The sequence below is a fragment of the Podarcis erhardii genome (assembly GCF_964252035.2).
Source record: "Podarcis erhardii genome assembly, chromosome: 5".
NCBI classification, from domain to species: Eukaryota; Metazoa; Chordata; class Lepidosauria; order Squamata; family Lacertidae; genus Podarcis; species Podarcis erhardii.
In genome coordinates this window covers 36,721,803-36,865,981 of record NC_138509.1, presented here as the reverse complement: position 1 = coordinate 36,865,981, position 144,179 = coordinate 36,721,803, and the positions used below count along the sequence as shown (strand labels likewise).

The 144,179-nt window shown below is 44.1% G+C and overlaps 3 protein-coding genes across 3 annotated transcripts; 2 read left to right on the top strand and 1 right to left on the bottom strand.

The window, feature by feature from the left end:
- Positions 1-28,939: 28,939 nt before the first annotated feature.
- On the top strand, positions 28,940-40,186 carry ANKRD1 (ankyrin repeat domain 1). Its single transcript, XM_081861972.1, has 9 exons — positions 28,940-29,100; positions 32,445-32,624; positions 34,718-34,855; positions 34,947-35,054; positions 35,901-35,999; positions 36,536-36,634; positions 36,807-36,905; positions 38,577-38,675; positions 39,170-40,186. Exons 1-9 carry the CDS (start codon positions 29,074-29,076, stop codon positions 39,278-39,280), a joined length of 960 nt encoding a protein of 319 aa, XP_081718098.1. The 5' UTR covers positions 28,940-29,073; the 3' UTR covers positions 39,281-40,186.
- Positions 40,187-41,706: 1,520 nt separating this feature from the next.
- Positions 41,707-61,809, bottom strand: RPP30 (ribonuclease P/MRP subunit p30). The gene is made up of 11 exons (XM_081861981.1): positions 61,680-61,809; positions 60,400-60,455; positions 58,474-58,530; positions 57,263-57,337; positions 55,577-55,648; positions 51,152-51,241; positions 50,302-50,418; positions 47,642-47,671; positions 46,222-46,259; positions 44,583-44,662; positions 41,707-43,138 (listed from the first exon to the last, which is right to left on the bottom strand). The coding sequence occupies exons 1-11, from the start codon at positions 61,759-61,761 to the stop codon at positions 43,032-43,034; spliced, it is 804 nt and encodes a 267-aa protein (XP_081718107.1). The 5' UTR covers positions 61,762-61,809; the 3' UTR covers positions 41,707-43,031.
- A 23,134-nt stretch (positions 61,810-84,943) lies between these two features.
- Positions 84,944-132,306, top strand: HTR7 (5-hydroxytryptamine receptor 7). The gene is made up of 3 exons (XM_081861875.1): positions 84,944-86,255; positions 121,069-121,818; positions 129,838-132,306. The coding sequence occupies exons 1-3, from the start codon at positions 85,636-85,638 to the stop codon at positions 129,878-129,880; spliced, it is 1,413 nt and encodes a 470-aa protein (XP_081718001.1). The 5' UTR covers positions 84,944-85,635; the 3' UTR covers positions 129,881-132,306.
- Positions 132,307-144,179: the final 11,873 nt, after the last annotated feature.

Genomic DNA, 144,179 nt, shown 5'->3' with positions numbered 1-144,179 from the left:
AAGAAAAGGTGACTATTTGTGTGGTATATAACTCTGGAATTCCTGGCATTCATGACTTCCTCAGCACACTGTCATGCCTTTGCTTCCTCCTTTGCGTCTGGACCTGCCAATATTAGACCCCAGTTTCCAATTTGGGAAGAGACATTTTCTGGATGGAATCTGATAGGCACATGCCATGCAATCTGCTATTAATTTTTTTAAACAGAGCAGTAGGAAATCTGTCTCTCACCCACAGGAAAAGCTATGAGTTGCACAGATGTATTTATTTATTTTGAAGAAGAAAATATGCCTTGCATATTGCGCTCGGAATGCGCACTGCGGCCCTCTGCAGGATTTCCAAGGAGCTGCTAACTTCATCCCACAGGGACAACGCGAGCCTTTCGTGTTCTGGGGCCCATGAGCATCTCCACATGGGTCTGCTTGCCACATTGCAGCTGTGTTTGCTGAAAACGGGGAGCTTGCTATGCACAGCACTCCTCAATCCACAGAAAAGGGCATATTCAACGCGGACATTTTCGTCCATGGGCGATACCCTAAAAATTATATCTCGCTTTAATAGCAGCCAGCAGGCAACATCCAGTCAAATTGTTTTGCCATTGAAGGAGCTGAATCTGTCACATACAATTTTGCGTATGCCAAGCCATTTTGGGCAAACCACTTTTCCCATGCCTGACACATCATATACAACATCAGGTGCTGGAAACTTCACTAAAGCGAAGCAGAATCGGGACTACCCTCTAAACACTCCTAAGTCTTCTTTTGAATAAAAAAATATATTAGTGCATTTGATGAGACAAAGGGTCTTCCTTTAGCAGGTGTGGCTCACATATACATAATTATATTACAGAAACCCGATGTGAGGATGTGAGGGCGATCTGGCTGCGACATCTGTCACCCCATTGATCGCCAGGGTTGATTCAGCTGATCTGGCTGGCTAGGCGGGTGTCCCCTTCCTCCCTCACCGCTCCATGTGCATCCCTCCCGAAGCTGCGCGCTCGGTGGAAGAGGACAACCATCCCAGATAGAAGGAGTGTACCGTTCTTCGGTCAAGGGTATACGATAGCTGCGCTCCCCTGCTAGAACCTCCAAACAAGCACAAGCAAGATTTTCTTGGTGCAAAAAAATATTCATCTGCTTTAACATACCCTTCAACATTACTCCAATGAAAACAGGGGTGTCCTAATTAATAATAATTGTAGTAATATTATTTATACCCTGCTCATCTGACTGGGTTGCCCCAGAGACTTAAGGTGTCTTCCAACGTATATAAAAACATAATAAAACATTAAACATTAAAAAAAACCTTCCCTATACAGGGCTGCCTTCAGCTGTCTTCTAACAGTTGTATCTCTTTAGCTTATCTCTTTAGCTCGGGGGTCACATAACTCCATACCCTCCCTTGAAATGGGGACGTCCTAAGGAAAAGCTGGACATTCTGGGATCAAATCAGAAACTGGGATGGCTTCTGTAAATCCAGGACTGTCTCTTGAAAATAGGGACACTTGGAACTCTTAAGGAACTATTAATCACAGACCAAGCATTTTTACCATTCTTTCTCATCATCTTTTCAATCTATCCACACCCTGAAATGCCCCTTGCCTTTTGCCCACATTTACTGTCAACTGCCCCCAATCTATGCTGCAAATAGCAAGCTTGTCATCCTGATAAAAAAGATTAGCTAGGCCCCGATCAAAATTAGCAGCCTGTGCCCTTTCCCCAGACACTTCTGTCTGCCTAAATTTAATTTTGGATGTTCAACAAAAGTGAGGCTCCTGATTAGTTAGCGTAAGGATGAAATTTGATATTGCAGATATGCTGGCTGGGGAATTTAGAATATGGCGGAAGTCCAGCTATGCCAGCATAAACCCAGACATGGCTCTCACGAAATGAGATATTGTGAATATGGCAGTGTGACTCCAAGCTGGTTTGTCTAAAGCACTGGTCCATCTGCACTGCCAGTGGAAGGCCCAGAGGTAGGAGGGGCCAGAGACATGAGCATAATGTTGACATGATAAGGGAGAAGCAGACATAGACAGGCAGTGTAATGTAGTGCATAGAGTGTTGGACTACTAGGTATAAATGGGTATAAGTGCAATAAGTAGATAATATGCCAAATCCTATACACCTTTACGCCACAGTCCCATTGCCAGCAGCATTACACTAGTGAGGAAAACCATGCATCAAACTCAATGGAAGTCAAAAAAATAAATAAATAATGATCCCCCTGCCCCCAAACTCCTCCACCAAAACTGAGCAAAGGACTCAGTGCCCATTTACAACGCACCAAAAGCAGTATATAAGCGCCAGATGGGAAGACCATAACTCACATGTAAGGGTAAAAAGGTAAAGGGACCCCTGACCATTAGGTCCAGTCATGACCGACTCTGGGGTTGTGGTGCTCATCTCGCTTTATTGGCTGAGGGAGCCGGTGTACAGCTTCCAGGTCATATGGCCAGCATGACTAAGCCGCTTCTGGCAAACCAGAGCAGCACACAGAAACACCGTTTACCTTCCCGCCGGAGCGGTACCTATTTATCTACTTGCACTGGCGTGCTTTCGAACTGCTAGGTTGGCAGGAGCAGGGACCGAGCGACGGGAGCTCACCCCGTTGCGGGGAATCGAACTGCCAACCTTCTGATCTGCAAGTCCTAGGCTCTGTGGTTTAACCCATAGCGCCACCTGTGGCCTTGTGTTATGCACACAAGAGAGAACATTGATACGGGAACTATGGAGAAAGGGCATTTGATGTCAACAGGAAGGGTGCATTGCTGTTGCTTGTCTGCTCAGAACTCCTATAGTTTTTTCTGTCATGGGATTCCTCCTGACACAAACACCAAACAAGACACATGTACACAGGCTCTGCTACCATTCTTCCCCATCAACGTTGTGAATTTTGGGGCAAGTGACTCAGGCAGCAGTTCAAAGTGCCGGGCTTGGGCTGCAGTGATGTGCTCCTCTGCTAGAACAGATAGTACACACAGTTTGTCTTAACTTGCAAAGCTGGCAACGGGGACCTGCATTACCTGTATGTTCTCTGCTTCCTCTCTTATAAGACAGGGATAAATTTGCAGAAGAGGAGAGCCAGTTTCCACACCACAGATAATGTGGGGCCTGTGTATGCCTGTCTCCATCTATGTGTGGCAGCTGAGACACTGAGATCACTAACCAGCATTTGCACGTGCATGCTGTGTGATCAAAAACACATTCATTGTACATGCATTTTTGGTCCACTCCTGTGATGCAGATTCTCTTCCTGTGGGTCTTCATCTTTAGCCCACCAAGTAGAGGACACCCTCAAACAATAGAGGACTGTCCTTTATAAAGTAGAACCCAAGGCTAACTGACAGGGGCGTCTTAAGCATATCTGGCACCGTGGTGCAAATATCCCTCCCCCCGCCTCTCCGTTTCCCAGAGTTGTTCACCTTTTCCCAAGCCTATGCAAGGATCGCTCTCCTCCCGCGGAGGCTTGGGAGGCAAGCTGCACGCCTGCCAGCCATATGGTTGGCAAGGCGCAGCTGCTGGCATGCAAGGAAAGGGGAGGCTGCCAGCAAGCCGCACAGCTCCCCTACTCACTGGGGCGCCCCTGAGAGGCTAGCGCCCTGGCGCAACGCACCAGTAAGCCCAATAGGAAAGACGGCTCTGCGAACTGACCCACAGCCACTTTGCAGCAACTTCACTGTTGTGCGATTCCCATCCCACTGAGGAATGAGTCTGTGATTCATGCCATGACCATGTGAACATAGCTAGTCACATGTGACCAGGGTCATTCACAGCTCTGCTCTTAGATGTTTTCAATCCATATCTTCCCAGCGTTTCTTTCAGAAACAGCAATTTTCTGAGGTATAACCGGGACTTACTGAGCGCATGTAGACACACCACACATTAAACATAATTTCTCATTGCTTTCAGCTTTGCTAATGTCCATAAAGGCCAGAGTCACCTTGCCCTTCTGTTTCCCCTCCTTTCCCCAAGCCCACAACCGGGCTCGTAAAGACTATATCATAATAACTTGAGGAGGCCAATTCCAATCTGGCAGGAAAACTGCCAACTCCCAGTTTCTAATGCGATTAAGGCGCAACAAGATTGTTCTGGCAATGTCTTAAACAGAACACTTTTCATTAGTCAGTAGCCAGCATCCCAGCTGAGCTGGGTCAAGCTGTTTCTCATGTAAAGGCACCAGAATGTTAATTAATGCCTTACATGTTAATATTAATTAGCACAGAAGAAGGCTAATTTGTAGCCAGTGTAGGCACTCCCACGAAAAATCCAGTTTCCCCTTGGTAAACACAGCATCTGGGACAAAATGTTCACCTTCAAAAATAAAACAAAATACTGGTTTCTCTTGGAACTGAGAAAATGAACACATTGCTTTGGTTGTAAGAAGCAAGTTATTCAACCAGTTTGGTCGTACTGTGTGTGTGTGTGCTTGTTTTTCCTTTCAGCCTATGGCACGTCCAAGCATAACAGTGCTTTAGATCTTGGCAGATGTTTCTAAGACATATCTAGGAAACATGCATATGTGATAAACAAGTTTTAAACTAAGTAGCAAGCATGTACAAATGGTGGTGAGCTGGCCTAGATCTCAGGGTCTTGCCACATGTACAGGTGGAAAGGCAAAATTAAAGCCCACATAATCTTCTGTGCGGACTCTTCCCTTTTTGCAGAAGAACCCAACTGATGCAACAACAACAACAACAACAACAGAGCAATAAAATAAAAAACATAAAAACTTCCCTAAACATGGCTGTCTTCAGGTGTCTTCTAAAAGGCAGATAGTTGTTTATTTCCTTGACACCTGATGGGAGGGCATTCCACAGGCCACTACTGAGAAGGCCCTCTGCCTGGTTCCCTGTAACTTCACTTCTTGCAGTGAGGGAACCACCAGGAGGCCCTCGGAGCTGGACCTCAGTGTCTGGGCTTAATGATGAGAGTGGAGACGCTCCTCCAGGTATACTGGGCCAAGGTTGGACTAGTTGGATGCAAACGAATGGTAGGAGGAACCAGCTGGGGAACCCCCAAGGGAAGAAGGCTCAGAGCCTAGGGAGTGGTGGTGGGACAACAGAGAGTGGCCACAGGAAGAAGACTGGGAAGATGTGTTGTCAGAAGCCAAGCAGGTAACAGAGCTTAGTGAGCTGGGAGAGTTTGTGGCAGAGAGGAGTCCAGAATCAGAGGCAGAGGATGAAGCAGCAGAGGAGGAGGATGGAGGCCAAGAGGCAGAGACGAGTCAGGTGAAGAGTCACGGGTGTCTCCTCCTGCTGTGATAAGCTCCCCTCCCTCCTTGTCTCCCAGAGACAGAAAAGGCATGAAAAGGGCAGAGGAGAGAATGACAATACGCAGACGTAGTCTTTGATTGCTTGGGAAAAAACGAGGAGAGGACTTAGGTAGCTGTGGGAAGAAAGGAGGGGCCTTCAGTCTCAGCAACTGCTTAATGGGGGTGAGAATTTTCATGCGGGAAAATAATAGCAAACTGATGTCAAAATGTGGAGAACTGAAGACTGGAAAAGTGTGAAATGGAGAGAAACAAAAGCTGACTGATCTGTCCATCCGCAGGTGGTTAATGTGCATATTACTTCACTTTGAAACCTGATAAGCCCACCTTGCTGCTTGTGGGGACCTCCATGTTCATTCTGCTGAGGGGCCCCTAGATATCTGCCCTGCAGTGCACACTGCATATTTCTTTCTCTTCTTTCTGCCTTTGCCTCCCAGGTGTTCCAAAGTTTCTCCGTAATCAGAAACTTCAGAAGCCATGTTTTTTCTTCTTTAAAGCAGGTTGATTAGCCTTGATTGTGTGAATAACTTTCTGCTGCTATCAGTCCCTTGCTTGGATCCTTCCACTCCTGCATTTTTCCAGCAGAACAGATCCTTCAGTCTGTCAGTGCCTTTTTTGTCTTGCTCAGGATTGCCAAATGGAGCCGATTTTATTACTCTCTTAAAAAGTAGGTGGAAAATCACATGACTCTTTACTGCACCAGTAAAAGGGTTTTTATGATAAGCGGCCACTCACTTTTCATTTGTCTTTCTTCAGTGCATCCATTGGCAATGCCACCTGACATATTACCGATTCAGCAATAATTCATTCATTTCAGCACCTCTCATTTTATGGATTTGACACATTTCCAAAAATGGGGTCATAGAGGATTTAGGTGTGTGTGTGTGTGTGTGTGTGTGTGTGTGTGTGTGTGAAAGAGAGAGAGAGAGAGAGAGAGAGAGAGAGAGAGAGAGAGAGAGAGAGAGACAAGAGAGTGGGAAGGAATAGATACAAAGGCTTCTTCTCAAGACTGGATTTTCATTGGCATTAGTTTCTGTAAAAATTTAACAGGTTAGAGGAAGAAAAATGCACCAGGCAAACAGAAGTTATTATTTCCTTAGGAGTGTGAATAGAAGGCTGAAGATAGGAACTTTTAAACTCAAAACACAGTCATTATACACTTACAAAATACGGCTCTGTCTGAGCATCCTTTGAAAAACTGGGGCAATCCCATTTAATGCACATTTAAAGCACGATACTCACCCAAAAGTATCCCGGGAACTCTAGTTTGTCAAGGATGCTGAAAATTGTAGGGAATACACCTCAGCTCCCAGGATTCTTTGGGACAATGCATGTACTTGCCAAGGAGTGTGGTGGAGTCTCCTTCTTTGGAGGTCTTTAAGCAGAGGCTTGACAACCATATGTCAGGAGTGCTCTGATGGTGTTTCCTGCTTGGCAGGGGGTTGGACTCGATGGCCCTTGTGGTCTCTTCCAACTCTATGATTCTATGATTCTATGATTCTACTTTTAAATGTTCTTCAAAGAGATGGTGTGGATGTTACCTGTTGTTACATTTTGACATGATAAGTTCCTAGGTTGCCATTTGTCCGTGTTTATTTACTGACATGGTGCCATCATTGTGCATGTCATTATATAAAGTTCAGGGGAGAGGTCCCTGCCCCAAGTAGTTTACAATCTATAAGTCAACACAGGGAAAGAAGCAGAGGAAGAGGAAAGAAGTATTGCCAAGGTTAAATGGGGAGGCAACATGTGGTTGTTTCAGCTGCATGTTCTCATCATGCCTATCCAACCACATTGGCAGGGAGTAAATAATAAAATCACCAACATTATCATCATTAGCATATGTAAGGGATGTGAAATATCTGGTGCTACTTATGCAACAGGGCACAGATCTACATTTCTGGGCAAAGAAGATGAACAGAAGGAACCCATGCAACGAGATATAGGAATTTATTTCTATATTCTTCCAAAGTGATGCCATTTTGTTGTTGTTGTTTAGTCATTTAGTCATGTCCGACTCTTCGTGACCCCATGGACCAGAGCACACCAGGCACTCCTGTCTTCCACTGCCTCCCACAGTTTGGTCAAACTCATGCTGGTAGCTTCGAGAACACTATCCAACCATCTCGTCCTACATTTCAGTAAAAAACATGAAGGGGAAAAATAGGTTCAAAGGGACTCTTACATTTAAGATTGGGCTTGGAAACCAAAGCAATACCTTTTCTTTTTCTTTTTTGGAAAAGAACATGTATTCTAGCTATGTTTAACTCTAGCAATCCTACACATTATTACTTGAAACTAAGCCTCATTGCACTCAATGGGACTCAAAGATCTGCGCCATTGGTGCGCGTACCCAATACACAAGCCGATTTCATTGTTTACATCCATGGTCACTCATGTCTGGTTCACAAATGCATATACATTACTTGTGCAGTATTATTTATTTATTTAAGACATTTATATACCACTTAATTATTCACATTTCTAAGCAGGGTACATAAAAAATAACCCACAGAAAATGGGACAATAAAACAATGAACAGTTATTGTAACATTTTGCATGCACACATACTCAAGATCAATGGGTCTTACTCCAGGAAATTGCATGATGATGATGATGATGATGATGATGATGATAAAACTCTTTCAAGTGTGTGAAGTGTTTCAAATTCATTATTTACCTGTAATCCTTACAGCAACCCTGTAAGTTAGTATTAAGAAAGCAGCTTTGATTTCTCTGCAGTTGATAACTGGTAGCTAAATATGTGAACAGACATAACATCCAATCTGATGAGATAGGAATATTCTCAGTGTTGACCCACTTACAGATGCAAGTCACGTGAAACTGACTTGTAGGACGATACATGGCATAGTGGGTAGAATTTCAAAACAGATCTGGTTACAGATAGGTAGCCGTGTTGGTCTGCCATAGTCAAAACAAAACAAATTCCTTCCAGTAGCACCTTAAAGACCAACTAAGTCAGTTCTTGGTATGAGCTTTCGTGTGCATGCAGATCTGGGGAGAGATCAGTCTCCCCGCTCAGCCATAGAATTGAGTGGGTGACCTCTGGCCACTTGCCTGCCCTACCTTACAGGGCTCTTATGAAGATCAAAAGATAGGGGAGAGCCTTTACAACAGATGCTACTGAAGGGAGGGATAAATATATGCCAAAACTTGTACATTGGCTCAAGAGTCTTGGGGCAGCAAGTACAGTTTAAACATTATTTTTATTTATGCTTTCTTTATAGCTGCACTGATATTCCCCCAAGGAGCCTGTGAACTTCACCCCTCTCCTTTTTCTTCTCACAGCGATGCTGCAAGGTAGGCCGAGGGACAGTGACTAGCCCAAGGTCACCCTCTGGAGATTTCAACCTTGGTCTTGGAAGTCCTAATCTGACACTCTAACCACTACACCACCCCACCCAGGCTCATTAATTTGTTGTGAATGCATGTGGTCTAGAACTGGACCTGGGACAGGGTTGAAACCACCCACATTCCTAAATAGCACCCATGCCTCAATAGTATCTATTGTTCCTCTCCCATCCCGTTGTCTCTTTCAGCCATTAGGGATGGCATGTGATGCCAGCAGAGTTCACATCAGTCTCTGCCGATCATGCTTTTGAAAGGATTCCTTGCTCTGCTGCAAATATGGTGCCGTCATTTTCTTTCTGGCTGCTCCAACTCATTTCCTCCCGCCCACCTCCTTTTCCTTACTTCAGTAGAATTTTGTTGCTAATATTAGCAGCCCTGAGCTACTGTATAACCAACCCCCCACAAAAAAACCACTTTTTTTAAAAAAGTAGCTGAACATGCAATTGTTTGAATGCTCCTGACAGATATCTTTTACTCTATCTCTAGCCTTTTATGTTGTTTCGCTCTGCTCTAGAAGTGTGTTAAGATCTATGCACTATTCTTTCTTTGCTGTTGCTGTTACACTTCAGAAACCTGTTTAAGGGAGGCTTGTTAATATTAATTAAAACCAAATGAAAGGGCTGTGCCCCCCCCCAAAGCAGGGTATAAATGGGAGAAATTTAGTAATTCAGCAAAGGGGCTTTACAGCAGCTTGTTTTTATTTCAGTTTTAAATAAGTGCAATATTATATGCCGTGACTCCTTCCACAATTCTGCAAACCCTCCTGTTTGAGAGTGGAGCCTGTATCCTGATGGGCTTCTTGTGCTGCGAAAGAGCTCTGTACACAGACGCAGAGGCAACATTCATAATGTTTCACAGATCCCTGCTGTTGCTATGGAAATCAGTCCTTTTTAAATCTATGTGCAAATGCAAGCCTCTCTCTCGGAGCAAAAGGTGTGCATGAGTCAAATTATTTGTTGTGCATTATTCCCTCATGACCTTAGTGCCATCAGGGGAAGAAAAGTATTATTATTAACATCTCTGAAGGGAGTGCCTGTCATCAGGAGGAAATTTGCAAGTCAAAGCGACTCGAGGCGAGATCGTCTGCCAAGCACATTTTCTGTGTCATGTGCAGTTGATTGGTTATTAGAAATAGTTAAGAGGCATCTACTCGGAGTAAGCAAATTGAGAATGGAAGCCTTTGTGCAAGAGGGAGGGAGGGAGGGAGGGAGAAGAGCCAGGAGTGAAGCAACAAATAGATATCGGAACCAAGGCTGGCCCTACCATTAGGCAGATGGAGGTGGCTGCCTCAGGTGGCAGATGCTGAGGGACATGGAGCAGACAGATCCTATTATGTGTGCCACTCACCTTGCCCTGCACCCCTAATATAGCAAAATATATTGAGTAAGCTTTGATTAGTGTACTGCTGTGGGGACTTCATTGCAGTTCCTCCACTATTTTTACTGGACTGAATTTTTGCTATTTTCTGCATTCCTTGTGCTACTCGGGCGATCGTAGGGTTGTTTCACACATTATGATAGGGAGAGGCAAGCAATGCTCTTTCTATCAGTCATCCATGTCTCTCTATTTTTTGTAATATTTGAAGAGGGAGACATGCATACAAGTGTAAGAAGCCCATGCCATGGACGATAGAGTTGGAGACAGATGATAAGAGATGAAAGTGTTGTGATAGAGGCACTGTTGCCATTGCTGTGTACACACACACACACACACACACACACACACACACCCTTCTCCCCAGCTGTCATCATTAGTCAAACATGATATGCAGACTTTAGAAACAATAATCACCCACCCACCTACACCGCTAAACTTGTTCACCAGAGGTGACAGAGTCAAGAAAGTCACACAGACAATTCCAGAGAGAAAACAAATCCTGATAACACTTTATTGATGAAATGGAAGAAAAATAGTGTTTAATTTGTGGAGAAAGAAAAAGAGATGTTTTGTGTTTCTTACCTCAGGCCTTTTACATAGCAAGGAGACATTCAACCAAACATACAAAGGAGAAACTCCCTTGAAACTACACAACCAACCAGGACATGTGCCATCTCAATGAAAATCATGCCGCTGTTACTGGTTGCTAAGCAATACCTCCTCCACCACAACCCTCTGGGTCAACTTGATAGTAACAGAATTAGCCCTTAGTTTATAAACTGAATGAACCCTGCTAATGCACTTCAAACTGCACACATGTGAGACAGTGATGCCCCTCCTATATTTCTGTCCACCTGCAGGAAAGGCAAGCATTCATGTTGCAACTTATTTCATGCGCATGAAGGGAGGTTTTGATAAGAAGGACCATTCACACATGCTATCCCTCACCGACTGTCGGGTACTTTATGTGGAGAATGGCACCCATGTGGTTTTTCAGCCGGGATTTCTGCACATCCGCATTCTTTTGACAGGATACTCTGAGGAAAAATTAACTTCATTGTTCCCATTCTGGGATGTGGGATTTTGTTGCTGTTGAAGTAAGAGCTCTGTCTGTGCAGAACAATAATTCAGCTGATTTTGCATTCCATGTGTGTGTGGGGAAAGTAAGTTGGAATTAATCAGCAGAGATTTTTTTTTTTACAGTTCAGTATTTAAATTCCTATTCATGTTTCTCTTCATATATCACACATTTTGATGGTTTCCTACACTTAGCAATGATACTGATAAAGTAACTAGGTCACACATTGAATATGCTGTTTATTTGCAAATGTGTCTCACACTAACAGAGCAGTAGCATTTTTTTCTTCTTCCAAATTTGAAATGTTGAGTTTTGTGCAAACTAAAAGCAGATGAAAAAGGCTGCATGCACACCATACATTTAAAACCGATGGATTCCTCCAAGAAATCTAGGAGCTTCAATTTTCTGTATTGCAAAATTTGGATAAGTGTGAATTTCTAAGGTGAGCTGTGCTTTAGTTCACATATTGTTTTGTGCTGCCCATAACCCACTCATAACTCTGCCCTGCTTCACCTATTCCACTGGTGTATTTTTACCAGAGGAATGGCTCTGCTGCCAGTATGTTCTACTGGCATATCAGAATTATGCTACCAGCATATTGGGGGTTGGACTAAATGACCCTTGTGGATCTCTTCCAATTCTATGACTCCATATCTGCCATGGCAGACACGTGACTGGCATCCTGCCAGTGTAGCAGAGTTTCCATTTAGCTCTTTGGATTCCTGTGAATATTTTTAACAATATTATAAAGCAAATTATGTGCTATGCACAAAAAGAAATATTGTGCCCATGGCTCCATTTGATAGCTGATATGCAATGGTACTTAGTATTCAAGTATATTTGACAGCTGGCACACAATGGGACACCATTTAGCATATGGCAGTAATTGATAGATGGCAAGCAATGGCATTTAGTACTTAAAAGCTGGCAGCTTGTGAGATTTTCTATTTGATGCCTGCCATAACCAAAACAAAATCAAAAAGTCTAAAGCACTCAAATGTGGATAGGGGAAATAAAATTCTCTGCTCACAATCCAAATTTGTACTTCAGATATGAAATGTCACATTAAACCTTTGAAGAATTGGCATGCACCCATACCAGCATTCCTCAAATACCTTTAATGACAACCTTAAGAGACTTCAGTCCGAACAGCTCAGAATAAGGAAGCTAGCATCCCATACTGTGGCACGGACAGTTCAGCGCACCGCAGCCAATCTGAAGAATGCGCCATCGTCCCCATGTGACATGAAAACCGACCCTGTAAACAGCGCACCATTTTTAGCAATTAGATATCTATTATGAATACCCAGCAGCTGCAGCTGGGAATAGTTTCAGGCATGAAGTGTTTGCATTCTCTATGTATAGGCAGGTTTTGTGTGTATGTGTGTGTGAGAGACAGAGAGAAAGAGAAAGAGGGAGAGAGACAGCTGCTGCAATTTGGTTTATTATTTGTTTGTTCAGCCAAGCCCCTTCTGTTTTTGTGACATCACATAACTGGCCTTGACTTTGTGGTGTTTATGAATGTACACATACAAAAAGCGCACCCCCAGTTTGGATGTGTACATGTGGTTTTTTCAGTAAATGTTTTTATGTAGACTGAATGAACATGCCTATCGAAACACACCTATGAGTGCAATGGGAAACCTTTCCACTTTCCTTTCCAATAGAAATCTTGTGACTTAGAAATTTCTCCTGCCATAGCCATCTGAGTTCAGATCTTCCTTTGCTGACTAACTTGCTGAATTGTATCTGCACTGCGGTCCCAGAGACGGACCCTCTGCTAATACAGCTACTGAAGAGCTGAACTACACATCATTCAGGCATTTCACAAGGCACAACTGTTCCTGGACTATGCCAATTCAGACTACAGAGGTGGTGACTCCATAACTGAATGATCACCTTTATAATATCCCATGGAACTTGGCATGCCACAGAGAAAGATTGTAGCTTAGCCTCCTCTGACATACAAGCTCCCCATGGGCAGTAGGGCTCTCCACCTCCTCCTTCTGGCAAACCAGAGATGCAGTCCTGTGAAACCTCAGCTCCAAATAGTCCTAAGCACAATGATTGGCTTTAAGAATCTCTGGTGGCAAATCACCATCAGATTTAAAATATGTGAGAATCCTTAGTATGAGATAGTAGATGAATTACATCAGATGTGGCTTCTGGTGTTGGTCTGCCGTAATGGAGGCAGCTCCCATGACAGTGGAAGATTGTTGGCGAAGGAAAAACAAGGATGATTGAGGATAATTCTCCTTGCAAGTTCCCCCCAGATACAGTGGGGAACGGGCTTCACTTGCAGTTTGTCTCGGTACCTGGTTCTCGCTCCGGCATGGAATGCAGGAGGCAGGGAGGCGCTGAGTTCAAAAGCACTTCACCTGCCAATAAAGCCGCCATTAAGAAGCAGAGTTTCTCCTGTTATTAGAGTTTAATTTTGACTACTATACAGGCACATGCTAGAAGAGATGAGATCATAGACTGAGAATTGAACCAGCTGCAAGGTCGTTAAGGTTTGAACTTGAAAGAAGACTTTATTCAGTGCAAAAAAATGGTGTGGGAGAGAGGAGCCTGTGGCTTCTTGATATAATTCCCCCCCTCCCAGTTATGATTTGGCAACCTTCCCTGAAATGCTTGTTTAAATTATGTATGGAGACATGGATTGCAGTTATGGAATATAACACTAAATGGAACTATGTGTGTAAAAAAGAAGGGGGTGGGAAGGGAAAAGGGAGGAAAGCTCTATTTTGCAAAACGGAAACTTAGAGCTGACTTTTCTTTATTCTCTATTGTTTGTGGATTGAACTGAATGGTGCTGGAAGGACTTGGAATTTGGTTTGATGGGTGAGAAGTATATCTGCTTAATTTCGGGTGAACAGGGGGGTGAATGGAAACTGCGTGCTTGCCAAGGAAGGCTCATTACTGAGCTATCTGAATCGTGTTTAGATCACTCTCCTTCCCAGGCTCGGGGGGGGGGGGGAATGTCGAAAACAGAACTTATACTGGAACAGTGTGATTTTTGCAGCTGCTGTTGAAGTTGTAAAACAATGTGAACACAGATCTTCGGGAGCTTTTTGTTAAAAGTTGTAAAACAATGAACCAGACGACGGAGCAATGGAGAACTTTTGAAACAACAATGGGATATTAGCTCTGCCCAAGGCATGATGGAAGCATCGCCTGGGAAAAGATAGACATAACATTTTACAAGGACAGGAAGGAACACCATGGACAGAATAATTGTCACACACAGGAGGAATAAGGATATAGGTTCAGCTATAAGTTTATAAATGATTTAATGTGTCAAGAAGAATGGATGTAGTTAATATTGCAGTTGTTAAATAAAGGATGGTAATTTTGAATGGAATGTAATTGAGAGGAATAAGATCTTGGAACACAGAAACAAACTAAATTATCAAACCATCAATTCTAGCACGTGGGAGACCACCTAAATTATATAACCTGGCATCTGAATGATTCGGATTAGCAATTGCATTGTAATTTGGCATTGTTATAATGAGGCTACCATTGGATTATTGTAATTGAAAATCAATAAAAATTATTGTTCAGAAAAAGAAAAAGAAAGAATTACATCAGTTGCACACCATGCTCTCATTTATACCACATTTATAGGCCCCTTTCAGAACTGCCCCTCTCAAGGCAGCTGCTAGCTATGCCATGTCCACGTTACTATATCTCCTCAGAAAACACACATAAAGCCTCCATTAACACACACAAAGTCTCTGCTTTTGTTTGTTTCTGAATACGCTTGTTAAAATAAAAAGGGAAGCTAAAACTAAAGTGCCCTCTACTTGGTGTGAATTGAATAGAAAACTTTATAAGTATCAGTCGTTGCATTGGTTTGGTTTTGTTCTTGCTTATTTATAAAGAAACAAAGGAATCTGACCAGGGGTGGAGAACCTACAGCCCTTCAAATATCACTGGACTACAGCTCCCATCATCCCTGATCGTTGACCATGCTGGCTGGGGCTGATGGGAGTGGAGTTCAACAGCAAGAACGTCTGGAGCATAACAATATCTGGTCCCTTACTTCTGAATTAAGACAAAAATCATGATGGATAGGCATAGGAGCAACTCCTAAGGGCTGTGGGGGCTTTGGCTGCCATAATAAAATATTTTAAGGGGCTGGGTCTCCACAAAGTTGATGGGCATTCCCATTCAAATGGTGTGAGTGCACAGCATCCTGTGATAAGTTATGTGGGGTGGGGCATACCTGGGCCGCCACAATATTTTATCCAAGTTGGCACCCCTGTGGATAGGTCTGTTAATAGATAGCTAAACAAAACCTCCATGCTCAGAAGCAGTGACTGAATACCAAATACTGTGGGGCAGGAGGGAGAGGGAAGGACATTCCTGTTCCCCTTGTGGATTTCTCAGAAGTATCTGGTTGGCTACTGGTGAGACCAGAACAGTGGACCTGGCAGATTTGAGGCCTGCTACTGCAGAGATACCATATTCAATTCATTTCAGTACTGATGGGAGACACAAACCTATTTCAAGAGAGTAGAGAGGAAATTCTACAGAAGGGATTTCTCTGTGCACAGAACCACTTCTGTAAAATGCGTCTGCAATTTGAACAGAAGGGATGAAAGATATTTGTAGCAACTGCTCTCTCCATGAACCTCCATAAACAGAAATCTGGTGAATTACCCTGCCCATTGCTACAATTATAGAAAAATGTGCAGCACTTAAGCCATTCATATTTGGAACTTTAAATACTGTTTTTGGTTGACAGGTGGTTGATCTGTAAATGTCAACTAGCACAAGGGAGATATTGAGGATTGCTAAGGTATTGACTTGGATGCAGCCAGCAAGTAAACCTACCAACATTTTCTTAAAAGGCCAAGTCAAAATTACCCACCCTTTCGTCAACATGTTTGGCATCAACTAAAACGGATGCTGAAGCTATTTTTCAGTGAAGGCACTGAAAGCATGCATCTATTAAGGAAAGATTATCCTCATTCCAAATTGACTTTGCCCTCAGCAATTTATTTACAAAACCAAATATTTGTGGTTGTTTATGGCGTGAAAGCTGCTACAAACAGATTCACCCGACACACTTCTGACCAGGCGTTTAGCAGAGTTGAAATACAGTCCGCAGGGAAGTGTGAGGAAATCGGTCCTGAGTCTTGATTGATAAGCAACACACAATTGTTCTAGGCAGATTACTTTATTGCCTGTCATTAAGCTTAACGGTTACTATTTACAGAGACTGCTGTGGATCCCCACAGTGGCAGATCCGCTTGCATCCTCTCAGCACAGTCCAAAACCAAAACTCTCTTTTAGTTACTCTCACAATAATGCACTGTGCATGTCCATGACTTCACTGTCTTATCTTTGCACCTGTGTAAACAATCCAGCTTCATAGACAGAGTTTAATCTTACATGCAGAAATTCATGAAGACAGTTTCTGAAAACGAATGACCAATACCCCCAACACTCCCTCTCAGTCTTTTCAGAACAACTATTTACAGAGCATAAACAGAGTGCTTACTTAGTATGGTTATCCAAACCCAAACGTTCAGCCATCATTTAACGTTCCAGGAATGTCAGAGGTTTTGTCATTGCATCAGCAATATTCTGGTTACTTTCACTGTAAACACCGGCATAATTACATTCTGTGCCTCATTACATTTTATATTCTGGTACAGTGGAACCTTGGTTCTTGAACAGCTTAGTTGACAAACAAATCAGCTTCTGCACGCCGAAAACCCGGAAGTAAGTGTTCTGGTTTCCGAATGTTTTTCGGAAGCCAAATGTCTGATGCAGCTGTCGGCTATTGTTTCTGGGATGCCTGCGCCAATCGGAAGCCATGCCTTGGTTTTCGGACGTTTTGGAAGTCGGACGGACTTCCAGAATGGATTACGTTCAAGAACCAGGGTACCACTTTATTTTATTTCAATATGTTTTGATTCTCCTTTAAAATGATCAGATTTAGCAAGAGACATACATGCCTGATTATCTATAGAGAATCTCTATTGGAGATTCACATTTAACTCCCATGTCAATCAATAACTGTTTAAAATAGACCAGTTCACAGCACAATTCACTCAGAGTACTCAGCTTCAGTGAAGAATACACTTGCAAGACCCTGTTTTCGAGATTTCCATTCGATCAGGGAACCTCCAAACTGTATTACTAGTCCATTTATTGACTTTCTAGCAGGCAAATTAGCCCAGTCACTGTCTGCAAAACATTCCAGCATTTTCTCACCTGAAGAAGATAGTTCCAAGCATGTGTTTAAGATATCTAAGAACACCCCAGAATTCGACACTGTTTGCATTTCCAAGCACTTGTTGGAAATGATCCAATGTGTCCACACAAAAACTTTTACAGGCACAAACAGTCCTGAAAGCAGGATTATGTATCGCTGCCCCATCATGAGTCCAAATCACCAGGAATGCACAGTTAAAAGGACACCCTAGAGCAGGAGTAACCAACCTGGTGACGTCCAGTTGGTGTTGGACATGTAAAGCCATAGAGTAACCTTTGAGAGCATTAGAATGAGCTCCCAGGGGAGATAACAGAAATCTCTGGGTTAAAGCTGACCAAAAGTCCAGATGTAGCATTATCATCAATTTACGATGGGCTGGAAGGTTCGCAGGCTATGAAGGACTTGCTCACAAATTTATTGACAGCTGCACAAATTGCTATTATAGCTAGGAAGTGGAAAGGGAAAGCAGAATATAAAATGGAAGAATGGTATAAAGAAGTGTGGGATATAGCTAATAATGATAAAATATGTGCCATTAAGCTAAGACAGGGAATATGCAGGAGAAATGATTTTGAGGAGATATGGAGGGTGTTTGTAGAATTTGTACTGTTAAAACGGAAAGGGGTCAAACCATCGCAAGCGGTGTTGACATTTGAGGAGGTTGGATAGTTACAATAGAATGGTCTCGGTGGTGGGGTGCACATTTTTATTCTTATTTATTTGTGATTATTACTTTGTCAAAAGAAAATTTTAAAAAATTAAATTTTAAAAAGGTTTAAAAAGTAATGTGTACAAAAATGCAAATAAAGTGTGAACATGAATGCAAAAAAGAAAAAAAAGAAAAAAGGGAGAGCTCCCAGGAGTGGCAGACTTGGGGCTTTAAAATATCAGTGCAATGCCAAAATTCAGTACCTCACCGCCTCTTACCTTCCGTTGTTCTTCATTGTTGCAGCATCCCCTGCAGCCCCCTCTAGGCCTAGCACCCGGGGCAGACAAACTGGTTGTCCAGTTCACCAACTTGTAGAGCTTAACTTGGGCACCTTTTAAATTTGGAGCCAAATCCCAATGGCAGCCAATCCCTGCACTCGACACTGACATGAAATCAAGTGGGGCCGTGATGGAAAAGGCCCTGCCACAGGCTCAAGCTGTGGCTGAGGCTGTGAGCTATGAGCCAGGACATCAGTAGTGTCGTTAGATTGTACCTCAGCCACAACTGAAATATTTGTGTTTGGAAAGATTCTCTCAACCTCAAGCCTCCATCTGCAAGATGGTGGTGCTGACACGGTCCTACCTTGCTGGACTCTTAACAAAGATTACTGAGGGAATGGATATAGAAGAGCTTTGAGCACTTCAAAGCCTTTGTTGGAAATCTGAGCTCTGGCGTGAAGGGCAAACTAGAGTGGGGAGTGTGGAAAAACAGGTGGTGGCTCTTGGTGAGGATTAGTGGGGTGTGGAGGTATTTTAAGTGTTTGAGATTGATGGAATATGGCAAGTGGTGGCTGCTGGTGTGTTAACCATCATGAGAGTCTTTCATGGGGTACTGCTTTATAAATTAGTCACATTTTAGTATTGCTAAGAAGATTTATTCTCAGGGATGAAAATTCCAAATGGCAAACCATTCTTGATAAAACAGCAAATACTTTAAAAATACGCTTTTTCATCTTTTTTCATCGGAGCAAAGCCTGCTTTGGATCCCTGTGACAATTGTTCTCTCTACTAAACCATAGCAAATGTTTTTGTGGGGCCCATGGGACTCATACTAATGGCCCTCTCCTTAGAGATGGGCAAAACTGTCAATTCCAGTCGCTCTCAGCTTTTCCCAGGTTTAAAGTTCAGTTCTCTACATTACCATATCAGTCTGTGATTTTTTTTTAAGTCCTCATGAAAATCCATCAACATTTAAGTGTGAATTTCTCCAAACAAACATATTTTTGTATGCACATTTTTTGCAAACCAATTTTCCCTGACACAATTTCCCACAACTTTTACATTGCTTATATTTGAACAAGAAAACAGTAAAATCCAAGGATCTCGTAACATTTTTCCTGGTTGCTGCGAGGCAGACTATTGCACAAAGATGAAAAACACTCCATAGTTTGAACATTTTAGGGATAAAAAAAATTGCTCATAATTGGTATTTTGCACGTGCCATGGAAGAACTTTTATTATATATGCTACCTGTTTGAACATTCTTGAACAGCTGCACACAGTATCCTTGGAAATTTGGAATAAAATATAAAATATTCCTGATTGTGTACCTATAATTGTACACACTCTGTACATGTGTATACATGTGAGACACATACTGTACATATCTTTGGTTGATTTCTTCTCTTGTTCTTTTTTGTTTCTCTCTCCTTTGGATTTTCTTGAATTTGTTTTCCTGGTTTATGCATTCATTTAAAAAATGCTGGGGTTTTTAGTGTGCCACTTAAGAAGATTTGTTTGGGACAAATGAAAAGCAACAGCACAATCCTGTCTTCTTCCAGGGAATAACCAGGCACAAGCACTGCTTCCAAACTTGCCTCAAATTGTTATTGCAACCTTTGTATTCCTTTCATGTCTGCAACACAACTCAAATACATGAAGTGATTTGCTGCAAGCAACATTCAATAAGGCTTAATCTGAAAATTAAATACCAAGTGATAATCATAAACATTTTTATTTTTACTCATCCAGGCTACTTGGCTGGAGCCTGGAGATCAGTTACCTAAGTATATGTGTTCCCAAGTGAGCAATACTTTAATACTCCGAGAGTCGCGATTACATTAGCAAGCATTCCTCTCGCATGAGAATATATTTGTTCTCTTCTAGTTGTAAACAATTTATAGCTGATAGAGAATAGCCTGCCCTTCCTTCTGAAAGTCAGCCACCAACAACTCTTTAGTGAAACCTGAACTTTAAAGGGAAAATGAGTGAGGAACAATACCAGGGGCGATGCAGATAGCATCAGAGAAGACCCAGATGCCTCTGCAGAGAACCATTCATGTTGTTGATCCAAATCCCTCACATCAGTAGCTTGTGAGACCGGAATATCCACATTTCCCTCACTCTCGTGCCAAGAGTGATGGTTTCTGTCCCAACCATCTGGGAATCTCTGCCACCCTTTCTTACTTCAGTATGAGCACTCTTGCTGCCATTTCCTCTACTTGCTACTGTTAAAGGCCAGTGACACTGGATGAAGATGATGCCGTAGAGATCAAGGAAAAGAAGCAGAAGTTCCTGGAAAGCAGCAAGAAAAACAGTTGACCATGGATTTGCAGGTTACAGAGGGATCTGTCAATGTCAGCTTCTCTCAGTTTCTAATTTTCCCAGTCTTAAATTGAGCGCCCCACATTTCCATATCAGTTTTTTCTAATAGTCATCATGAAAATTCACCAGTGTTTTAGTACAAATCTCTCCTAATTTACACATTTTAGCAACAGAATTTTCCTTAATATACACATTTTGACAAAGCGATTTCCCCTAAAAAAAATGCATTTTTTGAGCCCTACTCTCACCCATATGTGTATTTTTATGTACACTTTACCTTAGCATATGCATTTTTGCGCTTGGTTGGAGAACTGCATTGAAAAATTCAGAGAAATGCAAATTTCAAAGGATGGTTGTGTTCCAGTCTGCTTATTGTTTCTGAAAGTTCGAATCAGGTAGGTTTGCCTTTAAATGCAAATGGCATCAAATCTCTCCCCCGTCCTTGCAAATTCCACCTAACTCCCATAACCTTTCTGCTGCAGATCATGCACCTTAACTATAACCCTTTTCTGCCATGCTGAAAATAAGGGAGGTTTAAAAAACAGAACGCTTGAATCTTTTAACACATAATCTTGTATTGTACATATGGAATTGGCTACAGGAAGATGGCAGGTATTCTGCATTGTTTCTTCATACCTATGTCACTTACATCGACACAGACAGTCTTTCCAGTCTGCTGGCGCAAAAATAAATAAATAAAAACGGTAAGGAGATTCTTCACATTTCCCCAGTGCAATTCTTCCGTATGTGAACATTTTGAGCAGGTCACATGCTGTGGGAGATTAACAGTCTTTGAAAAGAACTGACAATTCTAGCATAATTTGAACAGCAGGATTCTTTTAGAAACTATTATTTTAACGGTATTGCTGGAGGCAAGTGGAAAGGAAAACCCAGTATGGAAGCTGCAAGCCACAGGTTTTATTGTTGTCTAGTGACAGCTCTGATCCAGCATGAAAAGCTCAGAGTTCAACCAATTATTGGTGTAGTCTTCGCAGTGAGAAGTTTCCTTTGCACATAGTGTGAAAGTCAATATTCTACAGTGAGGGTGGCGAATGTGGGCCCCTCCAGATACTGCAAAGAGTTATTGGACGCAGCCAGCATGAGAATTACATCACATGACTTTTGGAGGGTACCACACTGGCTACCCCTGATCTACAGCTAAAACTAAAAGAGCAATTCTTACTTTAAAGGAGGGTTTCCCATACTTGGGTCTCCAAGTATACAAAACACGCCCACCCAAAAGTCCTTTTGATCCTGCAGAACAGCTGTTGCAACTCTCCGTCTTTTCATTACTAAGATCATGCAACATGCCCTTGGAGGTTCAATGTAATTTCCCAGTTGCCACTTTTTTAAAAATTTATTCTTAAGGTTTTATCCTACTCCTTCCTCCAGTGTGCTCATGGTTCTCCTCCCCACCTCCCCACCTTATTGCTTCAACAACCCTACAAGGTAGATCAGGACGAGCAGGGGTGGTGCTTCCTGTTTCACCGCTTCAGACAAGAAATGCCACCTTACACCTGCTGCCACTGTTTCTGCTTCTCTGCTTGCCCTGCCACCTCCACTGCTGGCAGTGAAGCAGTGGCAGCATCAGTGCCAATTTGGGGCAAGATCTCGCGCATTTCACTGCCTCTGCGACACCGCTGGGGCAGCCATGAAGCTTCTGCCTTGGGGACTTCTGCCACCTTCAGATTATCTAATGACTGAGCTGGCTCTGAGGGTGAGGAATAGTGATTGGCATAAGAACATAAGAAGAGCTGTGCTGGATTGGGCCAAAGACCCACCATAGGTAGCATCCTGTCCTCACAGTGTGTACTAGATACCTATCAGAAGCCCACAAATAAACTCTGAGGTCAGCCAATTAGTGGAAATTTGAAATAGGTCCCTCAGTTCTAGTTGAGCTCTGAAATCAGGACATTACACCAGTTCAATACACATTGGAAGTTGCCCAGAATGGCTGGGGCAACCCATTCAGATGGGTGGGGTATAAACAGTAAAATTATTATTATAGTACAGTAGTACTAGTATGGAATAGGATGCCCCTATTTTCATTGGAGAAATGTTGGAGGGCATGGGTTCACTTAGGGTCTGTTCCCACCATTTTCTTTCTTTCCATCCCTCTAATGACACCGCTTCCTGTACTTTTAACAGTGCTGAAGACGTGGGGATTTAATAAGCAAAGCCCTTCCTGGCATGAAGGTAAGAGGCCAGCGAAGCTTCACCTCCTTGAATTTCTGTGTGAGGCAGCTGCTTCTGCTGCTTCCATTAAAGGCGAGTGCCACAATAACATTCACACACCCCAACAGCACCCAAACATTCGTCACTGCGACATTCAGAGATAAAATTGAATGCTCCTCGCAGTTATGGTAAAAAGAACGCCGTCATCACTGAAGACCTGTTTTTAAAAGCCCTGTAGTAAATGATGCAACCAGCATGATTCAGTTCTATTTTAAGGACCTGACACAAGAAGGCTCTGCTGTTCCGAGCAGGCATGTGCCAGATTCTGAGATTTTTCACTCTTTCTTTTATTATCAGCTCTTTTGTCTCAACAGCCTGGCTGTGCATCATCACCGCTAATTTGCTGAGCCACGCTGGTAGATTTAAAAGAAATTTATTCATTTAGACAGGGATTGGTTTTTTTGTTTCACACTCAGACGGGAGCCGTGCACAAACAACAGGCAGAATAAGTAGTGGGTGGACCACCCATGTCTCACACCAAATTGACTTGGAAATAAGCACCGCCGTTTCCCACAAAATCTAGAAATAGCTCAACAGATAGTTAAACTGGTCCAAGTTCAGCCTAGCTGAATTTGAAGCCCCCACCCTCCTCAAGTCCTCCTTTCCTTCTTACCAATCCTTCACTCCTGGTAGCCCCAAGGAAATTACCTTGCAGTGACTCTTGAGAAAACCACATTTTCCAAGGGGCACTGGGGGATTGGATTTGAAAACCTCTTCCTTCTCCTCACCCCGTGGCTTCTTGCCATCCACAGCCATGAAGGGAAGGGATGACAGGGGTCGATGCATTGTGGCATAATGGTTAGAGTGTTGGACTAGGACCTGGGAGATCAGGGTTTGATTCCCCGCTCAGCCACTCACTGGGTGACCTTGGGCCAGTCACCATCTTGTAGCCTAACCTACCTCACAGGGTTGTTGTGAGGATGAAATGGGGAGGATGCAAACCATGTGCCCTACCTTGAGATTCTTGGCAGATAAAAGTTTGCATTTGATATCCCGCTTTATCACTACCCGAAGGAATCTCAAAGCGGCTAACATTCTCCTTTCCCTTCCTCCCCCACAACAAACACTCTGTGAGGTGTAAGGCTAAGAGACTTCAGAGAAATGTGACTAGCCCAAGGTCACCCAGCAGCTGCATGTGGAGGAGCGGAGACGCGAACCCAGTTCCCCAGATTACAAGTCTACCGCTCTTAACCACAACACCACACTGGCTCTTAACCACAACACCACACTGGTATGTAAATGTAATAAATAAATGAAAGTACACAAATATAATTTCATCCGTCATATAAGCAAATTCAGACCCACGAGATGTATTTTTTATTTGTATCTCAGAACTTGTGACCCAACACTAACCAGCTCTAGCAACACTAAAAAATTAAATAAAAATGGAAAGGCATCTTAATGTTCCAAGAGCAAGACCAGTGAATGTGATAGGCATCAGGGAAGTGATCCTCCTGCCTCTAAAGCAAGGGAAATTATTCACTCAGTAACATGAAACAAAATACTTACAGTAAAGGGAAAGCGCCTCTGTGCCCCCACCTGCCCTGTCCTTTTGGACCTTGTCATGCTTGTGATGTTTGTGGGCACGACTACAGATCCAAGATTGGAAGGTGGTTTAATACACCAATAGCACTGAGTTGAATCATCGTTTTCAAGACTCCGCCATCTACATCTTTGAGGTTCCTTACTGTGCTGATGGAATGACTATCAACATCTAGCCAGGATGCTTCCAAGAAGCGGAATAGTAGATCATATCAGGCAGAGCTACACCTATTTGTAGCAGCTGGAAATCTAGGCCCTGTCCCACCAAGAGGCAAGTCCGCAAGTGTTCCTGCCATTATATACTCACACAATGGCGGTGGTTTTTTTAATCAAAAGTGAAAAGTCAAATTGATGGCCTTTTGGCTCTGGGCTAGAAAGAGCTCGCATTTTAAGAGAAAATGGTAGAAATAAGAAATGGGAGGCAGCAAGACAATAGCCCTTTCTGCAGTGAACCAAACAATCAATCCAGTTCAATGTTATTTGATTAAATGCAATTTATTACTGAGATCATGCCAGCGTTGGGGCTGTGCATCTGTCGACGGAGGTGAAATTTGATGTAGTTTGTAGTTAAAGGAAAACTTAGCAAATTCACACTTTCCCAGAAGCATCAAGCAACATTATTCTTAGAAATTTGCATTTTTGTGAATTCTGCAGTGCAGTTCTCCAGCCAGCTGCAAAAATGCATATATTAAGGGAACGTTAGCGAAAATAACATGCATGTATGAGTGAAAACGGCTTGCAAAAATGTGTATATTTGTTAAAACATGCATACGGAAATGTGTTGATTAGGAAAAGTTTGCAACAGAACACTGATTAATTTCAAATAAATAAATTGCAAACTGCTGCAGCAACGTGGCAAACTGAATTTTAGACTGGGGGAAAAAGAGAAATTGGGAGAACGAAAATTGACAGCTCGGTCCATCCCTATTGGCTGGGAATTCCCCACATTTTGTTTTTCAGACATGCAGGATGTTCTTGCCTCACCACCGTGGGAACAGCTGCCTTTGCAGGAGCTAAACTAAAACTTTACAGCCAGGCTTTGAAATCTCTTTGTTAACAAACAGGAGAACAGGGGTTGGAAGCAGGTTGACTTAACCGATTAAGCAATTAAACACAAATGCTATGCAATGAGTAGCATTGAAACTGCCTGGGGATTTCTATCACTCTGTATAGCTTTCATTTCTGAGGCTTACCTGCCACTGCCACTGTCTCCAATAGAATCAGGAATATATATATATATATATATATATATATATATATATATATATATATAAAAATCGGGCTTTGTTTGGGTTGCATAGGTTGAGCGAGGAAGGGGAAGCATGCCTGGGAAGTGTCACGTTACAACCAGTGAGTTCAATGAAGGGCAAAGGCCTTGGGAAGCTACTGCTATACGCAGAGGGAGTGCCGAAGTTCTATAACTTGTTTTGACTTGACTACTCAAGACCATTCCATTCCAATCAGGCATTCCGAGTGTCAGTTTGTTTCCTGGAAGTCACACCATATTCAACAAGGTGACCCAACAGGCTGAAACAGAGATCACTGTTTTTTTCCCCCTTTCCCTTTTGCCCTTCATCTAAAGAGTCCAAGGTGCCATGGTTCCATTCACTCATTTTAGTCTTACAACAACTTTGTGAGTTAGGAGGGGTAGAGAGAGGGGGGGGGGAGGGAGGGGAAGATCGGCATACTGTCCAAAACTGCAGCACGAGTCTTCCAAGATGCACTCCTGGGTGAATCACAGGACCTGTGCATGCGGCACCAAAAGAGAGTGTTGTTTTTTTCAGGGCCAGAGCACACAAGAACATGACACTGAAAATGGCTGCCATGATCTCGTGCGAAAAAACAGGGTGTCTCATTTTTTCCAGGGCACTTGGGAGGTCTGCAGGTAGAGAACTGATGCTAGGTGAACACTCTAACCTAACCTTGCCCAACCTGGTAGCCTTCCTGATATTCTGGATTATAACTCCCATCATCCACGACTATTGATCATGCTGGCAGGCACTGTAGTCCCAAACATCTGGAGTGCCCCAGTTGCTGTAGTGATTACATCACACTGGCTTTGTCATGTTGATTAGAAAGTCTAGCTATTAAGGCTCGCTTTATTTTGAACCACAAAAATAGATGGGGCTGCGAGACCCTCATCCTCAAAGATACAACCATACTACATTGGCTCCCAATACTTTTCTGAGCACAGTTCAAAGTGTTGGTCCTGACCTTTAGAGCCCTAAACGGCCTCGGCCCAGTATACCTGAAGGAGCGTCTCCACCCCCATCGTTCAGCCCAGACACTGAGGTCCAGCTCTGGAAGTTCCTTCACTGCAAGAAGTGAGGTTACAGGGAACCAAGCAGAGGGCCTTCTCGGTAGTGGCACCCACCCTCCCATCAGATGTCAAGGAAATAAACAACTATCTGACTTTCAGAAGACATCTGAAGGCAGCCCTGCTTAGGGAAGTTTGTAATGTTTGATGTTTTATCTTTTTCTTTCCTTCTTTCTTTCTTTCTTTCTTTCTTTCTTTCTTTCTTTCTTTCTTTTTTCTATACCAATACAGTATTTATTTACTTGCCCCCTCTGAGCTGGACAGATTTGGTTAACAGATGGGCTTCCCCTATCTGCCACAGAACAATCAGGCTGTCATACACACTGGACTAAACACAGGGGGGAAAGAGAGGAGAGCATATGACAGGCAGCACATCCGACTCCTTCACATTGCAAAGAGAATGAGGAATGCCACCATCAAGCAGAACAGCCCCATGGCCTCAGAGAGTGCAAAACCCAGGATGGCATAGGAGAAGAGCTGCTGTTTCAGGGAAGGGTTTCTGGCATAGCCAATGATAAGACTGCCAAATATGGTCCTGATGCTAGCACCAGAGCCAGCTACACCTACGGTGGCAGCACCAGCACCAATAAACTTGGCGGCAGTATCAATGTCCCTGGAAACAGTGCTGGTTTGGAACTCCCGGTGTAACACTGGCAAGAGCTCATTGTGAGCACCTGAGAGATAACAAGGCTCCTTCGTCCTGACCTCAGGCCTGTTCGGCACAGAGGCAGAGATGGGCCTACAGAGCAGCCAGGAACTGTTCTTTATAAGGGCGGGAGCAGAGACAAACTTTGCACAGGTATACATATTCAAGAAGGTTGGGGGTGGCCACACTCAACAACTGCTGCTCAGGGGAGGACCAAGAGAGAAGGGCCCCCTTTCACGCAGGACATTTTATCGTGTTTTTAATATTCTGTTGGGAGCCGCCCAGAGTGGCTGGGGAAACCCAGCCAGATGGGCGTGGTATAAATAATAATAATAATAATAATAATAATAATAATAATAATAATAATTATCGTTATTATTATCTGCACCGGTCAACCTGAATTTACTTTCCATCAGCAAGGGAAAACCTATTTATTTGCAAAAGCTTTTGCCATTGGGTAAGGGGAAATCCTGTTAGAACCGAAGCACACATCACAAAGCAACCTGGTGTGTTATTAAGCACGTAGTATTTTGTTGTTTAGGTTTGTACATTGTCTCAAGTACTTTGGGGCAGAGTGTGATGTATAAAAGCAATAAATGAATGAATATACCTGAAGGGGTACGGACTAACTTCAAAGTTCATATATTCATATATTCCTTGGGGCTCATGGGACAGTTAGCTATTGCTGATTTTCACCAGTTGGTACATCTTGTACAATTTCCTTATAGTTAAAAGCCAACAACTGTACATCCCCAAAACACCACCTTGGGGCAACTTTGTGAGGATGTTGTGGTCCTCCTATCTTTCCAGTTTCCAATGGAAGTCATCACCACTCAAGGTTTAATTTTATTTCCCCCGTCTCCTTTTCGAACCACAGATTGTCACTCATTATTCTGTTTATAAGGAGTGACAGATTTCAGGGGGAGAAAAAATGCAAAGCTGGCGGGTTCTGAGCTCTTGCGCTGATGGCAACTTATCGTGTCATTGAGCCTTTTTAGCACCAGAGACATCATTCTGGCTTCATAATCCCTTCGGAGAATTCCTTCTTCCAACAAATATAGACAAGTGCTGTCATGGTGAGCGGAGGGAGAGGAAAAGAAAAGCCCCTTTCCTCCGAAACTATTTGCCATCCAGGAACAGAAAATGATGAAAAGAATGGCTTCCCATAACCGAAAGGATCAGGTGTTTGCTTATGAGAAAATGATGCTGCGAACTCAGTGTCTGGGTCAATCGTCCCGTCCCCCCAGTGTCTCTTGCTCATGTGAAAGTCACTTGCGAGATACAGTGTGGTATCTGCAGACAGCTGTCCTACTGGGCACTGGACAGACAGAATGGCTAGCATTGCTGAGCTATGTAGTCATTTGCGAATGGAATGAAGCTCTTGCGTTTCACAGTGATTCACATATGCAGCACGGTTACACTGCAAGACTCATCCCCTTTCCCCCTCCCTCCCTCCCTCCCGCCCCTTGACACTAGATCTGGCTAGTTAACATGCCTGGAATGAGAAAGCACCTATCTCGGAGCTGGCGGGGCTGAGGGCGTACTCGGATTCCCAGGTTGGAAGATTATCTCACTCCAAAGAAGTTCTTCCAGCAATATATAAGCTAAACTAGATTGGCGTTATCTCAGTAAAGCTGCCTTGGGTGGAGGAGGCATCCATCCTTAAAGGAGTACCACACACACACACACACACACACACACACACACACACACACACCAAGAGACCACTATCGTTCTTTGATAAGCGGCAGCAACTATGATGATGCTGAGAGTGGAAGAGCTGGTAGGTACAAAACTCACCTTTCATCATAGTAACTGCTGTGTTAAGGTTTGAACTGCGTCCAGTTTAATTGTGCGCTGGGTATTACATTCTTCTGCAAATTGTCTCTTATTAATGTGATGATTTATACCACTGTGAGAAGCTTGGCTGTTCTTTTGGTGGTAGTTTTAACCTGTGCCATGCATGATGACTTGAGCAGATTGTGCTGGGATGTAATTCTGAAGGGAGGCTTTTAAAATTTGATGTAGTACAGTATTTTAATATTTTTTGGGAAGCCACCCAGGGTGGCTGGGGAAGCCCAGCCAGATGGGCGGGGTATAAATAATAAATAATAAATTATTATTATTATTATTATTATTATTATTATTATTTTGTCCAGCTGAGTTTGTGTGGTGGTTAAGAGCAGGAGCTAAGAGCTGAAAATCCACCCAATTCAAATCTCAGCACAGCTGTGGGCTTGCCTGGTGGCTTCAAGCAGGCTGGTATCGCATAGTCCCAAGCCTTTATTGCATTATATCACGAGGTAAATAATGTTGGCCTATCTTACAAAGTTGTTGTAACGATGACTGAAATGACGTGTGAGATGCCTTAACAACACAGGGGAAGCATTAATGAAATACTAAGCATCTTTGCTGAAGAAAATGGTCTAACTTTAGGGTAGTCCCAGAGTGTATAAATCAGATGATGTTCTGTAAATCATTATGCATGCAAGAAAAACGGAGCTGGTTCTACCTTTGGAGATACAATGGACTCTTAAAGAAAAAAACAAAGGAAGGAAGGAATATCTGCTTATTTTTTTGCCATCTTTTGATCCAATGGGACCTTCAAGGTGGTTCAAAACAAACTATAACTATTATCTGTGCTGGGAACAGGGATGGATTGCAGCTCCTAATCTCATAAATTACATGTGATTCAACTCTTGCCAGCTGCGTCCAAATTAACATCTAGGCAAAGAAACTCGTGAGCATGTTTCCAGCTATGTTTGAGCTGTGCCAAGCACGCAAGCTGGATTCAGAAGTAATTGGGAACAATTCCGGGCAGGATAATAAAGAGCCAAAAGGAGTTGAGTGGCTTAATCGGCCTCTTCTCACCTCTGATGTTCATAACTACTATTGATGACAGGAATTAGTAATGAAAGAAGGAAGCACAAGGCAGGATTCTTTTGGACTCGCAGCTTTCTTGAAAAGGTCCAATGAGTGCATTTCCTATCGTTATTGTATCTGCTTCACCCAGGAGTTGCCCAGTCTGTCAAGTAAAAGAGACATTTACTGAGTTCACTACTTTGCTAGAGGGGATGTTTCTCAAGTCGTTCTTGAGGACGCGATAATTCTTGTTGTACTCTCTAGTGAGAGTACCATGAAAATTGATCAAGGCTGCTATCCCAGACACAAATATCTCACAGCAAGTCAGATGAGCGGCTTACTTCTGAGTAGACATGCCTAGGATTGAACTGTTAAGACTTTGATCCCTGGAAGGGCTGGATCAGATTCTCAAATAAAAGCAGATTTGTAACAAATAAATACATCTAAGCAAGAAGTTTGGAAACGCTACATGAAGAATTTCAGAATCAGATGGCATAGAGGTCTGCCAATTAATTGAGGTGGGGGGGAAATGATAAAAAACGGGTTTCAGTAAGCTCTTGGGCTTACTCCTACTGGCTCTCAGAATCCCAGTTACCATCCCCAATCCAGCTAAAGTTAGTCAGGAATAACATACATTAGTCATATGCATCTAACTTGCTTCCTTGATTTCACTGAGATGTAGTCGCAACTATCTTTAGCTTGCTCAAATGCATGCATCGTACTGCCTGATTACTGTACACACAGCACACTTCCAACAGGGAAAGAAAAATACTTGATTTTAAATGTGATGTACAGAATGCCTGAGGCCACAGATTTACTTAGTTGTTTCTAACAAGACAGGAGAAATTTTGTACCTGGATCCATATGCATACTGCTGCATCCATGTATGTCGTTTGTATAGCGTTTGTCCACCATGGAGAACTCCATTTTAAACTTACTCACTTCTCAGCCTATTTGTTTCCAAGGGCCCAGTTACCAGATGGTTACAAGATGTCGGCAGCCCAATAAGTGTCTGGTTAGTTCTGATCAATATGTGAAATTCAGCCCGCCATCATTCACTGCTTCTGGGCCTTCGGCGTCCTTTTAGAGTTGCCGGGTCAACAGTGCTTCAGTGACAGGAGATGGCACAGCTAAGACAATTGTCCTGACTGGGCTTAAGCCTTAGGATCAAGGAAAGCCCTCCAGAGGTTGTGTATGGCAATTTCCATCAGCCCCAACCAGTACAACAAGGGATAACTGTACAATGATAATTCTCCATGAGGTGACTGCATAGTAGGTGATAATGTCCAGAACATCGGAAGGGTACCAGGTTGGCTAGCCCTACTTTAGACTTAGCAACCCAATGCACCCCTGGCCCACAGCACCCAAATCTCCTTTTGCCTGCCCATTTCCTTCATCTGTGGAGTTCACAGACCCTCCTACCCCTAAGCCCAAATATGTGGCTTTACCCCAGTTTTACTTTCCCCTGGATTTCTCCATTCTCCCACCTGCAAGCCTGCAATGCCCATCCCATCCTCAAGTCTTTATTTTTCAGACCACTGTCTTGTTGGGCCACTTGCTTCAGTAACCTTGTCTCTTGACGTCCTCCCTCTCATTCCTGTATTCCTGTCCCAAATGGCAGAGAGCTCATTGTAAGTGCTATAAGCTAAAGATAACCCAAGCTGCCTGCTTCAGCTCCCTTAATTCATTCTTCTCTAGCCTGGTTGCTGGACTCCAGCTGTCACCATCCTTGACCTTTGGCCATGCTGGCTGAGGACGATTAGAGTTGGAGTCCAGCAAGGTCTGGTGGGCACCAGGTTGGGGGTGGCTGACTTTTTTTCTCAGGCCCTTTCCCCAAGCCTCACCTTTTTTTCTTTCTGGTCCACTCCCTACTTTGCACCCTTTCTTCAACCTCCTCCTTGCCTCTGACCTTCATGCTTCTTATCTCCCCTGAATACATCTTTCCCTCCATCAACAAACCTTACAAAGCCGTCTCTGGGTCATGCGAAGGGTGTTAAATTGACAGCTTTCCTTTCCAGATGCTGGGCTATGCACATTTCTACCTGTTCCCTGAGCATTTGGAATCAGATGAACAATGTTCAGTGCCATGATTTCAAATCGTCCATTGCTTTCCGAAAAGGCACCCTGTCTTTGAGCCATCATTTTCACCTCCGTTTCCTCAGTATTTCTTGAGGGCTGCTTGCCCTGTCCTCACGTGTTAGCTCTGCTTCTCAATATGTCAGAAAGCAAGGCGTTGACACTCTTGAACCATTGTTCCTTTGACAGGTGACAGGCAAAAAGGCAGACGGTAGAGAGACAGGAGATTTCCTCCCAGAGGACTTCAAAAATGGAGAGTATGAAGCTGCCGTAAGGTTAGAGAAACAAGAGGACCTGAAGACCCTCACGGACCACTCAGTGGCACGACACAATCTGACCTACAAAGAAGAGAAAGCGCTAGAAGCTGAGGTAAAATTGTGTTTCTTGTGTATCTTTTTGCACTTCTGGAACTCTGAAGTTTCGAATTCCTGTGGTCTGCCCTCTAACTAAGAAGGGAGTTTAGAAAAATATGTCCTGATAGATGTACACTGGAAACCAGTAGAAAGATTCCCAACCCCCAGGGTCTTGTTACATTGCCAATATGTTATTAACTGGGACTCAACATATCCTAATTATAACTAGAAAACCAGGAATGAGAGGAAATTAGAAGGGATAGGCCACAACTCCCTAGAGAATACACCTGTTTTACATTTAAAAAACCCACGCTCTACATATTCAGTGTATTCAGCTAAGAGTGTCACAAACTACAGGATTGGGGAAATGGTGTCTCTGAAAATCTGGAAAATGGCTACCAGTTATGGCTGAAAGCCATGGATTAGAGACAAACCAAGACATTTTGGTATTTGAAGCAAAAACTAATCCCAAGTCTCCAGGCAGATATCTCTCCTCTTCACTGGAGATGCTGGGGTTAGGGATGGACAAATCTGTTAATTTCATTTTCTCATTTCCCTACCTGCATCAATTTGTGATTTATATTTTTTAAAAAAATCTTCTCATAAAAAATTATCACTTTAATGTAACTGTCTACTATACATATACTTCCATGCAGTTTTGCCTGCTATACATATCCTCCCCCCAACAGAATGCATTTTATATGTTATTTTCAGGAAAATATGCAAATTTTGTCTTAATATATGAATTACAAAAGAACTGCAGCGAAAATTCAGAGAAGTACAATTTTGTGAAGATAGCTTGTGTTTTGGTTTGCACAGTTTGCATTAAAATGTGAGTCAAATTTCTCACCCATCTCTGCTGAGACAATTCACACTGAGGCTTTCTGCATGCAAATAATGTGTTATCCCACCCCTCACATGCCAAGGATATATTGGGACATCTGGGTGTTCCTCCTTAAAAACATTTTTGCCTTCCGTTTATAAGATAAGGTCATCTGCAATTATTTGGTTCAGTGCCAACATAATTATGCCCATCATTTCAAGAATGGAAACATTATTAAAAATCTTCCTCAACGAGAACAAAATTTTAAGGTGGCCAATAAAAATAAGATTCCACCAGCCCTCCCTCAAAGATATATGAAAATAGGAAAGACATTACTGGAATTTAAATCCACAGACTTTTCCTTTGAAGTAACAGATTATTGTGAGCTGGTGATTTAGCATCTTACAGCTTCCCTGGCGATGGATTATTCAAATGAAGAATTACAGAACAGTGTTAAGTTTAAGGGGATCCAAATTCTACATGGGTTTTAAAGGGTTTTGAATCAACCACCCCTTCCTCAGCCCAACACACTTTTTGCAATGAAGGTTCAACTGGAAACTTGATCAACAATCACTCCAAAAAGGAGATACAGTGAATCTGCCAGAGCAACAATCATTCTACATTTGGGGGATAAATTATGTCACTCATTAGCACCTTGTTCTGTGAAAAGCAAGTTGGATTGTTACTTTGCATTAAAGATGTAGCCTGCGCTTTAAATATAGGCTGACACATATTTATAACTAGAATAAATTCTAAGGAACATGTGACCCTGTGTTGTGTCTGGATGGTTCCTTAATCACTTATCTGTCTTACATTTAAATAACTAGTAGCATTTTTTCAGCAGAATTTCAAGTGTTATCTTTAAATTTGAATTGGTGTATTGACATTAGTGTAGTATTAGTAGCTGAAGTAATGCATTTTCTGATTATTTTAACTGTTGAAGGGGATTCCAAGGGACCCTGGAGATTGTATGTTGAAGCTAATGTTATTGTTCCTCATATTGCTCTAATTTCTCAGCAGTCACTCACAGTGGCTACTTCCAGTGCCTTTTTTTCCTAGAGACGTGCCAGAACTCACCATGAACAGTTCCCTTGTTCTCTTAGAATGGCAATAGCGCCCACCTGAGAGGGGCTGGAACTGAGTTCCATTGAGTTCTGGCTGGAAAAAAAGCCCTGGCATCTGGTAGGCCAATGTGATAACAGGATGCTGGAGTAGATAAAACAGTGGTCTGGTCCAGGAGGGATCTTCTTATGTTCTTATTTGCTTTTGTTGTTGTTGTTGTTCAGATCAAGAAAAAGAAATTAGAGGCGAGACCAAAACTCGAGAGCTTGGAAGATCTTGAAAAAATCATTCAGCTGAAGAAAAGGAAAAAATTCAAGAAGGTTAAAGTGCCCGTTGTAAAGGAGCCTGAGCAAGAAGTTATAGTAAGTTCAGGGGCAAAATAGTCTTCTCTGCTGTCTTTATGGGGTTCCCCCAGACGGAACTGAACTAACTCTTATTTCTGCTCTCCATCAGACTGAACCCGTGGATGTTCCAACATTTTTAAAGGCTGCCTTGGAGAACAAGATGCCAATAATTGAAAAATACCTGGCAGACAAAGGAGATCCAAACGTTTGTGATGAGGTATGATTTGTTCATCAATTTCTGTCCCAAATCTCCTATAAGGCGCACATCTTTGATCTTAGTTTCAACAGTCATGGCTTTCCCAAAGAATCCTGGGAGTTGTAGTTTGATGAGGGTAGAGAAGGTTCTCTCTTTAAAGAGCCTGATCTCTCCCCAACCACTGCTGTTTCCAGATCTCCATAGGTAGAATGAATGCCTCTCAAACCAGTTTTTAAGAGGTTTTTATGTCCTCCTTAAAAATTATATCTTAAGGTTAAATTTAAAAACCACCACCACTCTGTCAGTGTTACCTTTTGAAGCAGATACACTTTTCACGGTTAAAGTAATCTGAACTCCCAAGACAGGAGAGCATTGTTTCTTTAAATGGGCATTCAAGCAATATCAAAAATCTGTTTCCTTGTGCTTGTCGTGTTTTGTCTTCATGAATTTATGCTGTTTAAATTGCACAGCTAAGAAACCCTACTGTTACTGAAGGGTGGCTTATAAACTGACAAAACTAAACAAGTTAAGTACATAAATGCCATACGGGACTGTTGTTAACAAAAGACTGAAATTATGATTTATCTGGCATTGTATACATATCTGTACATGACACCATACATGGTAATGAAAGAGAAGGCCTTGCCTTCAGGAGCTTAATTGAAACGAGGGGGAGGGAAGTTTAGCGAGGCACGAGAAGGAAATGTAAAACCTTACATGTGCATGTCTTGTTTTGGTAAGGGTGAGACGGGCGGGGTTAATTTATGTGTAAAGTGTTTTGAATATTCAACATGCTAAGGGTTGTATGATTTATTTCAAAGCCTTGCAGGTTAAAATTGACCACACTATGACTATTCCTTTTGACAGTACAAGCGCACAGCCTTGCACAGAGCATGTTCAGAAGGGCACCTGGCAGTTGTGGAGAAGTTAGTAGAAGCAGGAGCCCACCTTGAATTCCAGGATATGGTAAGTGCTCATTGGACACATGCAGAGTTCCTTGGGGTGGTTCACACAGACACACGTTCGCTACTCATCCACTGTAACCATCAATAAGCCATGCCTAGCCTGTTGCAGATGGAACCAGTACAGTGGTACCTCGGGTTAGACGCTTCAGGTTACAGACTCCACTAACCCAGAAATAGTACCTTGGGTTAAGAACTTTGCTTCAGGATGAGAACAGAAATCACACAGCGGCAGCGGGAGGCCCCATTAGCTAAAGTGGTACCTCAGGTTAAGAACAGTTTCAGGTTAAGAACGGACCTCCAGAATGAATTAAGTTCTTAACCCGAGGTACCACTGTATTACCTCCTCCTATCTCAAACACAAGGCTTTTCTTTTCAATAAAGTTTTTTATTTTCCAAAGTAATAAAACTTTTATCAACAATAACCGGGCACAAGTCTAGTGGCCAAGACTCATCAGGACATGAGTAATTAGGTGCTGAAAACTCACATCATATGTGAGCCAGTCGACAAATATTTATTATTATTTTCCTCTGGCGTAGCTTGAATCCACTGCTATTCATTGGACCTGCCGTGGGGGCAATGTGGAAATCCTGAAGTACTTGCTGAACAAAGGAATAAACAGGAATGCTAGAGATAAGGTAAGCTATTATTATTTCCGTTTGAAAAACTGAGGTGGGAAAAGTTAAAAGTGGATTTGCGAGCTGTTTGTACAAGAGGCCCTTTTAGATCCGAGCTTGTTGTTTCTCACTTTAGAATGCCTTGCTCTGCTTCTGTTGATTATGCCTCTCCCTGCCCTTCCTTTTCTACCAGTTGCTCAGCAGTCCTCTACACGTGGCCGTAAGGACAGGTCAGTACGAATGTGGGGAGCACCTCATCGCCTGTGAAGCAGATCTCAATGCCAAAGACAGGGTAAGTCAGGGTCAGCAAACATTTTCAGCAGGGGGCCGGTGCACTGTCCCTCAGACCTTGTGTGGGGCTGGACTATATTTTTTTTTTGGGGGGGGGGTGAACGAATTCCTATGCCCCACAAATAACCCAGAGATACATTTTAAATAAAAGCACACATTCTACTCATGTAAAAACACATTGATTCCCGGAACATCCGCGGGCCGGATTCAGAAGGCGATTGGGCCGGATCTGGCCCCTGGGCCTTAGTTTGCCTACCCATGAGGTAAGTGCATTGTGAGCCAGGCTGTAAATTCCACCATCCCTGACTATTAAGTTATGCAAGCTGGGGCTAAAGGGATCTGGCAGCCCCAGCAACACCTGGGTGGTGGTGTTCCAAGGTTATCCTTTCAGCTGAAGGTCCATTTCCATGGGGCTTGCTTTTTCCGTATGACATTTTTATTAGGGCAAGCCTTATCAAACAACATCCCCATGCAGTCGAAGGGAAAGTGGATGTACAAGCCTTTCCCCCCACAAGGCTACATGCACAGGATATATAAGCAGCAAGAGTCACAATGCTGCTCAGAGGGATGTCAATGAGTATGACGTGTCCACCTCCGAGGCCCTTCTGGCAGTTCCCTCACTGTGAGAAGTGAACTTACAGGGAACCAGGCAGAGGGCCTTCTCAGTAGTGGCGCCCGCTCTGTGGAACGCCCTCCAATCAATCAGATGCCAAACAGATAAACAACTACCTGACCTTTAAAAGACATCTGAAGGCAGCCCTATTTAGGGAAGTTTTCGACGCTTAATGTTATTTTATGTTTCTAGATATGTTGGAAGCTACCCAGAGTGGCTGGGGCAACACAATCAGATGGGTGGGGTACAAATAATACAATTATTATAGGTAAAGGGACCCCTGACCATTAGGTCCAGCCGTGACCGACTCTGTGGTTGCAGTGCTCATCTCGCTTTATTGGCCGAGGGAGCTGGAGTAAAGCTTCCGGGTCATGTGGCCGGCATGACTAAGCCACTTCTGGCAAACCAGAGCAGTGCATGGAAACGCCATTTACCTTCCTGCCAGAGCGGTACCCATTTATCTACTTGCACTTTGACGTGCTTTCAAACTGCTAGGTTGGCAGGAGCAGGGACCAAGCAACGGGAGATCACCCTGTTGCAGGGATTCGAACCGCCGACCTTCTGATCAGCAAGTCCTAGGCTCTGTGGTTTAACCCACAGCGCCACCCGCGTCCCATACAATTATTATAATATAGCACAAATCACTTCTATAGCATGCTGGTCTGTTTTCAAGGAACGTGCATTGCAGGAATTCGGTGCCTGTAGCCCTATAGTCTCCCAAATCCACCAACCCCAGCGAGCATAAGCAAGAGCGAGGGATGATGGAGGTGCAATGACACCTGCAGTTTACGGGCTCCCCATTGCTCAGTTAGTGTCTTTAGTGTGGTAAAATAGCAGGTGATTGTGATCTCTTGGAGGAAACTTCAGGGAGAGAATAGCAATAGTACTTAACATTCCTTTGAACCACCCATTTCAACTCAGCTTCACAACAGCACACTTAAACAATAATCATTATCACTATTGGGTGCAAGATGATGGTGTAATTTATTGAGTACTTTCACTATTACGCCAGTAGAGCCCCAAAGCTCATTATATTCATTTTTGTCTCCTCTGTTCTAGGAAGGAGATAGTCCTATGCACGATGCAGTGAGACTGAATCGTTATAAAATGATTCGACTCCTGATCATGTATGGTGCCAACCTAAACATGAAGAATGCGGTAAGTATTCTCTAACTCTTTGCTGTTTTCCTAAGTAAGCCTTGTTGAGTTTATAAAGAAAATCAGGGCACTAGCTACTAAAATAAAAACACCAAGACGACCGCAGTAGGATTGGATTGCATCTAACTTTTGCTGGTTTCCACGTTCATAGATTTTGCTGTCCACATTCACTTTCTAGTCTTGAACATTTGTGCTAGCAAATTGACTGGTTGTGAGGAATAGGTGCTATTGGGCAAGTAAGATGCACTTGTTGAATGGAATTAGTGTCTGTGGGGGATGCACATTCATTGCCCATGCAACACCCTCAAAGTTGACATGCACCCAGAAAGACATTTTTGATGCATTTGTCACTTCAAAGAGGCATAAGCAGTCATTATTAAGAGAGCTTCTCACTACTACATCTGCAGAAAGTTAAGTCACAGAAACAGAGGAGAGCAATGATGACATTTCAAGGGGGTAAAAATTAATGCCGTTTCCCTAACTTTCCTCCATAGGAGGGGAAAACTCCAATGGATCTTGTTCTGCAGTGGCAAAATGGCACCAAAGAAATATTCAACAGCCTGAAGGAGAACTCTTACAAGAGCTCCCCTATAGACACATTCTGAAGACTCAAAGCGTCAATGGACTGGACAGTTTCCTTGCAAAAAGCAAGATATCACCAATGTGAAGAGCAGAAGCATTATAAATGCCGCCACCTTCACAGAATACAAGCATTTTGTCCTGCTGCCTTTGCTAAAGCCACACGGAACCAAAAGAGGGTCCTGAAATACTTCAAAGGCAGTTTCGAGTGTTGAGATGCCACTGATTTCAAGCTGGTTTATTTATTTCTATTCCATCATTTCTCCCATAGTGTTTCTTTTCCGATATTTTCAATAAGTTATGTTGGTACTACTGTTCTATAGAAAAAGACCATCTTACTAATGTGGTAATCTGAACCAGTCAGGAGCATTAAGCCCCTTTAAAAACCACACACAAGCCAACAGGCTTTCAGAGCCTATTAGCAGTGTTTCCCATTAAAGCCTCTTTCAATAGGCAGTATTTGTTATTGTCACCCGTTTTCTGCTGAATTGCTATTGTCAGAGCAAGCTGTTAAAAAAGCAAAGATCAGAGGGTTGGAGAATAGTAGTGAGAAAGGGGAAAGCAAAGTGGAATAAAAAAACTTCTGCAGAAGTTTTTAATTCAGGCTATCTGAACTACACAAGAGGCAGCCAACATGGCACTGTCCTGGTGTTGTGGGATTAAACCTCCCTACCAACCCCATCGACTGGCCATGCTGGCTGGGGCTGGTGGGAATTGGGAGTCTAGGAACCTCTAGAGGCCGCCATATTGGCTACCTCTAAATTGCAGTGTTCAAGACAGGAAGTTGGGCAGACGAAGAGGAGGAATCCAAAGATGAAGAGGAAAAGTTGCTGTTACTGTCGAAGCTCGATATTGTAACAAATGGTAGTGTATATTTGTATGGCTCTTTATGTACATTTTGTATTAAACCCTATTTAAATGTTTTAAAAGAAGCAACAGAACCGCTCACTTTAATCTACCGGAATGTATTATTTCTTTATCTGAAAATGTTATGAGGGATAGAAGATGCTGGAGGTAAGAGTCATGGGGGAAAGGAAGTACACCTTCTTTGAATTCTGTGGTTTTACATATCAGGGCATAACAACAACAATCTGTTCCTTAGCAGCTCTTAAAATTAGGTAAATACAATCTCAGATGAACAACAACACATGACATATTACACCATGATTTATTCAACAAAAATAAAGTCAAAATGTCCTCATGTAAAACTACAGAATTCAAAGAGGGTGTACTTTCCTTCTCCCATGTGTTTGTGTGTACACACAACACACGTTTCAACCAAGATGAAAAACTGGATACCATCTTCTTTGCTAGTAGGAGCCCTGAAAGTCATTAACTCTGAGGCCGGGGAAGAATTTTCAAAGGTCACATTTTTCAATGATTTGAAGGGAACTAAGACAGCCCTGTCCCAAACCATTCCCACTGTCTAGCTCAGGTCCGGATTCTATAGAAACTTACCACCAGACCACTTTATAACTGATAAAGCTCAAGTAGCATCTTAGTTGAATTAAAGGAGGAAAAGTCAATGGCAAGAGGACACACACACACACACACTTTGCAAAGTAAACATTTCTGAATGATTTTTAGTTTACTCAGAGATCAAAGCCAAGCTCAATCAGTTCTGCCAAGGCAAGAGTTTCAGGCGGCGATGCACGTCAGTTGCAAAATAAATATGAAATACTTTTGAAGCTGTAACAGCAACACCTGAAGCTACTTGGTAATAAGCAATCCTGACGGTATTTGCAGGCATTCCTGTTGAGTTTCAGGGCCACAGCCCACAAACAGCCATTCCTTTATCTTGTGAACCTCTCTGAGATCTTCCAATGAAGGGCAGCATATGTATTAATTAATTAATTAATTAATTAATTAATTAATTAATTGTGGCACTAGTGAGCAGGCCTTTAGGACACAATGTAGTTGCAATGCAAACCCTTTCAAACTCTTTGCTATTGGGGATCTAATTAGATGCAAGGGAAGCCCAACCCATGTGCTAGAATATACAAATTTTGGAGAGAGCATACATTGGTGCTGAGAGGAGAATTAGGGGCAATTTAAAGTGGAGAAGCAGAAGGAACAGGGCTGAGCACTCCCTTCCAAAACCACTCCCTTCCAAAACCACCATCTGGAGGCTTCCTCAACCCTCCAGATGTTTTTGGCCTACAACTCCCATGATCCCTAGCTAGCAGGACCAGTGGTCAAGGATGATGGAAATTGTAGTCTCAAAACATCTGGAGGACCAAGGCTGAGGAAGCCTGACCTACCCTCACACTTGATTTCCTCCTGGGAAGGCTTGCTTCTGGCCTTGGATCCTAGTCGGAAGAAAAGCGGAACTTTTCTGCTAACCATCCCTTCTCTGCATGAAATCGCCTCTGCCCACCCTCCCCCACTCTGTCTCCTTTGGACGGCAACCTGTGTTCCAGAGCATAGTTCTGCTAGTGTCATAATGAGCAGATCCTTTTAATTCAAACCCTTAATTTAACGCAATAAAAAGAAAAAGCTCTTAGAACTTCTCTCCCTCCTCACACACCTTTGGGGAGAAAGCCAATTACAGACTTGCCTTAGGAAACTGAAGATAAAAGGGCATGACGTGGAAGAATAGACATTCCAAGATAATGAGACAGAAAGCACCAGCCAAGTCTTAATTCTCTTGTTCCCGTCAAGGTGAAGATGGCTGTTGCAGTTTCAGCTGGGCAGAAAGTAAGCTGTGTCTTATATGCGTAGGCAACAATCTTGTTAGTCAATGGCAGACGGCCTTCTCAGTGGTGGCACCTGCCCTGTGGAACGCCCTCCAATCAGATGTTAAGGAAATAAACAACTATCTGACTTTTAGAAGACACCTGAAACCAGCCCTGTTTAGGGAGGTTTTTAATGTTTGATCTTTTATAGTGTTTTTAATATTCTGTTGGGAGCCGCTCAGAGTGGCTGGGGTATAAATAAATCATCATCATCATCATCATCATGCCCCTTGCTCAGGATGTGAAACAACCATTGTGCGTGTTCAAACAGTTCTGAGGGGGGGAACAAATACATCAGGCAATGGATACTACACTCATCCACAGGTGCAGATAGGAAAATGGCAGATCACACTAAAGAAAAACATTGAAATTTACCAGTGGTGCAGCAGGTTTATTGCCATTCCGCAAACAGCTAAAAACGTAGCAGCAACAGCAGTGGAAACCACTCTAGTTGCACGGCGCCTAATGCACATTGCCCAAAATGTTCCAGATGGTCAGCTCTCCCTACTATAGACACACATAAGGAACAGTTAGCAAACGTATAACCTCAGCTCCCACTGCAGAGTACACAACTTCTTTCCCTGGGCACAAACAATAGAATACACTCACAGCTCTGCTGTTTGGAATTCACAGTTGCAACCTGTGACTTTAATTCAGTGGTCAGGTGCCACTGCAATCATTTGTGTGTGCGTGCATGAACTGATTTGATAGTGATCAGGGTGATTACGCATCTGGGGAGATTCGAGTCCTAGAAACATACCAAACAAAAGGGTTGGTAAAAAATAAAGCAAGTCTTCAGTACAAAAGCCTTCATCATAAAAGAGAGTGTGCATAATCTCCCATTCCTATTCCACTGGGAAGCGAAGGAGGAGCGTCTCCTTCAAGATGCAACATTATCTTCTGTCCACAGTCAAGTGACTCCACTAAGGCTTACCCACAATGAATTGTCAAATCATAAAACACCCTATTCTCATCAAGCCACACAACTGAGGTATTTCAGAGGTTAGGGGGTTGATGGGCTCCCCTGAAAATTGCCTTGTTGTCACAAAGCTGTCTTGGCTTTTTTACTGACTGGAGTAGTCTCATCTTCCTCCGTGGCTCGAGTTTTTTTCTTGGTGTACACTACGCCAGAGGCAGTCTTCCGGGCTTCTGAAATCAAAACGGAAGGAGACATTTAGAAAGATCCCCGAATCACATGCTGCTGGCTTGCAGAACGGCACCCGGAACGAGGCACGGCTAAGTGCACAAGGCAAGGGCTGCACACCACTGTGCTATAGCGACTTCAACCAAGGAGGCCACACCTGTACAACTAAGGGAGCTGATCCATTGCAGTGGCAACTGCCACCATCACCACCATGGCAGCGTTTTTCTATCAAAAAAGGGCCAGATGGATGCTGAGCAGATGAAATGCGGCACATGAACAGACCCATACAGGTATGTCAGCTATAGCCAGGCAAGATAGGCCGCCTTTGCATCATTAATTGGGCAGGTGAACAGGGCAACTCAACCGGCTCTTGCAAGATGCCCCAGAAACTAGGTCAGCACAAACCATTCTGCACGCTCCCAAGCTCCGCAGACCTATAAAGTCAAAGCACTTTTTTGGAATCATTTAAATGAAGGCAGTGCTGACACATCCCCTGCTCATCCAGGACAGTAGTCTAGGCCAGGAACCTGTGGCCCTCCAGCTGTCATTGGGACTCTAAAACTTCCCAAACGTCACAGATGAGGGGAGCCATGCTCCAACAACTTCTGAGTGCATCGTGCCAAGCAATCCTCGTCTAGGGAACACGGCGTTTTAAATGCCGAACTGCAACAAAACCAGAAAAGTTGCTCTGTCACAGTTTATACCACTCAGGGTGAGGGCCTGGATGGGTGGAGGGTGTGTGTGGGGAAATATGTTAAGCTACTCAAAAGCCACAGAGTGAGAATCTGTTGGCACAGAGTGCGGTCCACTTTGTGTGATGGATAGAGAAGGAACGGTTGGGCTGCATTAAGTGGAAAAAATCGGGTGGGAACTGCTGTTCAAACCACTGGTTGTTTATTCTGTTTCAATCTGCTTGAATGTTTTATTTACTTTTACCTAGGTGTTTGGTTAAATTGGAAATAATTTTGATGCTGTAGTTTTGCTTGTGTACCTTATGGTAGATTGTTAAATTGTTTCTTGAACCTGTTTATATGATTTTGTAATTTATGTATTTTGCCCCCCCCCCCGACTTTCCTATGACTTCTGTTCCCTGCTTTGGGACTGAACACATTCATTGACGAGCGGGTAGAAATACTATAAATAAATAAATCTAGAGTTTTACATTAGCGCAGGTATACTATTTCCCCCCTGTGATTTTAATATGTTACAATAAGCCCACATTGCACTTTTTAAATAGACGTTATGAAAACATTGCTTAGATTTAGGTAGGTAGCCGTGTTGGTGTGACGCAGTAGAAATACATATACATACATTGTCCAGTAGCACCTTAGAGACCAACTAAGTTTGTTCTTGGTATGAGCTTCGGTGTGCATGCACACTTCTTCAGATTTGTTAACTTTGGACATTCTTGCAAATATGTTCATTATCCCAGTTACTGTTCCAGCTTACCTCCATGAAGCAGGACTGCTCGGCCATTCGTAGAAACTGCTGCCTTGGCATTGCTTTCAGACAGGCCAAACAGCCACCCTCTTTCCACTTTCGTTAAGGATATTCAAGCACAAAGAGGGCAAAACATTCTTGAGGCATAGCTAAGCACAGCTCCTCTACCAACCTACAAAAGCTACTGTAGCACACAGGGCAGAGTATTGAAGTTGTCAAAGTTCAGCATGTTCAAATCACTCTCAGCTCCCCAGCTATTGAGAGGACGGAAATCAGAATAACCTGTCTGACAAAACTACTTGTCAAATTAAAGGGGTGGGGAATCTGCAACCCTCCTGATGTTGTCAAGACCACAACTTCCACCACCCGTTCCTATTTGTCTCCAGCTCCCAGCCAGCACAGACAGCATCATCATTCTAGAGGGCCACAGGTCGGCCACACCAATATTTTAACTTGGGGTGGTTGTGGCACTATATTCCAAACAATGATCTGAATCACTTAGCTGCTTCTCTGGTCACAGGTGATTAAATACAGATTCATTTTCAAGGTTAGCTAGGCAAGTTGGGATCTTTCTGTTCATTTAGTATTTTTGATACAACAACCAAATATAAGAACACCATATGACTACAGTAAGCTAGTATACAACCACCGAGCATCAGAAGAATATATATTTGCAGCATTTACAGTCTATTGCACACAAAGGCATTGGAAGACTGTTCTATTTATTGGCTGCCCAACAACAAAAAGGAATCTTGAGGCACTGGAGTGGGGATGTTCTAAACTTTCTTAGAATGCCTTATCTTATCTGGCAACCCTTGCCCATTATTCTAGTAATATTATGGGTTGGGTATTCTGTTTTCCACTTTGTTATATCTGTGTGTGGATTGTACAGTAGTACCTCAGTTTACATACACTTCAGGTTACAGACGCTTCAGGTTACGGACTACGCTAACCCAGAAATAGTACCTCGGGTTAAGAACTTTGCTTCAGGATGAGAACAGAAATCGTGCTCCGGCGGCGTGGCAGCAGCAGGAGGCCCCATTAGCTAAAGTGGTGCTTCAGGTTAGAACAGTTTCAGGTTAAGAACAGACCTCTGGAACGAATTAAGTACTTAACCTGAGGTACCACTGTATTGTTTTTAAAAAGGGCTTTTAAAAGAGAAAATGTTGAATATCACTCCCAACCCCAAACTATCAATCTGTCCTTGCTGAATCCTGAAGGTCCACTGTCAGCCAGGACCCATTTGGCTCACTGTGCAAAAAAAAAACTAAGGAGATTATTTCCGCCCTTCCCTCTCTAGCCCTCCTTTTTCAGCTCCGTGCTCCCTCTACACCACCCTTCGCAGACACCCTCCTTTTCAAATCACTGCTTTGTCTTCCTCCTCCATTTCCTTCAGCTACTTTCTCACCCTCCTAGCACTGCTTCAGCCTTACACCTTGTCTCCTGCCATCACTACACAGCCCTTCCTTGTCTCTGGGCTCTCTTGTGTTATTTCCTCTCCAAACAAAGTGACCTTTCACTCCTCTCGCAAAAGCAGGATTATGAGCATTCTACTGCTGACAGTTTTACCCTTTCAAGGAGAGGCTAACAGCTGTATCTCAGGCAGCAAAGTTCTGAAGGTCCTAACAAACACACTTGAAAAGGATACAGGTTCGCCACATCGTACGGACCTCGTAGTTGTAGAGGCTGCAATGGAAGAGAAAGCCATTATGCATGTGACAAATACACAATTGTATACGCTAGAGAAGTGTATGGAATGTATGGATGTATGGAAGTGAAAGCTGGACCATAAAGAAGGCTGATCGCCGAAGAATTGATGCTTTTGAATTATGGTGCTGGAGGAGACTCTTGAGAGTCCCATGGACTACAAGAAGATCAAACCTCTCCATTCTTAAGGAAATCAGCCCTGAGCGCTCACTGGAAGGACAGATCGTGAAGCTGAGGCTCCAATACTTGGCCACCTCATGAGAAGAGAAGACTCCCTGGAAAAGACCCTGATGTTGGGAAAGATGGAGGGCACAAGGAGAAGGGGACAACAGAGGACGAGATGGTTAGACAGTGTTCTCAAAGCTACCAGCATGAGTCTGACCAAACTGCGGGAGGCAGTGGAAGACAGAAGTGCCTGGCATGCTCTGGTCCATGGGGTCACGAAGAGCCGGAGACGACTAAACGACTAAACAACAACAACATACGCTAGAAATAGACTGGAAAGAGAAGCTGCTGAATTACAACTTATCACCAAACTCAAAACCATGGAAAAACCTGGTCTGAACAAAGACCTTGGATTCTTATCTCATTATACATGACAAAGCCATTTTTCACCTTTTCACCCCTTGCTTTTTCCTGTAAGACCTATTGCAGTCGTTAAGAGTCGTCAACAGGCTCATCACAGCTATCTGCCAATCACCCATTCCCACCACCCTTCTGAGTAATACCCCTCCCCACCTCCTCACTATATAGAAGGGTCTGGAAACTTCTGTTTCAGTGTATCTGAAGAAGTGTGCATGCACACGAAAGCTCATACCAAGAACTGACTTAGTTGGTCTTTAAGGTGCTACTGGAAGGAATTTGTTTTGTTTTAACATACGCTAGGGCAGTGTTCTTCGACCTTGAGCCCCCAAATGATGCTGAACTCCCAACCCCATTGGTCTGAGTCTGCCTGGTCAACGACCAGGGATTAGCCGTGCCTAGGAGTTGCTAGAAAATGACCAAAGAAATACCGAATTTTAGGTATTCCCCAAACGAAATGGAGTGTGTGGGAAGACATGTGTGTGCGAATGCTGCTTGGTTAGCAAAAGATAAATACAAAGGGATGATCATTCAAAAGGAACCCAGGAAGCTACCAGAGTCAGATCCTTGGTACATTTAGCTCAGTATTGTTTTCAATGACTTGGAAGCAGCTCTCCAGGATTTTAGAAAGGAAGCAACCCCAGTTCTAATGGAAGATGCCATGGATCGAACCCAGGATTTTTTGTAGGCAACCCAAGTCCTCCAATGAAGAACGAATGTGAAGCACCCATTAGTCATTGCAGGATTACACACACACACACACACACACACACACTTACCTTTTCTGCTGCACTGGATAAAATTATATTCTAGGAAATAAGGCAACACAAAAAACTAATTAGTGGAGGTTTCTGAACGCATTCTCTTTCTTCTTCAAAAGGCTTTCCCCAATGCAGAACCACCATGTGGACACAAAACGGCACATTATATACACACCCTCTGAGCAGCCTTGTGCATTGCAGTGCACAATTCACTGTGCAGATCTCACTGGGAAGCAAACATGCCATATGCACCTTCCTCACAAACTAATGAAGAACACCGGGGGTGGGGGGGTGGGGATGAGTCCTGTGGGCACAGGGGAAAGGTCAAGACAAGGAAATGATTCAATATGGTGATTAATCAAACCAAGACACTGCTATAGTGCACTTGAATCAAGATTTGATTAAGGTGCTTGGACTGAGCGGTTACAAGTCAATGTGCTGCAGAGATTTGAGAGGTGAAGTAGGAGCTAATAGGCCAGGGTTCAAAGCCCTCCTTAGTCATGAAGTTCACTGGGTGACTTTGGGACTGTGACTTTTGCTTAGCCTAACCTACCTCGCAAGGTTGTCGTAAGGATAAAATCGTGTGTGTATGTACATGCCTATGTGTTGGGGTGGGTGGGGCAGAACCCATATACAGCCGTACCTGTTCCGGAAGTCCATTCGACTTCAGAAACCAAATCGCGGCTTCTGATTGGTTCCAGGAAGCTCCTGCAGCCAATCGGAAGCCCCATCGGACGTTCAGCTTCCAAAAGAATGTTTGAAAACCGGAACACTAACTTCTGGTTTTCAATCACTGGGGAGCTGGAACGCTCAACTCCCAAAGGCGTTTGGGAGCCGAGGTATGACTGTATGCTGCTTCAGCTCCAGGAGGGAACAGTGGGCTATAAATAATAAAAAACATGGCATGGACTTTGGAGAATATATTCTCAGAAAAAAACTGGAATAGGTTACATTATTTCATGCAAACCTGACTCATCCTAATTCAAAACCACAACATCCACGACCGGCAAGAACAAAATGATGAACAAGACAAGCACCCATTCTGCTTTTGCTTGTCATTGGCAGGGGGGTGGTAGTCTGGGGCCCATCAGCTGGGGATGAAATGGGCCCCCACCCACACAAGATAGAACTTCGCTGACCCCACAGGCATGCAGACAAATATTGGTCTGCCAATTAAAAGTAAGAAGCACAGGACCCATTCTCTGTGGCTTTCAGGACCTATGCAATATTTAGCATCTTAGCTGAAGCAGAAGAAAGGGGGAGGGGTTGGTCTACTTGAGAAGGGGTGGGGAACACTGGGTCCTCCAGTGTTGTAAACAAAAATTTGCCCTTTTCCCTTATGGGGTATCCAAGAGCCCATATAGAGTCCTTACATGGGTTCCCTAATGGTAGGAGAAGATAACAGAGGCCAACCAGATAATATTGAGAAGCAAAGCAGCTAGTAAGCTTGATCTTTATTGAACTGTTGCAAGAGGGTGCTCCCCTCACCCGCAGGAGCGGAGGAGGGACCCAGAAAGACTTTTGAAATTGCCACCCTGTAGATCAAGACCACCCCCAGAAACATCATACATGCATCACAGAAGGGGTGTAACCTAAGACCACCCCTCAGATACATCACAGAAAAGGCGGTCTAAACAGAAATTTGAATGTTGTTTTTCTCCTGTCGTTGTTTATCTCCTGTCTGGCAGGTTACTAGATTGGATTGCCTGGGGAGCCTGGCCAATCTTTTGTAATGATAAATACTTAGTTCCTGGGCGGGGTCACAGGCTCGCACCCTATTCAAACACAGACATACCCTTAAGACAGGATTTGTGAAGGAAAAGACAATGGGGAGGCTTTTCCACTTTGACCTTGCAGAGAAAACATTTGCTCAGTTTAGGAATCAAAATGGCTTCAGGTCAGTCTTCCTGTGCTGATCTACGTATGTGCGGTTATGAACATTACCATATATCTAAGACATCAAAATTCCTATCACACCGGCCATGTTTGCAGGGGCTGATGGGAGTTATAGCAGCATCTGAAGGGCCCAAGGTCCCCTACTTAAATCTTATAATCTCCCGAAGTTGTGGATTACTCTTAGGATGGCAGCAGGCTATGTATGCACCATGCGGTTAAAACTACAACCCCAAACACTTTCCTGTTTTAAATAGGTAGGAAAGAGAGTGATGGAGGACCTCTTTTCTTACTCTCCACAACCTCCCCCACGCCAAAAAATAGCCATGAAGTCCTGAGGTTATGTTCTGACAGAGAGGGGAGGTTTCACAGAGGCTAATAAAAAGCACCCTCTTCCAGAAGCCTTCCCCCACCCCCCGGAGCCCCAAACAGCATTTCAAGGCTCCTGTTTTAGGATGGCCCAAATTCTGCTGAGAAGACACTCTTGTTAAGGGCCAGTGACCCAGACATTTCCCCTCTCCCCTTCCTTCAACAGGCAATCTGATGTTAATAGTCTGCCCTCCTTCAGGAGTTCTGCAGCTTTCCCGAGAAAGTTTGCAGAGTCAGAAACGTATCAGTCACACCGAGCTCTCAAACAATAATCATTTGCTGCGGTGATCGAAGACCAACAGAAGGAAAAGGGGAACAGTTCAAGCTGCCTATTCTTAATTCAAAACAACATTAACTGGAAGGGGGGGGGAAGTTCTGACGAAAAAGAAGTGGGGCAAACCCATTTTGAGCCTCACCTTCCCTCGGCAGATCTGCATCAGACTGAGTGCATTTGAAACCGTGTATCTTCTCATTGTGGAGTCTTTGATGGCAGGCACATAAATAAGTTCAAAGTAGATGCCTCGATCTATTGCCTTCACATGAAAGAAAAGCAAACAGAAGCTGAAGGGAGTTTGACACAGTCAACGTCTCACAGCTATTGTATATTATTGATGTGTTTTCCCTGCTGTCTCATCTCCTCCAAAAAGCAGAGGCACCCAGTGGGACAAAGTTAATGGCTCTCTAGAAAAGCAAAAGTCCCTCCTCCTCCTCCTCTGATACACATAACATAAAAAGGACACAGTATTCCATGCTCACACACTTGGGATTTCCAAACTGTAAAGTGTTTGGCAATTCCACACCTCTGCAAATCTGGTATTGTTTCTTCTGGGTTTTTTTAAAAAAAGTTTCAACAGGAGAATTTGGATTTTGGCAGGGTGTATAAAAGTCCAAGCAGTGCCACAAAACCTCATGCCCACCTTGTTAATTAATTAATGCTATTTATATACTGCTTAATTACTGTAGAATTCTATCCATTATATTTTACCTGTCCAATCAGAATGAATTTCAGGAACCAAAAAAGTCTTACTGAAAAATACAAACTTTGAGCTGCCTGGCCCCCAAATGTGCAACCAAGCATTCCGTTTTGGCAGGTGTAACCCTGATTTAAGAATCCATTGGGTGCCTGGGCTTATATATCTGTGTTTCTAACACGATACCTGACCTGCTTCTCCACAGAGGACAAAACTGTTAATGGACAAGCAGAAAAACACAAGGAGAAAGAAGAGGAACGTCAGGACTGCGCACGACATTTGCAGGCCACCTTACCACATTCACAGAGGGTCTCTTGATGTAGAACGGCAGCTTTTCTGTTACGTTGATGCACACAATATCTACATCTAAGGTTGTGCAGGCCACCTGTATTGCAAATTTGAAAGCAGAGGGTTACTTTTTTTAAAAAAAGGCAGACACTGACATACTTGCATAGTTTCCCTACAAGTTCTAGTATTGTGCCCTGCAGCCGAATAGCTGACAGGAAAGCAATTGTTGCCCAAGTGTCAAGGAAAGAGTTAGCACTCAAGGACTCTACTCCAGACCAAGGATGGGGAAAGCTGTGGCCTTCTAGGCATGGTTGAATGGTAGCTCCGATCAGTCTTAGCCAACATTGTCAGCTCCCATCTTCATAGGATGGAAATAAGTGGTTTTACTGGATTGCTTCTATTCCGTATGTTGATTATTCTTAGTTGAAAATTTAAGGGTTTCGTTGAAGCGAGAACTGAGTAGATTGGGTGGGCGTACAGAGAGCCTGATGGTTGAATCAAGTGTATGTGGGGGCTGTTGTGTTTACGTTATAGTTTTGTGTACTGTGAATGTGTATGTGATTTTGGAGACGGTATGATTATGTGTTTCTTTTTATAAGATGTACGAGATTTCCAAGATATTATACTATAATTATGCTGCATTTTGATGTTTTCCACAGGATCTGCTTTTGTGGCTCTTAAGTTGTCTTTACAAATGTACATTGTCTAAAAACATTTATTGTTGTTTAATTACGTTACTTAAAATGTGGAACTGCTGTGAGGTACAGAATGCAGAATCCGAACTGCATTTCTTATATCAGCACTATTTTGTTGAGATATACAAGCTGCTTAGAGATTTCTGTTGACGTGTGAAGCGGTATATAGACTAAACGAAGCCCAACAGCACCTTGGAAACCACAGGTTCTTCATCCCAGCAATGGACCTAGTGTATTCTTCCAGCATTGCGTGTTGAGGTCAGGGCGGAAAGGGGTTAATCAGAGAGCATTCAAAGAGCAGAGATCTCATACGCTTAATGATGGTATGTAAAACTCTGGAGCAAACGGTCAGTACCTCTAACTGCTTAGAGGAAGAAGGAATATTTCTGAGCCAAAAGATGAGGGAGGTTCTCTTTGAACACCTCACTGAGCTGCAGCCCTTAGGAATATCCATTTACTACCCCTCATCACACATTCCTCACGAGTCCCAAAACTTTGGGGAGGTAGTCTGAGACGAAGGAATGCAAAGGAGGAATCCAACTAAAAAAGGTTATGTTCCAGAGAATTTGGAAAGCACATACACTCCCGTCATATACCATATTTTTCACTCTACACGACACACTTTTTCCCCTCCAAAAATTAAGGGGAAATGTGTGTGCGTCCTATGGAGCGAATGCAGGCTGCTTGGTTTCAGCGATAGCAACATGAAGCCTCCGAAGCGCAGAGGGAGCGCTCCCTCCGCGCTCCGGAGGCTTCGCGTTGCTTTCGCTTAAGCCTGGAGAGTGAGAGGGATCGGTGCGCACCGACCCCTCTCACTCTCCAGGCTTCAGGGATAGCAGCCTGAAGCCTTTGGAGTGTAGCAGGACCTCGTGCTGCGCTCCGAAGGCTTCGGGTTCCTTTTGCTGAAGCCGGGAGAGCAAGACTCTCCTGGCTTCAGCAGAGAGGGAGAGCTGCGCAGTGCCCCTTCAGCGAAGCGGGAGGAGAAATGGAAGGGGCTCCGTTTTTCCTGCCGCTTCGCTGAAGCAGCGCTGAGCAGAGAGGAGGAGATTTTTTTTTTCTTGTTCTCCCCCTCTAAAACAAGGTGCATCCTATGGTCGGGTGCATCCTATAGAGCAAAAAATATGGTAATATCAAAACCTAGTATATCTATGGGCTTTCCCCTCTTGAGCGTCACATACCGTGATCCTTACAATAACCCTGTAAGGCAGGGCAGCATTGCAGAAGAGAGGCTAGGATAGAGGATGTAGTTTGCCCAAGGACCCTCAGGGAGTGTCTAGGGCAGTGTTAAAGCTCGACAGCCAGCAATTTCCTTGCCACCTGAAAGAAAACTCAGCTGATTCCATTCTTGAAACCGTGGCAACATAATTATTCACACCATCAAAAGGAATCTTAAACAGGATCTGCATCAGCCAAGGACACAAAACCCACAAGAAAGGGAGTTCTTCAAACTGCAGCAGCAACAACAAATCTGGCCAACATTCGTCCTGAACGATGACGTTAGAAAAGAAAACTTAACCACTGGCTTTTTGTACAAACTCTTGATTTTTCCATGACTTGTAGGGATTTAAAATACTAGGTATGCAGAGAAAAGGAAACCTTGGAGTAGGGGAGGGCAAGGTGGAAAAAATGCTGAAATGTGGCCTATTATTCTGGAAAAATTATTTCCTTCCTTTAACAAGAGGCAACACCGCCATCTGCTGGATACAGGACTGCTCTCCATACCATATCTACCACTTGAAAATCCAACTGGTTCCTGTCCCAGTGTGCAACTGTTGTACGTTTACAGTTTAAAAAACCCATATTGTTGCTAGATAAATAGCAGTATTTTTTCTCTTGCCTTGGCATTCACCCAAGAAGCAGCGTTCAATGAAATCTCTCCACACATCACAAAAAACAGAAATCTCCTTTAGATCCCTGCTTGTCAATCACTACAAGAAGCAGTAGTAGCATGCATGTAACCCTGCGGGATGCATTCCCTTTGTGGGTATAAAGCTTCTTGCGGTGGGAAAGACAAAAGGTTGGGACAATGGACATGACTCCAACCTCTGTAGAACAGGTTACATCAGAGATTCTCATGCAGGAGAGGAAACAAGAGTCACTCTCACAGTTCAAGGCCCTTGAGGAGGCAGAGAAGTAAAGGGGGTAGCCTAGAGAGAAGGCCGATGGCCTGGGGAGAGTCTCAGCAGCTGGATACGAGGTCTGAAGGGCATATGTGGCCTGTAGGCCCAAGACTTCCCAGCCCGATATAGCACTTTGAACACTTCAAAGCCCCTCACAAATGTGTTTGGACAACAGTATCTTGGCTTACTAAGCCAATATGAAGGAAGCACATGTCCGGCTACAGTTTTTTGTTATACCCAGTCCAGGTTGTTTTCTGCTGCTCCAGAGAAGCGGACACGGAGCAATGGTTCCAAACTACAAGAAAAAAGATTCCACCTAAACATTAGGAGGAACTTCCTGACAGTGAGAGCTGTTCGACAGTGGAATTTGCTGCCAAGGAGTGTGGTGGAGTCTCCTTCTTTGGAGGTCTTTAAGCAGAGGCTTGACGACCATATGTCAGGAGTACTCTGATGGTGTTTCCTGCTTGGCAGGGGGTTGGACTCGATGGCCCTTGTGGTCTCTTCCAACTCTATGATTCTATGATTCTATGAAATACCTTGGCTTATTAAACAGAGACAAAACTGGGCACGCTCAAAGATTCTCAGTGGTCTTACAAACCACCCTGTAAAGGAGGTCCATATTACAGAGAACCAAGGTTGAGAAAACAAGAGTTACGTCTAAAGCGTTCATGACCAGTAAGAGACCTGAATACATTCCTAGCTTCCAACGCCCTACAACTTTTACCAGTGTGCAATTCATATTGACTAGCCTGTGGGGCCTAATTTGGCCTGCCTGACACCTGGAGTTGGCTTGCCAGGCAAATCACAGCCTACTTTCCCACCTTCAAGCTGTGACTGGAATGAAGGAATTCAGGAGCACACTTGAAGCACACTCCTGATTCCATCTTTGAACTGCTGGCTTGAATTCAACTCTTCAAGGAAGAGGATCTTCCTCATCAGATGCAGCTTGAGCTGTGGCCAACAAGGAAAAATGTCCCTTTGGGTCATCTGACATCACTGTGATGTCAGATGACTGACAGGCAAGCAGCTTTCAGAGGGCCCGTCTTAGCGAAATCACAGAGCGAGTCAATAATCTGCAAGTGCCTTAGGGAGAGTCACTCTTGGGCATGGGTAGGCAAACTAAGGCCTGGGGGCCGGATCTGGCCCAATCGCCTTCTAAATCTGGCCTGTGGATGGTCCGGGAATCAGTATGTTTTTACATGAGTAGAATGTGTCATTTTATTTAGAATGCATCTCTGGGTTATTTGTGGGGCCTGCCTGGTGTTTTTACACAAGTAGAATGTGTGCTTTTATTTAGAATGCATCTCTGGGTTATTTGTGGGGCATAGGAATTCGTTCATTCCCCCCCCCCCAAAAAAAAAATATAGTCTGGCCTGCCTGCAAAGTCTGAGGGACAGTGGACTGACCCCCTGCTGGAAAAGTTTGCTGACCCCTGCTCTTGGGCATCAATCACTGAGCTGCCCATTGGCAGACCTGTGATCCACAGCAGCAACTACACCACATGAAGAAATAAAGAGTGAGATCAGGCATTAGCAGTGCCATTAGTGGCTTCTGAGTTTTTGCAACTTCCTTCACAATTCAAATGCTTGGGGGGGGGGAGCAATTTCTAAAACTTACATGAAATAGTTTTCCACTTTTAGGAAACACAGCAAAGATGTCATAAAATTTTATGTTGGTAGATGTTGATCTCTAGGGCAGAAAAAAGAAAAAGTGTAACATTAAAAAAAAACATTTTTCAGACTAGCCATTTAAGCTGGTGCTTTAAGCCTGGCCATAGCCCAGCTCAGCCAATGCCCCAACAAACAGCAGAGAACTGTAACTGAAGGGACTGGAAGAAGGTGCTTGTAGCCAAAGTGTCTCCTCCAGCACTTTAAATCCAATGCACTTTCTAAAGGGTGGGGGGGGGGGAATGCCCTGTTGACAAATGGAGCGTTTTCCTCTCTCCTGAGAAAGCAATTTGCATTCAAAGCGCTGGGGGAAGAGTTTAGAATACAAACTGCTTTCTCTCCATAGGGGAAAATGCTGTTTTCAAACATGTTGGCTCCCAGAGAAGAGCTCACCACTAAGATTACAAACCTTGGCTACAGATCGTGGTTGAGGAAGAGACACTTTAACCATGATACCAGGTTCGGATGATACACTAAGCCAAACCTTGACTTGGCTCCTGTGCTGTGCTAACAGAACTGGAGGCAAGCAAAGCAGGCTTGAATGCCCCTGTGAGTGGGCACATTTGCACATTCCTGGTAAATTTGGTTTACCAAGTAAACCATGGCAAATTTGGTTTACCATGGTGTGCAAGCGAGGCCAGTTTTTCCACTGCTCATGAATCCAGATTGCCGGTTGATTCATCCAACATTGTCTAGATGCAGGCCTTTTTTCATTTGGTCTGGGAGGGAGATGTCCTGACTGACTCCAGCTACAAAAAGCTGAAGCTGCTTCTTCAGCACAAGGTTCACTTGTAGACAACCATTTTCCTGAGAGAAGTTAGTGTCTTCAAATGGGCAAACAAATAAGTTTTTACTGCGGTTTTCTCCCCAGAATGCCAGTGTAACATTTCTTCCATAAATAACGAAAAGATGTGCTGGCAGGCAAATTACTAAAATTGTATTGTGAACTAGTAACTTTGGTAGACATTTATGAAGGTGGTGGTGATGTTCCATGCCTTGCCAACCATTCTTAAGTTTCTGACAATTCTGGAGCATTTATTACTCAAGAACTATGGATTTTCTTCACTGTCTGTAAATTTGACTTGACTTTTAAAAAACTACAAATTTAGACATTGGGGGCCATTTAAATTTATCGTGGAAGAGAGTTCCAGAGGTCAGCAAAGTTGTAAGGTAAAGGTAAAGGGACCCCTGACCATTAGGTCCAGTCGTGGCCGACTCTGGGGTTGCGGTGCTCATCTCACTTTACTGGCCAAGGGAGCCGGCGTACAGCTTCCGGGTCATGTGGTCAGTATAACTAAACCGCTTCTGGCGAACCAGAGCAGTGCACGGAAATGCCATTTACCTTTCCACCGGAGCAGTACCTATTTATCTACTTGCACTTCGATGTGCTTTTGAACTGCTAGCTTGGCAGGAGCAGGGACCGAGCAACGGGAGCTCACCCCGTCGCGAGGATTTGAACCGCCAACCTTCTGATTGGCAAGTCCTAGACTCTGTGGTTTAACCCACAGCGCCACCCGCGTTCCCTATAGCAAAGTTGTAGTCTATCACTATAAAGCACAACAGATTCTAAGCCACTCTTCTTGTTCTTCTTCTTTCTGTGAAATAGAAAAGGTTGTGAACTGCATCATAAGCTTACTAGAATATTGCAGTGCGATGGATCAGAAACAACAAGTGTTAGCCTCGATAAAATCTTAATTGGCTTGGATTTCCCCTGCAAAGAAGAAGAGAAGCAGCCGTGAGGAAAAGGAGTGAAACAGAAACCTTGGCAACATGCCTCCTACTCATCATTAATACAAAAATGAAGAATGATGCTGTGTTCAGAATTGGTGCCCACACAAATCTTGTATCTTTGCCCTTTCTTTAATTCGTCAGGAGTGTTGGCAACCAAGGTCTATTTTTAGTCAGACAAAAGGGCTATAACTGTGCTGTTCATAGTCAAGTAATAAGCCCTTACACAGAGGACTCAAGGACTCTGCTCCTGGTGGAGAAGACTGTTACTTTTCACTAAAGACGCTTATAACTCCTGCAGTTAAGCAGCTCCTTGCTTACAAGCCCATTTCTAACAACTTCACTCAGAATTACCCTTAAATTGCAATCCATCAATGGAAAGTGAGACAGCTGACCATTTCTGCTAATTACCCCCCTGCTTCCTTGTTGCAATGCACTCTACGTGGGGCTACCTTTGAAGGTGACCCAGAAACTACAACTAATCCAGAATGTGGCAGCTAGACTGGTGACTGGGAACGGCCGCCGAGACCACTTAACACTGGTCTTGAAAGACCTACATTGGGTCCCAGTACATTTCCGAACACAATTCAAAGTGTTGGTGTTGACTTTAAAGCCCCAAATGGCCTTGGCCCAGTATACCTGAAGGAGCGTCTCCACCCCCATCGTTCTACCTGGACACTGAGATCCAGCACTGAGGGCCTTCTGGCGGTTCCCTCACTGCGAGAAGTCAATTACAGAGAACCAGGCAGAGGGCCTTTTTGGTAGTGGCGCCCACCCTGTGGAACTCCCTCCCATCAGATGTAGCTCTGTCTCCCAGCACCTCTCAGCACCCTTAGGAAACTGCAGTTCCCACGATTCTTTGCATAAGTCAGTACTAAAATGTACAGCTGCTACTACTACTATTTCCACATTTTAAGTAATAGCAACAATAAATCTCAAAGGAAGTACGTAAGTCAAATAAGGAACATAGGAAATGTTTTGATGCAAATGACTCTCCTTTTCCAGAAAAATTCCCCACAGAAAAAAGTTATCCAGAAAACCCACATCACTGCCTTCAATAGATACTCTAAACATGTCCTTGAGAACAAATTATAGCTAGTAAAACACATCTGGACATACCTGTACAAGAGGCAGGGCTGTAAACAATTCTTTGGCAGACAATGGCTTGACAATTTCCTGGAAACAAACAACACACAAACATGCTTAGTTGTTTTAAATGAAGCATGTAAGCAAAAGCTAGGAAGCTATTTTTTAAAAAAACACCATGATGTGAAGTAGCAACCAAACTAAGATGAATGGGATCTTTTATACACTGTGCTTGCTGGACTGGAGAAATATTGGGAGGGCCAAATTCCAGAGTTCCTGACAAACATATGTTGTACAAGGCTTTGTTGTGAAGACTTACATTTAAAGTGCATTCCTGTACATTGTCTATTCACTTCTGAGTCCATATGGGTTTAATAGCATTTGATCCCAGTAAGAGCATATGGGATTGCAGCTTCAAGTCAGCTTTTTTGCTTCTAACTAGGAAACTCTAACAGCTTATAAACATGTAAGAAAATCAGGGCTTATACAGACACATTTATGATCAGACCCACTGAAGCACTCAGACTGGCTGGGGTAGCTCAGTCAGTTGAGCCCTATGTTGGGCAAAAAAGAAATCCGGCACTAAATGACCCCCGTGGTCTCTTCCAACTCTACGATTCCTTTTTTTTACTATACACATCCCACTGGTTGGGCATAATCCTCCCAAAGTTAATGAGTGTGAAATCCATGCTCTTGTGAAAGATGACGAGAGTGAAATGCACTAATGGCTCAAATGTGCTGATCATGCTCATTTATGTTTTCTGGTGCACGTTCAACTTCAGTCAAGATGGAATTTCAGAGTTTTCTTAAAGACTCAGCACCAGCCTCCTCATATGCAAAGCACACTTTTATCTCGTGCCCAATCTGAAGCACAGCTAGAAATCATGTGATACAGGAGTGTTTATGTTTGAAAGTCACTGCCACGGACGCTTAATGACTATTGGCTTATAGCAGCCATTATGGCTACGCCACAGCCTTTTTTTGTGTGGCGCCCCAACTGAGTTCAGTGGAGCTTACCTCCAAGTAAGCATGCCCATCAACCAGAAAAATGATTCCATGAACAAAAGTGGGAGGGTGGAGAATTTATCGAAACTCCTCACACTGCTGAGCCTATTTCCCGATGTGTCAGTTGAATTACCATTAATCTGTATGTCCTACTACAACCACAATACCTTTTTTACACAGGGGGTGGTGAGACTTCCTCCATTTGGGTAGAGGTAAAAAGGTAAAGGTAAAGGACCCCTGGACGGTTAAGTCCAGTCAAAGGAGACTATGGGGTTGCAGCACTAATCTTGCTTTCAGGCCGAGGGAGCTGGTGTTTGTCCACAGACAGCTTTTCAGGTTATGTGGCATGACTAACCTTTTCAGGTTAGACAGCATGACTAAACCGCTTCTAGTGCACAGAGGACCATGACGAGTGCCAGAGCGCATGGAAACACTGTTTACCTTCCCGCCACAGTGGTACCTATTTATCTACTTGCACTGGCATGCTTTTGAACTGCTACGTTGGCAGGAGCTGGGACAGAGCAATGGGAGCTCACCCTGTCGCGGGGATTCGAACTGCCAACCTTCCGATCAGCAAGCCCAAGAGGCTCAGTGGTTTAGACCACAGCGCCACCTGTGTCCTGCATTTGGGTAGAGCTGCAAAATGAGCATGTGAAAAAGACCCCTAACACACACACACACACACACACACACACACACACACACACACCTGTGAGCATGGGCCTCTGGAGTGAGTTCAGTGCCCTTGTTCCTCTTCTGCATGTTCAGTATATATACACAAGAGGGAAGAAAGGACACCTGTATAGTATGTAATTAGCAGCATGATTGCTGCTAGAATACAACCCTCCCACTACTTCTTTTGCAGTCATCTCTCAATTCAGCAAAGTTTCTATAACGGTCTGCTTTGCTGCACCTGCACAAGCCCCAGTAGTGTTTTAAAATAAAAAGTCCTACCTTCTTCTTTTCATCATAGTCAACGACGTAATTGATTGCAACAGTTGAATAGCCAACTAAAAAGCAAAGCACAGGCAATTTTTAATAATAATAATAATTAAAACAACAACAACGGATAGAATTTAGTCATCATGTTCAGAGATGCACAACTCAGAGGAACAATAGCAATTGCTATTCAGGATTGTATGAGTTTGTTTGCTTGCTTTCCTCTCACCTCTCCATCCTTTCCTTTTTGTGTCATGTCCTTTTCAGAGTCTAAATCCAAGACCAGGGAATATGTTACGCAGTTAGTTTTATTTGTTTACAAGAAAGTCTGATACTTTTTTTTTGGCTGGAAACCAGGGTATAAATACTTCTAATGAATAAACAGAATTCCTCACGTTTGATACAACGAAAACAAGAGTAGCTTTGTTGCATGTCAGGACCTGCCAGTAACCCAGTAAAAGAAGCCCCAAAAACATTATCTCCTCTAACTACCAGCTCCATATTTCAGCTTAGGTCTGGGAGGGAGAAGGGAGCAGTTTCTTAAAACACATCCTGCAGACAAAAAGCTCCCCGGCTGTAGTGGTTTTATTTCTACCCTTCTATCCTTGTCTAGGAAACCTTCCTACCAAAAAAAACCACACACATTCTTGCACTGATTTTGAGGAGCTAACACCAGGTCTATTTCAGTGTGCCAGAAGTTCTCAGGTACTATCAAAGTAAGCCTTCCTTCGGCTTCTTAAAAAGAAAATCGGCGTTAGGGACTGTGCTCCTCCTCCTCTGAGCGGCATGTGCGGAGCCTTCCCCAATCCGACCATTTAGGGACGACCCTGAAATCCTGGGCAACCCGAGGCAAGACCTGCCCGACAACGTGTCGCCAGAGATCCTTACGAACCATCTCGTCTCGAGGAACAAAATGATCATCCCCGCGCACCCGGGGATCGGAGCCTGTGCGCGCGGGCTGAGAGGGAGCAGAGGCGCGCCTAAGTCCTTGCTCATGGGGGTGGGGAGGACGGGAATGAAGATTTCAACTCCAATTAAAAACTCTGTACGTAGCTTAAAAAAAAAAAAATAGTCCCAATTTAAGAGTGGAGCAAAGGCGCGCGCGCGCGCGCGCGCGCAACCCCAAGCGTTATCCTTTCCAAAAGCGCAGATGGAGCATCGACACAAGGGGCAAGGCAGGCGTCCCAAACCCGCGAGAGAGGCATGCAGAGCCAAGCTGGGGGTGCAGAGCCAGCCATTTCCTCCCCCCCCCCCGCCCGCCGCCCCTGCTCGCTCTTTGCCCGCTGCCCACTCACGGTGCGCTGCCGCCTCCACCAGCTTCTGCAGCGACGCCTTCTCCGCCAAGTGGGGAATATTCAGGTCCACAAACTCAGCCATGTTGAAGCCACGTGGTGGGGAAGCGTCGCTTCTAATGCCCTGGCGCCACGCTGCATGCTGGGAGTTGTAGTCTTTCCGCCCCCTTTCTTTCTCCTCCGCCCTCGTCTCACAGCGGGCGGGGTTGTGGGATGGCCCAAGTTTAAAATCATAGCAGAGTTGGAAGGGGTCCATACCCTCCAACATTTCTCTGATGAAAATAGGGACGCCCCATTACTATTTATACCCCACACATTTTACTGGGTTGCTCCAGCTTCTCTGGACATACGTAAAAAGCATCATAAAACATTAAACATTTAAAAAAAACAACACACCATTACCTATACAGTACAGGATTGCCTTCAAACGGCTTGGGGGTCGGGTAACTCCATACCCTCCAACATTTCTCCAATGAAAATAGGGACATCGTAAGGAAAAATGGGACATTCCAGGATCAAATCAGAAACCGGGATGGCTTCTCTAAATCAAAGACGTCTCTGGAAACTAGGGAAACTAGGAGGGTCTGGGGTTTGCAAGGGCCGCCCATTCTAACCCCCTACAATGCAGGAATCTTTTGCCCAACGTGGGCCTTGAACCCACAACTCTGAGATGCTCTACAACCCAAAGCTGTAGGTTGCATAGCTTGCATATAAAGACAGCTCGCTACTGGAAGCCTGAAGAGCTGGTCAAACTGGGAGATGATGCTAAGCTAGATGGACAAATAGCCTGACATGGAGGGAGGCAGCTTTTCTGGGTTCTTACCTAGCCCTGGAGTCAGTGCTTGAATTATAGAGGGAAAGGGCAGCCTTTAATGACATTCACAGACTCCATCCTTTCCTGTTAAAGCCATATCATACCGGGCCCCCGAGCACTTTTAAAAGTAGTTAAGGCAGCAGTGCAACTGGTACAGTATCCAGGGTCCCTCTGGCTCTCCTGTAATTCAAGCACACCCCTGGAATTCATTGAAGGTTTCATAATCTATATTCCTACATTCATGTTATATCCTACCTTTCCTTCAAGGAGCTCTCTCTTCCCATTTTATTCCCACAACAACTATTTGGTTGGGTTAGGCTAAGAGACAGTGGGCACCCAGTGAGCTTCATTGGCTGCAGTGCCAGATTTATGTATAGGCTAAGCAGGCTGAAGCCTAGAGCCTCTAAATCTAGGGGGCCTTGCCACCCCTCCCGCTCCCCAGCAGGCAGTCTCCCCTCTCCCAAAATTGCAAACCCAAGACTTCATGCAAAGGCAGGGCAACTCAGGCCCAGCAACTATGAGACTCAGGTGCCCAATTTGAAGCAGTGGGGCACAACTTGACCCCCCCCCCCAGTTCACAGCCAAAGTCTGCAAAATCTTATGGATATAAATAAAATCCATCTAAATTGCCCTGGTGCGGGAGGCCCCTTAGGAACAGCACACAGGGCCCAATTTGGCTCAATTGCTTCAATTGCCTTAAGGTCAGCCCTAGTGAGACTGTGCAGGGGTTGGACTGACAAGCCCTGCACCTTCTAGGTCCCTGGTGGCACTATTCAGAGTACAGAGTCATGGACATGTTTTGGAAAGAAAGGGGGGGCACTTATTCGAAATCAGTTTTGTCACCTCCCCCCCCCAAATACCCCGGGATGATGAGCCCAGCTACCTTTTATTCACAGTCGCATAAGCACTACACTACAGCATGGCCATAAACCTGTACGTTCAACTGCTGAAACATACACCCAATATGTAGCAATGGAAATTTATGTTACTGGTTTATGAATGAACACTGTGTTTTATGAATTGACTCTATGTTTTGTGAATTACCTAAGAGCAACCAATAGAGAGCTCTAGAAACTGACAGCTAACCAACTGGGTACTACCAAACAGCAACCCCTATTGCTGAAAGCAGGTAACCAGCAGGGAATGCTTCAGCTCAGCCTTTGCACTGTTGACTTAACACCCCCTGCTGTGCAGATAATGGAGAAAGCTCATAAATTGTATCCCTTCTGGCATCCTGGCCAACTCTATTACACTGGTGTAAACCCTGGTGCACCAGAAGCACAGAATAGCAGCAAATAAAATCCGCTCATACGTCAGCCACAGATAAGACTTGTCAACCAGTTCTTCCAAAGTCTTCCTAAATTATAAAGTTCCAAAATACAGGCCAAAAGAGAGCAGGTCTGGGAAGAGCGAGGCATACAATGGGCACCACCAGTGAAAAGGCCCTGCTCCGTGTAATTCTTGTCCTGTCATTTGATAGAGTGCCCACTTGCCCTCCTTCTTGACATGGAATGCTCTCTATTGGAGTCTCCAGGTCCAGTACAAAGACCATAAGAAGGGAGAGCAGGGACCTTGAAGTTCCCAAAAGCTGTTAATCAAGCAAGCAAGCACACAGGTCACCTTTGTCACAATCAGGACGCCTATGTCCTGGCCAGGCCTGCACCCAATCTTGTTTTTGTATAATCTTGTTTGTTCTCAGTAACCAAAATTATATTATCAACATATACAAGCAGAAAAGTTGTTTTCCTTCATTTGCAAGGAATCGAACAAAACAAAGTAGCACTAATAAAGAAACGTTTTTGGGTGGCAACAGAAAGCAAACTAAAAATGCTTTTGCAGTTCATCAAAGCAATATCAAGTTATAGGAAAACTGGTGCTATTAACAGTAATCCTTCTAGCTGGTTAATTGGTTCGGCAACTTCCATGCACATGACGTGTGATGCTAATTATTTCCGCCAAGAGATTCAGGTGAAGGTCAGATGCCTTGTCAATCCCAGCAGGTATATAAAAGGATGACCCGGCCTGCCCAGCACGGAAGACTTGTGTATAGTACGCAGTTCTGAAATAATAATAATAATAATAATAATTTATTATTTATACCCCGCCCATCTGGCTGAGTTTCCCCAGCCACTCTGGGCGGCTCCCAATCAGTATTAAAAACAATACAGCATTACATATTAAAAACATCCCTGAACAGGGCTGCCTTAAGATGTCTTCTGAACGTCAGGTAATTCTTTATCTCTTTGACATCTGATGGGAGGGCGTTCCACAGGGCGGGCGCCACTACCGAGAAGGCCCTCTGTCTGGTTCCCTGTAGCCTCACTTCTCGCAATGAGGGAACCGCCAGAAGGCCCTCGGCGCTGGATCTCAGTGTCCGGGCTGAACGATGGGGGTGGAGACGCACCTTCAGGTATACAGGACCGAGGCCGTTTAGGGCTTTAAAGGTCAGCACCAACACTTTGAATCGTGCTCGGAAACGTACTGGGAGCCAATGCAGATCTCTCAGAACCGGTGTTATGTGGTCCCGGCGGCCACTCCCAGTCACCAGTCTAGCTGCCGCATTCTGGATTAATTGCAGTTTCCGGGTCACCTTCAAAGGTAGCCCCACGTAGAGCGCATTGCAGTAGTCCAGGCGTGAGATAACTAGAGCATGCACCACTCTGGCGAGACAGTCCGCGGGGAGGTAGGGTCTTAGCCTGCGTACCAGGTGGAGCTGGTAGACAGCTGCCCTGGACACAGAGTTAATCTGCGCCTCCATGGACAGCTGTGAGTCCAAAATGACTCCCAGGCTGCGCACCTGGTCCTTCAGGGGCACAGTTACCCCATTCAGGACCAGGGAATCCTCCACACCTGCCCGTCTCCTGTCCCCCAAAAACAGTACTTCTGTCTTGTCAGGATTCAACCTCAATCTGTTAGCCGCCATCCAACCTCCAACCGCCTCCAGGCACTCACACAGGACCTTCACCGCCTTCACTGGTTCTGATTTAAAGGAGAGGTAGAGCTGGGTGTCATCTGCATACTGATGAACACCCAGTCCAAACCACCTGATGATCTCTCCCAGCGGCTTCATATAGATATTAAAAAGCATGGGGGAGAGGACAGAACCCTGAGGCACCCCACAAGTGAGAGCCCAGGGGTCTGAACACTCACCCCCCCCACCTTCTGGACACGGCACAGGAGGAAGGAGCGGAACCACTGTATAACAGTGCCCCCAGCTCCCAGCCCCTCTAGACGGTCCAGAAGGATGTTATGGTCGATGGTGTCAAAGGCCGCTGAGAGATCCAGCAGAACTAGGAAACAGCTCTCACCTTTGTCCCTAGCCCACCGGAGATCATCAACCAGCGCGACCAAGGCAGTTTCAGTCCCATGGTGAGGCCTGAATCCCGATTGGAAGGGATCCAAATGGTCCGTTTCCTCCAGGCGTGCTTGGAGTTGTTCAGCAACCACCCGCTCAATCACCTTGCCCAAGAATGGCAGATTTGAGACTGGGCGATAGTTGGCCAAATTGGCCGGGTCTAAAGATGTTTTTTTAAGAAGCGGTTTAATGACCGCCTCTTTCAGCGGGTCTGGGAAGGCTCCCTCAGAGAGGGAAGCATTCACCACCCCGCAGATCCCATCGCCCAGCCCTTCCCGGCTCGCTTTTATCAGCCAGGATGGGCAAGGATCAAAGAGACAGGTGGTCGGTTTCACTCGTCCAAGCAGCCTGTCCACATCCTCGGAGGTAACAGATTGGAATTGATCCCATGTAACAGGACCAGACAGAACTCTAGCACTCTCCCGCCCTGGCCCTGCTCCCACGGTGGAGTCTACCTCCTTCTGAATCTGAGCGATTTTATCTGCAAAAAACTTTGCAAAAGCATTGCAGGAGATCTTGGGGTCCCTACCAGGCCCCGGTGGTACAGGTGGTTCTGATAGATTGCGAACCACCTGAAAAAGTCTCCTGCTGCTGTTTCCTGCAGATGCAATGGAGGCGGTGAAGAAGGCCCTCTTCGCCGTCGCCATTGCCACTTGGTAGGCTCGACGTTGAGCTCTAACCCGTGTCCGGTCTGATTCAGAATGAGTTTTCCGCCACCGGCGCTCTAGCCGTCTCAACGATTGTTTCATCACCCTCAGCTCCGGGGAAAACCATGGGGCTGTCCGGGCTCCATGCAATCGGAGAGGGCGCTTCGGAGCCAGACAGTCAATAGCCCTGGTTAACTCCGCATTCCAGCGGGCCACCAGGGAATCAGCTGAAAGGCCATCAACTTGGGATAAAGCATCCCCTACCACTCTCTGGAAGCCAATTGGATCCATTAAGTGGCGGGGGCGGACCATCCGAATCGGTCCCACCTCCCTGCGGAGGGGAAGGGTTGCGGAGAAGTCCAGTTGCACCAGGAAGTGATCTGACCATGGCACTTCTTTTGTTTCGCTTTTAGTTAATGTCAGATCACCAGCATCCGTAGAGGTAAACACCAAGTCTAAGGCATGTCCGTGGCTATGAGTTGGGCCAGACTTATTCAGGGACAGCCCCATGGAGGCCATGCTTTCCACGAAGTCCCGAGCGGCCCCTTGTAAGGTCGTGTCGGCATGGATGTTAAAATCCCCCAGGACAACCAAGCTAGGTGTCTCCAGGAGCATATCCGCCACGACCTGAAGCAGCTCGGGCAGGGAATCCTTGGTGCAGCGGGGAGGTCGGTACACCAATAGGAATCCTGTACTGCCCCTATTGCCCAACTTCCAGAACATGCACTCAGAAAACTGGGTCTTCCCAATAGGACGCCTGGTGCAGACTAATGACTTCCTAAAAATCACTGCAACCCCCCCTCCCCGCCCACATGACCTGGGTTGCTGTGCATAAGAGAAACCTGGTGGGCAAGCAGCGGCAAGGACAGGCCCATCTGCTTCATCCAACCAAGTCTCTGTTACACATGCCAGATCAAATCCTCCATCCATGATCAAGTCATGGATGGCAGTGGTCTTATGAATCATTGACCTGGCATTGCACAGCAACACTTTCAGGTCATGTGGGTATCCCTTGCTGATTCTAGTATCCATCCGGTCAGGACCAGACCCGGAGGCAGGAATAGTCCTCAGACAACGACTAAACCTGCCTCCTCTGTAATGACATGGTCTGGTCTTAGCGTAACTCCTCCTCCTACCCGTGATCACTGAGATCGGTTGTCCCAGTGCATTCCCCCCTGTGGAACATGCCCCAGCCATTTTGTGGGCTGGGGCCCACTCCCCGGCAGCCCTGACCCCTCCCCCTAAGAACAAAATAACAACTTATACAAACAAACAAAACCAATAAAACAATACAAACAAAAAAATGTAAAAATTACAAGAACATCAAAATAAAAAAATAATTCCCCAAACCCAACCAAACTTCCATCCCACCCCCACCCCCCACATACAAAAAATCCAAAAGAAATTTTTTAAAAACATTTTAAAAACACTCTGTGCCCCTCCTGCAGTAACACTGTCCTAGTGAGGCCTGTCAGGCCCTGCCCCAGGCCAGATGGTAAGTGGCAAGAGCAGGGCCCTCAAGCACTCACTCAGGGGAGTCCTCCTGGGCAGCAGGCAGCAAGCAGCACGCAGTCCTTGTGAGGCTTCAGGCCCCGCCCCAGGCCAGATGGTAAGTGGCAAGAGCAGGGCCCTCAAGCACTCACTCAGGGGAGTCCTCCTGGGCAGCAGGCAGCAAGCAGCACGCAGTCCTTGTGAGGCCTGCAAAGGGTAAACCACCCAAAAGGTATGCTGAAGAGTTTGCTAAAACAGTCATAGCAGATACAGAGGAACTGCCATAGGTGGAAGGGACAAAGTGAGAACCGGAAAAGACGCCAAAAAGCAGACTAAGATTGTAAAGCAAGAGAGGCATCGAGGAGAGAAAGAGCCAAGAAGCAACACAGTGGCCTGCTTGGCCAGTACTAGAATAGACATTGACAGGAAAATATTCTTCCCAGACCTGCTGAAAGAGGCAGTCATTAAACCGCTTCTTAAAAAAACAATTCTAGACCCGGCCAATATGGCCAACTATCGCCCAGTCTCAAAGCTTCCATTCTTGGGCAAGGTGATTGAACGAGTGGTTGCTGAACAACTCCAGGCACGCCTGGAAGAAGCAGACCATTTGGATCCCTTCCAGTTGGGATTCAGGCCTCATCATGTTGAATATAGACTATAAATTTTTTACTGGGGTCTTAGGAAATAGGATGAAAATCATTTTTAAAAGAATTATAAGGAAAGACCAGTCCGGTTTCCTATCCAAAAGACAAATAAAAGATAACACTAGGATAATTATCGACCTATTGGAATATGCTGAAATGAACCCGAGTAACAAAATAGAAATGTTATTGGTAGATGCCGAAAAGGCATTTGATTGTATCTCGTGGAGTTTCCTGACGGAGACATTTGAAAGTTTGAGAATAGGAAATAGAATAATGAATGGAATTAAAGCTATCTATAAAAAGCAAAAAACAAAGTTAATGAAATTACAGAGGGATTTGATATCGAGAGAGGGGTTAGACAGGATGCCCCCTGTTGCCACTGTTATTCATTACAGCGCTGGAAATCTTTCTAGGAGCATTAAGAAAAGACAAGGAAATTAGAGGGATAATTCTGAAACCACATTCACTGGGATTCTTCTTGCCAGTTTTGCTCCCCCCCCCCCGCCCCCTCACCCGTAAGCTGCATGTTTTTCATGGCTGTGCACAATGCCCCCAGCAGTAAGGAATCCAGAGAGCTGATCTAGTATAGTTATGAAGTCAGAAATAACATATGTGTTATATGTGAGTTTATGTACAAACACTGGCAGAAGAAGAGGTATGCGGGGGGAGCCCACTGCCCCTGGCAGCATGATCACGGTGGGGTGCCATCGTGGCTGTTGCCCCTCCTGCGCTGGGCACCATGCCCCTACAGGCAGCGTGCCACGCCCCTGGGACGTGTGCCAGCCCGGCCCCCTCCTGCTCTCCTCCCCCCCGGTGCTGGAGCATGAAGCTCCGCCACTGTGTACAAAACAGTGAAATCATTTCTACGCTAAGTCTTCCTGAGATAACATCTGAAAATCACCTTTCCACTGCACATCCACAGGGATAACGTCCATACCTTGCAGACACATGGAACAATTTTATGGCAATAATCACACACAAATCTGCTGGTTTTACTGATGACAGTTTAATGCAAGTGTCACAGGTATCAGTTGATCAACATATGGCACAAGAATTAACATCGTTCTTCAGTCTCTAGTCTCCTGGCGCAGGCCATATGCCGCCAGAAAACAGCCAACTGCCTTGGTTTTTTTAAAATTGGTACTGTCTTGCTGCACCCTCTTTACTGATGTTGCCTTATGTGAGATGTCCTTTTTTGGTTCCAGTCCAGTTCAGTGGCATCTTGTTAATCCTTCTCTGTGACCTGGCCGTGTTCTCTATCTATATAGCTCAAGGGGAAAGAAGAGACAGCAACAGGTTTCCATGTCTCTGTGTTGTTTCAGCTAAAAAACCCAACAACACACAAACAAACCAGATGGTATCTTTGCCTTTGGGAAGAGCAGACAACTTGTTTCCGTGGAACACATGCTTGATTGTGATTGAGAGTGATTTTCAGGGCAGAAAACTGCCTCCCTCCAGAAATACAGCATGCTTCAAACTCTATGCACAAGCGATTATTTCTTCTCCAGCACGGCATCCTTATAGATGGCTCACAGGATAGCTTTCCATCAATGATGTCGTCTCAAGAAAGTGTTTGTGTTGTGAGTATGTCAAAGCCAGGCTGGTCCACTGTTGGCTGGGGGTATCCTGGTTCAAATCCTGGTTCAGCCATGGAATGAATCTCTTACTTGAATAACCACGGGCACGGGGCCATTTCTTCCCCCAGTCTCTGCTCTCCATGTCTGTTGTTGTTGTTGTTGTTTAGTCATTTAGTCGTGTCCGACTCTTCGTGACCCCATGGACCAGAGCACGCCAGACACTCCTGTCTTCCACTGCCTCCCGCAGTTTGGTCAAACTCATGCTGGTAGCTTTGAGAACACTGTCTAACCATCTCGTCCTCTGTCGTCCCCTTCTCCTAGTGCCCTCCATCTTTCCCAACATCAGGGTCTTTTCCAGGGAGTCTTCTCATGCGGTGGCCAAAGTATTGGAGCCTCAGTTTCAGAATCTGTCCTTCCAGTGAGCACTCAGGGCTGATTTCCTTCAGAATGGATAGGTTTGATCTTCTTGCAGTCCATGGGACTCTCAAGAGTCTCCTCCAGCACCATAATTCAAAAGCATCAATTCTTCGGCGATCAGCCTTCTTTATGGTCCAGCTCACACTTCCATACATCACTACTGGGGAAACCATAGCTTTAACTATCCCTACTAGCCATAATGACTATGCTCTGCCTCCACAGCTGGAAGCAGCACTGCTTCTGAATGCCATTCGCTGGAAACCACAGGAGGGGCGAGGGACCCTGTGCTTAAATCTTGCTTGCTGGTTCCCCACAGGCATCTGTGAGAACAGGATGTTGGAGAAGATGGGCCAACGGCTTGAACCAGCAGGCTATTATTGTGTTCTTAGTCAATAATATCAAAGCACTTATGGTGGTTTCCAATCTAGCACTAAATTAAAGCCACCTAGTGGTAATCTGTAGTGCAAAAGAATGCATACAGACCCCACTTACCTGGGAATAAGCCCTACTGAGTTTTATTGGACTTGCTTCTGACTAGAGATTCAGACATCAGTAAAGGAAAAAGCGAGGGGAACACCCCCAGTGAATACTTAAGATGGACAGTGCTTGTTCCTTGTTTGTGTCAATTCATAGCTTAATTTCATTTACCTTTCAAGGAGGAGTAATTTTGTAGCTTCGGAAACTAGGCAATCTAGAAAAGACCTTTATGAGTCCTATTTGGATCATATGGGAAGGCAAGTTTGGCTATGTTATTGTTCAGTTCCTCATCCTTCACTGTGACACTGCAGCAGCAAGAAACGGCAGTCTCTGAGGACCATACTCGGGAATGTGGAAAAAGTTTCCAGGTTTCTGCTAGAATCAATGTTTTGCAGTCAGGAGGTAGATGGATGTTTTTCAGAGCCTTTGCTGTTGATAAAGGGCAGCAAACAGCATGCCATCTACTTTCTCCCACGCTGAGGATTACTAATTTACATAACTCCAAAATTTACCTTGATTCCCTCCTACCTAACACTTGAGGTCCATACTTTTTAAGGAAAAAAAAAGAAGAAAAAAAAGATGGTGAATCATCTGAGGAAAGAAATCTGAGGAAAGATCATGCATGTCATACAAATAGCAGCGCCGATGAAATAGTCTTGCAAATATATTTATCCTGCAGAACTTGTCCTTTATTCTGTCAGAGCCAGAGCTGTGGGCAGTTGCACTGAAATCCAAATACTCTCATACATCATTTTATTTGTATGCTTTCCATAGTTCAAACCATGCTCAAGGCAGCTTACAACATCGGAGGCGGGGGGGGGGGGGGAATCACAAAACTGCAAACATAACCCAAAGCAGTAACAAACAATAAACAAAACATCAAAAAGTACACAACTAAATTTGAACAATTTCCACATAAATAATAATAAGATCTAAAATAAAGATTAATAATAATAGCAATAACCGCAACAGCTCCCCTCCGTTAATTTAGTGAAATTTTGTTTTTACACATACATTTTTACTCTTATATCTTACATTCTACCCCCAGTGGAATGTCTAGGAAGATCAAGACATCTTCTCATACAATGATAGGGGGCAAAGTAACCACACAAAATGGTTGTTTGATACAGGTGTTGTGCCCAGAACCTGTTCTATCCATTTCATGTGAGAAATGAGAGTAGAGGATGGGAAAAGCAATATTTTGTGTAGTTTCATAATAGACTAATCACCTACTTCTGTTAATATTACCACAAACGATATCTGGAGTCAGTAGTATGTCTAGGTTTACAAAACTCCTTCACACATCTAAACGCTTCTTCCACAGTTAGAAGCTTTCCTGTGATCCAGCAAAACTGGGTTGTTTTTGTCTGATTTTGCATTATAGCTATAATTTCGTTACTCCAGGTTTTGGAGTCGCTGAGACCTGAGATGCATCTGCCAATGTCTGTAAGCTAGCAACCAGCACCCTCACTTCAGCAGGTGGCGAGGCTTAATGCCAATTCTCCTTCAAGGATGCTTGGGTGACTTTTTTTTTCAGTTCATGGAAAGATCTTTTGCAAAATGTGCTGTGGATGGTTGCCCTCAGTGCTTCTGAGACACAATGTCACTGATCCTCACAAGAATCAATAAAGCCCTCAAATTTGATTATTGGCTAGTGCCAAACCAACAAAGTGAAAGACACGCTTGCCGCTGTGTGGGATCGCCAATAGTGTACTCTCCCAAAACACTTTGTACCACGTATGATCTCCACATATAGTTCCAAGTGGGACACAGGTGGCGCTGCAGTCAAAACCACTGAGCCTCTTGGGCTTGCCGATCAGAAGGTCGGCAGTTTGAATCCCTGTGACGGAATGAGTTCCCATTGCTCTGTCCCAGCTCTCGCCAACCTAGCAGTTCAAAGGAACACCAGCGCAAAAAGATAAATAGGTACCACTGTGGTGGGAAGGTAAATGGCATTTTGTGCGCTCTGGCTTCCGCCACAGTATTCCGTTGTGCCAGAAGTGGTTTAGTCATGCTGGCCACATGATGTGGAAAGCTGTCTGTAGACAAAAGCTGGTTCCCTCAGCCTGAAAGCGGGATGAGCGCCACAATCCCATAGTCGCCTTTGACTGGACTTAACCATCCAGGGCTCCTTTACCTTTACCATAGTTCCAAGTAATCAAATGATGGTCAATGGTGGTTGTTTCAAATATGGTGGATTGCCTGCTTAAAAGCCTGGGTAGTTTGGAGGCTGAAAAACCCACAATGATGTTGTTATGAATTGTGGAGGGGGTAGGCTTTATTCATGAGCCCCCTTCCAATTCCTAGATCAAGCAGGGATTAGCATCCTGGTGAGGTTATGGCTCTCTAAGCATGGGCCATTAAGGTAACAAAGGAAGTGTTGGGCCACTGCCTCCTTCAACTCGCTGGTAGTTAGAAAGACAAAGGCCAGAAGCTGGCAGGCTGGGCAGCTGGAAGACAAGGCTATGCCTGATTTCTGTTGGAATCTAAGGCTGTGGCCAGGGGCAGATGAAATTATGAAGCTTAAGCTTCAGGGGCCCTAATCCTAGCAGGGCCCCAGAAGTGAATTTGTTCCATGTTGCTTAAAATTTGGGGGTCTAGTAGACCCAGTTTGAGTCACACATCTCAAACTGATTATGTTTTTGTTGTATATATTTCAACAATCCCAAAGTTTGAGAGTCAGTAGCACAGATGTTGTAAAGGTGTGGTGATCTTCTGCAGAACAACACCAGACCTTGTTGCTGGTTGCGAAGGGGCCCCCATGACAGAGCCCCCAAAATGTAGGTCCACCAATGGCTGTGGCTATAGGAGAAGCAAGACCCTCTTGGGATGTTAATGCTGTGAACCCTTCCACTGTAGGTTCAGGTATATACCATATTTTTCGCTCTACAAGACGCACCAGACCACAAGACGCACCTAGTTTTTGGAGGAGGAAAACAAGAAAAAAAATATTCTGAATCTTAGAAGCCAGAACAGCAAGAGGGATGGCTGTGCAGTGAAAGCAGCAATCCCTCTTGCTGTTCTGGCTTCTGTGATAGCTGCGCAGCCTGCATTCGCACCATAAGATGCACACACATTTCCCCTTACTTTTTAGGAGGGAAAACGTGAGCCTTATAGAGCAAAAAATACGGTATGTGTAAATAAACCATATATCACAAAGACACCACAGTCTCTGCTCATTGCAAAGGAAACATGAACCTGGAACCCCTGGAATCTTGCACCGCTCAGAGATTGGGGTGGCCACAGAAAAGAAAAAGGTTGCTTTGAGGGTCAACACAATGACAGGAATTCACAGCAACAGTGTGCTTCATTTTGTCTGTCCCAGTCAAGCTGTTGTGACGTGGTGACTGTGCATAGTTGCATATGCCACATCTGGACTGTGCGAGATGCTAAGACTGTTGTTGTTATCAATAACCAGTCTTGATTATTGCACTGTTATACTTCTGCAATTGTTATAATTATGCTAAATGCTAAATGCATGTTACTGGCACAAGATTTATTATTATGAATTGTCTCTCCAGAGTCACCAAAACACTGACCCTCCACCTCTCAATGCAGAAGGATACCATGGTCAGTGGTACTGAAAGCTATTGAGAAGTTCAGGAAAATTAGCAGGACCACACACTTCCTCCCTCCCTCTCTCCCTCTCCTGGCATTGGCCTTCCATCAGAACATCCAAGGCCCTTTCTATGCCAAACCCCATTTGAAATGGATCCACATAATTGCCTCTTTTCAACAAAGTAAAGGTTAGTCTTTTTAAGATTTCTGTTAAGCCAGCATTTTCTCTTTCTTTTTCTTCTGACTCCAATCTATTCTGCATGCTGGGATGAAATGCCTCTTTTTATTTGGGATGAAAATGCCAACATACGTAATTGCTATGCTTTTGGCACTAAAGAGGATTTTACCATTTCTATGATTGCCCTACTATGCTCAGCAACACAGAAATACTTACAAAAGGCCGTCTTTGTGAGACATATACCGCAGGAGCAAACACAAAGTGTGCTGTGTGGCTGCCCTACCTGATAAAAGTTCTGAGAATTTATAACAGGTGGACAGGACTGACATAAACTCCTAGGAGAAGAGCAATTTGCTTCGTCCAAACATGTGCAGAGATCCTGTTTTCCTGCTTTAAACACTGCATGCAGCCTCAGATAACCCAGACTGTGATGGGCTGAGCTGCATATGGAAATCATAGCTAGCAAAAATTAATCCAGCATTTGGCTGGCATGTCCCGCATCATTGTAGGCAAATGCGACAAGGGGAAGTAGTGTGATCTAGTTATCCTGGCAATCATTCTGCAGCATTTGTATCACTCAAGAATTTCATTTGCATGTTCTGGGTGGGTTGGATGCTATGCGCTTTTATTTATTTGTTTCTTCCCCACTCCCTATCCATTTCCTTTTTGTGTTGTGTCTGTTATATTGCAAACCCATCTCATTACGGAAGTCAAAGGCTGCTCTGGGAGCCTTCTGAGTAGAAGAGTGGGATAAAAATTTAAAGAAGTAATCACTGGAGACATGGGAGCGGGACATCCTCCTGAGGGTGGTATTCAAGCAACAATGGGGAAAATGAAAAACAAATTGGGAAAATGAAACCCAAGCTGCTAAGGGTCAGGACCACGGATAGCACCCTGTGAAGCAAGGTACAGAAATAGGCTTCTGGAGACTCACAGACACCCTGCACAAGTTTGGGGCTGATTGATGGTTTATATCAGTGTTTCGTAACCTTTTTCTGACCATGGCCCCCTTCTGACCTTGTTTCCTTTCTGTGCCACCCAATGGGCGTAGCCAGGGGGGCAGGGGGCAACTGCCCTCCAATAAGTAAAAACCAGTAAGAATCAATACAAATCTGAGGTTCTGCCCCCCCAACAAAAGCCTGCCCCCTAACAAAAATCCTGGCTATGCCCATGCCCCCCCTCCTACCAGTAGAAAGGTAGCTATTTAAATTTTTTGTTTCTAAATAGAACATGTTTTATTAATTTTTTATAATTTATACAAAATACAATTACATAAAATGATAGGAACGTAATGAAATATTGTTGAAGCAGAAAAACATAGAATCATGGAGGTGGAAGGGTCATATTTCTAGTGCAACCCCCCTGGAAACTTAGCTAAAGCATCCATGACAGATGGCCATCCAACCTCTGCTTAGAAACCTTCAAGGAAGGAGAGTCCTCCCAAGGGAGATCCATCTTCCATAGGTTATAAAAAGTAAACAACACTTATTTGACCCCAGTTATTTGACACAGAGGGGGAAACCTACAGATACAACCCAAAAGGCACACAGGAAGTTCTGTATATATGGGAGAATTTTAAAAAGCAAGTGGTCCTCACTGACCTGGTACTGAAAGATCTTGTCATCTGGAGGAGGCCTGGCTGCCTAGATAAAACACTATAGCTCCACACACCCTTACCTGGGAGTAAGGCCCACTGAACTCAGTCCGGCTTTCTTCTGAGTAGACATCCTGTGATGCTGAAGCCAAAGCATTCACCACAGATGGATCTAGGGCCAATTTACACATGCAAACAACCGCCATGGCAGATGGTGTGTGCATGCATGCTTTCATACATGCCAAGGTCCAGTTCACATAATCATATTATTAAATTTGGGGAAGATAGGCTTAGCTTATGCTTATGCTGTGTGCACACATAGGGCTTTGTGTGGAATGCCAGGCTTACATGATGCCATATGTGCACAATGAGGAAAAGGACACATGGCTACTGCCATCGTCATGAATGGATAGTCCTTGGCTAGATAAGTGTGTGGACAGAACCCCTGACTTTGGAACTCTTTCCTGTGGAGCAGGGCCAGATTTAGGTTTGATGAGGCCCTAAGCTACTGAAGGTAATGGGGCCCTTTATATGTCCCGCTGTCTTTTGTCAACAACAAATTGTCATTGTTTTTTGTGTTGTATATATGCTATAAGGTAAGTTATGGACCTAATAGGTATCTAAAGCCATTTGCACATAACAAAATATGTATTTTATCAAAGTAACTGTTGAACTGAAATACAAGAAGAAGTATATTAATAGTGAAATACAATTAAGAAGAAGTATATTTTTGGAGGGCTCCCAAGGGGTGGGGCCCTAAGCTATATCTTGTTTGGCTTACAGTGATACCTCGGGTTAAGTACTTAATTCGTTCCGGAGGTCCGTACTTAACCTGAAACTGTTCTTAACCTGAAGCACCACTTTAGCTAATGGGGGCTCCTGCTGCCGCCGCGCCGCCGGAGCACGATTTCTGTTCTCATCCTGAAGCAAAGTTCTTAACCTGAAGCACTATTTCTGGGTTAGCAGAGTCTCTAACCTGAAGTGTATGTAACCTGAGGTACCACTGTATATGTAAATCTGGCACTGCTGTGGAAGCTTATCAGAAGTTGGCTTCTCTATCCAGCTTAGGCTACTAGGTGCGCTTTCACTTTCTCCTGTTCAAAGCTCGAGTCAATCATTAAGTTTATGGTTGCTGTTTTTTTTATCATGCCTATGTACACAAATGCCTTTTGCTATTGTGTGCTTTTGAGACACTAAAACGACTATTGCTAAATAGCCTTTAAAACAATTCATGGGGAAATCATATTTCCTCTTTATGCTGTCAAAACGTTGGCGCTTCGGATCAGACGGCGTTCTAATTTGGAGCATGCCAGATAGCGAAAACAATACTTGCCTCGAGTCAGATGCCTTTTACAACACCTTTCAGTGCTGGACTAGATGGTCCCATAGTCCGATCTAGCAGGGCTCTTCCTGTGTTCTTAGACACAGATTTAGGGTCCTGCATTTATTTTTCTTGCATGAATTTAAGAGCACAACGGATTGCAGTATTGATGACTGCAAAACTATTACCTGAAAGTATTCTGAAGTATGCACACTATGTGCAGATGTCTCCATCTAGGCACCTAGAGAAATTGATACATGGAAAAATGACCTCCCCTCAAATCCATAAAAAGATATTTTGATTTCCCATTCCTACACACTGAGTCAGAATTTGTTTAAATCAGCAAAACCTTTATTCTGCATTTAAATTGTCAAGACGTTGAAATGTATTTTGACAGTGCCAGAGAAGTGAGTTTTATTGCCGCCTCCTTCTGCTGCAAAGTGACGGAGATTTATTTGTGCAGAACGCAGAGATGGCAGCACAGGAGACAGCAGCTGCAACATCTCTCCTGGAAGTCAAACAAGAGCTGCATTTGATAAACAGTTCATGGTGGGAATCAATATCAAGCTAAAATATGACACAGCTTCAGAACTTACTTAAGACTTTCATTTTTAAAAAATGATAAATATTTAGACAACGTATCTCCAGCACAGAGTTTTTGCTGTTTTCAGCTCATAATGGCAAGAATTTACATAACTTTAAAAGGAATTGTAGAGATTACGTTGTTTGTTGTCAGTAAAAGGGAAAGAGGGATAGGACAAATAAAGGAGGAAAGGAAGTAAGAACGAGAAAGAGGACAAACTGGGTCACCTTCACATAGAGTGGGGGGCAGTCTGTGGAATGATAGTAAGACTCCCATCTGAGACTAGACAAAACCTTGGCATTTAAGAACATTATGCTAGCACCTATAAGGAAGTATATTGCAAAGGACACTAGTTATCTGTCCATTTCTAGCAACCAGGAAGCAGTTGCAGTGAAAGAGGGGATGAAGCGTAATAGTTTCTCAAGTTGCTACCTCCAGAGAATCTCTTCCACATTGACGTGAATTACCAAACAATCCCATAAATACCAGGTTTGGTTGGAGAGAAGCCTCTTCTACACCAGTGGAACCACTTCCAAATCCTATACAAGAGAGTTTGAGCATATTACGCTGATCCTGGTCTGACTGCACTGGCTACCAAATAGTTTCCGGGTCCAATTTAAAGTGCTGGTTTTGACCTATAAAGCCTTAAATAGCTCAGGACCACAATACCTCAAGGACCACCTCTTTCCATATGAACCTACCCAGACCCTGAGATCATCTTCTGAGGCCCTCCTTCGTGTGCCTCCTCCCTGAGAGGTCCAGAGGGTGGCAACACGAGAACGGGGCTCTTCTGCAGTGGCTCCCCGTCTATGGAGTGCTCTCCCCAGGGAAGTTCACCTGGTGCCTTCATTATACCCCTTTAGGTGCCAGGCAAAAATGTTCCCTTTTAACCAGGCCTTTGGTTGATTTGATTGACATCCTATGCCCTATGGGTCTTTGGGGGGGTGTTAATGGGTTGTGGTTTTTATTTTGGTTATACATATTGTGCATTTATATGTTGATCTTGTTCTGTGAACTGCCCTGAGACCTCTGGGTATAGGGCAGTATATAAACTCTAATAATAATAATAATAATAATAATAATAATAATAATAATATACAAGCTCAGCCCAGGTGGAAAATAAACAAGAAGAAAACCCAAACTTAGTGAAGGGGAAATGACAGACATGTCTCAAGTTTGCCTGAAAACGCCTCCCTTAGTCACCAGTCAAGGACTGTGCCAGCAACAAGGCCCACACACTGCCTGCAAGGGAAGCCAATGAGCTCACCATAATGGGGGACCCTCCTATTGCATTACAACACACATGACACCTGAGATGATGTCCCTCTGGCAGCCTCCTGCTGCTGCCAGTCCTCAGGTATCCTTGCAATCTGACTCCCCTTCTGCTCTTTCATCCTAAGCATGGCTTCTCTGCACAAAACACAAAGGGAAGGGAAGCCCACAGTACCTACAGGAAGCCTGCACAGCCTCCTGGGGGCTTAGGTTTCAAGACCCATCCTGGGAGAGAAAAGGCTCCTTTTCAACAAGCAGCCAAGGGAAAGAGGCTAGGTCTTTAGGGGCGCTTGTCCTGTTAGGGCCAATTCAGACACGCATGTTAGTGGTGGGTCACGTACTTGTCATGTGGCATGCTGTTAATCTGAATGCATCCCATGCAGGAAAAGATCTAGAAGAAGATAGTGCCTTCTGTTCATCAGAACTGAGAGATTACGAGGCTGGACAGCCTTTTTCTTCTTGAACTTAGAATTATTCGTAGAAGGGTCCTCTGGTCCAACCCCCTGCAATGTAGAAATCTACCTTTCCATATTTGTTTTAAAGAAAGACAAGCAGGGTAGGAATGGGGCAAAACATTTATTTCCGTTTCGATTCTGAGTAGCAATTGGATATTATTCTTTCTGCCTTATTGAGGTATGTCACCATGAAGCTGAAAGGAGCCAAGAATCCTAGTGGCTTCCTCCAAACACTTGATGCTATTTTAGTTATTATGGTTGACATAGCTCGATTTGATGCTGGAGAAAACTGGAGACGCCAATGCCTTCTCTATGGGGAGTGTTGCTTGGCACAGGATGGAGAACAGCTTTTGGGGGGATAACTTGGCAGTATTCCACACTGTTAAGAGTCTTCAGTCCCCTTCTCCAGCATGGTAAGATGCAGCTGGGTTTATTTGCTGTGAGCCAGGAGAAGCATTTGGTAAACTTGCTGGAACATTAACAGATTATTCTGCTTCAGAAGCTTTGTGAAACTTGAGGTCTGCAATGGTCCGATTATATTTTTGGAGGCGGAGGCAGCAGAGAGTTGCCTCCTGGGAAGGAGCAAAGTGGATTTTAAATATCTTCAGCATTCAAGGATTTTCTTTTAAACAAAATGCAGCTGTAGAGAGAAGGGCAACGTGAGGACAGCTCCCCTTCATTTTGACGGGGCTCACACAAAGCAAACGTCTCAAAGGAGTTAAGGCAGATGGATTCAGAGTAGCTTGGGGGGGTTGCAGCCGAGATCTGCAGAAAGATTCTGCACCAAATTTTAATAATGTACATGTGCTCCTGGAGAGAAGTTATTTTACCAGGGAAAACGAGGAGAGGCCAGAACAGCTACAAGGTCCTAAATGTGGATGTCAGTGCCTCATACTTCATGTGAGGCTTAAGCTATGCAGTAGGTGAGATGGTAGAGTATACCCTTATCTTTCTAGTTATAAGGAATCACACATTTTGCATCATGACCAGGTGTGACGTGTGCATCTTTGATTAGTCTTATTCTTAGGAGGAGTCCAAACCGCTGAAATAAAAAAGGGAGTATCTGGGAAGTAGGTGAGAAAGACAGTCTTTCTTCTCACTTTCCTTCCTTCAACTGGCCTGAAAGCAGAGCAAAATACACACACACAGTAACAGTCAATCTGTTTTCCTTCCTCATCCAACAGCCATAGACATATTGGTCTGTGCTGGGTCACCGAGTGCTCCTGTGTGAAAACAGCTCAACTAGGAACGTCTGTACAGGTGGCTGCTGAAAGCCTGTCTTGGGATTACGATGCAAGCAGAGAAAGATGCATTTTCAGCTTTGCCAGAGAGAGACCCTGCCTGCCTTGCAAAGAGGCTCCTCCTGCTGGCTTTTTAGGCTCTTGGGGGGACTGAAGCGATGCTGTTCTGAGGCTGGCACTGTCTCTGCCTGTGAGCATCCTTGCCACCCATAGATTCAACCTGTACATTGATAAAGAAACAGAATCAGTCTGTCCTCCCAGGAAACTAGCCATGCTGTAGGGCAATCCCAACCACATATTAGCTACTAGCTGGTTATTTATTATTGTATTTTTACTGCACTTGTAGGGTTTTGTGCTCAGGTACTAAAATAATTTGACCTGTCTTGGGTATCATGCGCCTTCACTGGGTGGGCAGGAGGGCAACATTTGCTGTTCCACTTTTGGCAGTGGAGTCTGCTGGCTGGTCATGTCATGCTGGGATTCCCTGAAACATATTCCTGTATTGTCCACGTGGGGAACATAAAATCCTAACCTGCTTGTCAAGTGGACTTAATAGTAATAATAATTTTAGTTAGTGTCAGGAGCAGGTGCCAAGAGCAGCTCAGCAATAAATCACACAATGTCGTGCAGCTAACTCTTTATTCAAGAAAAAAAGGTCGCCTCAAGAGGCCAGGCCCATTCAAACTGATAGGACTCGCTTCTGTAGGATGGAGCTGAATTTTTTAAAAAAGAATCTCAAATATAAAGGTTTCCCCACCCAAGCTCACATGGATGCAGTGCTGCTGACACAAAGAACAGTCGTTTTACCTCTCTAGGTTTGGAGTGAAATATACTGTTTTTCTTTTGGCCATGAGGGTAGAGGGAGAATGTGAGTTGTGGTCAGCATCTGCTTCCACAACCCGCCTCGTACATATCTCTTCCCGCTCACTCCACCGTCATAAGAGCCACTGCTGTCCAGGGCAAGGCAGGAGGGGAAACCTGAATTGGCAGCCCATCAAACTTCAAAGCAGTAGGTGGTAAGCTTCCTTGAACTCTCATAGCGCAGATAAAAACGAGAGCAGCTAAAAATGGGGAATTGGAGAAGCAAGCCCTGAACAGATCCATTTATATGAAGTGCTAGAAATGTTGCTGAAACACATGGCTCAATGCAAATTGCCAAATGTAGTGCAAGGCTCCTGAGGCTGTGAAATCCCACACCTCATTCTAACTGGAGTATGCCATCCGCTTTACAGCGATGAGGAATATTTCATTTAAGTGTCTTCCCTTTGTGCAACGATGTAGGAGCCACAGGCTGGCTCCCCATACACCCATGTACTTCTGTCTCTTTTTCCCTTTCAGAAACAGTTCCCATCTCTCTCTCTCTCTTGCACCCTTCAAAATCCTATCCAATTTTCAGAAAGAAGCACTCCAGAAATTAGAGTGCTTACTGCCTGTGCACAGCTTAAAAAGGAAGACAGCAAACCACCTTATACCAAGTCAGAATCATTGGTCCATCTAGTTCAGTATTGTCTACAGTGCTTGGTAGCAGCTCTGTGGGGTTTCAGGGAGGGATTCATTCCTGGCCCTATCTGGAGATGCTGGGAACTGAAGTTTGGACCTCCTGCAAGCAAGGCAGATGTTCTGCCTCTGAGCTATGGCCTTTCCTTGCGCCAGCCTGTTTTGGTGTTCCCTGCCAGACCGCAGAGAGGGAACTGCGGGTCTCTCTCTCTCTCTCCACATGCCTTGCTGCTACACAGAGCACAGAAGTAGCCCAAGGCAAAGGCGCAAAGGGATATTCAGGTGAAGATAGATGTAACATTCCATTTCTATTACAGCTTAACACGGAGCAGGAAGCTCACTTGCTGCTCCTTTAGGAAAGCCACACTTTTCAATAGAAAAAGCAACCCTTTTCTGCTAGGGCAGCAGCACCTAATTTGGGATGTCAAACAGATGGGAAACCTGTGGCCAGTTGGACTCCAACTCCCACCCCTCCCTCCCTCCCTCTTGGCCCTGCTGGCAGAGGTGCTTGGAGCAATTTTATCTTCATGCATTCGATGCAAGCAGCCCTGTGAACGTACGTAGTCATCTGGTGGCACAGATAACTAATAAAATCTGTACGATTAAATGATTTCTGAAGTGTCTGAGCCCAGATCTATCCCCACTCACTGCCTGCATAGTCGACGTCTGCTGCTGGAGGCAACCTGCCTCCCTATACCAGCTGCTGGGAATCACAAGTGGGGAGATGGGTATTTGCATTCAGGTCCTGCTTGGGGGGCTTTCCATGGGTAAGAACAGGGCAATTGGACTAGGTCAGTGTTTCCCAAACTTGGGTCTCCAGCTGTTTTTGGACCACAGTTCCCATCATCCCTGACCACTGGTCCTGCTAGCTAGGGATGATGGGAGTTGTGGTCCAAAAACAGCTGGCGACATGAGTTTGGGAAACACTGGACTAGATTTGGCCCCATTCAGCCAGGCTGGCTGGTTGTGATGTGAGAAAAGGTTCTCTGAACCTTCTCAGTGGCGTTTCATTCTCTTCCTAATCGCTCCAGGTCTGCACTCCTGGCTCACGTAGATGATCTGTGCAGCTTTACACAAGAGAATCTAAAACTGCCATTAGCCAGAAAGCGCATTTGAATTCTGAATGCCTCCCTTCCACTTCCTCCTATTCTGCATTACTGAAGTCCATACACTCACATAAAAAACTGCAGGAGGGGGCCCAAAAGCAGCTCTGAGGCTCGGATGCCACCCCAACCCCTTTTCAGCTGGGCTTAAAATAAAAAAGAAAGATCCCCACACTCTTTATTTGAGGTCACTGAACCTGGCCTAAATTGAAATGGAGCCATCTTGCTCCCACCCTCCAAACAATGTGAGCAGCTTCGCCTCTGAAAATGCTGTGTCCATCCAGCGGCAGGACTCTTGTCAAATATAGCCTCACCATTCCCCCTTTTTCTTATTGCAGTGAATCAGCACTGCTCTGCTTCATGGTTCTTTACTTCCAGTTCCTTTGCACCCTGGTCTTCAGCAGCTGGCAGGGGTGCGAGAAGGTGGGGGTGCTGGGCTGAGGCAGCGGAATCACCACAAAGGTAATTAAGAGAGTTTCTATTTTCAGGTGAGATTCAGTCACATACCCGCAAGTTCAGGGTGAGCGCTCATTAAAGAGCAAACATTGTCCAGTCTCCCTGCAAACAATCTGGATTTTTCTCTCTCTCCCTTATTCTGGATTTCTGTGTGTTCCATGGACAAGCTGAAAAGGAGATGGGAAAACCTGGACTGAAGGAAGGGAAGGTGAGGGAAGGAAGTAATTTGGAGGAGAACCTCATATGGACAACGGAGAATTAATGGAAGTAGGGAAGGCTAGAAGAAAATAAAATGGGATGGTGCTGGCCCATTTAGGCACACACAGAGGGCAATTTTAAAGGAAAAGACTGGAACTCACACCTTCTGTTACCCTTGCCTAATATCTGGAGAGGAGATTCAGTGGTGTGAATAACCACACCCTGTTGGTTTTCTGCCTGCCCTGCTGTCCAAAGCCCTGCTGAATCATGCGGGGAAGGGGAGGGGTATGGGTACCAAGACAGTATCACTTCACATTGCATCGCGTGCCATTTTCTCAGCAGTCGGCCCCACCTAGCCGCATGTGAATAGTCCCCGCAGCGCCTGCAATACACCGCGTGGAATCCAGGAACGCGAACGCGTGAACCAGGCGCGGAGACGGAACGGCGCTCTGAGTTCCCAGGAGCGCGCAGTGCCGTCGGTGCACGTGTCCCAGGGTGCAACGTCGGCGACACGCGAGATCTATTCAGGGGTGGGGGGCAGGCAGGCAGCCCTGCCTTCGACGGAGCCCTGCCCCTGGGGCCAGAGCGCGCGCCACGACCACGCCTCCGACGGTGCTCTCCGTCGAGGGACGCGGCTGCTTGCGCAGAGGGCTGCAGCAGCACCGTCGCTGCCTCGAAACTTCCCGGCCGGACCTCGACCGGCTCGCGTGGGGCTGTCGCGTCCCGCTTGCGGCTGAGCCAATGGGCTGGGCTGTGTCGGGGCTCACACTGCCCCCTGCGGAGGCGGACCTCGGCGTCGAGCGGGAGCCGAGCGGACTATGCTAGAGCCCTCGGCGCCGGGGCAGCGGCGGGATCTGCGCGGGGATCGTGCTGGTGGTGGTGGCGGCGGCGGGATCCCAGCCCGGGAGGGGGCGCGCGGCGGGGGTGGCTGGCGCCGAGGCAGAGGGAGAGCTCCCTGCCCGGGCAGGCGGAGCCCCTCGCCGCCGCCGCCAGAGCGCTGGGAGTCGCCGCGGCGGCGCGGAGAGGCGGCCATGCGGGGGGCTGGCTGCTGCTGCTGGCTTGGTGGGCAGCCCTCCTCAATATGGTCCTCGACGTCCACGGCGCCGGCAGCTGCCCGCTCGTCTCCAGCCCGCGGCGCTGCTTCGCGCCCCACGCTCCCCGGCAGCTGGGCTCCGGCGGCGCGGCGGCAGCGGCGGCGATGATTTCGGGCTCGCTGCACCCGCCCCGCTTAGGGATAGGCGGCAAGCTCTTGCAAGGGGTCACGGCCAGCCCCGGGGGAGGCGGCCATGCGGGCAGCGGCAGCGGTAGCGGCGCCGGCAGCGGCAGCAGCAGCCCCAGCCCGGGCTTCGCGGACAACGACACGCAGTGCGGGGAGCAGATCCTGAGCTACGGCAACGTGGAGAAAGTGGTCATCGGGGCCGCGCTGTCGCTCATCACCCTGCTGACCATCGCCGGCAACTGCCTGGTGGTCATCTCCGTCTGCTTCGTCAAGAAGCTCCGGCAGCCCTCCAACTATCTCATCGTGTCGCTGGCGCTGGCCGACCTGTCGGTGGCCGTGGCCGTTATGCCCTTCGTCAGCGTCACCGACCTCATCGGCGGCGAGTGGATCTTCGGCAGCGTCTTCTGCAATGTCTTCATCGCCATGGACGTGATGTGCTGCACCGCCTCCATCATGACCCTCTGCGTGATCAGCATCGACAGGTGAGCGGGCAGCGGGCGGCGCGCCGTCGAGGGAACCGGGGAGGGGGCTTCGCGTCGAAGCAGCTCAGGCTTGGGACGCTGGGGGTGTTTGTAAAACTTGCTCGCGGGACAGCCGACGGGTGCGTTCACACGGGCGAGCGCCTCGGGAGGCTGCTGCAGTGGGGGAAGCAGCAGACCAGGTCACCGCTTCAGACGCCGCGTGGATCGGCGTGCAGATGGGAAGATGCCCTGAAATTCCCATTCGGAGAAGAGGAGGAATATCAGGAGAGGGTTAGAGAGGAGTTTGTTCCTTAATCCACTCGGGAATGTGGATTAAGTTCGGATAATGGCAGGCTTCATCTTTAGGATGAGAGTTCTTTTCTGAAGAACTCAGAAAATTGATCACTATTTTGTGGTATGTTGGTTGGCCTAATTAAAAAAAACACGTGTTGCCATACTGAGGATTTTGGGATTTGAAGTAGATTCTTTACTCTGCTTGCTGACCTTCATTCTAATATACATTTCACCAATGTGGTTTTAAGAATGATGAGAGAGAGTGAATTTTTTACTGGTCTCCTCATGCTTTTATGTTGACTGGTGGCTCTGGTCTGTTTTTAGCAATAGCAAGCTGTTCTAAAGATCACTTGACCTTTGTTTTCTGCGTAGGTTGTGAAGGAAATTGCTCAGAAACATATGAGGTGAGCAACCAAACCCGTAACACATTTGCACAGGGTGGGTTTTATCTGTGTGTCTTACGTAGAGAGGTGATTCCAAGCTTTGTTAGGGAGAAACTGAATTGAGAGTAATCGTTCTGGAGGAATTTAGTCTAGAATAAAACAAGGCTTGGAACTGGGCTGCTGTGGTACAGTATTTGTTTTGTTTACAGAAGCAGGAAACCTTAGGTCTAAGGCATCTGTGTGCACAGTCGCTTTTCTACCTTCTAAATAAAGCCCACCCTTCACATTATGGCTAGAGATTCTGCTTGAGTGCATCTTAAGTTTCCCATTTTTAAAAAAGTTGTCCCTATTGAGGCATGAGGACTAATCACAGCTTTGTGATACTGCGTTGCCAAGACTGATGGAGGGACCTTGAGCGAAGTTAACCGATGCATTACGGCAAGGCTCTAAAAACTGAATGAAGTAGTAAATTGTCTGACTGGAGCAGAAAGGCAGGTTCTACAACTGTTCCAGCAGGGGTCACTTTTGCTTTGTTTATCCTCGTACCTGAGAAGTAAAAGAACAGATACACTGTGTAAAAAGTCAGGTCAAACAAATAAACAAACAAACTGCTGTTTAATGTGACTAGCAAGCTTCCCATACCTCCATTAATTTGCTGTCACCCATATGATGTTCTCCTGCAAATCTCTGCACTCTCACACTTTCCCCTCCCTCAATCCGGATTTCCACTTCTTTCTGGAGTATCCCTGGTATGAGAAAATCCAGAATGAGGAAAGGGGGAATTGTGGGCAAAGGCAGTGCTTTGCAGGAGGACCTCATGAAGACAAGAGAGAATTAATGGAGGTCCTGGAAGCTTGCTAGTCACTTTAAACCGCAGTATGGGCGAGCCTTTAGTTGATTCTACCTGCCTCTGCCTCCTATTAGCCTCCCAACTTTGCATAATTCTATAGTAAACAGGGTCTTTCTGTCAGCCCCATCATGCAGTTAGGTGTTCCCAAGCCCGTTAAATCAGTGGGCTTAAGCCTGCCTAATTCTGCACGGGGCTGCAGTCTGTTAGAACGATTTCTCCATTTAACATGTGGCACTCCCTAAAGAGCTACTAAATCTTTGACACCTACACTTGTTTACAAATCATCCTGGGTGCATTGGGTTACCTTTTAGTACTAGGATGCTGTGTAGGAATGTTTCAAAGCAAAAGTATCTAGGTTATTCCCCTTTCACTGATAGTAAATGGCTAATTGCAGTTGACTCATGAACTGCTTCCTTTCCAGTGTAAGGATTTGCTTGGTTTTACTCTTGCAACATTTTGGCGATAGAAAAAGCCCTCACAATAGCTTACAAAAATAAAATATCAGCATCAATTAAAAAGAGCATTTACAGCCCATTTTAAAAGAGATAAAGGAAACCATAAGCAAATAATCATTGCAAGTCTGGTGGAAGAAAAATAAAAGTCTTGATCCACTGCCTGAAGGACAACAGAGAAGGGGCCAGTTAAACCTCCCTTGAGAAAGAGCTTCATAGTTAGGGCGCCACAACCAAAAAGGCACTGCACTTTGCCCTTGCCAATCACACTTGCCTTGATGGTGGAATGCAATTGATGAGCCAGTTCATGGAGGAAGAAGCGGTCCTTGAAATATCTGGTTCTGGATCCAAAGCTATTTTGTACTGTTAAAAATAATAATCCAGATTTATTATTTAGCCTTATACAGTAGTACCTCAGGTTAAGTACTTAGTTCGTTCCGGAGGTCCATTCTTAACCTGAAACTTTTCTTAACCTGAAGCACCACTTTAGCTAATGGGGCCTCCTGCTGCTGCCGTGCCGCTTCTGCGTGATTTCTGTTCTCATCGTGAAGCAAAGTTCTTAATCCGAGGTACTATTTCTGGGTTAGCGGAGTTTGTAACCTGAAGCGTATGTAACCTGAAGTGTATGTAACCCGAGGTACCACTATACTTACTCCTAGGCCCAACCTAGTACTATTCTGTGCATGCACACACACATGGATTGGAGGGTGGGTAGCCATATTGTGCTTGTGCATTAGTCATATTTATTTATTTATTAGAATCAATGTGTATGTTTTTATTTCCTAAGTGAAAGAGATGGATCCTTGCTCCTGGAAGGAGCTTAGTCTAAATGTTGGCCATGAGGAATAAGGCAAAGTTGGGGAGAACAACAGATTTGGATAGCAGGCGGGTATTTGCTGCTTTAGAAAAATCAGGACTGGTGAAACCCTGGAAGAATTCTGTATGCTTGTTGTCTCCAGTATGTGAATGCTCATCTGGACTGAATTCAGTGGAATTGACATCAACATGAATGAGATAAACTTTAAACTCATTCAATATTAGGTTAGCTGTATGCAGATCCTCCTCAGTCCCACGGAGAAGCTTTGAGCACATAAATCTTTACATGAACATTCCCTCTTTCATGCTGAAGCCAAGCTGCTGAGGGTATAACCGCTGGCCAGTGAACACCCTGGAAGGTGTTGCTTATGGGTGCAATCCTGCAGCCCCTATCAATTGTCAGAACAGCTTTTTTGTTTATCTTTTAATCTAACAAATTATATCGGTTGTGCCGAAGCCATGGCGGTAGTGGGGAAAGTGGCTTTTTAATTTTATTGTGCTAAACTAGAGCTTGGGCTTCAGCTGTGAACCTACAGAACATCTCCTAATTAAGTAGAAAGGAATGAACATGTCATATTGCTGACAGTGCAATTACTTTTCGTCTTGCGTAAATAAAAATTGCTTCCACGAAAGAAGAGTAATTCTGGAGAAACGAATCCCCTGTGGTTTGTTTACTCCAGTGCACAGGTGGTCAGATTTTCCTCTGCTACTTTCAGTGGGGCTCGGGCCTCAAAGTCCTGGGCTAGAGCCAATCTCAGGATTAAGAAAAGCCTAAAGAACATTCCACATGACCTCAAGGCCCCCAGCCTGTTTCAGGTTTTGGAAGATGATGTCCGAAGAATCGCAGACAAAGCAAACAACCGCCAGAATTCCAGACAGCATGTTGTTGCATGCAGTTCTCTGGAAAATGAGAATGAACTAGAAAGCAGGTCAGTCATAGTTTTGGGAATAGGGGGCTGAGGGCTGGGGGGGGGGGAGTGGCAGAATCCGGAGAGAATGGAGTATGAGACAGACAGAAAATAGATTCTGCTGCCAAAGGAGCTTGAGTTTGCTACATAGCAATAGTCTCCATGGCCAATCAAACTGCAGCTGCTTGACAAACAACAGGTTGTGCCAATAGCAGCTGCTGTAGTAGGGCAGAGCCTTGGAGCCGCCCTCCCAACATGTGTGCTTTTGCAGCTTCCTTGGATGGGGATGGGATGAAGTGGGCCAGTTGTGAGGTCAAGGCTGGTGCTCCCGCTGGTGTGTCTGCCCAGCCCTGATCTTGCTCCCGTCCTGCCCCAGCCTCATCAAGCTAAGCTATAGCAAGGCTGGTGTTTAGAGGGAAGCTCCTTCCATACCAGCTGCTATTGGGAAGTGCTGCATAGAGGAAAATTTCCCGCTGTCTAACTTTCCCGCAGAAAATTCCCTGTTCCATAGGTTTGTAACAACGGATATATGCCAGTTTCAAATCCAGTCTGAGGCCAGCTTGGCAGTTTCAAAGTGTTTACCTTTAAGCATGCTAAATTAGTTTACTCTAGGGCATCAGAATGTTATCCAATGCAAACTGAAAACTCACTGATGGGAAATAACCCTATGCAAATTTCACTAATTTGCAATTCCAAATTTTCTGGAAAACTTGCATTACTAACCAGGCAGAGGGCCTTCTCGGGAGTGGTGCCCACCCTGTGGAACGCCCTCCCATCAGATTTCAAGGAAAGAAACAACTATCTGACTTTTAGAAGACATCTGAAGGCAGCCATGGTTAGGGAAGTTTTTAATGTTTGATGTTCTATTGGGCTTTTAATTCTATTGGGAGCTGCCGAGAGTGGCCAGGGAAACCCAGCCAGATGGGTAGGGTATAAATAATAAATTAATATTATTACTACTACTAGTAGTAGTAGTAGGAATGAGGCTCAGAAGCAAACAGGACTAGGAAAGTCTAGTCTAGGCACTTGATCCTCATGCTTGTTCTCTACAAATACTGCCAGTCCTTTTCTTCCATAACAGTTTTTCCTCATAATCTCCAATTTTGCTGTGCAACGGCCCCACTATTACTTGTTTCCATCCCCTTGTCCCTGAAGAAATCCTCAATTCTTGGAGCACCCTATACTTCTGAGCCTAATAGGTGACACTCCTACTTTCTTGTGCTGTCTGTGATGAGAAAAAGACAAGTCTTTACTTGTGTTCACCTGCCCACCTGCTGACTTTTCTTGTTTGCTTCCTGTTCTGGTTGACTAGCCCTGGTAGTCATGTTTCACTTGCACTGGAATCATGTGTGGTCCACAAGCCACAGATTGGCCACCCCAATCCCAGTCTAGCAAGGTCTTGCGCTGTGAGTTGTTTTGGGTGCATTTGTGTGGGGTCTTATTGCATGGGTTCTGAGTATGTCATGCATATACTGTACAGCCTATTCCCTTCATGATAGTTCAAACTCTTGTAATCAAGCCCTCCAAGGAGAAGGAAAACTCTGATCATAAACCTCTGCTGCCTTGCTGGAAGAAAAGGCTAATGAGTGAACCATACACTAATCTGGAGTGGAGTCTCTAAGACAGTTGGATGGTGTCTTGTACACCTCCTTCAGCCAAGCTGGTGCCAAATGTCCTGCTCTGCTTTCCTTTGGAGGAAGGGCAAAAAAATTGCATGCTTTTGCGGTGCAGTGAGAGAAGGACGGGAAGCTTCTCCCCCGTTGGATCTTGCCACAAATGGCCTCAGCCCAGTATATTTGAAGGAGTGTCTCCACCCCCATTGTTCAGCCTGGACACTGAGGTCCTTCTGGCGGTTCCATCACTGCAAGAAGTGAAGTTATAAGGAACCAGGCAGAGGGCCTTCTTGGTAGTGGCGTCCATCCTGTGGAATGCCCTCCCATCAGATGTCAAGGAAGTAAACAACTATCTGACTTTTAGAAGACATATGAAGGCAGCCATGTTTAGGGAAGTTTTTAATGTTTAATGTTTTATTGCGTTATTAATATTTTGTTGGAAGCCACCCAGAGTGGCTGGGGAAACCCAGCCAGATGGGTGGGGTATAAATAATGAATTATTATTATTATTATTATTATTATTATTATTATTATTATTATTATTATTATACTCCATAGTCTGACAGGTGATTTTTGTGACCTCCTGGGCCTGTTTCACCAACCCTTAGGTATCCCTGACCGAGAAACCTTAGTAATTATCAAAAATTGATTGATGGATTAAATGTTGCTTGCCTACTAATTAACTATTTTAATTACAGTGTTGGATTTAAAAGATTGATTAAAGCACACTTTATAAATGCATGATTTGAATCCAGTGAATGCAAAAGTTGGAAACATTTCACATAACCAGTGAAGGGTTGATGTGGCCCCATAGCACTGCCTGTGCATTGGGGATTTTCATAGGGCAGAGCCAAACCATGCTTCCCCTTTGGCACCCCACATTTTTCAGTCTTCAAAGGAAATCTGAATTTATGTACTGACTGGTGGGGGGGGGGGAATGGAACGTGAAGCTGTTCATTTCAAACCATAGCTATTCTGAAATATAACTCCTGTTCATGGGTATCCTGTTTTCTGTTTTTCTTTATAAAAGCGACAACAACAGCATATTCTTGGACCAAAGGCACTCATGGCCTCTTGTGGCTTATACATCTGCTGGAGAGCAAGAGGCAGCTGTGAGCGAGGCAGGAAGAAGAAAATACAAACAAAGGACATGTTTAATCTGGGGCTTCTCTTCCCTCGCCTGTCGTGACACACAGACGTACTTTGGCGGCTCCATTCACAACATCACTTTGGAGCGTTTTCCTCTGTTTGCTGCTATGTCTGGCTGCCGCCCATTTCCTTGCACTTCCACTTGACCTGCATCTACCCCTACACCCCAGCAAAGAGATCGCATGTGCATCCACCTGAAAAGATCGCACTTCTGATTAATTGCGCTTGGAAGTCATAACAAAAAGGGCAACTGGGAACAGGAGAGAAGAAACTTAACATTTATCCCTCTTACCTCCCCCACTGCCCCCGAAACAAATGGGACATTTGGGGGGGAGGTGTATGTGAAATTCAATAGTACATAGCAATTTATGTGCACAGCAGATGGATGGTGCTGTATAAATAATCATAGTTTGCTTGCTTACAAAGCTTGGGTCTCACATAAGTGACAACTTTGTGCTAATGCGCAGATCAGCCTTTGCCAACCCAGATGCTTTTACAAATTATTGATTAAGTATTAAGTTTGTATCCTGCCCTTCACGACATAATACAAAATCTGAAGGCGAAATAAAACATAAAGCAAACCAATAACCCTCTTCCCACAAACATATTTAAAAGGCCATAAAAGGTTTAATCAGCAAAAGGCCTGGTTATAGAGAAATGTTTTTGCCTGCCTCCTAAGGATACATAATGAAGGCGCCAGGTGAGCTTCTCTGGGGAGAGCATACTATAAATGGGGAACCACAGCAGAGAAGGTCCATTCTTGTGTTGCCACCCTCCAGGCCTCTCATGAAGGGGCACATGAAAAAGGGCCTCAAATGATGATCGCAGGGTTTGAGTCAGTTCATATGTGGAGAGATGGTCTTTGAGGTATTGAAATTTGTGGATGGGTATAAATGAATCTTGTCAGTTTTCATTTCTTTCTCAGGATCCCATTTCCCAGTCTGAAATTCAGTTCTCCACATTTTCACATCAAGCTGAGTTTTTCTTTTAACAAAAGAAGATTCATCAACAGTTTTGGTGTGAATTTCTCCTAATATGTACACATTTTTTTGGGTATGCAGTTTGGACTAATATGTACCTTTTTTTGCTCCATCAGTTCTCCTTAATTACCATATTTTTTGCTCTATATGACTCACTTTTTCCCTCATAAAAAGTAAGGGGAAATGTGTGTGCGTCTTATGGAGCGAATGCAGGCTTCGCAGCTATCCCAGAAGCCAGAACAGCAAGAGGGATTGCTGCTTTCACTGCGCAGCGATCCCTCTTGCTGTTCTGGCTTCTGAGATTCAGATATTTTTTTTTCTTGTTTCCTCCAAAATCTAGGTGCGTCTTGTGGTCTGGTGCATCTTATAGAGCGAAAAATATGGTATTTTATTTTCCAGGAAAATATTTTTATGTACGCTTTCTTCCAACAGAGGCAATTTTTTTTGTACACATTGTTTGATTGGAGAACTGCAACATAAAATCTGGAGAAGTGCAAATTTTGGAGGACAGTGGTGTGCTTGTTTTGCGCATTGGTTTGAGAAATGTGACTGCTAGCAGTTTCTGATTAAAATGCAAACATAATTGATACCCCCCCCATCCCTAGCTACAACCCCCATTAACCCCAGTCGGGATGGCCACCATGCCGACTGGGGCTGATGGGAGGTATAGTCCAAAATATCTGGAGGGCACCAGGTTGGCAAACCCTGACTTAGAAGTTCAGTTGAATGTTGTGAATCTAGGTTCCCTAACCATGCTGTAGATGCCATTGATCTTGGTAGGGGCTGAGGGCTTACTTCTGAGCAAACATGCACATGGTTAGGTTTTGCAGATTTGGATCTTGACTTTGGGTCTTGGCAAAGCTTTTCTTTTTGAAGTACCATAATGCTTCCTAAGCAGACGGGCTGCCTTGCCCCCCACAACTGTGGGTGCCCGGTGTGTGCTGATGTCACCGTGACATACACTTGTGATGTCAGCAGGTCCTGTGGCATAGAACCTTTGGGGGGTTCAAAATTTCGTTCAAAATTTGTAGGTGCCTGGGCACCCAGTGTCCTGCATATTTAGCACCTATGTTCCCAAGTGAAGCCATTTGCTGATACGTAAAAAGCAAAGGGGCCCTATTTACTAGAGAGGGAAGAATGGCGCCGAATATATTTGCGTAATATGTAGCTTATTGAGGAAGAACTTCAGTGCATAGCAAGTGAAAGAATACTGAAGGGCTGCATGGGGGGAAGGGGCAATAGTCTAATGTGGCCGTATATTTTATTAAAGCATCGCTAGGTAATTTGGCTGTCTTGCTAGAGGCATACAAGGCATATATCAGATGCAAGACAGCCTACAATTTGTCTTTTCCACCCCTGGGCTCCAATTTTTCACAATACAGGTCCCTGAATATATACCCACTTCTGGCTCTTTGGATCAGCATGTCAACATTTATGTGCCTGTTTTATCATTCAGATGTGGGATTTAAGATCCCTGTTATTAGAATTATCTTCCCTGGGGTGGCCGAGACTCTAAAAGGAAGTCCATGCTTTGCATATCGTAGCACCATTCCAGTGTTCAGTGAATAGTTTTAAAAGGCCTGTTAGAGATTGCCCTCTAGGTATCTGGAATGGATGCATCAATCATTCTAAGGCTGCACAGATTGCTTGCTTATAGGTTGGCAGGGATATTCTTCTTATTCCTTATCTGGTAGTAACCTCAGAGCCCAGAGTGTGTTCTTTTTGCTACAGAGTGTGGAGAAGACCCTTGAACTCATATCCCCTTATATTGAGATGCTAGTTCCCCAAGAAGCTTTCCACATGTGATTGAAAGGTTTCACGTGGTAGGTGGGCACACCATGTGAGCATGGTCAATTTGTATATACAGTGAACAAACACAAAGCCTCTAGGACTGCCAACTCTTGCAATAAATAAAATCTAAAATATATGTGAGTCCAGAAAAAAGAAAAGCAACAACAGCCTATTGCAGCCTTGTAAATAAGCCCACAAAGCTTACAATGCCTGGAAAAAAACAACAACCAGCAAACAAGCAAGGGAACAAAAACCTACCACACTGATTTCCCTGCCTTATTTTAGTGCAGGGGTTGCCAACGTTGTTCCCAGCTAGATGTTGTTGGACTACAGCTCCCATCATCCCTGACCACTGGTCCTGCTCGCTAGGGATGATGGGAATTGTAGTCCAACAACATCTGGGGACCTGAGGTTGAGAAAGGCTGTCCTATTGCTTTGGCAAGCTTGATGAAGTCAATACCTAATTAGTTTATGATCTTTACTGGCATGGAAGAACGGCATTTAGATTTTATTTTCTAAAGCTTCAGGTACAAAAATGTGTTAGTCCATTTCTGGACCCGGTTCATCCTAAAGGCTGAACCACAGGTGACACCAGTGGTTGGTTCTTTTGACCTTTTCCAAGGCTTTTAGCAGATAAGATGAAATATACTCGGAGTCCGGCAGTGATTTCATGCTCTTTATTGCAGCTTGTAAAACACTGATTGAATTTCCCCCCAAACCTCAGGCTTATATATACATTATTTACAAAATGAGTCCCGTCTGATTGGCTGATTCTGCTTCCCTCCTGGAGCCTGTTTGGCCTTCTCCTGCAGGCCAATCAGTTGTTGCATTCTAGGATCTTACCTGCCTATTGTTCTAGGATCAAGGCTTAAAATATAACATAAGAGTAGGGTGGTTCTGTGTCCTTCACCCAGAGAATTGTCTTCTGTATTTGTCTGAAGGGTAACTTGGTCCAAATCCAGTTTAGAGATAAAGCACCATAAGAGGCGAGAGGAGGGTCCTTGATGCTGACCATCACTAGTTTGTACCTATACAACAGGTAGCAGTCTTCCTTATTATGATGAGGTGGGTTATATTTCCATTTGCATTATAGTAGCTATTTCTAAAATATTGTGTATAATTAGCAGATGCAAATATCATCCTCTCTTTTTTTTTTGGCAATTCATAAATGGCCACCCTAAGTAAGAAGTGTTTGCATTTGGCTGAGGCCAGGGTGCCGGGGGAGATGGCGTATTATGTTTCACTCTTTCTCACTGTGTCATTTCCTCAATCCAAAATAACTTTCCAGTCTCTGAAGCTGCTAGTTTTCCCTATGGGGAAAATTACAAATAGCAGCCAGGTTTGGGGGTGTGTGTACAGGGATGAAGGATGGTGGTGTGCGGGGGGGGGGGAGGGGGAGGAGAAGAAAAACTTTCCCTACAGCTGTTGCTTTAATCTAGTGGTTCTCAAAGGGTGTTGTGCACGACACTGATGTGGCAGGAGAGGATGACAAGTGTGGCAGGAAGATTCAAGGACAAAGAAATGTTTAAACATTTCAGGGTAGTATAGTATCAAAGTTTTTCTGTGCAGAATATGGATAGATAAATTTTCAAAATGAGAGCAAGAGTATGACATGATATTACAAACCCACACCTCTCACTGATTTTACATACCTACTTGAGGTACATATGTAAGAGGTTCATTTGTATAGTGGTGCCCCGCAAGACGAATGCCTCGCAAGATGAAAAACCCGCTAGACGAAAGGGTTTTCCGTTTTGGAGGCGCTTTGCAAAACGAATTTCCCTATGGGCTTGCTTCGCAAGACGAAATGTCTTGCGAGTTTTTCCGACTTTTTTCCCCTCCCCCCCTTTTTCTAAGCCGCTTATCTGCTTATCCACTAAGCTGATAAGCCGCTAAAAGCCGCTAAAAGCCGCTAAGCCGCTAATAGCGCTAATCCGCTAAGTCGTCAATGGGCTTGCTTCGCAAGACGAAAAAACTGCTAGATGAAGAGAATCGCGGAACGGATTATTTTTGTCTTGCGAGGCACCACTGTATTTGGGGAATGATTCATGTTATTATGTAGCTGCATTGTTTATGCTTTCTGGCTGTCCCTTGATCTTATTATAAAGTAGTTGTGTTCCGTGTTACAAATCAAACACTGCTAGAAGTTGTTTTCTTTTTGTTTTCCAGTGTATCAGTTAAAAAATCGGTGAAGTGGGAGCAAATTTTTATTCTGAAAGTGTGGCCCAGAGGGGAAAAAAGCTTGAGAACCACCGCTCTAATCAAATGTAGACCTTGACATGTGAAATATGTGCATGGAGGCAGCATCCTGAGAATTGCTTTCACACTCTTTTGTTGGAAAATGCAGACTGGGGCAGTGTGTGAATTGGCCCTTGGAGCAATGCCGTTGCATGCATACCAGAGCCATAACCTGATTTATTTGTTTGTTGAAGGGACAGGGTGTTTGTCCACCCTCTTCCATCGTGCCCTTGCAGCAGCATGAAAGTCCTGTGTCTGAATAATGTTTCCCCTTCTTCTGAGTCCCTTCTCTTGGGAGTAATTCCGGTCCGGAATTTCTGAGTGTTGACAGAAAAGGCAGCAAAGCGCTGAGCATTGTAGGGAGCCAAATCTGGTAAAGGAGCCCTGACAAGTCATAGGCCACTTTATGGGAACTCTTCAGAATGACAAACCATGCAAAATTACAAAACAAACATGGTATTCTGTAAGGGCACATGAAAACAGGCCGTACAATACATCCCACTTTCACAAGGCATTAACTCCAGGGAAATGTAGGCCTTGGTCATTGTTTAGGAATCAAATTCCTCCCTCCATCCTTTCCTGTGAGTCGACCTATTTTGGGTCACCTCTTGAGCTATTTCAACCCTTCCCAGTTTGAACAGTTTCTGGTTGCTTGTTGGTGCCTCCATTTTTGTCTTTCTGTCCTGAAGAACAGGCGGTGCCCAGAAGAGGCATATTTCATGCGTAGTGAAGGGCGGCTGTTGATGCTAGAACAGTAACTAGCAAAGAATTGCATCAGAGACAACTCAAAGAAAGATGACACACAATCAAGAGCCCTGTTGGCATTTTGGGAATGAACTGCCTCCGAAGGAAATGTAGAAATGGCCTCTGCACGAGGTTGCGTCCATAATCAGCTTGACTAATTAGTGATTGCCACAGAAATGTCTTATGAGTTTGCATAATCTCTCTATTTTTTTGAAACCGTGTGAAGTATCTGTCTTTATGTACTAGTTGCTATACAAACAGATTATGAAAAGCTTACTTGATTTTTTTTCTAATACCACAAAGGGCGTATGCGCGATAGAGTGAAAATTGCTGCCCAGGCGTCTCTCTCTTTGGTGATCATTCGTAGTCGAGTAAGATTGTCTTTCATAAACACAGTTTGAACAATGAGTCTGTAAGTGACTGTGGAGGCCAATTCTGGATCCACACATCCTTCCACAGTGGAAACATAGGTTTCCGGGCGGGAGTTGATCATGGTGAGGGTTTGCCACAGTAAGCAAAGTACCAGTACTTGAAAACGGGTACACACAGTGGTTTTGCAACTCCTGTGAACTGGACATTGTGTCTGAGTGAGACAGTGTACGTATTTTTGTTCAGACACGCTGTCTTCTCAGCAGTTAGAAAGCAAACCTTCTCCAAACCAGAGTCAAACCTATTCCCCTGCCAGAGCTATAATTCCCAGAGTTTCCTATGAAGAGGGATTGGTTTTTAAACTGCTCTGGGAATTGTAGCTCTGTGAGGGGAATAGGGGAATCACATATGGGCCATTTATGGCCAGAAAGAAAGCCATTTGGAGGATGGAGACAGGAGCGTATCCTTATCGAGAAAGGGAGGCAGCCACAGCAAATATTGCTGTTTTCTGTTTCATGTTGTTCCAAACTGGGCTCCGTGTTATGCTGCTGCCTGAGGTAACTTTACGCAAGCCGTACAGTATCTCTTAGTCATGCTTCTCTTAAATCAGGCCACATTTCAGCTACTTTTCGCTGTTGGCCTCAGCAGAGAGAGTCCTAGATAATAAACAGGCCACAACGACTGGGTCAAGGTAACCTTGGCATACGCTTATGTGATACCTTGTTGTTGTAGATAGACGGGGGACGCGCCATTCTGCTTGATCTCTGCAGCAACAATAATTTGTCAGCATCCTACTTTAAATAACTGTGTAGGGGCTGTTCCCTTTCCCTTGGTAGCTTGAAAGTGAGAAAAGAAAACCACTCTTTCCAGATCCGGTGTGGCACATTAGTTTCTTCTGCACATGTCTTCTGGTATTAAATTATACCTGTACAAATCTGTATCTCTTCCTCTCCCCGCTTTTTAAATAAATAAATGAAGCCAAAAGAGAGACAACAATGCTTAAATGTACAGATGTTTAAATGCACTTACTTGCAAGCATGCCAAGAACTAGCATTTCAAACTAGATTTCATTAGGAGGGAGGGAGGGAGCTGAAGCATAAAAACTGCAGTTAGCTCTTCAAGAAGAAGAAGAAGAGGAGGAAGAAGCATAAGCATAAGCATAAGCATACACTTCAATGATCATCTTCTGCAATGCCTGGATTCTTCATTCTGAAAGATTGCTCTGAAACTTGAAAGCACTGCAGATTCCTATCCAGCAGTTGGCTCATGAGACTATCACCTTGCTTAATCCTTCTTGCAAGCCACGCAGCGAGAGCACTCACTATAACAAATTGCTAAGTTTCTGCAGTGCTTAAAAATAGTCGCAAACACTTCATAAACCGAGGCCAAGGCATTTCGTTTGGCAGGAAATGCTGCAACCCATGGTTTCACTTATCTCTCCGAAAGGTCATGATATTTCCCAGCAATGATTACTTTATAACAAGTCTCTGCCCTTTGTGTACGTATTGATATGAAGATGTCCCAACTTGTTTGAAAGTTACGGGACTGATAGGAAAGGGCTGCAGAATTCACACCATTGACAAAACTCCCCACACCCCTTAGATTGAGGTTTATGTTCTTCCAAGATACTCCCAAGAAAAGAGTAAGTTAAATACATCTCACAGGTCACTGTGTTCGGAGAAGCCTCAGCACAGAGAATATTATATTATTTTATTGTCAAGTTTCAGTTGCTCTGATTACTTGGTTGAGCTCGTTGTAGAATGTTCTGGAACTAGACCACAGTCCAGCACAATGAAGAGCGCTTTAGCTTAGTTTTCTTCAGCGGTCTCCTCTGTGTTTGACTGGAGCCATAAACCTCTTGAAAATAAAACTAATTATTTTAGGATGCTGCATGTGGATGTAAGCTTCTGAAAAAGGACTGAGGGTTCGTGCACTTAAATTGGCAAAGTTAATCATTCTGAGAATCTAGATCTTTTCTAGCTGTCCTTGGCCAAAATCTCCATCAAGGCTGCGCATAATAGATACTGTATCATCAATATTAAGTGCATTGAAATGTAATTTAATCCATAAATGTAGATGCAGTTGGGAAAAGTCTTTTCTCTCAGATTGGATTGGCTAGTAACCATAAAGTGGAATATGGTGGATGTTGTTGTTGCTTTTTAGGAGGCCAAGGGAAGCTTTTATCCAGAACTCATTTGAGTTTCCTGGGACTGTCTGTGCCATTTTAGTCCTGCATACTTTGTTCCAGTACATTCTCTGCTTAAATGGCACACCATAGCATAGTTTGTGTGGAATGATTCTTGGAGGGTCTGGTTATCCTACTACGTACAGGAATTTTCTTTCTTTTTATCAATGGTAAAATGGAATAGCTGTGCTGCTTCATTTTGGTCTATAGGGTACAGTGAAGGGATTCTTCAGGTTTGTGAGATCTGTTTTGATGTTTACTAGAATCCCGAGGCCCACCAACCAGAGCCAAGTACAGGTACAGAATAGTGGCTGGATAATGAGAGCACAGCTATCAGTGCTTGACTTCTGGTTGAGCCCAGTCAGGCCTCTGTGGCACAAGGGTCAACCAACATTAAAAAAACCTCACTGCTAGATACTGCTGCAGCTTTTCTTTACAGAGTTCATAATAAAGGCTTCCTTCCAATCCAAAGGTTGGGCTCACTCAAAAGGCCTGAGACTTGACAGCTTTCTCTCCTTTACACTCTTATCCACACACGTTTTGGCCACATTCACAGAGGACATTAAAAGCACTACAATGCCATTTTAAACAGTCATGGCTTCCCCCAAAGAATCCTGGGAGCTGTAGTTGGTTAAGGGTGCTTAGAGTTGTTAGGAGGCTCCTGTTCCCCTCCCAGAGCTACAGTGGTTTAATCACCACAGGGAACTCTGGGAATTGTAGCTCTGGAAAAGGGAAAAGGGGTCTCCTAACTTCTCTCAGCAATGGCCTTATAACACACTGCAGCTTCCACAATGGGGATGCTGTTACAGTTTTTAGAGTGGCATTTTCAGCAAGACTTATAATGGCTCTTTGTAAACCTTTTGCAAGAGCTTTGTCCCTGACTACACCACACCACACCCTTTCACCACCAATGTGGGACTTGGGATACTTGCACCAGTTGAAAGGCACAGCTCATGTCACCCACGGTCGCAGTGGTCCATGGGTATTTTAAAGGAGCCTAAACTTTCCTCAGAACTTGCCATTTCACAAAGCCAAGCTTAACTAAGGATGTTTCTTGGAATGACCCCACACCTCCCTTGGGAGTCTGCCTAATTCCTGCCACATTTGTTGTTCTCCTTTGTTGTCAGGCTAGGAAACATTGGCCGCAATAAAAGCCCAGCAGCCTTGGATGTGTCTCCCCCCCCCCCCAAGGGCAGTCTTAGCTCTGCTGCCCATTCAAAATAAAAGATTTTTTTTCTTTCCCAAATCCCTCATAAATTGCACAGGCAATCTGGCACCTAACTAGACCAGAGACTACATTCAAATTTGCATTTGATGTGCATATTTTTTTATATATACAGTGGTACCTTGGTTTACAACTATAATCTGTTCCAGAGATCTGGTTGTAAACCAAAACAGGTTGTAACCCAAGGCATGTTTGCACCAGTGGGGCCTCCCCCCCAAAATTGGTTATAATAAAAAAAAAATTAAAAAAATGGGTTGTAATCCAAAAAAAGGGGACACGCATTTCCGGGTTTGACGTGGTTGTAATCCAAAACGGTTGTAATCCAAAGCGGTTGCAAACCAAGGTACCACTGTATTTAAAAAAAGTGAATTGCAATGACTGATGTAGAAACATAATTAATGATATTTCAGTAACTATCAGCCTTCTCCCAGTTTTTCAGTCTGCATTTTTAAAAGCCCGCATGATGCATTTTATGCCCTGTCTAATTTGACCCCATGGCCATTAGCATTTCTCTTACTCTGATTTTATTTTGTTTTAAAAGACTTGGCTGCTATATCCTTAGTGCTATGATGAAAGGAAAAACAACAACACTCTCCTCTCCTGAGATACATACCCCTTAGCCGGCTTCTTTATGAAAGTATCCAAAAACTCAGTTTATCAACTCCAGGCTGTAACTGTGAAGATCGATTCTAGAAAATCTTTAGGTGATTTAACAGGGAATGATTTCCCCCAGCCCCATTTTCTTTCACTGTTCTTTACACTGAGAAGAAGGGTAACAAAACAGTTTTAACATTTGTGTAGGAGTACAGAAAGCCAAGTTATAGTACAGATGAGAGACTAGTTGTGCCTCTATTTCCAGTCAGCAATTAAATATTTTTAAATTAAACATGTCAGTGGGTTGTTTTAAAAGTAATAAATTATTTCTAGCATGGGAGAAACATCCTGTAAGATTATGGAGATGTATCATTCCACCGGTCTGGGGGATATTATTCATCAGGAAACAAAAACAAAGGGATGTGTGTTGAAGTATTGTTGTTTAAAAGAGAAAAATGGTCAAGAGTTAAAGGTTCAACAATTTACTGGGTTGCCAGGCCCAACCCAAAGAAACTACCTGTGACTTTAATAGCTTTTTTTTTTTTTTTGGTAGTACTGATGTCTTTGATCTAAAGTTGGTAGCTTAATTTTTATTCCTTCTTTTTCTCTACCCACCCCAGTTCATTCAATTATGGCAGTTAAGACATAAGGTTCCCAGGCAGTCTCCAAAGGCCCAGTGTTAGAAATTAGCCAGGCGCCAGGTGTGTTTTGCAACTAGTGCGGGTCCAGTTGCAACCATGTGGAGATCTCTAGATGCTAGATTGGCGGCTGGGAAAGGTAAAGGTAAAGACGACCAAAGGTAAAGGTAAAGGACCCCTGGACGGTTAAGTCCAGTCAAAGGCGACTATGGGGTTGCAGTGCTCATCTTGCTTTCAGGCTGAGGAAGCTGGCGTTTGTCCACAGACAGCTTTCCAGGTCATGTGGCCAGCATGACTAAACTGCTTCTGGTGCAACGGAACACAGGGACGGAAACCAGAGCGCACACAAATTCCCTTTACCTTCCCGCTACAATGATACCTATTTATCTACTTGCACTGTTGTGCTTTTGAACTACTAGGTTGGCAGGAGCTGGGAAAGAGCAACGGGAGCTCACCCTGTTGTGCGGATTCAAACTGCCAACCTTCTGATCGGCAAGTCTAAGCGGCTCAGTAGTTTAGGCCACAGCGCCACCTGTAACCCAGGTTTAAGGTGCCATTTAGCAATTAGATTATATACCTGAGTTTCTAACACTGTCCACTTCTTTGCTCCCTGCTTACAGTAGTATCTCCCTACATCCCTCCAAAAGTGGCCCCTGTAGTTGGGCTCTGGGACGGCACTCTGTTAGACAAAGTGGGCCTCTAGAGTAGATGTGGAGGATCCTTGGCCCTCCAGATGTTGCTGGACTTCATCTCCCATAATTCCCCTGCCATTGGCCATGCTTGTTGGGACCGATGGAAGTTGTAGTCTGGTAACACCTAGAGGTTCAAAGATTCTCCACACCTGTTCTAGAGGGAGATTTTTGAATTCCTGCATGTACACTAAGGTGCTACTGTGATCCTGTATTTTGTTGCTTCAGCACAGTCTTAACTCCAGTAGGGGAGTTTCTGCATAGTTTTGTCTCAAGTTCACTCATTCGTATTGTTTTCTGTGCTATGTATATTTGGAAAATGGCACCATTGTTCGATGCTGGGGTTATATTTCTGGGTTCCTTTCCCTTCCTCCCCATGGTGGAGCGAAGCACTCCTGTATCATTAACTTAGTGCTTTCTTGTGTTTTTATTGCCTTTTAATGGGAACATACAGCAATAATTGGCACTTAGAAAAATATTATGCTTTTAAGCAGCATGTATAACAATGGGAAAACATTCCATCCCAAAATATTACCGTCTTTCTCTATTCCTCTTTTGCTAATGAATGTAAAAGCTCTTTCCAAATTTCAAATGGTGACTCTGACTGCATTCCAAATGAGTCTTTGACTTAATTTTAGCTTTTGATATGTTTTAGCACAATTAATATGTTTTGGCCTGGTTTCTAGCTAGGTTTTCAAATGTGGCTATTGGTTACTTTCAGCTGTAGTCACGGAGTAGTTTTGTGGGTGGCTAAGGTGTGCTTGGGGGTGACCCCCGAGCTATGGCATATATCTGTGAACCTCTTAAAATACCCTCTGGTCTGACATCTGACAGTGGAATGCCTCTGGCTGACATCTCTAGTAAAAGCAGAAAAATTTCCATTCAACTCTTAACAGCTGGGCTTTTCCACTTGGAGGATGATTGATGCCAACATATAATTTGTATATTATGCTGGCTGTGTGACTTTCATCGTGAGTTATGGGGATCAAAGTGGATTTGCAGCTGGGTTTCTCACATCTAAATACCAACACTCTATGGTATCGTTGGCCCTTAAGTTATGGACTCTGAAGCACCCTTCATTTTCGCAGGACTCAGAAAGTCCCTGGCATCTCCAGGTAGGGCTGAGAGTCCATGCCTGAAACTGTGGAGAGCTGCTGTCAGTGTCGACAGTACTGAGCTTGATGAATCAATGGTCTGACTCAGTGTAAGGCAGTTTCCTTGTATCTGAGCAGGTACAACTGTCCACAAAGGCCTAATTAGTATGTCTGCTTCCTGTGCCATTTTGGTGATATTTGGAGGGAATCAATACAGGGGCAGAATGACCGATCCTGTTAGTTTCGTGCCAGCTTCGTTGCGTGATACAAGAATTGAGCTTCTATTCTGTGACATAATAGAAAGAAGGCGCACTGTTTTATTGTAAAGATGGGCCACGCAATTATTCCCACACCCTTTATACCAAGGGTGGGAGCAAGACAGATCTCCAGGCTTCTATAGTCAGGGAAAAGCCGGAACTCACCAGAACTGTGTTCCAGCACCTATTTTGTGCGTTGTGGCAGCCCCATAGTGTTGTGGTGCTGTCCCCACTCAGGGCTGTGCAACGCGGGCAGCAAGCAGGGTGAGCCAGCAAAGAAGAAAAGTCCCTCGCCCCCTAAAGAAAGCTCAACAACTTTGGGTGGGCGCTCCCTGCAAAGTCCCGACACCCCTTTTTCTATAAAAAAAGCCCTTTCTATAGTGTTTGTTTGTTTATATCATTTCCTTATGCCAGAAGGCATCAATGTGACTTACAGCAAACAGTAGAAAAGGTTCTGGCAATGCTTCTCTCCTCTCAGGCTTGCTCAGGCACGGTGTTAAGGCTCTTTCTAGCATCCTCTGGTCCCTGCACCTCTTCTCCACTGGAGGCAGGGCTTTCCTCCTCATCGGAAGATTTTCAGAGGCTCCTTGTAACACAACTCCCCCTCTATCTCTCGCCTCTGAGCTGGTGGCAGTTCCCTGACAGGTTCAAATCCCCACTCAGCCATGAAGCTCACAGGGTGACCTTGGTCCAGTCACTGCCTCTCAGCCTAACCTACCTCACAGGGTTGTTGTGGAAATAAATTAGGAGAGAGAGAGCCATGTATTACACCTTGAGCTTCTTGGAGAAAGAGGTGGGTATGAATGCAATAAAGAAGTAAATAGGATTAATTAATAAAGATTATTTTTAAACAAATACGACATAACTGTCATAGAGGCAAACTGCTGAGAACCAAGAATGACCATGCGCTAATTCCAAACAAAGCCCCTACCTTAGGGTTGCCATACGTCTGGAATTTCCCAGACATAGCCGAGATTCGGCCATCAGAAACAGTGTCTGGGTAGAAATCATTCAATGCCTGTGAAAATCCGGCCGTATGGCAACCCATGTTGGAAGTGTAGATTTTGGCAAATTTTGCAGCAACGTTTGTGTCCGGATTTTTACCTTTTGAAATATGGCAACTCTACCTAGTCTATCTCAGCATGATCACCATATGAATGAAGAAAGCCGATAAATAGCCCTCACTAGCCCTGTTCCACAACCTCCTTGAGCGCATTTGGCCCAGCTCAAAAGTCTCCTCAAAGTGTGACAAGGCCTCTTGCTTTCGGTCTGGTTAGACAGTGGTGGGGTTTGAGGTGTGGGTGTTGTAGGTGCCTCTGGAATGTAGCCTTCTGTACAAAGTTCAGGTCATAGACATAACATTGCCCCCCCCCCCCCGGAATATTGTCAATTGGGGAAAGTTTCTCCTCCCTGCTTTATTCACTTATTTCGTGTCCTGAGTGATTTGCGGCCTTCCACACTGTTGATTGTGCTTCTATGGATGGCTCTCAAATTACAGGCATAGTTCAAGACTTTATATTTTCTGTGTTTGCTCAGGGAAGAACAAAGGCAAGTAATGGATAAAACAGCGCGCTGAAAATGACTCCACTTCTCCAAAGATAAATATTGTTACAGCTTTATCATCCAAGCTATGAAGTAGGCTGAGAAGGCTGCATTCATCATCTCCTACATCATTTGCATTCTAAGGAGTTTTCTTTTTAAAAGTCTTAGCATATTTCCACCCCCCTAACCTTTCAGAAACTTAAATATATTGAGGAAAGGAGGAGGTATTGTTGAATATTAAATCCGTTACTACCAACAAACCGAGGGTCGGGGGGTGGGGGAACCTGGAACTGGTCCGTAGGCCCAATATCATTATCTTCCCCACCCCACCTGTCAATCACCTGACATCATGTCCAGTGGCCTTTATTTCTGCTTGCAGGCGTCAACAGAAGCCCCTTTCAAAGCACTGTCTTGAGCAGTGCTTTGAAAGCCTTTCCCAGTGGGCTGGGGTGCCAGAGGTTCCCCACCCTTGGACTAAGAGACAGTGTGTGCTTGTGCGTGTGTGTGTGCGCGCACGCGAGAGAGAGAGAAAGATTTCGAAACCCAGCTTTCATTTCTGGGAGAAAAGGGTTTGTCCCTCCTTTCTATGGTTTCCACCTGCCTCCTTTGCCCCATGAGTGTGAAGGCAAATGGCCTCTGTGTCAGCATTGACATGTTCTGCCATAGCCTTTCCCCTTCACAAAGGGGTCGGGAAATGCTTCTGCCTCAACTGAGCCCTAGGTTTCCCCACCGTCTGCTTTATCTGGTGGAGCAGAGTTTGTCCTGGCCAGCTACATTTAACAGATGGTGCGGCTAGTGCTTAAGATAGTAGGGAGACAGAGCAACAAAATGACGGCAGGTCCCAGAGATCTAAGTTGGTGCATCACACTGTTTATATACTTCACTTATTGCTTTTTGGGCCAGGAATACTCACTGAATACAAGGCATGCTAACTGCAGTGCTGCTGGGGGAACCTGATCCAAGCTGGCTAGTAGCCTCTTCATTATTTTCCTGGCAAAAGACATGTCTGTCATGTCACCACTGCAGTCATAATCCTCTGTGTATGTGTGTGTGCTGTCTATGCCATTGTTTGTGTGCATATATTTCACAATAAACCATACTGCACTGAAACAATCTACTAAACAAAGGCAGCTGTTCAAACAGCTCAGGACTCGAGGAGTGTGTGCTTGTAGTGTTGGATGTTACTCTTGGCAACTGCATCTTGTTTGACTTGGGCTACAATCCACTCGCTTTCTCCTGCTGAATGTCACAAGGCAGAACCCACAATTGGATCGCCTCTCTCTTGTCACTTAAGGGAAGCCATTCTGTATCACCTGTGGTGAAGGGTGAGCAAGAAATGCCTGGAAAGCAGGTGGAGAATTTTGTGCTTTGAAAGGGAAGGGTCCTAGCTCAGCTTTGGATGGTGAAGGCTCCAGACTCAATCCCTGGCATCTCCAGGCAGGACACAGAGAGAACCCTGTCAGAAACCCAGTCAGTCAGTATGGACAATGCCAGTGGCGTAACATGGGTTGCCAGTGCCCGGGGCTGCATGGAGGAAGGGTGGGACGGAGTACACATGCACCTTCAACTGCCTAATGGTGTCTGTATCACCCAGAAGATTGCAGCTGCAGAGATAAGAAAAAAAGAGTCACCTGGAGAAGTCACTTCCTGGTTTGCAAACAGAAGCGTTTTCAGCTTCTCATGCTCCTATGTAAGAATAACAGAGAAATAAGTAGACCAGAGCAGGGGAATCTATGGGCAAAGATGAAGACGTGTCTATTATGAGAGGGTTTAAAATTTTTTCTTTATTCCATTTCATGATAAACATAGATACAGTGGTACCTCGGCTTAAGTACTTAATTCGTTCTGGAGGTCCGTACTTAACCTGAAACTGTTCTTAACCTGAAGCACCACTTTAGCTAATGGAGCCTCCTGCTGCCGCCGCGCTGCCAAAGCACAATTTCTGTTCTCATCCTGAAGCAAAGTTCTTAACCTGAAGCAATACTTCTGGGTTAGCGGAGTCTGTAACCTGAAGCGTATGTAACCTGAAGCGTATGTAACCCAAGGTACCACTGTACAAATATATATTCCAAGAAAAATGGTGAAAAACCGATAAGCACCTGCATGACTAAGAAAGGGGTTGGAAAAGCTCACTAGTGCAGAAAACAGAAAAAGGATAAGGAAAGGAGGCACAGCAATTATTTGCAGCGGACGTATTGGGAGTTAGAAGTAAATGGTTTCAAAACTCGGCATCTGAGGAAAGAAAGGGCAAAGGAGAAACCCTGCTGTGAAAGCACCTCCGCTGCCAGATTATAAACGACTTTTGAATGAAAGCGGAATGAAGAAGGATCTCGAAAGGGATGAAACGCTTATTTCTGAAGACGGAAATGAGGAAAATGAATAGCCAAGGAAACATACAGAGAGGTAAAAGGAAAATAGAAAGCCATGAGCAGTAGGGGAGCCAAATGAGAAGCGTGTGGATGACAGATAAATGGAGTAAATATATGTACACACACACAAGGCTTTTAAAAAGCCATTTGCAAGATAGGGGACTCATTAAAAAAGAATTCAAGACAATCACAGGGACAAAGAAAAGAACACAGGAAGTACAAAAAGACATCAGCGCGGATCATATTAAAATTAGGAAAGGAAAAAAAAACTGATGGTGGAGTTGATGCTAAAACTGAGAGATTTGGAGGAAAAAAGCTCCCCCATGTGTAATGTTTGCAAGGCCTGCTTTGATACAGCGTTTTGGTTTTATTGCATCAGAATCTGGAGGTATTCCAGTCCAGGTTTTATCAGCTGCCTAAACAAAGAGTCTCTCTCCACTGGTTGGACTTCAGAACCAGGCAGTGATGACAAATTCTGGTATGCTTCACTCTACATTTCCACTTTGAACACTTCTAGGTAGTCATGCTTGCACTGACTCTGCACCGTCCTGAGTCCAGGAAGCACACCATCCCATAGAACATACAGTGGTACCTCAGGTTACAGACGCTTCAGGTTACAGACTCCGCTAACCCAGAAAAGTACCTCGGGTTAAGAACTTTGCTTCAGGATGAGAACAGAAATCGCGCAGCAGCGGCACGGCGGCAGCGGGAGGCCCCATTAGCTAAAGTGGTGCTTCAGGTTAAGAACAGTTTCAGGTTAAGAACGGACCTCCGGAACGAATTAAGTTCTTAACCCAAGGTACCACTGTAATGTTTGTGATGGTATGGGCAGTAGTCTGATTTTGGTAAAGAAAAGAAGAAAAAAGGTGCCTCTCAAGTTCATGAAGTAAATACTGTAAATCAATATATACAGTTGTACCTTAGTTTTTGAACAGCTTAGTTCTCGAATGTTTTGGCTCCCGAACACTGCAAACCGGGAAGTGACTGTTCTGATTTGCAAAATATTTTTGGAAGCCAAATATCCGATGGGGCTTCTGCGGCTTCCAATTGGCTGCTGGAACTTCCTGCAGCCAATCAGAAGCTGCACTTGGTTTCTGAATGTTTTGGAAGTCGAACGGACTTCCGGAACAGATTCCGTTTGACTTCCAAGGTATGACTGTATTGCAACTCTGTGAGGGGTAAACTACAGTTCCCATGATTCTTTAGGAAGGGGGGGAAATGTGTCAAGTTGCAGATCCTCTCTCAGTGATTTTCTGCACAGGGGCTGGTATATAGGGGTGTACAAATCTGCTAGTTTTAGTTCTCTTAAGTTGTCATGTTTCCAGTCTTAAACACAGTGTTCTACATTTCTGCAGCAATCTGTGGTCCCCCCCAAGCCCCCACCCCAATGAAAATTCAACAGTGTTTCAGTGCAAATTTTCCCCAATACACATATCTTTGTATGCAATTTTTATTAACATAATGTATTTTTGCAAGCAATTTTCCCCTATATATATATATAATGCATTTTTCTATATTATTTCCACCAATATATGCACACCAATATTTGCACATTTCCCCCTAATATATGCATTTTCTGTACTTTCTGTATGGTAGGAAAACTGCACTGCAAAATTTGGAAAAGTGTGAATTTCAAAGGATAGAGGTGTTTCAGTTCACATATTGGTTCAATAACTGCAAATGAGGTAGATTCTTATCAAAAAGCAAACAAAAATCAAAATTCGTCCTTATGCCTACTGATACATGTATACATTTCTGTTCAGCCATTCTCCAGACTTCCTGCAGAGTAGGTAACTGAATTATTTACTTTGTGTTAAAGAAGAATCTTAGTTTTCAAGGTTAATCGAATGTATATATTGAGGTGAATGGTTTGAGGCATACAAGATTGATGCTGTTTTTATCTTGCAGCTGAAATAGAAGTATTAGTGGGACTAGTTTGATGTATTTTTATGTAGATTAATGCATTTTAATTTCAAATAGCATATTTTGTAGAACCAATATAGTTTTGCACTGACATGTCTTTCTCAATCTAATGCATTTTAATCACGTTGCTCTGTTGCTTGTGCAATTTCTCAAAAATACCTCAATGCATTAACTTTCATTGGTGGGCACTTCAGAAATATATAATATACATATGATTGACCTTAAATGGGACCGTTTTTAACCCTTGGCCACTTATATTAAAAAATAAAACTCAGTTAGGAAATGGCTAGATGTTCATTAACCTTCCTAAACAGAAGCTTAAAAAATAAAGGATTGATGGACATTTTACTACCCAAGCCAAATTCTATTGTATCTAACGTGCTGCTAGTGTGTTAAAACAGTCAAGATCCCAGGATTCCCAGGCATGCACCTCCAGATGGTGGAGACATTGGGTGCCATTCTGGTCCCTGGGCATCTTCGCTTGGCGTCAAGTGGCTGATAAAGGTAAAGGACCCCTGACAGTTAAGTCCAGTCGCGAACGACTCTGGGGTTGTGGTGCTCATCTCGCTTCACTGGCCGAGGGAGCCAACGTTTGTCTGCAGACAGTTTTTCTGGGTCATGTGGCCAGCATAGCTAAGTCGCTTCTGGCAAAACCAGAGCAGTGCACAGAAACGCCGTTCACCTTCCTGCCAGAGCGGTACCTATTTATCTACTTGCACTTTGACGTGCTTTTGAACTGCTAGGTTGGCAGGAGCAGGGACCGAACAACAGGAGCTCTCCCCGTCGCGGACCTTCCGATTGGCAAGCCCTAGGCTCAGCCAGGTGCAAAATGTGCCTGGCGCCTGGTGATTTTCTAATGCTGTTGGACTCCCAATTTCCATCATTCCTGACCACTGGCTGGGATGGGAACCCAAAAAACATCTAGATGGTATCTAGCATCCTTCTTAACATTCAAACAAATTACAATGTTTTTGTAGATACATCTTGAATTTCTCCCAGTCTTCCTCCATCTTTTCTTCTCCCAGGTCTCGGATTCTGCCAGTCATCTCGGCCAGTTGCATATAGTCCATCAGCTGCATCTGCCACTCTTCCAGTGTGGGTAAATCTTGAGTTTTCCAATTTTTTGCGATGAGAATCCTTGCTGCCGTTGTTGCATACATGAAAAATGTTCGATCCTTCTTTAACACCTTCTGGCCGACAATACCCAGAAGGAAGGCCTCTGGTTTCTTAGTGAAGGTATACTTAAATACCTTTTTCAGCTCATTGTATATCATTTCCCAGAAGGCCTTCACCTTAGGGCATGTCCACCAGAGGTGGAAGAATGTTCCTTCATTTTCTTTACATTTCCAACATTTATTGTCAGACGAATGGTATATTTTGGCAAGTTTAACTGGGGTCATGTACCATCTATATATCATTTTCATAACATTTTCCTTCAGAGCATTACATGCAGTGAAGTTCAACCCAGTGGTCCACAACCTTTCCCAGTCCTCGAACATAATGTTATGCCCAATATCCTGTGCCCATTTTATCATAGCCGATTTAACCATTTCGTCTTGTGTGTTCCATTTTAGCAGCAAGTTATACATTCTAGATAGTACCTTGGTTTTGGGTTCTAACAATTCTGTTTCTAACTTCGATTTCTCCACCTGGAACCCTAACTTTTTGTCATTTTTAAAAACTTCTTTAATCTGAGCATAATGTAACCAGTCTCGCACCTTATCCTTCATTTTCTCCAAACTCTGCAATTTCCAATTGTCTCCATCTTTTTCTAATAATTCCCAATATTTTGGCCATTTGGCCTCCATATTGGGTCTTTTTCGGGCCTTAGCCTCCAGAGGTGAGAGCCACCTTGGAGTTTTGTTTTCCAATAAGTCTTTATATTTCGTCCAGACATTGAACAGTGCTTTCCTGACAATATGGTTCTTAAAGGCCTTATTGATCTTAACTTTGTCATACCATAAGTATGCATGCCAACCAAAAGCATTGTTAAAACCTTCCAAATCCAGCACGTCAGTGTCTTCGAGAAGTAGCCAATCTTTTAGCCAGCAGAAAGCTGCGGCTTCATAGTACAACTTTAAGTCTGGCAGGGCAAAGCCACCTCTTTCTTTCGCATCTGTTAATATCTTAAACTTAATTCTGGGCTTTTTGCCCTGCCAGACAAATTTAGATATATCTTTCTGCCACTTCCGGAAGCACTCCGTTTTGTCCACAATCTGTAATGTTTGAAACAAAAACAACATTTTTGGCAATACATTCATCTTAATAGCAGCAATTCGGCCTAACAAAGAAAGCTTCAATTTTGTCCAACTATCCAAGTCTCTCTTAATTTCAGACCAACATTTTTCATAATTGTCCTTAAATAGACTCAGGTTTTTTGCTGTTATGTTTACCCCTAGGTATTTTACTTTTTTAACCATAGTTAGTTCTGTTTCTCTCTGAAACCTTTCCGACTCTGTATCTGTCAAATTTTTTCCCAACACTTTAGTTTTCTGTTTATTTAATTTAAATCCTGCCACCCGACCAAAATCCTGTATCAGTTGTAATACTCTTTTCGTACTAGATTCTGGCTCCTGCAGAGTCAAAACTAGGTCATCTGCAAAAGCTTTCAATTTGTATTGTTTCGCTCCGACCTGAATCCCTTCCACCAACCGGTCCCCTCTGATCAAGTTCAAGAGCACCTCCAGAACCGAAATGAATAACAAAGGGGAAATCGGGCAGCCTTGTCGTGTTCCTTTTTCAATTTTGAACTCTTCTGTAACCACATTGTTAACTATCAGTTTGGCCTTTTGTTCTGAATATATTGCGTCAATCCCATTCTCAAACCCCCGTCCCACTCCCATTTCATTCAAATTTCCCTTCATAAATTTCCAAGAAATATTGTCAAAGGCCTTCTCCGCATCTATGAAAATTAACACTGCTTTTGTATTTATGTCTGTTTGCAAAAGTTCCAAAACGTCAATAATGTTCCTAGTATTTGCAAACATATGTCTACCTGGGAGAAAGCCTGCCTGGTCTTTATGAATTACTTCATTAAGCACTCTTTTGAATCTACTTGCCAAAATGTCTGCAAATATTTTGTAATCCACATTCAAAAGGGAGATGGGACGATAGTTTTTGAGTTGTGTCTTTTCAGCTTCAGATTTTGGTATCAATGTGATAAAGGCTTCCTTCCACGATTCCGGCGCCTTCTTCCCTTCCATAATTTCATTACAGACCTCCATCATTGGTTGGGTCAGATAGTCTTTTAGTGTCTTGTAATACTTGGAGGTCAAACCGTCTGGCCCTGGAGATTTGCCCAGTTGCATGTTCTGAATAGCTTGTTCAATCTCTTGTTGTGTTATTTTGTTGTTCAGGATTAATCTGTTTTTTTGTGACAACTTTGTTAATCCATTTCTTTCCAGAAATTGTTTAATCTCAACCTCATCTTGCGGCCCTTGAGTGTATAATTTTTTAAAGTATCTCTGGAAGCACTTTCTAATTTCCATGGGGTTCTGGATATTTCTTCCTTCAATTTCTAGGTTTGTAACTGTATTTAATTTCTGTCTCTTCTTCAACTGCCAAGCTAGCAGTTTTCCACATTTATTTGCCGATTCAAAAGTTTTTTGTTTCATTAATTTAATCTTCCATTCTATTTCTTGGTTTATCAATTTAGAATATTGGGCTTGATATAGTTTAATTTCTCTCAGAATCGGCTGTGACTTCGGGTTTGATCTTAATTTCTTCTCCAATTCTTTAATTTTCTGCAAAATCTTATCTTTCCTTTCATTTTGTGTTCTTTTCTTTACAGTGTTCTGTTGTATCAAGAACCCCCTCATCACAGCTTTGCTTGCGTCCCAGATAGTTCTTTTTTCCACCGTAGTGTTCATATTTATTTCAAAATAATCCTTCAAGGTTTTTTGGGCCTTCTTGACAATCTCCTGATCTCTAAACAAGCTATCATTCATCTTCCATCTAAAGGAGCCGGTTGGCAATAGTGTCATATCCATCTTCAGCGCATTATGGTCGGAGCAGGTCTTTGGGCAGATTTCCACTTTTCTGACCTTGGGTGCCAGACCTCTAGATATCCATATTTGGTCGATTCTTGTCCAAGTCAGTTGGGCTTCAGAGAAGAATGTTCCCTCTCTTCCCAGGGGGTTCTTAGTTCTCCAAATATCAATCCAGTCCATATTGTCAGCCATTTCAAAAAAAGTCTTTGGTAGTCTGCCGTCTTTTGTAACGTTTTGATTTTGTGACTTATCCATGTTTGTCGATACGACCCCATTCATATCTCCCATCATAATGATGTTGTTGTAGTCCAGATAGTCCAGCATAGTCTCATGCAACTTCTTGTAAAATTCCGATTTCCCGTCATTTGGTGCATAGATTCCTAATATCAGAATCTTTTCTCCTTGGTGTTGTATCTCAATTCCTAATATTCTTCCATGTTCATCTTTGAATAAGAATTTAGGTGACAGGCTCTCTTTTGCATATATCACCACTCCTCGCTTCTTTACTCTGTCCGAAGATATAAATTCTTGGCCAAGTCTTTTGTTTATTAACACCTTTCTATGGAGCCTAGTCACGTGTGTTTCTTGTAAGCAGATAATATCCAATTGTTCTTTTTTTAGTATATGAAAAATTTTCCTCCTTTTTTCCGGGATATTGCAGCCATTAATGTTCCAACTCAAAAGTTGCAGAGACATCCTGAATAAATCTGGTTATTTTTCAAGGGGTGGTATCTTGTTCAGAGAATCTTCAGAGTCCAAGGGTGCAGATGCCTCTGGTGTTTCAGGCCCTGGAAGTTGGTCAATTCCTTTGTGAAGGTCCTCTCCGTATACGTTCAGAAATTTATCTCTGTCTTCCGATGTTCTGATTTTGATCTTCTTCCCTCTAAAGGTAAAAGATAGTCCTTGAGGAAATTCCCACCTAAAGATGATTGAATTCTTCCTTAGTAGTCTTGTCAACTCCAAATAGTCAGATCTAAGATCTAGCAGTTGTTTAGGAATATCCTTGTAGATCTCAATTCTTTTGTCCAAAATGTCCAGTGACTTTCCGTAGTGTAGGCCCAAAATCTTATCCCTTTCCTCCTTTGACCTCAATATTATCAAACAGTCTCTGGGCTTCTCTTTCTTTAGAAGTCTTCCGAGCCTAAAAGCTGAAACAATTTTAAAGTCCTTTTCCTCTAAACTCCAAAATTTGGAGAATTCTTTAGTCAGAAACTCAGCTAGGTTGCCTTCTTCCACTTCTGGTATTGCTCTTATCCTTAAATTGCTCTCCCTGTTCCGCAGTTCAAGCATGGACAAATAGGTCTGATGTTCGCCTACTTGCTTGCAGAGTGGTCTTACCTCTTGTTCTAAATTTTCAAGTTTTTGGCTGGTATCTTCAGCCAATTTCCGATTTTCCCCTGCAGCCTCCTTCAATTCTCCGATTGCTTGAGTATTCTGTGCGACTTGTCCAGATAATTTATTTAAACATTCTATGTTCTGCTCAATTTTATATGTTTGCTCATCAGCTTTCTTGTCCAAAGATTCTACTTTCTTATCCAAAGATTCTAATTTTTCAAAAATTTTCTCTAAAATAGTAGTGCTTGCCCCTGAGGCCATATCTTCCAGTTGTAATTCCTCAGTTTCTCCCTCCCCTGCCCGTGGCAGAGAAACAGTTTCGACCTCAGAGGGCAAAGTAGGCACAGATGATCTACGTGCCTGTGAGGCTGCGGTTAAAGTTGTCAAAGTTGTTTGTTTAGTTCTTCCTCTCCTTCTTGTACCACTCATTCCAAAGTTATCTAAAATTCAAGGTCAAGCTGAGTTGTTCCCATGAGAAAGCCCCGGCACAGATGGTCACAGTCAATAAGGGGCCGGGAAAAAGAAAGTAAAGTGAAAGTCACTGTTATAAGTCCCAAATCCTCTAGGGGGAGTTTAAAATATTTCAGGGAAGAAATCAATTTCAATTAAAATAAAGTCAAATTTCTAAGTCCAAGAACCTTCAATAAAAAGATTTTTCAGCAGAGTTAAGGTTTAGTACAACAACAGTATTTCTGATGGTGTAAGCTGGTAATCCAAATGCTTCAAAGTAACAAGTTCAGACTCTCTCAGATTGTTTCAAAGTTCAGATTCAAAGTATCCAAGCTGCAAACTGCAAGCTGACAGCTCAATTTCTCAGGCAATTCCAGCACCTGGGGTTTTTAGTTAAAATGTAGCTCCAAAGGGAGAAAGATTAAAATATAACTAGAATTCATAAGAGTCCAGCACATGAGGTTATTTATTCCACTTAAAATAAAGTTCAATGGGTGCTCAGATCAAATAGTTTATAAGGTCTCTCTTTGCCTCCACTCCTCCAGGCTCTTTGCGTTCAAGTTCAATGGGAGCGGAAGACGGACTTCCTGTTTTTCGTCAATCCGCTTTCAGCCAAATTTAATGTTTTAAAGTCCCGAATTACATACAGTCCGTTGTTTACTCACGGGTTGTTGTTTTTAAAGCATAAATTTCAGGAAGAAAGGTCAGCGCTCACTGGCAACAGCTACGCGGCTTCACTCCGCCGATTGCGGAACGACCCACAGCGCCGCAGCCTCCTCCGCGATCCGGAGCCCCTTACGAGGCTCCCTCAACGTTTCGGTGGCCGCTTCTGGCGCCCGCCGGGTCCCGGGACCGCAGGCTTCTGCTGCCTGCGGTTTTCCGTTTTTGGGTCTCCGCTGCGCCGTAGCGGACGACCCTTTCTCGTGCGGAGCTTCCCTTCCCGTTAGGAAAGGGCAGCCATTACCCTTCGCGCCGCCTCCGGAAGTCCCAAGATTGATGCTGTTTTTATCTTGCAGCTGAAATAGAAGTATTAGTGGGACTAGTTTGATGTATTTTTATGTAGATTAATGCATTTTAATTTCAAATAGCATATTTTGTAGAACCAATATAGTTTTGCACTGACATGTCTTTCTCAATCTAATGCATTTTAATCACGTTGCTCTGTTGCTTGTGCAATTTCTCAAAAATACCTCAATGCATTAACTTTCATTGGTGGGCACTTCAGAAATATATAATATACATATGATTGACCTTAAATGGGACCGTTTTTAACCCTTGGCCACTTATATTAAAAAATAAAACTCAGTTAGGAAATGGCTAGATGTTCATTAACCTTCCTAAACAGAAGCTTAAAAAATAAAGGATTGATGGACATTTTACTACCCAAGCCAAATTCTATTGTATCTAACGTGCTGCTAGTGTGTTAAAACAGTCAAGATCCCAGGATTCCCAGGCATGCACCTCCAGATGGTGGAGACATTGGGTGCCATTCTGGTCCCTGGGCATCTTCGCTTGGCGTCAAGTGGCTGATAAAGGTAAAGGACCCCTGACAGTTAAGTCCAGTCGCGAACGACTCTGGGGTTGTGGTGCTCATCTCGCTTCACTGGCCGAGGGAGCCAACGTTTGTCTGCAGACAGTTTTTCTGGGTCATGTGGCCAGCATAGCTAAGTCGCTTCTGGCAAAACCAGAGCAGTGCACAGAAACGCCGTTCACCTTCCTGCCAGAGCGGTACCTATTTATCTACTTGCACTTTGACGTGCTTTTGAACTGCTAGGTTGGCAGGAGCAGGGACCGAACAACAGGAGCTCTCCCCGTCGCGGACCTTCCGATTGGCAAGCCCTAGGCTCAGCCAGGTGCAAAATGTGCCTGGCGCCTGGTGATTTTCTAATGCTGTTGGACTCCCAATTTCCATCATTCCTGACCACTGGCTGGGATGGGAACCCAAAAAACATCTAGATGGTATCACATTGGCTTAGCTTATGGAGCGCCACAAGATTCTTGGTTGTTTTTGCAGAGACAGATGGGCGCTGCTTTCCCTCTGAACATAATTTCAAACTGTTGAACTGTCCCATCAGTCTGTCTTGGCAAAACTGTCGAGAAACATGTGGAACTGCAGGTGAAACATAAGCATTTGTTTTATTCTTACCCTATTCCAAAAGCTGCCTGTTCTTTAACAGCAGGGAAGGGCTTACCTGTGGCTTTTCAGATACTGTTGGACTCCAACTCCCATCAGCGCCAGCCAACATGAACAACAGCCAGAGATTATGGGATTTGTAGTTGTAGATGGAAGATGCCAGGTTACCCACCCGATGCTGAGTAGCATTATAAATGGTGTTAGCTTCATGAATTCTTCCATCTTGTAAAGCTTCTTTTTAATCCTGTGTCTGGGATGGAATCTAAAAACACTTGGACGCATTTTATTTAACAAAAAACCATTGATATGAGAATTAAAGCAAGCAGCCCTTTCATGCAGTGAAATGACCACGAAATGCTCCTTTGTTTCAAGTCATTGTAAGCTAATCAAACCGTGGAAGAAATCTGCGTGTTCCAAAATAGTCCCCATAAGAAGCGTGACTCAATAATGCTGCGAAATGCCTTTATTCATTTAAGCAGAATGAAAACATTTAACTCTCTTTGAAATTGATTTTGCCGCATTTAGAACATTTATAAATACCAAAGACTAACATTTTCATTGAAGCTGCTGCTTTATTCTGCTTTGAAGAATCACACCCCAACCCCCGCTCCACCCACATGCAAATTTTTAAAGGCAAGGTTTGAAATGGGGTTTTTTTTTGGGGGGGGGGGAGCTCACAGAAGCATTAGGGAGAATGAACTCAAACCAAACTTGGAATGAAAACCGGACCCAATCTTTGTTCCAGAATCAAAACCAGTGGAGACTGATCCATCAGGGAGAATCTGGCATTGCCCCACCAGCCTCAGCCAGCCCCCACCTGCCTACCTTCTTACTTTCAACTTTTCTAAGGAGTGGCATTTGGCTGTCCTTCATCTCAGCTTGTCTATCTTAGCGGGAAGAAGGATGGGAACAAATGTTGCCTGTCAGTCACTCTGGCTCCACCTCCTCTTGGCCTCTCTCCCAATCACCTTACCAGTCCCAATGGCTACTACTGGCCACCACTATCCTGAAGCCCTCTCTGTAGAGCCTAAAATAATAGTTATTGGTGCCAATGCAGATTCCCTCCCCCAAGGCAAAACCAGTTTCAAAGGAGGATTATCCTCGGGACAAAGGCAGGGAAGAAAAGGTTTATATTTTCCCACCCTGTGCCCATGTTTGCTCTGAACCTGGTAATTATCATCCTTCCCAGTGCATGCTATTTGCATTAAAAAAAAAAAAATACCTGCCCATTGAATGTCTAGTTTGGCTCTGACCATGAAGATAATCAGCCTCTGAGTAGAAATGGGAAAAGACAGCATTTCTGTATGCTCTCACTTGCTACAGTGTTCAGCCTGTTTTTACATTGCGGAAGCCTTTCTCTCGATCCTTTGACCTAAAGGCCAACCAGTATGGAGCGGTATACAGTACTGGACAGTTGCAGTCCTATTTTGGCATTTCCCATCATGCAACTCCCAACTCCCATTAGGCCAAACCCCTGAAGATGGGTTGCTGTAAAGCACACTTAAAAAGCTGCGCAAAAGAAACCAAAAACTAGAATTGTTTCATGCAAGAGAGAGAGAGAGAGAATAAAATCTGGTTGGTGCATGCATTACCTTTTACTCTCCTGCTTGCTAGTTACCCTAGAAATTGGGTGTTTTAAAGATCCATGCTGGTATGAAATGCAAACTCATTGTTTCATCTTTTGTTTGCAGGTCAAATTCTTATTACTAGCTACAGTTTAGCCTGCGGGGCTCCCCGCTGCAAGTTACAACAGCAGTAGTTTTGCCCACAAACTTTGTAACTAACAAAAGGCACACTAACTCTGCTTTCTCTCTGCTTTCTAGGTACCTTGGAATCACCAGGCCCCTCACCTATCCCGTCAGGCAGAATGGGAAGTGTATGGCTAAAATGATCCTGAGCGTGTGGCTGCTGTCGGCTTCAATTACTTTGCCGCCCCTCTTTGGCTGGGCTCAGAATATCAATGACGACAAAGTTTGCCTCATCAGCCAAGACTTTGGTTACACCATTTATTCCACGGCGGTGGCGTTTTACATTCCCATGTCCGTGATGCTTTTCATGTACTACCAGATCTTCAAAGCCGCCAAGAAGAGTGCGGCCAAACATAAGTTCGCCGGTTTCCCCCGCCCTGAAGAAAATGAAGGGATCGTTTCAGCGAACGGCATCGCGAAACTGCACAAGGAATCGGAAGAGTGCACAAATTTTTCGCGGCTGCTTAAGCACGAGCGGAAGAACATCTCCATCTTCAAAAGAGAGCAGAAAGCTGCCACCACCCTGGGGATTGTTGTCGGGGCATTTACGGTGTGCTGGCTGCCATTTTTCATACTTTCCACCGCCAGACCCTTTATCTGCGGGACGTCTTGCAGTTGTATCCCCCTGTGGGTCGAGAGGACATTTCTCTGGTTGGGTTATGCAAACTCTCTCATCAACCCCTTTATATATGCCTTCTTCAATCGGGACCTGAGGACAACCTATCGCAATCTGCTGCAATGCAGATATAGGAATATCAACCGTAAGCTATCGGCCGCAGGCATGCACGAGGCCCTGAAGCTTGCTGAAAAGCCAGAGTTTGTTCTGTAAGGTCATTTTGCCTTTTATTACACTTATTTGCTGGTTCTTTGTGTAAGCTTTCTCTTCCAAGTAACACCAAATACAGATAAGAATGATTGTGTCTGATTGCAGATTATTCTCTTTTAGTTGAAAATTTCTGTCAGTCTTATCCCAGTTTGTTGTAGCTTTCCCCTCAAGAATCTGGAGAGAATGCTAAGAATTAGAGTTCCCTTTTCTACCCAACTACAGTTGCCCCAGAAAGACAGAATAACAACTAAATAAGTTCATGTGTGAGTGCTTAGCATCATCATAGTATTTGGATACCCCAGTACCAAAATTCTTTGTATTAAAGCAGTCATATGTGAAGAGGGTGGGTTGTGTTTTTTTTAAGATAGTGAGCATCTTAATTTAGGATTTCTGTCTGAAGATCTTCTAGTGTGTAGCTATACAAAACTGTGTTACTCCAAACTTGGTAGCTGCTTATACTTTTTTTGCCCAGGAGAGCATAACCACAAACTAGCCATCAGGCCTAATAGCTGTGGGCACATAGCTGTTGTTTTTAAAGCTCTGCTTTGTGACTGGATGCTGCCATTGATTGGCTCCCATTGTTATTTCCTGCACTCCTCAGATTACCAGCAAAATCTGGTGAATGATCCATGGAGCATTTTCTCCAAATGATTAGGTGCATGCCTGCTTGATGTCTTCTAGGCTTATTTTTCACTGTTTCTTGAAGTTTAGCTTGACAATGCGTTTAGAAAGCATAAGAGTTTCGTAGGACAGATGGACCCCAAATAAACAATAGTTTTGCTGATCACAGCCTATGAGCAGAATCTCAACATTATTTACTTTGAGTCAGTCCCAAAGACTTTTTATAGAACAATAAGTGGATTTGGGATTGCAGGGTCCGCTGAGGCTAACTGTTGCTAAAGATGCATCTTTCAACCCTGGGACCTTGATCAAAATCCTTGCTGATTCTCTATTGAAGTTGAGAAACTAACAAAAAGAAGCAGTGCTGTCTTGAGAGCTTTGGTACGTTACTATTATTTGAAATCATTGGAACGACAAACATAGACAACTGGGTGAATTGTATAACTGGGGTGAGGAACTTTTGGTCCGCCAGATGGCGATAGACTCCAACTCCCATCAGCCCCAGGCAGCATGGCCAATAGTAACCGATGATGGGAGTTGGAGTTCAGCAGGAGGGCCACAGGTTCCACAGTCCTATTGTATATGATGTGATCCAGTGGGCCCTTTTAGGCATGTACAAAAACATGCACACTTGCAGTGGTGCATAGATAGCCAGTGCTGCTGACTACAACTCCCACCATCCCTGATTACTGGCCATGCTACTCAGGGCTGATGGGAGTTGTTGTCCAAAAAATCTGAAGCTATGACGTTGACTTACACCTGCACTAGGATATCATTTTCTCTCTCTTTCTTTTCCTTTTGGCAGCAGAACTTGGTACTCTGCTGGGCTATTTCTGGTGCTACCCTGCTTTTGGGGGACAATCTGTTCAGTAGCACAGTGGTCTCAAAAGCCTGACTGCACATACCAACTTCTCTGCACAGCCCTCTGTCCATGTTGCGCAGATAAGGAACAGGATGTCTCCCTCCTCTGCTGTTAGTGGGAATGAGGCCTGTGTGATCTGTTCAGGTGTTTGCTCAGGTGGTCTATTGGCAGGACTTTGCCTGAGAGCATCTGCTTCTTTGTAGGAAAATTGGCCCTGTGTGCTCTCTCGCTCAGCCATAATTCTGAAGAAAGGAAGTTATTGTGCTCTCCCTCTCTCCCTTATTGGGGGCATGAAAGCTATCAAGTGAAAGTAATACTAGGCACCAGAACATGATGAACAATGGCAGGAGTGATGTCAGGGTTGTTGCTTTCAGATCATTTTTGTTTTATGTTTTGCCCAGGTAGCGTTTCTTGGGGGTGTGGGGGCAGAGGAATTTGCTTTTGCATTGTGGTATTTTGATATATTTATTTACTGTTGTTTTATTGCATTAGTTTTATTTTATACTTTTGTGCACTGCTCTGGAATATTTTGATGAAGGGTGGTTAATAAATATTTCAAACACTAATATGTATTTAGAAGGATGTCTATTTAGAAATACAAGTTGGTTTCCTTAAGACATGCAGTTTTTCTGCATTGCTTTCATGGGTGGTCTTCAGAAAACCTCATTGGCTTTGGACATCCCTAGAAAGTGGGGTGCGGGTAGGGGATCCCGGGAACAATGAGTGGCATGGCTACCATCCAGCAGCATCCCCTGGGCACTCCTGCTGCCTTCTGCCTGGCAATTTCAGCCACTAAACTCAGCCTGCCAACGTCCACAGGTTTCATCTGTTCATGAATATCCACCACTTTCCTTCCACACATCACCTTTGAGCACATACACGCATGATTTGCCTCAACACACAAACAAACAAACAAACACATGCCAGCTGACTTCATGAAGAATGCCAACGGACTCATGCACTCATCTTTCATGCTCCACTCATTCACATTAGTACTCTGGCTTTGACTCACAAATAACCACTGGCTTCTGTCAACGGACTTCTGAAGATGAGCTTCAACCAAGCTTACATCTGCAAACATCAGCCTGCTTCCGCTTTACGGCACCTAGTAGCTTCCGAATGTGAACTCCATTGGCTTCCATCCACCAACACCTGCCAGCTTCTGCTGGGTCCCTCGCCAGACATCGGCCAGCTTCCTACAGTGGATATCAGCCACCTTCCCATGATCCCACTCGTTTGCAATCCCACTCAGCGAGCAAATTTGCCTTATTATAGCACTCTGTAGCCAGATGACCACCACCTTCCATTTGCCCACTCGCTTCCTCCACATGGAAGAAGACCAAGCAATGAGGCATGCCACAGTGGGGTCCCCACTGTGTCCTGGTGAGGAAGAGGACTTTAAATCAACAGACCTTTCGCTTGGCTCACCTTTGTATTCACTCACCTGCTTTGTGCTTTTGTCATGTCACCAAAAGTCCACAGCTAATAGCAATGCTTGGAGAGGCACTATCATAATCTCTTCAGGCCTCTCAATCCTGGGTGTGCGCCTCAGCAGTGATCTATTGGTGCGCTTATTATTAATAAGGATTTGTAGCACACCCTTCGTCTGTAGTGATACCAGGGAGAAGTACACCATAAAACTAGGGTTCTGGGACCTTTTCCAGTGCATTGACCACATTTCTTTGTGGGCAACCATATGGGCTCTGTATGTGAGTGGCGGGTAGGGTCAGAGGCAGAGAGGAGCGAAGCAATGGATGCGACTCTTGCCCTCGCACAGTAGGCTCTAGTCCAGCTGTACAAAAGCCAGAGGTTTCTACACACACACCCCTCCATATTTCCTCCAGTTAAGCAGGAACCATTATCACAGTTCAGGAAAACATTCCAACCAGGCGAAAGCAATCGAGGAAGGTGTGGAGCAGGGCCAGGAAGTGGGGAATGGCCTTGGGAGAGTCCTGGGTGCCAGACAGAGGCCCCTCCAGGCTGAAGGTTTCCTACCCATGCCATAAAATTGAAGATTAAAAAAAACCTCCACCCTGCCACTGGGTTATTTGAGACCACCCTAAAACTTAGCATCATGGAGGAAGATCACCTGGAAAGTATGTAGACGCAAGTGGGGATGCTGGTGAAATTCTTAACGTTCATTTTTCAAATATCTTCACCTATTTGTTTACATTGCTGTTTAGACCACATGCAAGCATAGCTTTTGATTTTCCACTCCACAGATGGTGTTCCATATTTGTTCAGGGTAAGAGACGTGCCAAATGATTTGAAATAAATCTGCTGCAGGCAGTCGCTGAGCTGAGGATTTGCTTATTAAATGGATGAAGCCGTTGCTTTATCAGAGGCACTTGTTGGCAGGAAAGGGGAAGACCGCGGTGGTTGTTTTCTTTTTAAAAATGCTAAATGACTCTTGTTGAGCTTCAAAATTCATTGTGGGTCCTAAAGGTAGGATTTATCAGGGCCTACCATCCTGCGGAGGTCATGCTTTGGCTCTTTAGGTAAACAAGCCAAACTGTTTTTTTCAAAGATAGTTTGGGGAAAGTAGGGAAACTAAATAACCTATGTTGTATGAAAAAGAATCTGTTTCAGCCCACATTGCAGCTCCTTCTATCATTTCTTTTGGAAACGTGGACAATCCTGGTGTGCAGAAGAACTGCAGCTGAGGGATTCCCCCACTGCCCATGTAGTTTTGGGAAAGGCCTGTTCTTCCAGATTTGCAGTGGCTTCTTTTTAAATTTCTCAGCCTTACACCCAGAATGTTCTGCTTGTAACCTACAGCTGCTGCCTTCCTGAGGCTGTCACAGCCTTGGCTCCTCCTCTGTTTGATTCTGCTGGGCTCAGGCCTGGGTCGCTGACCAGGGCTTTTCCAAGGGGACAGCTTCTGTCCTTTGTAAAAGATTGCAGTCATTTGCATGCATTACTTGGGAGTAAGCCCCATTGAACTTGCAGCTCAACCCTATGCAGGTTTTACTTGGAAAATAAGTAAGCCTGCATAAGCTGGCAGCCTCCGTGAGACTTTGCTTCTGAGTAAACATGCGCAGAGTTGTAAGAGATCTAGAGTAGGCCAGGAATCCTGTTCCAGCCAGTGGTGCCATCAGGGGAAGACTTTGGGGCAAATTTCCAAGGCTCCCAAGGCAGCAGGGCTGGCTTATACCACATTTTCAGTAGTAAGTAAAGTAATGAAAAGTTACCTAACTGCACCGCTTGTTCTTTCTGGAATGATAAGCTTTGTACAGGAACATATTTCAATTTCTAACAGGCAAACATATGGTTCTTACTGATGGTCAGTCATTCTTAACATAAAACGGTAAAAAAAGAGTACTTTTTGGTTCATTTTGTCTTGTTTCATTTACTGACCTTTATTATTTATTATTCCTTCCTTCTGAAACTAGTTTTGACCTTGGATAAAACCACATGGTTAGTTAATTTCATTTCTAATGCCTATTTTCATTTTGATTTTGAAACTTAAGCTTGTCTATTTTCTAATAAAATGAAAGCCAAACCCTGCATGCATCGTATTCTGATGTCTGTTGCAAATCTTCACCCAATGTGCTTGGTCATGTATCACCTCCGGCCCTTCCCCACCAGAGTAGGATGCTTAGACTGATGGGGGTACCAAAGAACATACTGTGTGTATGTAATGGGGTTTCCCCCCTGCTGATATGCCTGCTTGTTTGTGTTCTTTAGGGCAAAACTACACCCTACTACAAAGAACATGGAGCTGCTGCTGAACACACCACCCCTGGGTTGACTCTTGTCCCCATCCCCCATCCTCTGGCATTAACATTTCATTCAACTTAACCCATATCCCTACATCATTGCAGTGTGCATTTCTCCAGCCCACTCAAAACTTATCCGCTGATGGAAGGAAATGCACTTTGTAATGACTTTGTGGGCACAGCACATGTTAAACCAGATGTTTATGGAGAGAAAAGGAAGCCCCATTTTCTGAGTAGCATGTAGTTCTACCCTTAGGGCTAAATCCTGAATCTCTGTACATCCGAGTTGCTGAGCGTTGGGCAGTGAAACACTTGCCCTCTGTCAGAGAATGCATGCCATCTCCTCTGTTTCCTCAAAAAAGTAAGCAGAGAGAAATGAATTCTGCCTTCAAAGGACCGTTGGTAGGCTTGAATGACAGAATACTTGGTAGCCTTGAGGACAAATACCCCTCTGTTGCATATGGGGGGGGGATTCTATGTGCAAAATATTGTTGCACATGAAACTGCAAATACTCCTACATATTGACTCGGCTCAATCTTGGGTTTGTTTTTAACCAGCGCTGGAGAAAGTGGCAGGATTTGGCCTTTGTCTTCTTTCACTATTGTGACAGTGTTGCTTTACGTATGTCAGTAAACAGAGCTAGAAAAGTACTTCCAGTTCCTAAGTGCCTTGCAATGCAACTGAGGGCTTGCCCAAGAGGTTTTCCCCTTGCCCTACTCCTTTCCAAGGGAAGAGCTGCTCTTTCGTGATAGAGCAGAACAACTGGCAATCTGGGGGAAAGCTGAATTGCTGTTTGCTCTGAATGAGCAGCAAAGAGCAGTTTTCCCTGGGAGAAAGCAGTGAGACAAGAAGTGTGGATAAGTCCTCAGTGCTCATTTTCTCAGAAGAAAGTTTCACTGTGTCTGGTGGGACTTACTCCATCCCTTGCAAACATGTTTTGGACCACAGCCTTATATGTCTTTTGGGCTCTACCCACAATTGTTGGGCACTATTTGCATGCTATTATTAGATGAACAAGAATAATTTTCAACACCTCTGTGTTGGCACTTAGCTTCAGTGGGAGGAAGTCTTTCTTCTCGCCAACCTAGCTAGAAATCTTTCCATACAGGAACTTTCCAGAAAGCTGAACATGCTGCCACAAGCAAGCCCATGTTTCCAAACATGTGACTGTCGAGCTTAGCATAGGAGCAGCGCAATTAGCAAAGAGGAGGTGCTTCCAGGACCACTGTTTTCCCTAAATAAATGCCCATCTTGGGATGTTTATTCCACCCAGAAATTGGCGTATTTCTATTCTTGGAGTACAGTTGGAGGAAAAACAGGTTTAATGGAAAGTATTAAACATCTCCTGAAGACCCATCTATTTCAGAAAGTTTCTGTGGCTCATAAGATTGATCACATAGCTCTATTTTATTATTTATTGACATTTCACAGAATGTTTTATTCATGTGTTCTTTGGTTTTACTTATGTATTTCTTTGTATTTCTGATTATAATGTTGAATATAGAGGTGGGGAATCCCACTCGTTTTACTCTGAAAAAGGTAATCCTTTCATTAGCGTTACAGGGCAAACACACAATTGGGATTCCTGGGTTGCATCCAAAGATACATTTAAGGAAGTTTGTGGAAGGAGAGTGTTTCTAATAAGACACATTGAATAGGTTAAGGCTTAATCTATTGATCATGAATGACATGCTATGAAGCAATGAGAGGTGTGGATCTTAAGGCAAATTAACTTGAAATTCACAGAAGGAAAGTTTCCCATTTCCTCCTCCTCTCCGAATCTGATTTTGCCCTGCCCCCAGCCACTGAAAAGTCCTTCTGAATAATCTCTCTCTCTCTCTCTCTCTCTCTCTCTCTCTCTCTCTCTCTCTCTCTGTGTGTGTGTGTGTGTGTGTGTCCTGGGGGAAGGAGGCCTAGGAAACATCTGTAAATTCAATTAAGTCAACATATTTTGGATTTAAGCCTGATTTGGGGAGATTGTTTCTAAGCAATTTTGCTTCCTTTCGTCATAACTTTGTCTCAGTCTGTAGTCTGCTTTCTTGTTTTCGTTTTACAAAAATTCCTAGGAACCATTGTTATCCAAGACACCTACAGAATCCTACCTCATCAGCGTCCTAGCCCCTCAACTAAGTTCTGTGCCTTGGTCACATAAAAATGTGACAAAGAGACCAGAATACACACACACACACACACACACACACACACACACAGACAACTCCCCATTTGCGTGGGGGTTAAGACCATTGATAAGTAGAGGCCTGCAACATTTCTGAGCTGATGTTTGGCAGGGTGAGTCAGGAGCATCGCAGCTCTATCCTCTGTCCTTCCTCCTCCCTTTTTCCCCTTGTAGTCATCACTCAGAAAACCCCTATTGACTGATTTTCACCTTAGACAAATAACCCCCACTTGTGTTGTGTTGTGATTGTCCCCAGCCTCCCAGAAATCAATCAGATAGGGACACATCCATCAAGTGGGAACTTCTGATCAGAACCTGCAGTGATAGCTGTCTCCTAAGCACTGGTCTCTCACCTATCCATTTAACCTTTAGATCACTTCACTTGTTCTTGAACAATTCTGAGAAGGCTTCCTGTTGATCCCACCTTGCTTTCTGAACCAACCAAATTCTGTCTGTATCCTACTTGACCTCCATCTTTCAAAGGGCCGGTTCCTAAAGTCTCCTATGACCTGTCATGCCCACCCTTGACATGTCATAGGACTCCCCGAAGGAACAGGGAATCTTCTTCTGTACACTATGATTATAAGTTAAAGAACATTCATCTTGATATATTTCTGTGGTTTTTATTTCTTGAAACAGGAGGAGCTCTGATTACTCAAGAAAAAAGAGCCATGACTTATGACTGGATGCAGATGAAACAGTCATATAATGAATAAGGCACTGCTGCGCAAGGAACAGCATTGAAGATCCAACCTGCAAGGAGAATGTGATGGGCTCAGGAAACACACAGGGTCTTCTTGGGAAGGGGATACTGTAAAGAAAGTCAATGAGCTTGGTATATTGTATTAAATGTACTTCAGCGGAATACAGTGACATCTCTTTTGATCGCCTTTTCTTTTCTTCAGCTGAACCGATGACCATTGTGTACAAATAAACCATTTTCTTTATTTGGGGGTGGGGGGAAGAGAATATGACAAGATTGCATAGGCAATAAGCAGTTGGATGCATGACTGAAATGGCGAGGGAGGTCCCTCTCAGGTGTGCCTTATTGTGAGGGGCTCGCTCTACTTGTCCTGCCAACCCGATGACTTTGCCAACTGGCCCTGTTAGTTGTTCTTTTATAAACCTTTCAACAAGAGTAGGCAAAATTTCACCCTGGGTATCAATATTTCCCTCGCAAGGAGAAATAATCGAAAAGCTGTGGCAACAGAAGAAACTCTAGATGGGAACTGGAGGCTGAGGCCTGTATCAAATGCAATGCTAAGTAGCCATCATCTCCCTCAGCACCAGGATTTCCATTTGTGTAATTAGACTTCCCCTCCCACCTTCCTCAAATCTTTTCTGGAGATTTGAGGGACACCCCAGATCAGATTTAGTGGGTGCCTAGGGGGAGGAGAGAGGGGAAAGTCCCATTATGCAAGTGGAACTCCTTGTGTGGATGGGACAGTTGCTTAATGCTGCATTGGATACAAGTCTGTGCAACCTTTCATCTTTATCAGTCAATGTAAAATATAAAGATCACTTGGTTACAGTTTTCTAACAACTTGTTTCTGACCAGGAAGACAAAATAGGAAGGGTAACAACACAGCTTTAGTTTATTTTTTGCACATTCCACCTCAGCCCCCTTTTTTGCTCACTTCCTTTCCAACTTGCTTCTCTTCCTGTTGCTGAGAATCATGGGAAGTGTAGACACCACTAGATTTATATTATATAAGCTTTCTTGGAAGTCTATGCTTTGCCAACCTGTCGATGGTTTGGAGGCACAAATGGGAAATAAACTTGCAGCGGTTTAGATATACCAGTTTCCTAGTGCTATGAATATCCAGGAAGGGATTATGATACAGAATGCATTTTGCAGGGTTGTTAATGTTTTCCAAGCAAAGGATTATGGTTGTGAAGATGCTTGCCACTGCAAGGTGCGAAATATTCTGGGCTGGCTCCAATGCACAAAAGGTTAGCCAGGCTTGTCTCAGATGAGAAGATGCAGCACAACCCTAACCATGGTTTATTCAAAAGGGTGTCCAGATTTACTCCCAGGTAAGTATGCTTAGACTTACAACCATAGTGCGAAAAGAGATCTTAATTGTGTGTAAAGAAATTAAAGTGCATGCTTCAAAAATGTAATTAGCTGCTGCAGAGGGAACAGAATTAGGACTCACCAATACCGCAGGCCTGTAAGAAATTATCCCCAGTGCTTCCCTGGGATGGAAGTTTCCATTTAAAGATTTTTGTCAGAACTGTGGTGGGCCTGGGATGGAATTGAAACACCCCCCCCCCCACACACACTTTGCATCCTGATTCTGAACCTAGCTCAATGATCCACCCACCCAAGACATGGCAGCTATTTAAATTGTTTAAAAGATGCACATTAACTCATTGGATGCAGTTAACATCGTATCTAGTTTGACCCTTGGCTAACATGTCCCATTGATTTCCTTTGGGCTTTAGTGCAACTGATATTGAGCTGGTTGACATGTAATGCCAAGAGAACGAAGGCATAGCTTGAACGCATACACTCCTTGGGAAGGAGATTGTGGCTGCTTCGCTCTTCCTGAAGTTCTTATTGCTGTGTTGCTGTGAGGTAAGCCATGGTTAGGCTTAGCATTTTACCACATGGTTTGTCTTGCTCCAGACAAGGATGAGCTGTGACTAAGGTTTGTTCTTGGGTTTACAGCTCATGCTTTGTCTGGAGGAGACATACCATGAGCCTGAATTAGGAAGGCACACCATAGCTTAGCTGCAAGCTGTGTGGCCAGCAGGAGGACCAAGGGAGGTTTGTGTTCTGTGTGAATCGGTTCATTCTCTGTATTTGGCCAATGTCTGGCTAAAGAAGAAGGGACAAAAGGATAAAAATGAGATCTACTCAAAAGCAGCTATCGGGTCTAAATTAGGAAAATCATTTCTCTTTGACATAGAAGGTAATTTAAATGGTGATAGTGAATCACTGGACTATATTAGGAAAATATAGGGCTACAGTGAATTCGTAGCAGATGATTCAACAAGCAAAACCCAATATATTCAACGCAACCCTTAATTTATGTGTCTGTTATCCTATTTCAATGTCATTTCGGGGTGTGCTAAAATGTGTTAATAAATTATATGAATGGTGGTATGATTTCAGCAGCTTTCTGTGTACTGTATTTCCTGTTCTTATGTGTAGATACCCCTTTTTTCACAGAGAACCATGTTTGTTGCCTTGAACTTCATGAAACCGAGGGTCACATCTGTCCTTTGTAGTGATAACAATAAATAATATTACCCAGACAACATTCTGTCAAAGCTTGCCAGAAGTGCATCCATACTTCATTATCAGCATTCATTGCACTGGTTCCTGCATACATAAATGAATGCCTTTTGCTAATTCAGATTGATTTCCTCAAATGAATGGGTTACATTGCAGATAGATCTGAATGGAATCCATGATGTGAGAGTGATAGAATGAGTGTCTGTCAGCCTTAATATTTCCATATAGGAGAATGGGAAAGCTCTGATCAGGCAGATTGAGAACAACAGCAGAACAGTCTTCTTGCAATGGGCTCCCACACTCAAGATTAAATGTGGGGACCCTATTGTATTATGAAAGAGAGGAAATCAAAGGCTACACCTCTAGGATGATCTGTGCCATGGTGATTCAGCACAGAGTGGTCCTTGCACAGCTGTCACTGTTATCATTGACCATTCAAAGAGCACCAATAAAAGGAAAGCTATCTGGTTGTTGTTGTTAATTGCATTCTACATCTCTATCACAAGGTGATGAACAAAATATAGTGAAAATGGTCAAATATAGTTAAAAACATCAGAAGTGGAATTTTAAAAGCAATACAAAATGGACACCCACAGCAGAGACCTATTCATTCAACTGAGAAAGCTTGTTGGATCAAACAAACAAAAATATTCAGTTTGTTTCCAGGAAGTGCAGGTAATTGCAGAATTTCATCGCGGCTGTGTTGGATTTCTACCCCATTTCCAAGGCAAAACAGTGTCCTTTCAAGGGGTGCAAAATGAACTTGTACTACTTGTTCAAAGCTTGTATTCCTCATTCTGCAGCTTTGGTGAAAGCTTAGAACAAACACAAAAAAACTTAACAGGGCCATTCCTTTCTCTTTTATTACATGATCCTAAGAATATTGGGCCGCATTTAGTGAACCTGGTGAAGCACAAAGTTTCATAGGCAATGGAATTTTACCAGTAAAGGCAAAAAAAGCAACATATTGTCCTAGTTCTTAAGCTGTGATGTAGCTCTAGTTGTTCCAGAATGCACACTAGATGTGTATCAGAATGTCCATTCAAGCATATACCCCACTGAAATCAATGGAGAGACCATAGATGTGTTCACCAAATAGCCCCCTGCAGTCAATTAATGTGGGGGACTAAGGGGAATGTGCTTACCAGCCATACCACCAGTGGCTGCACACATTCAGTGTTAATGCGAAATGGGTCTTATGCACACATAGCTCCTATACCAGTCTAGGGAGTCTAGCTGATTGAGACTTTGTACACAACATGCTGGGAGTAAAGCAACAGCACTTGCAATAAGTTACCTGAACCAGTCAGGGGCAATATACAAAAAGAGAACCTGTTTTTCCTCCTCACTCATCCCTTCTCTCATAGTAACTACTTTTCTGGCTTTTACTTCCTTCCTGCTTTTTCTCCAAGTCAGTTCCAGCCACTTACAGTAGGAGATAGTTTGTGCTCATGCCTCCATATCAGCCACAAGCAGAACAAGCCTGTGCAGTCGTAACTTGGTTGCTGAACACCTTGGAACTCCTACATTTCGGCTCCCAAACGACTGAAAACTGGAAGTAAGTGTTGCAGTTTTCGAACGGTTTTCGGAAGCCGAACATCCGGTGTGGCTTCCGATTGGCTGCAGGAGCTTCCCGCAGCCAATCAAAAGCCACGTGTTGGTTTCTGAATGTTTTGGAAGTTGAATGGACTTCCGGAACGGATTCTGTTAGACTTCCAAGGTACCACTGTACTCAGAATGGCTTTATTTGCTGATAAACCTCATGTTTCTTTATCCTTCCAACCGGAGGAAGAAGAAGAAGAAGAGGAGGAGGAGGACGAGGACGGGGACGAGGAGTAGTAGTAGTAGTAGTAGTTTGGATTTGATATCCCACCTTTCACTCCCTTTATGGAGTCTCAAAGCAGCTAACATTCTCCTTTCCCTTCCTCCCCCACAACAAACACTCTGTGAGGTGAGTGGGGCAGAGAGACTTCAAAAAAGTGTGACTGGCCCAAGGTCACCCAGCAGCTGCATGTGGAAGAGTGGAGACGCGAACCCGGTTCACCAGATTACAAGTCTACTGCTCTTAACCACTACACTACACTGGCTCTTACCAGACTCTTTCTGTACACCACTGCACTATATTTACCAAACTCTCAGCACACCTTACATTTAAAGCACCCAAAGAATCCTGGGAACTGCTAGGAATTGTTACTCTGAGTGGAAATGATAGTTCCCCTGATTCTTTGTAGCTGGTGTGTGCCCTCAATATATGCTGTGCATGCAGCCCAACAGTTCTGACTGGGTAAAGGAGGCAGATGCATATACAGCCTTGTGCCACTTTCTTCTGCCAAAGACATGGCTGCCAGGGATGGCCAGGGTGCAGGATGGCTTGGGAGAGATGTGACTTGTGGGCACATTCCTGCTACCCACTTAAAACATCAGCTCAACTTCTCTGCACTTGAGTGCCCCAAGCTAATACTATTTGCTTTGCTGCATTGCCTTCATTTCATTGCCTTGGTTGCCAAGGCAACAGGGCTACTTTCCCCTTCCCCTTCCCTAAACACTTCCCTAACTTTTTGAGCACCCTTTGAAAATTTGCCAAAAATGAGTATTTGAAAGGTGCACAAAAAACGTTCTCAAAACTCAGTGGCCCGGTTTGGCTCCACTCTAGCTTTTTTATAGATTGCCATGGAAACAGGGAATCGGAAAGATTACTCCTTGCCAACCGCTTGTGGTGGGTCTTATTAATTTCTTTAATAGAACTGCTACATCCAGCTCAGGCATAGCCCTCCAGATGTTGTTGGACTCCAACTCCCATCAGCCTCCCAGCCAGCATGGACAATGGTCAGGAATGATGGGAGTTGGAGTCCAACAATGCCTTGAGGACCAATCTCCATTCCTGAGCTTGATGTAGCACTTCTATTAAAGAAATGAATAGGGTCTTATTATAAATAAAGCACACACAAAAGAGTAGTCCTTCACAAAATTGTTTTTTTTTTAACTCTGAAATCTACATCCAGAGAGGGACACCAAATTCTACGAAAGTTTTCAGAGCAGGAAGTAAATCAGGAGACTTTGTTGAAAGGAGGAGAAAATTGTGGTTCATATTGTCAGAACCCAATCTAGACTTGACCATAGCTTGGTGATTCTACCTTGCACGACAAGGACAGCCTACTGCTGGGCTGTGGTCTGGGGATCCGCCCTTGCAGAGTGATGATCAGATGCTGAACAGAAAGGTCCACAGCACCACAGAAGCCTCCTTCACTGAATGGGGGAACATGTCAGGAAGATGCTCGAAGGTGGTGAATAGGATTCCCTTGAGCTTGCTCGTAGCAGTCCTCTTGTGCATGGGTGGTGCCATTCTGACTGCATAAGGATCAGCACGGGGAGAATGAGCTTGCTACCAGCTGGATGAAAATGAAATTGGATAAACAACTGAATGGAAGCAGTTTGCATTCCAGCGTGGGCTTCAACTTGCAGCCACAAAACACTACATTCCAGTAGCGCTTAAATTGAATAAGTACATATCCACTTTTTAAACAAAACACTGTTTAGATATACGAGGAGGGGATGTAAATTTAAGTGTAAATAATTTTAAATAAATCTGGTTTTCTGTTTTAAAGAGGAAGAGTAAGACTGGGATGCCAGGGACTCTGGGCAGGAAAGTGATGTGTGCCTGTTCACATAACTTGAGTAGTAACAATAACTGGTGGTGATCTTTCCGCTTTTACTTCAGAAACAGTTGGGCAGTTTCACAAACCAATTGATTTATATTTTATTTCTTTATTACGTTTATATCCTGACTTTCCTCCAAGGAGCTCAAGGTTTTCAATCTCCCCATTTTATCTTCACAACAACCCTGTGAGGTAGATCAGTGGGGACCAGAACTCTGCTCTTCCAGGTCTTAGTCCAGCACTCTAACCACTGTGCCACAATAGCTCTCAAAGTTCTCAGCACTGTCTTTCTCATTGTTGCAATGAATTGGCCAAACTGCAATGATTTATGCCAATAGGCACCTATCAATGCACAGAGTAACCTTGGGAACTGATGGCCTTTGCCCTGGTGTGGCTGAAGGAGGCGATTCTGCTTTCTCTTAGGGCTACTTCACACAAGGCATTTCCTTTTCCATGTGAGCAGCCCCACCTAGTAGCACTTGAGGAATCCGACCTTTGCGAATGCCATACATGAAAATACTGATCCACATATCTCAGACTAATTTTCAAATCAGAAGGTGTCAGATGATGTGCTACTCCGAATGTTGCGACACAGTTATCAGCATTGTATTGTATTTTACATATTATTTTGAAACCTGCACTTGGATGTAAATTAGAACATGCCTTCTTGAGACTACTAAAACAAAACACTCTGAGATTAATGCAGGAACAGCACAGAGATTGGGAAATGACATGGAATAGAAATGAGAAATATTTGTTCAACCCCATTCCCACCATTCCTGGCTATGGATTTTTTTGTCCTGCCTAGCTGACCCTGAATACAACTAGCAGCAATTCCTGTGATTGTGGCACTGGCAGGGGCATGTTGCTATGACTGCAGGATTGTGGCTGGCTGTATACATGGTTACCCCATTCACATCAGCCTACCTGGAGGGGGAAGAAAATATTCGTGCACTCTGTGGACCTTACATTTCTGCTAACGGTGGATTATTTATTCTGTGTTCTGTTCCTTTCACACCTCTGATCTCAAGCCTCCCTTGAGTTTTCTGAACAAGCCCATTTAATTTGTAATGAAAACGAAGAAGAAAGCTACATAAAAGTCTCTCTCACACTTGCAATTCAGTCCAGTCTAGATTCTAAATTTGTATGAGCATCTAGCCAATATTTCAGTATCATATTATAGATTGAGGATGGGGGGGGGGGGGCTTGTCTGAGCTTTATTGCACTTTGTCATCACACAAACATTTATTTCCACTCTTCCTTAACATCAGGGTGATTTGTATTTTTCTTATGTTCAGAGCTGAAGAAAAATAAAGTATATTTTAAAAGAGATTATTTCAGCATTATCTGTACACGTTAAGTTCTGGTTCATCAAAGGAAAAAGATGCAATTAGATATAATTTGACAAGAACTCGGCTCTGGGTAGACATTGATATAATGGAATTCATGATCCATTTGATCCATTTTCTTTGGGAGCTGGAGCATTAGGAAATGAGCAGAAACAGAACTGATTTGGGACTTTGCATATGTATGTGTGTTTGTATAAAAAAATCATTTTTCCTGACTGAAATTCAAATGAAACATTTAGTTTTATCCCTAATTAGCGCAACAGCTTAATATAATCAGCTTGCAACAGAAAAGAATTGCATTAATTCCCAAATCCTTCAGTAAACGTGGTGAAAAGTGTTAAATGAATGCCCATGGCTACAATACCGAACTCATCATTTGAAGTAGCATATACAAGTGCAGACCCTCAGCAACATTTATTTATTTAGAAAGACTTAAAAACTACATGATATGTGTATGAGAGAGTGAGTACACATGCACAAATAATTAAAACACTGTTAAAAATCAGTATCCATTTTTAAAAACTAATACAGATAACGAAATTTTATGCATTGACGAAATGGGAAAGTTTCTAGCTGGCATTTAAAACAATGCAACAAGGCAGGGGCTTCCTAAGGTTGGTAGGCAGAGAGAGGGCGATGCCTCATAGAGGAAGCAAGGCCCAACCTTTGACCACCACCCATGTTTCCCAGTACAGGCAACTCCTAATTTATGCAGGGGTTACATTCCCTGGCACCACATGTTCAAGTGAAATTACGTATATTTGAAACACTATTGAAAAGGCCTGCAAATACCATGTTCTGCCTCTGCCCTGTCCCTGCCCCATTCTGTGCCGTTTTTGGGTCACTTCCAGGTTCGGCGCAATGTGTGCGGTCACACTTAAAATGGTCTCTGCCTGTACCACAGAGATAGTTCAAGGGACAGTCACTTCTTCCCCCAGCCGCTTCCCCCCCCCCCCGAGGAAGTGAGACACACGTCCAGCTCAAGAGAAAAGGCTGCAGCGACACATCTCACAGAATGGACGAGCCCTTCTTTGTTCATTTCCCAGTAGCAGAAAATGCCTTTGGTTATGCCAGGCAGTGAAACAAATGGAATTTACCTGGCAAAGGTAAGGGCAAGGAGGAGGCTGAATAAGTGACCAGGGAGGGGTAGAGAGTGTGTCAGCGGAGCAGCCATGGCAGTTCTGGGGGTCCCTGGGACACCCCCTCAGACCCGGCAGGGCTTCCTGGCTGAGGGCTCATGCCTGTACATTGTTCCCTGTTGCCATTATGCCAGGCAGCTTGAGGGCAACAACAGCAACACGAGCAACAACAGCTCTCAGCTGTCTTTGTGGGACGTTGTGTCCCCTGAACAACTGTTCTGCAAACTTCAACCACCTCTGTAAGGGCCAAACCTGGCACTCTGTGTCCCGTCCATGTTTCCCATATACTGTGGGTCTATCTTACCACTGGGAAAGTGGAGTGATCCTGTGGTGAAGAATGCAACCATTTTGTGTGTATCACATGGTGGCCTGCAGTCTGCATCCCCTTCGAAGTGATACTGAGAATCATGTGGTCCATGCATGTCCAACAGGTCGATTGCGGGTGTGATCGTCTGTGTGGTCCTCAGTGATCACTCCTTCCCTAAAAAAAGCTCAACAACTTTGGTCAATCCTTCCTCCCCTAAAGAAAGCTCAACAATTCCTGGCAATGACAATGGGTAGATCACAGCCAATTTTTTTTATACTGGCAGCAGATCACAGTCTCTTGGAAGTAGGACGTGCCTGATCTAGTCCAACCACAGATGGGGATTGAACCTGCAACCCTGGCATTACCAGCACCACACTCTAACCAACTGAGCTATCCAGAAGTTAGTGCTTCCATTCTTAGCAACTACAATTAAAAAGGTTACAGGAAGTTGGGCTGAGAAAGGCCTCTGCATAAGACTTTGTTGAGAAAGCCACTCCAATCACAGCAAACAGTAGCCAGGGCCACTGCCAGAGATTGGGTAGCTAGGCTCCTGCTGAGGCCCACGGTTGAAAACTCCCTCCCTTTCAGTTGTCAGCATCGCACATGATTTCCAACTAGAGGCGAGGACATTCTTAACATGCATCTAACTGGTTTTCACTTCCCCAGGCAATATGCAAACCAAAATATAGCTATGCGCTGAAATACACAATTCTATGGATTTTGCAATAAAGTTCTCCAGGCATGAAAAATATGTACATTGATCCACTGATCATTATTTCTCACCTGCCCTTCCCTTCGGGCTCAGATGGAACAAGCAAGTGAGCAACAGTACAGTAAAGGGCAGGAGAAGAAACAGCAGTTCCTGCCACTGGCCTGCTCTCTGGCCGCCTCCCTGGCAACAACCGCGAGAAGACAGAGGAGCAACTGGTGGAATAAGGGGTGAGACAGTGAGCTCACTGTGAAGGGAAGGACCTCGCTGGGAGTGACTTGTCTGTCGAATTCTTTCCTTCCAGGACCTGCACCAAAGGACTAAATTGGCACAGCCCAGCTTCCTATCGCAGGTGGTAAGTAGGTTGGCAATGTGGGCATGGCTAATGTTGAGCTCTACCAGGCATATGCTTACAGGGCTTGAACTCACGGAAAGGCCACAGCATTAATTAGAAAAATGAACAAAAGGTAATTACTTTGGAGACTTGGCAATGCAAACCTATCATTTGATAATTCTCTCCTTGTGGCTGGCACGTGACTTGGAAGTGTGGGGATGCTGGCTTGGGGTGATTTTTAATTTAGATGAACGGGAAAGGCTTCTAATTGGCGAGGCGTTCTGAATGGAGTGCACTTTGCTTAAAGCTCCCATACTTGGCAGAATCCAAGATACAGGAAATTGTTTTGATCCAGTGAGAATTCGAAAATACTGAGAAAGGTTTCTTTCCCAGCAACTTTGCGCCCACTGATACAGCTTCCCAAGAGGTTCAGTTCAGCAGAGTTCAGATATTTCAACCTTGGCTGTAGACCTGCGGTAAATACAAGATACACATGGGCCTCATCAGCTTTGAAGGTTGCCTGGGTCTACTCTTTCCATCTTGTCCCTTTCAGATGTATGGAAATTGGAACCACAGGAAGAAAGAGCATTTTTGTGGACAATTTACTCCGGTATATGCATTTGTTGTTGTTCTTTTTATTCATTTATGAAATTTAGATCCCACTTTTCCTTCCAAAGGATCCCAGAGCAGCAAACAACGAGAGATAAAACAATAAAAAAGCATTTTAGAAATATCTTCAAGACATCTTTAGATTAACCCTATTACAGATACACACAGTGAAAAATCTCAACTTACAAGATTTATTGAAAGAGGAAAATCTTCAGTGGGTGCTGAAAAGACAGCACCTGCTCATCTTCAAGGGGACGGAACTTCCAAGGGGCAGGTGGAACCATCCTAAAGCCCTGATTCCTACATTGTGCAGAATGGACCTCCTTATAAGATGGTCTCTGCAGGAGGCCTTCACCTACAGAGTGCACTGGTTGTTTGGGTAAATAAGGGATGAGATGATCTTTCAGGTATTCTGGTCCCAAGCTGTGTACATATGGCTTTATACACTGAAACCAGCACTATGAACTTAGACTGATAGGGGTTTTTTTTTGGTACACATTACAAGCTGGAGAACTGCACTGCAAAAATGGGAGAAGTGCAAATTTTGAAGGATGGCTGTCTCTCAGATCCCGTATTGTTTCAGAAAGTTCAAATTCAGCAGGTTCACCTTTAAATGCAAACTGAACTGAATTTTCCATCCATCCATTTCAGCTAGTCTCCCTGCACACAAATCTGAGCATATGATAGCCAACGTCGTCTAATCTCTCTCCAAACACATCAAATTTGCATATGCTTATTCACAATAATGGACACAAAGTGAGAAATATATATATATCTGAAGCTGAATTTCACAGAAAGCAAGCTAATGCACTTCCCATCCAAATCTCCCATCTTCAATAAATATACTTCCCATTCATTACCCACTGAAATATCTTCAGATCTATTATTCTATTTGCACTTCACCCTGGAACCTCATATCAGTTTTTTTGTGTGTAACCTACCCCAAGTGGATTCAAATCAACTGCCCTTCAATTAATTACCCCATTCAGGCCTCATCACCCCACAATCACCCCTAAATAAATTACATTCCTCTTAAACAGGATGATAAGCATTTGGATGGAATTTATTATGGCTTCAGGTTTCATGGATAGGAGTCCAGTTTGTCAGCTGCAGAAAGGAATGTCCCCTATGATGCATGGAGTTATCTGGGAAGATTGAACTCTGTATGAAACACTAAGCTGCCACAAACAGCCTTGGAGAACAAACAGGGAGCATGTTTGCTTCAGTGCTTGTTACCCCAACCCCTTAGAAACACATCATCCTTTTATATTATTTTCCAAACAAATCTGCTTGCAGAGGCAATCACTCTTTAGTTTGTTGACCATTTGAACCTGTTCCCAAAGACTGCTGTGCCAAGCAAACCAGCAACTTTGCTTGAACGGATTCCAGTGGCTGTTTTGACCTCCAGCACAACATTTGGAGAAAACTAATTAATTTCAATGGTCACTTGGCCTCATTCTTCTAAATATGAATAACAGTTTATGGGAAATGAGAAAAGGGAGTGGGATCTCATACCCCTCAACTGTCCTGGAAAACTGGGACATCCCATTTTTTCCTCATGAGAGCACGGCAGCCATTTTAGGTGCTGTGATCACACATTATTTCATGCCACGATTTCTCCACAAAAAGCACTTTTTTCAGGGTTGTGATCTCATGTGGTGCCCCAAAACACACTTTTTTGTTTTTTTATATATATATAATTTTTTATTAATTTTCCAATTTTTAACACTAAACAGCAACAACACACAAACATCAACAAATACAAACACACCCAAAAAATATCGTTTCTTAACCTCATTTTCATACGCCTCGTTTCTCGGACTTCCCCGTACCTCACCCTTTTTGCATCCTTATTTTGCAGTTTTTCAACAACCCTTTTTGCCAATTAAATTTTAAATTTAAACTCATTGTCATTCTCAATTTCACCTTAAATCATCAAACAGTTTTAGCTGCAATTCTGCATCTTCCTTCCCCTTGACATTTTATCACTCCTCTATTTTACAACAGTTCTTAAGATATACTTTAAACTTCTTCCAATCTTCTACTCTGGTTTCTCTTCAGATCGTATAAATCTTTCGCCTTTTACCAAAACACACTTTTTTTGGATGTCATGTCCAAAGAAAGCCCTTTTTCTAGGGGGAAATTGTGGCACGAAATCACATGGGATCATGGCGAGAAAAATGGCCTCTGTGCCTTTGTGAGAAAAACAAATGGGAAGATGGTGTCCTGGAAGGGGGTGCCCCAGCTTTCTCCTTCAACGTGTTGGAGGATATGGGATCACTCCTCTAATCCCATGTGTTTTCAGCTGCTGCTACACAACTGCTACTAGCAAATGGATTATGGTTCGCAAAAGGGCAGCTCTGCCTCATTCAGTCCTGGGCTATCTTCTTCTAGTGGCCCTACCCTGCCTGTTTCTGACATTTTGGTCCCAGGTGGAGGTGCATCACTGAGAGGCTCTTACCAAGAGATGAGGTGGCTGACCAGATGGTCTTCTACTTCTTCTACATTCATCCTTGTTCTGAGAAATGATGGTATGATGAACCATTGTGTCTGTTCTCATTTGTATGGGGGAAAGTGGCTGTTCTTAGGACACAGTGTCCCTGGCACAGAAAACAAGGGTATATGATCATGCCCTTTTGTTTTGCAAGGACATTTGAGGTTTCAGTGTGCACAGTGCAGAAGGCTGGCAGTGGCAGCTGAGCCACCAGCTTGCCTTTGGGTTGATAAAGAAGCAAAATTAAGAAAAACCAGGCACCCCATCTAATAGTAAGAGCAGGCAAGATGTTGTGGGTCTAGTAAAATAAGGTGCTGTACTGAGCATATGGGGACATGGGAGACTGGCCAGAACATCACTTGAATACTGGACTGTTCAGTTTTGAAAAGGGCATCTTCCACAGGCTAAGCGTTGCTCCAAAATGTCCCCTGACCAAATGTGAATAAACAAATCACAAGAGTTTGGGCATGACCATATAAAATCAAGTTGCTGTGTCAAACAGAAGCCTGACAAGCAAAGCAGTGCTCTCCAACACTGCTTCATTAAGGTTGTGAAATGAGATGACACTTGTGATTTTAATCCAATAGTTATGCTAAAGTTAATATCCATTTCTGGCAGCTGGCAGTGAAGTCTGTGATTGCTGTCATGTCTGGCATCTTGCCTCTAGTGACAGACAAGCTAGACCTTCAACAAAATGTTGCAGTATATCCAAACATCTTCCGGGGAATGCTTCTGATCAGGGTCCCCGCAAGCCTACAATGCCTTCTACTCAGATACTGTTGAGGAGCTCAAGCAAGACATTCCATCCCTTCTCCTTCCCTGGTTTTCCAGATTTCTTTTCCAGGCAATGTTCTGTGACTACTGTGCATGCTCAGTTCTTTGAAGGCACTTTGGGTTGTGGTAGTTGTGCTGGAGTGGTCCTTATCCCCCTCTTCCTTTTTGCACTTCTACAAATGTCAACGTTTCCACATAGCACACTTGTATCTTGAATCAGTGGCTCCATTTTGGCTAACATAATCTGCCTTCACCATTTTTTATTATGTATGACAATCTGAACAACCTCCACCCTGCGCTCTCTCTCTCTCTCTCTGTCTGTCTGTCTCTGTCTGTCTCTCTCTGTCTCTCTCTCTATCTCCTTCC

What these genes read in the sequence shown, in the direction of transcription:
- ANKRD1 (XM_081861972.1), top strand. Translation starts at nt 29,074, where the DNA reads ATGATGATGCTGAGAGTGGAAGAGCTG. An exon ending in AGAAAGCGCTAGAAGCTGAG is followed by an intron (nt 32,625 to 34,717) that starts GTAAAATTGTGT and finishes GTTGTTGTTCAG; the next exon opens with ATCAAGAAAAAGAAATTAGA. An exon ending in ACCTTGAATTCCAGGATATG is followed by an intron (nt 36,000 to 36,535) that starts GTAAGTGCTCAT and finishes CCTCTGGCGTAG; the next exon opens with CTTGAATCCACTGCTATTCA.
- RPP30 (XM_081861981.1), bottom strand. Translation starts at nt 61,761, where the DNA reads ATGGCTGAGTTTGTGGACCTGAATATTCCCCACTTGGCGGAGAAGGCG. An exon ending in CATCGCACTGCAATATTCTA is followed by an intron (nt 55,649 to 57,262) that starts GTAAGCTTATGA and finishes TTTCTGCCCTAG; the next exon opens with AGATCAACATCTACCAACAT. An exon ending in AAAGTGGAAAACTATTTCAT is followed by an intron (nt 51,242 to 55,576) that starts GTAAGTTTTAGA and finishes TTTGCAATACAG; the next exon opens with GTGGCCTGCACAACCTTAGA.
- HTR7 (XM_081861875.1), top strand. Translation starts at nt 85,636, where the DNA reads ATGGTCCTCGACGTCCACGGCGCCGGCAGCTGCCCGCTCGTCTCCAGC. An exon ending in TGCGTGATCAGCATCGACAG is followed by an intron (nt 86,256 to 121,068) that starts GTGAGCGGGCAG and finishes TCTGCTTTCTAG; the next exon opens with GTACCTTGGAATCACCAGGC. An exon ending in GAAAAGCCAGAGTTTGTTCT is followed by an intron (nt 121,819 to 129,837) that starts GTAAGGTCATTT and finishes TTCTTGAAACAG; the next exon opens with GAGGAGCTCTGATTACTCAA.